We start from the raw sequence: 137,756 nt of genomic DNA, 5'->3' as shown, positions 1-137,756 counted from the left end.
GTGGAAGGGCCCTCAGTCTGAATTTTGGAAAAGCTGTCTAAGGCCCCTTCCACACAGCTCTATATCCCAGAATATCAAGGCAGAAAATCCCACAATATCTGCTTTGAACTGAGTTATCTGAGTCCACAGTGCCATATATTCCAATTCAAAGCTGATATTGTGGGATTTTCTGCCTTGAACTGGAATATATGGCAGTGTGGACTCAGATAACCCAGTTCAAAGCAAATATTGTGGTATTTTCTGCCTTGATATTCTGGGATATATGACTGTATGGAAGGGCCCTAAGTTGTTGAAACTTTTTGCCAAAATGAATTCAGCACCTTGGATAATCTGAACTAATATCCAAAGTGAATTCTCCACTGCACTGACATAGAATCTGACACTGCAAAATGAGAGGTATTTGTATACAAAATATAGTTTCAGTCCTCACATGCATCACTCATGTTGGCTTTGCAGTTCTGTTTGGGACCACACCAGAATAGAAGTACCTGAAATGTCTTTCCAAGCTGAGTTTGCTTTCTTCTCCCCCAAGCAATTAGGGTATTGATTTCATGACTGATGTACTGGCCTTAGATGGGCCCATCTGCTACTTGCCAGATGTCAGCCCCTTGCTTAACTGTTGACACAAAGATGCAAGATAGTGGCAATGACCACGTACAACAAAACTGAAAAGGGGAGGATATTGCAAATTATTAAAACAGTTACCCAAAGAAGGCTCATTATGAGGAGGATGAGAAAATGTCAGCCGGAATATGTAAACTTAATCATTGTCTTAATCATGATCATCGCTACATTATCCAGTATAGTTTCCTGAATCAATGATGTCCCAAAATTCCAGTCATTAATGCCAGGTACACTGTTTTTTTATCTCTTTCAATCTTTGAAGTGGTACAATAGCCATAAATAAGAATTCCAATATTTAGGATGTTGTTAATCCAACTTATAACAATGTGAATCCTGAACAGGATACTAGCCATTATCTTCAACTTGAGTGATGATTGTCATCGTCATCATCATCATCATCATCATCATCATCAGTTATGATGACTGCCAACGTCTTAAATCAAGAAATGGTTTTCTAAGATCTACAGAGATACTCGCAGGAACACCTCAGCAAGTGAGAGTCCAAAAGTGGCAGGCTAAAGCCATTTAATATTTAATGTTTATTTTACTTAAGCGACATTTGTCTTGACTGTTCTAATGTAGCACAAATCCTATGTAAAATCATACTACGTATTTTTGACATTAATATTGAAATCTGAAATATATACAGAAAGTCTTGATGAAGTGGCTGATACCAAATGAGAGACACCTCCCTGGGCACACAGAAGACTGGGCAGCTTGGAAGGTGCTGAACAGATTGCACTCTGGTACCTCGAGATGCAGAGCCAAACTTAAGAAATGGGGCCACAAAGTGGAGTCCATGATATACGAGTGTGGGAAAAGCAAACAACAGACCACCTATTACAATGCAGTTTGAGCCCTGCCACATGCACAATGGAGGACTTTCTTATAGCAACACTAGAGGCACTCCAAGTGGCCAGCTTCTGGTTACAACTAACCTGGTTCGCTTCTGATACGATAAATAAAAATCATCAGTGACTCAAGATTGTAGCTGCAATGTCGTAGCTATGCATTTACTGTGGATCTAACTCCTGGCTTTTAGGGTGGGCTTCATGTTCCTCTGTGGCAATGGCAATAGTGCCACAATCCCAAATGAAAATATGGAGTCCTTGCAATAACTTAAGTCTGCTGCTGCTGCTGTTGTTGTTTTGTGCCTTCAAGTCACTTCTGACTTAGGGTGACTCTATGGTGAACCTTTGGCAAGATTTGTTGAGAGTAGGTTTCCTTTTCTCATAGTCACCTAATGAATTCAAACTCTGCCCTTCAGAGTTCAAACCTATGACATTGTAACTGACTAACAGCTTTATTATTATGAGCATTGTTTCAAGGTATTTCATTTTTCCACTAAAGCAGGATGTTGCAAACTCATTTCCCAGTTAGAGTCATTGCAAAGGTCAGATCATGGATAACAAGTCTCTAAAATCTGTGCTGATCAATACCCAGTAAATGTCATATTATTCTCAGTAAGCATGTTTTCTTTTTTTCCATTTAAACCTTTGTTCTGTTAACTTTGCATTCAGTGTGAAGTTCACGCTCTTTTGCCACTGAATAAACTAGCCTGTAACCTCCCCTGATTTTGAGTCTCTAACTACTATAAGTCTTGTTAAATGAAATCCTCAAAGAAATAAAGTTTCATTGAAATGTTTATTTTTCTCCACAAACAGACAAAAGTAAAGCTATCATTTCTGTGAGCTTTATATCTGCACCTTTGAAAGGATAAAGGTTTTATCTAGCACAACGTTTCTCAACCTGGAGGTCAGGACCCCTGGGGGGATCATGAGGGGGGTGTCAGATGGGTTGCCAAAGACCAAAAGAAAACACAGTCTTTTCTGTTGGTCATGAGGGTTCTGTGTGTGAAGTTTGGCCCAATTCTATCATTGGTGGAATTCAGGACGCTATTTGATTGTAGGTGAACTATAAATCCCAGCAACTACAACTCCCAAATGTCAAGGTCTGTTTCCCCTAAACTCCACAAGTTTTCAAATTTGGCATATTGAGTATTCATGCCAAGTTTGGTCCAGATCCATCATTGTTTTGAATCCACACTGCTCTCAGGATATAGGTGAACTACAACTCCCAAACTCAAGGTCAATGTCCATCAAACCCTTCCAGTATTTTCTGTTGGTCATAGGAGTTCTGTGTGCCAAGTTTGGTTCAATTCCATCATTGGTGGAGTTCAGAATGCTCTTTGATTGTAGGTGAACTATAAATCCCAGCAACTAAAACTCCCAAATGACAAAATCAATCCCCCTCCCTACCCCACCAGTATTCAAATTTCGGCGTATCGAGTATTTGTGCCAAATTTGGTCCAGTGAATGGAAATACATCCTGCATATCAGATATTTGCATTACAATTAACAGCAGTAGCAAAATTAGTTATGAAGTTGCAACAAAAATATGGCTGGGGGTCACCACAACATGAGGAACTGTATTAAGGGGTCGTGGCATTAGGAAGGTCGAGAACCACTGATCTAGCAGGCATACAACTAGGGTTGCTAATCCTTCAGCTCTCCAGGACCCAATATCTCAGTGCCAGGGCAAAGTGGTGGGATCTGGGGTGATGCTTTCAAGAATTTTCCTTAAGCATCATCTGTAATTGCCACAAGCATATCATTCAAATAATAAGCAAGCAAACCACAATGACTAACAGATTAAACAAAGGAGGGAGAGAAGAAGATTTATGGAGAGTCTATAGCAGGCATGGGCAAATTTTGGCCCGCCAAGTGTTTTGGACTTCAACTCCCACAATTCCTAACAGTCAGTAGACTGTTAGGAATTGTGGGAGCTGTTGTCCAAAACACTTGGAGGGCCAAAATTTGCCCATGCATGGTCAATAGCAACTTCCCCAATGAAGCTTGCAGCTATGGATAGTAGCACACAGGGAGAAAAAAATCAGGACAGTTCTCTTGCTCTGAGATTCTTTGGGCCTTATCACATTTAGGTTGGGATTCATGGTAAGTCTGTGGAGTCCTAGCAAAGGGCATGGAGAACCCACCACCCCATGTCTCGCATTGTCCAACTTATGTTTGTATTTATTTATTTACCGCATTTGTACTCCACCCTTCTCAAGCCAAAGGGGATTCAGTGCGGCCTTACAACAGGTAACAATTTGATGCCATACACATCCATAAAATAAACAAATACATTAAAATCCAAGCAGTTAACATCAATTATTAAAACATCAATTAAAACCACACAATCCATATCATAATCTATAATCCATAAATTTACCACTGGTCCTTTCCCATGCAAATTTATTTATTTATTTACTTCACTTGTATACTGCTTTTCTCACCCCAGCAGTTGGGGGGTGGTGGGGGGGGGGGGGCTTAAAGCAGTTCCCAACACAATTAACGCAACATTCAATGCCTCACATACAGAAACCGAACATAACAATTATCAATTAATTGATAATTAGCATACAATTATCAATTAAATCCTAAAACATAACATCATTTAACATTAAAACTTGGAATTAAAAACATATCAATATAAACAATTAAAATCACAGAATACAACTATCCAACAGAAGCATCCCGTGTTGCCATGGTGGTGGTGTATGCCGCTTGCTCTCCCCTTTTGCCACAGAGCTGTGCTAGAAGTAGATGTATGTTGTGTAATGGGCTCTGTGGCAAAAGGTGAGAGTGAGCGGTGTATGACGGGCAAATTAGTCTGTATGATGAGGTTGTTTCTTTCATTATGTAGCTCAGAGAAGCAAGGCCAATCCTTGAAACATGGACACCTTTAAACTACACTAAAAACAAGCCAGAACTGCCCCCCGCCCCCATCCTTTTGCTTCACTTGGCCTCACAGGACTAGTTCAGAGCTTCACAATGTCTAGAACTCTAAAGCCCTTTGGAAATTCCTGCATAGCTTTCTCAAGCCACACTTCAAGTCTTAATCGGGGGGGAAAACGAAACATCAAGGGAAATGCAGGGTGACATGATGAGTTTCCATCTCCTGGGGACTTCAGTCTGCAATACAGAGTGTTTGCGTGCAGAGAGGTAGCAAGTGCATATGTGTCTGTAAAAACAAAAACAACAGTGAAGCATGTGTGATTTGCTGCAGCACAAGCGAATGTGATTCCATTAAAGGCACGAAGTAGTCTCAGGTAGCAGGTGTATGTATACCTGATGGTGAGAGTTGGTGTGAACTGCTTAAAGTTGTCTGCCTCAACTTTAAGCAGAAGTACCATGAAATGAAAGTGGGATCAAATGGCAAAGATAAAGTCCTAAATGGTTTTGGCCCAGTTTACCTGTCCAAACGTATCTCCCTCTATAAACTACCAAGGACCTTAAGATCATCCAGCGAGGCCCTGTTTTTGGTCCCGTCACCACTGTAGTCACGTTTGGTGGGGACAAGAGACTGGGCCTTCTCTGTGTTGGCCCCTCAGCTGTGGATCTCTCTCCCTTATGAGATTAGATCTGCCCCATCCCGCCTGGACTTCCGGAAGAAACTCAAATCCTGGCTGTGGGATCAAGCATTTGCAGAATAGACTGATTTACTGGTAACAATAAGGTTTTAGTGGACCACAGTGGACTGATTTGGATGATGATTTGAACTGACAAACTGTTTTAATGTATATTCATAACTGTATTGTCGAAGGCTTTCATGGATGGAATCACTAGGTTCTTGTGGGTTTTTTTTGGGCTATAGAGCCATGTTCTAGAGGCATTTCTCCTGACGTTTCGCCTGCATCTATGGCAAGCATCCTCAGAGGCTCTATAGCCCGAAAAAACCCACAAGAACCTAGTATATTCATAACTGTTTTCAATATATGCTAATTGTATTTTATGTTATATTATTATATTGTGTCGGCATTGAATAGTTGCCTGTTGGAAACCATCTTGAGTCCCTCTTTGGAGATTTAAAAGGATGGGGTATAAATGTTCTAAATAAATAAACAAATCTGTAAAAATGAGCATTTCATGGTACTTCTGCTTGAAGTTGAGGTGGACAACTTGTGGCCTATTTGAGCTGCAATTCACACCATCTCTCACCATTGACTATGCTGACTGAAAGTGATGGGAGCCGCAGTCTCAATGGAATATCTAGAACAGTGTTTCCCAACCTGTGGTCCACGGACCACCCGTGGTCCACAAGAACTAAAATATGGTCTACGGCCTCACTGTTACTACAGTGTTACAATGTGAGCGACTGGTCTCACAAAACCCTCTTATAGTGCTGAGGCTTATTAAATAATGTTTTCTGTGGGCAAGCAGATGGCAACTTCTGGATGGCATATGTTCTGTATCAGAAACTAGAGCTGATGTGGTCTACCCAATGCAATTTTATGAATCAGCACCCCAAATAAACAAATCGAATCTAAACATTAGTACCAAAAGGTTTACAAATCAAATGCTTTTTTGCCTTTTGTTGCAGACAGTGTCTGTTTTTATAGTTGTTTTCCTTCACCAACCACACCTACATCAACACTCACTCAATGGACCGAATATAAATTGTGGGCTGTGTGTTTGACCAATACCTAAAAAGAACCAGTATGAGATTATTGTGTTTGGGTTGCTGTAAGTTTTTCGGGCTGTATGACCATGTTCCAGAAGCATTTTCTCCTGACATTTCACCTGCATCTATGGCAGGCACTCCCCGGATTCGAACCGCCAACCTTTCAGTCAGCAAGTTCAGCAGCTCAGCGGTTTAACCTGCTGCACCACTTTTCACTTCCATAACACCTGAAATTCCCAGAAAGGCTTGTTTTTGCCCTATATCTCAGTTTCGACAAACACTAAAAAAACCTAGGTTGTTGTAGGTTTTTTCAGGCTATATGGTTCTAGAAGCATTCTCTCCTGACGTTTCACCTGCATCTATGGCAAGCATCCTCAGAGGTAGTGAGGTCTGTTGGAACTAGGAAAATGGGTTTATATATCTGTGGAATGACCAGGGTGGGACAAGGGACTCTTGTCTGCTGGAGCTATGTGTGAATGTTTCAACTGACCACCTTGATTAGCATTTGATGGCCTGGCAGTGCCTGGGGCAATCTTTTGTTGAGAGGTGACAACAAATCTGTCCCACCCTGGTCATTCCACAGATATATAAACCCATTTTTCTAGTTCCAACAGAATTCACTGCCTCTGAGGATGCTTGCCATAGATGCAGGCGAAATGTCAGGAGAGATTGCCTCTAGAACATGGCAATATGACTCGAAAAAACCTACAGCAACCCAGTGGTTCTGGCCATGAAAGCCTTCAACAATACTACAAACCTACTTGCTTTGAAAATAAAACCTGGAATCCAGGTGGAATGATAGTTGAAATGGGCACTAGCTTCCCTAGAATCTGCATAAAACCAACTCTCCAGGTCATATCTCAACTCTGTCTTTTAGCCCTAATGTAAGGCTTTTTCTTTAAATGATACAAACATTAGGGATGCCTCAGGGGTATATCTGGCCCACCAGTTCTCCAACACAGCTGTATACTCATGAATGTTCTACATTGGATGAAAAATATTCCATATTATGATAAATATTTATGTTTTCAGATGCTATGACCCTCTTTCGTCTTCTGAATCCCTTACCCAGCTCTTTCATCTGCTCTTGAATTACTTATGCTAAGAACAAAGATAGCCATCTTGACATCATATCTCAAGATTGACAAGGACAGACTTCTCATTCAGATTGGTTGCCTTCTGCTGCCCTAGGTCCCAAGTAGTATTAAATCAAATAGCTTAATTAACATATCATAAGAATTTCACATGAGAGAGATACTTTCCATTGATAGCATCTCTCCTGTGACCTTTGTTTGGAAAGGTAATGTACACGCTGTACTCACATAACTTCTGTGAACAATACAGGATTTGGAAACTCACTGCTGAAAATAACCACTTGAATTTTCTTGGATGTACCTGTGGGACATAAGAATGAATGTAGATATCTCAGGTTTAGTTATCTGAAGAGAAATAATTCAGAGAAGGGAAATTCTTGGGGAGAAAGGGGGCAATACCCTGATTTTCTATCTCCCCTTTTCTTCCTTTTCTTCCCCTTAAGAAAGCTCAGAGCATTCTTGAGAAACCATCTCACCCAGCATATATATATTTTAAATTATCACCATCTGGCAGACAGTACAGGGTGACAAAGGCAAGGATAAACAGACTGAAAAACAGCTTTTATCCTAGAGCTGTAACTATATTGAACTCCATGGCTTTGCATTGATGTGGCATTGGAGGCTGTGCAATGGGGTGGGAATGTGGCAGGATGGGTGTGGTAAATAACAATAAATACTTTATTTATAGACTCCCCTATCTCCCCAAGGGGACTCAGAGCGGTTTGCATACAAAAAGGCAAACATTCAATGCCATAGTACATAAATGCACAACAATCAAAACAATACAAAATATCATCAGAAAACTCATATTGACAAGAGAAAATAGACAAAAAAGAAAAGAAAAAGAAAAAGGTAAAGGTTTTCCCCTGACTTTAAGTCCAGTCGTGTCCAACTTTGGGGGTTGGTGCTCTTCTCCATTTCTAAGCCGAAGAGCTGGCGTTGTCCGTAGACACCTCCAAGGTCATGTGGCCAGCATGACTGCATGGAGCGCCGTTATCTTCCCGCCAGAGATCTACTCACATTTGCATGTTTTCGAACTGCTAGGTTGGCAGAAGCTTGGGCTGACAGCGGAAGCTCAAGCCACTCTCTGAATTCGAACCTGCGACCTTTCGATCAACAAGTTCCATATGTCAGTCGTTTAAACCCATTGTGCTACCAGGGGCTCCAAAAGAAAAATACTAATTTTTAAATAAAACATAATTACACATAAAGACACATGTGCCCCAAAAAGTTAAACGACTAAAATGCATTAAAAAGTACCTAACATATCAGAGATGATTTAAAATGTATCATAGCAGCCCATAAGATGCGAGTAAATTTGCCAGTGCTCCAGTGAGATTGGCTTAAGATATGCTAGTCCATCTCTCCACATGCTAAAGTGCCTAAGTGCATTTTCAAAAGTTTTTTTAAAGGAGAGAAGGGTGGGGGCCATTTTTATTTCTTTGGGAAGGGAGTTCCAGAGGCGGGGAGCGATCATGGAGACATTCCCCTCTCTCGTTCCCACCAATCACGCTTGAGACCGGGGTGGGACCGAGAGCTGGGCCTCCTCTGCTGACTGCAGTGCACGAGGTGGTCTATATAGGGAGATGCAATTTGACAGATAGCCTGGACCCGAACAATTTAGGACTTTATAGGTAATGACCAGCACTATGTATTTAGTCTGGAAGCAGCTGCTGCAAAATGGGAGTGGTTCTCTCCCTATATGGAACCCCAGTTAGTACCCTGACTGCTGATCGCTGAACTAGTTGAAGCTTCCAAACTATTGTCAATGGTCATCCAGGTTAGTTGGATTCTTTGCCACCTATTTAAGTCCTTTTTAGCCTCTTTCAAGGCCCTCTCATAGTTTTGTTGTTTTTCATTCGTTCAGTCATTTCTGACTCTTTGTGACCTTATGGACCAGCCCCCGCCAGAGCTCCCTGTTGGCTGTCACCATCCCCAGTTCCTTCAAGGTCAATCCAGTCACTTCAAGGATACCATCCATCCATCTTGCCCTTGGTCGGCCCCTCTTCCTTTTTCCTTCCATTTTCCCCAGCATCATTGTCTTCTCTGAGCTTTCCTTCCTTCTCATGATGTGGCCAAAGTACTTCATCTTGGCCTCTACTATTCTTCCCTCCCATGAGCAGTCGGACTTTATTTCCTGAAGTATGGACTGGTTGGATCTTCTCGCAGTCCAAGGTACTCTCAGAACTTTTCCCCAGCACCACAGTTCAAAAGCATCTATCTTCCTTCGCTCAGCCTTCCCTATGGTCCAGCTCTCACATCCGTAGGTGACTATGGGGAAGACCATTGGTTTAACTATGCAGATCTTCGTTACCAGTGTGATATCTCTACTCTTCACTATTTTATCAAGATTGGACATTGCTCTCCTCCCAACAAGTAAGCGTCTCCTAATTTCCTGGCTGCAGTATGTGTCTGCAGTAATCTTTGCACCTAGAAATACAAAGTCTGTCACGGCCTCCATGTTTTCTCCCTCTATTTTCCAGTTGCCATAATCTTGTTTTTTTTTTGTTTAGCTGCAACCCAGCTTTTGCGCTTTCTTCTTTCACTTTGATTAGAAGGCTCTCATAGTTATTCTGGTATAATTAGTTTTTATTGGTTAACCACATGCTTAAATATTTTACTTTTGACATTATCTTGCATGCTGATAATTTCTCCAATTCATCAATATGTCTTGTTGATAATTTTAAAGTTAGAAACGCAGCGCCCAAACACGAATCAAGGAACACGAAAGGCACTGCAGACTACTTCAACCAGAGAAGTCAGCCATAGCAGAGCACCTGATGAACCAGCCTGGACACAGCATATTATTTGAGAACACAGAAATGCTGGACCACACCAACAACCACCATGTCAGACTACACAGAGAAGCCATTGAAATCCACAAGCATGTGGACAATTTCAACAGAAAGGAAGAGACCATGAAAATGAACAAAATCTGGCTACCAGTATTAAAAAAAACTCTAAAATTACAACAGCAAAACAGCAGAGAGGAAACAACCAGGCACATCTTAACACCTCTCAACAAAAGTTTTTCCCAGGCCTTCAAATGCTAATGAAGGTGGTCAGTTGAAACATTCACACCTAGCTCCAGCAGAGAAGAGCTCTTTGCCCCACCCCAGCCATTCCACAGATATATAAACCCATTGTTCTAATTCCAACAGACCTCACTACCTCTGAGGATGCTTGCCATAGATGCAGGCGAAACATCAGGAGAAATGCCTCTAGAACATGGCCCTATAGCCCGAAAAAACCCACAAGAACCTAACATAGATTTCTCTTTGTTAATTCTGAATCCTGAATTGACTCCATATTTACTGATTATCTCTATTAGTGTCTGTATTCGTTGTATTGGGTCTCCTAAAATCCAAACGATATTGTCTGCATAGGCCTTGATTTTCAATTAATGTTCTTTTATAGTCACTCCTTTAATGCTTTATGATTCAACTCTTTGATTCTGTCTGTCCATTTACCATTCCACCGACCCCTTTCTGCCACTGTGTGATCTGATTCTCAGTGTTGCCCTATGCTTCTTTTAGACATAGCTTTGCTGCATTGACAATAGCTGCAAGAAGGTTTTGAAAAATAAAAAAGTCAGCCCATTTGAACTTTATGGCGACATGCCAAGCATCTTACAAAGGTCATTCTCTCGGAACAATGACAGCTTACCGGTAATGCTCTTCAACTGAGAGATGCTGCTGCAAAGCACATTGACTAAAGACTACAGGAAGGATTGTCTTCGCTTGCTGCCAATGAGATGCTGAGTTGGTAAAAATGTAATACTTGTCAAAAAAGAAAAAAAGAAAGAAAGATAAAGGAAAGATAAAAAAAAAAAAGACTAGCAGGAATCTCAGGTATTAGCTACTGGGTCTCACATTTCTGGACTCACTAGATGCCTGGCTAAAGTATGAGAAGCTTTCCTGATAGCTACAAAATAGAATCAACAGTAGGGGCCCATCCAGACAGTACCTTTAAACCAGGAGTTTCCACAGCAAACAGGAGAGTGGCAAGATTCCGTTAACAGTTACCCTGTAAACCTGGAAGCAATCACTACAAAGGGCCAAAAAGTGAGATTTCTAGGTGCGGGAATATCACAATTTTGAGCCGAATATCTGGATCTTCACATATATGTATGTCCTTGCAATCGAAAATAACGGGGTTTTTTGTCTGGGTTTGTTCCTGCGTTTTAGATGCTTGTTCCTGATTGGTCGGTTCCTAAAAAGAAGGTGATATTGAGTAGAAGGCAAAAACTTTGTTTGTGTGCCAGAAACTTCATGAAAAGTGTGGAAGGTGCATTTTCTCTAGCCAGGACAAAGTTGTGGCTCTCTAGTCAATGCTGTACATCTATTCACAAGAAGAGCAATCAGGAACAGCCATGTATAACCCAGGAATGGCACCCTGTTTTTTGATGCTACAAGTACACAATCAAATCTGTCTGGACAGATGGTCAGACAGCCAGGCTCTAAAAATAGTACATAATGACAAAATTCTGTTCCTGGCTTAAAAGTGTGTGCTCCTGTTTCATTGTGTAGTGATGACTTGGACAGAAGTAGTCCTACCCCTTAATTTTGTTTGTGTGCCAAAAACTTTATGAAACATGTTAAGGGCACACAGGGGCGGCTCAACCCATTACACAAAGTAAGCATTTGCAGTATAGTTGATTTTGCCCAGGGGCGCTCTTGAGGCACTCTTGGGGAAAAATAGATCTTGACATATGCGAGTTGTAGTTACTGGGATGTATAGTTCACCTACAATCAAAGAGCATTCTGAACTCCACCAATGATGGAATTGAACCAAATATGGCACACAGAACTCCCACAACGAACAGAAAATATATATCAGTGATTGGTTGGGGGGGGGGGGGGGGAATACTGTTTGCTTACCGTTGAAAATTACCTAGGGCCGCCTCTGGATCCACATAACCAAATATTTCAAGTTTTTTTGAAAAAACCCTGCTGGTTTCCAGCAGTAGTCCCACTGCGGCCATCTTGGGAGCCTCTACATCTCACAACAAAGCATCAAGTCTGGACAACGGAGGCAGAAATCCCGGGACCAACAGGTCTGTATATGAACCTCTCCTGAAGTTCCAGGATTTTTTGCTCCTCACTAAAACCCGTGATTTAGTGCTGTCTGGAAGTGCCCTAGGAAACTAAAAATCTGGCCTGTCCTAATGTTCTGCTGCCTGAAGGCTATCTCTTTTTCTATTGCTTTTATGTTTCCCAGCTTCCCTGACTTCCAGGGGTTACTGACTGGAGTTACGGAGTCAGATTCTATTTCAGAGTCCAAAAATCAGTGAGGTATTGTTGGATTATGTGGCATGTTCCAAGCGATGTCACTATTTTTTATTGAGCTATTGTGATCCCATCTGTGGGGATTTCAGTCAAATGTTTTGGCAGTTTGTTTGGAATTGCTCCCAGAGTAATGATCACCACTGAATTCATCATCACTGTCCTCCTCTTCCTAATTGTCCAGCAATTGCCTGCACTTTCACAACATAGGTCTGAGTTGGACTAATGGTGGGGTCCACATGCTTCTTATGTGCAATGTCAGAAGCAATATGTTTGGAAACATTCTTTTCTGCCAAAAAATGTTTTCTGGCAGGAGACACAGAGAAGAGGCAGGCCGTTTCTTTCCATAGACAGGAAAAGCTTGAGTTATTCCAGGAGATGGACTTTGGGTTAGGCAGAGGATACATATATAAGAAGATGGCAACTAATACTGATGACATCTCCCAGTCTTATAAAACTTTGTGCAGTTTTTAAACATTTGCACATGTGAGTTAGTTGTGTGTAGTCCACAGACCCTTGTTGGAATCTTCAGAGGCTCAACATATTCTCTTCCAAACATCTTAAATTCTAGACCCCAGCGCTTTAGGTATACCTTAAGAGTGTAGCTGTCCAAAAGGTAGAAGATTTTATACAAATGTTTTATACTGGACTTTCTTCAGGGCAGAAAATTTGTCTTTCTGTATCTGTTTCCCCCCCCTGTATCTTGAGAAACTGCAAGTCGCTTCTGCTGTGAGAGAATTGGCCGTCTGCAAGGATGTTGACCAAGGGACACCTGGATGTTTGATGTTTTTACCATCCTTGTGGGAAGTTTCTCTCATGTCCCCACACGGGGAGCTGGAGCTGACAGAGGGAGCTCATCCATGCTCTCCTTGGATTTGAACCTCTGACCTGTCCGTTTTCAGTCCTGCCAGCCCAAGAGTTTAATAATAATAATAATCATAATAATCATAATAATATTTATTTATTTATTTATTTATACCCTGCCACCATCTCCCCAATGGGTCTTGGGGTGGCTGACATGAGGCCAAGCCCTTCTAAAATACAATACAAAACAGAAAATGCAAAACACAAGACAAAATACATAAAAAAATCAAAATATTTATTTATTTACTTTATTTATATACCGCTTTTCTCAGCCCTCAGGCGACTCAAAGCGGTGAACAACATCAATACAAAACATCATGAGACAAGTATAGGGCAATTAAAAACAATTGTAACATAAATCATTAAACATCAGTATAACAATCATTAGCGCCTCAACAGTAAAATCAGAATCCAGTCTCATCATCCATTATTCCGTATTCCTAGGTTCAATTACACTGTTTAATCAAATGCTTGTTCGAACAGCCAGGTCTTCACTTTCCTCCGAAACGCCAGCAGGGAGTGGGCCGATCTGATATCTGCAGGCAGGGCGTTCCACAGCCGAGGGGCCACCACTGAGAAGGCCCTGTCTCTCGTCCCCGCCAAGCGCGCCTGTGATGCAGGCGGGACAGAGAGCAGGGCCTCCCCAGATGATCTTAGTGTCCTAAATAGAAATATAAATAAATTACAATAACAAAATACAATAGTAAAACAGATTCACACAATATAAAATCAAATAGGATGGGCAGGACATGATAAAATGATAAAACCCTGGTAGGAGTAAAATATGCAAAGGAGGGGGGGGGGCAAGAAAAGGAAACAGTGGGGACTGGCTTTCAGTTTAGAATGGGGGGAAAGTGCATCATAGGGAAGCATTATAGATGGGGCAACACAATTGGTGTGGATGGTCACTCTTTAAAGGCACATCGAAAAAGCCAGGTTTTCAGATTTTTCTTGGTCTACTAGGGAGGGGGCTTGCCTAATCTCGATAGGTAGTGAATTCCAAAGACGGGGAGCCACAGTGGAGAAGGCTCTCTCCCTCGTTCCCGCCAATCTGGTCTGTGACAGTGGAAAAGGTGAGAGGAGAGCCTCCCTGGAGGAACAGAGAGGTCGTGCAGGTTGGTAAACCAATGTTCCACAGGGGGTTCCTAGTCTGTATCTGTTAAGACACATGTATTTCAATATTCAGCCAGATGTGATTCAATGGTTCAGTCAAGAGTTTTTTGGCAATCTAATATTGGTTATAGCCAGAAAAAGAAAGACAAAGGTCCTGTCCGAATGTATCTCCTGTTATGAACCACCACGAAGTTTAAGATCTTCAGGAGAGGTCCTGCTCTCGATCCCACCACCGTCGCAAACACGGTTGGTGGGGATGAGAGACAGGGCCTTCTTGGCAATGGCCCCCCGTCTGTGGAACTCTCTCCCCAGGGAAATCAGGTTGGCCACCTCCCTCCTGTCCTTTAGGAGAAAATTGAAGACTTGGCTTTGGGACCAGGCGCTTGACTAAAGGATAGCGGCAATTGGAAAGAAGAATGGAATACTGCGGCTTTGATTTAATCCCCTGACTTGGATTTGGTTTTAACTGGTGTGACTAATTTATTGTTTTAATGTAATTGTTTATTATTTATATGTTGATAGCATCTTTCAGTGCTTATGTGAAGCTGCCCTGAGTCCCTTCTTTGGGGGGGGGGGAGAAGGGGGGGGTAAAAGTGTGTGAAATAAATAGTCACATCGAGCAAGTACACCCAAGGCTAGAAAATGTACAAACAATAATAACCTATTCGTCAGCAAATTGCCTTCAAAAGCCTGTCTGGGTTAGGAAGCTGTATTAAGCAAAGCAGAACAAATATTATAGGGACATCAGAATACTAAATACTGAAAATATTGATGTTATAAGTGACTATTATGAATTCTAACCTTTGCTTCCGGCATTTATTTCAAAAAGAAAAATGCAGTTCTTCCACCCTGCAGCAATAATTATATGATATGTTCTGCTGAGTTATATTCCATGCTGGTGAAATGAAAGGGGAGAGCATAACTTTTTCTGTGCCTGAAAGCATACAGTTGTGTTCACATTTAAAGTCTGCATTGACATAACCCCCACATGCACATCTCAAAGAATGCATATCCATTCCCAGACACTCCCATCATCACATGAAGGTTTTCCTTAGTACTGTAAGGAACCCAATACTAGGTTAAACCCTTGTGTTGGCAGGATTGCTGACCAATAAGTCAGCGGTCCGAATCCAGGGAGAGCAGGGTGAGCTCCCTCTGTCAGACACATGAGTTCATTCTGACAATCCCAATAGTCACCCCTGCAGAGCAGAGGCCCCAGTGGAACAATGGGTTAAGCCTTTGTGCTCGCAGGACTGCTGACCAAAAGGTCGGTGGTTTGAATCCGGGGAGTGGAGTGAGCTCCCATCTGTTAGCTCCAGCTTCTCATGCAGGGACATGAGAGAAGTCTCCCACAAGGACAGGCCTGTAGCGAGGGGGGGGGGGTTAGGGGTTCAACCTCCCCCCCAAAATGTTTCAGATTTTTTTAAAAACCTAGTTTACTCATGAATTTTAACTGGTTAACCAAATCCCCATGCTAAGTCTATGAGATGCAAAAAATTAAGAGTCTCTCCAGAACTGCAAGCACTATCTCAGGCAAATATTGACAATTGATTCACACTGTTTGGGACCCACCTACCTGCGTGACCGCATCTCTGTGTACGAACCTACACAATCTCTTCGTTCATCTGGAGAGGCCCTACTCACGATCCCACCTGCATCGCAAGTGCAATTGGCAGGGACGAGGGATAGGGCTTTCTTGGTGGTGGCCCCTCGACTCTGGAACTCTCTCCTTAAGGACATCAGGCAAGCCCCAGCCAGGATAACTGCATGCCCATCCCCCTCCAAACACCTACCCTTTTCACCTGGTCATGCCCAGCACTTTTTAATTTTAATTATTACATTTGGCCCTGCCACAGATTCTAATTGCGTCATGGTGTGTTGTTAATGTTATTGCCTTGTTTTTGAGTTATTTTGCTGTATTGTTGTTGTTGTTTTTACTGTTGTATTTGGGCTCGGCCTCTTGTAAGCCGCACCGAGTCCTCCGGGAGATGGTAGCGGGGTACAAATAAAGGATTATTATTATTATTATTATTATTATTATTATTATTGTCATTGTGGGGTGTGTGTGTTGAATGCTCTCATTAAGGAGGCCAGACTTGGTGGAGGTGGTTGACAGGGGCGGAGCTGCAGGCTATTGAAGGCTGTTCTGCCCCTGCTGTGCTCTTTGCTTCAGCGTGAGCTAGGAGGCAGGTTTTACACACACACCCCCCGTGAAATTTTCAGCCCCCCCAAAAATTTCAACCCCTCCCAAAAAATTTTTCTGGCTACAGCCCTGCACAAGGATCATAAAACATCAAAACATTTGAGTGTCCCCTGGGCAACATCCTTGCAGATGGCCAATTCTCTCACACCAGAAGCGACTTGTAGTTTCTCAAGTTGCTCCTGACATGAAAAAAAAAGTACTGTAATAGGAGACAGTACAAACACATTCTGATTCGGTCTGCTCCTGTGTTTTCCTGGACTACAACGTTTTAAAAACCTGCAAGATTCAGTTATTTGGATCACCACAAAAGTTCCATTCTATGTGCAGGCCAAAGAAACTGTGCCCTCCACATGTTTCATAAAGTACGACTTTTGATTCCTCCCGTATTGGTGATGCTCTGGTCTTATTAGTAAAGTCTTGCATCCCAACATTATCTGGTCAAACGATTTGGCTGATTTTTGTTGGCTGCAGAACATCTGCGTGCTCACCCATGCAAGCAACCACTCGAAAACCTTTTTAAAAAGTCTGTGATGACTTCTCCTTATCCCCAACAATATGGAACCAAATGTGAGGACATCAATTTCTCCCAGTCCTGCTAACATCATTTATGGAGACCTCATTGTTCCTGCGGTATCGCCACTGTACACCACCATGCTTGAACCACTACTAACACAACAGTCTCCAAGTTTCGGAATTCAACCAATTGTAGCATTCTCAGAGGCGCAGGTGTATAATAGAACACTCGCTTATTATACAGAAGTATGGAATATGGTTAAAGTTACTTATTTCTTGAGTTATGGCCACCCCATGACTTTCTAGAGTTTGCTTAGGTAAGGAATGACTCCGGCTGGTTCCACACAGGAAAGAAGTCCGTGTTGACCTGGGTTTTAAAAACCTGGGTCGGGGTGGCCTTCTGTCCCCAACCAGGCTGTAAAGCCCGCACTTTCGGTGGTGGATGTCAAGATACTCTCCCGTAACCTTCCTGTAGAACACCCAGACACGCCAACCAACTACCACAAAAACCTTTTACAAAAATAACTTACCCGGCTGCCTTTAACATGCTGCTGGAGTCCTCCTGTTGTGTAGAAATGATATGCTGGGGGGGGGGGGGGAGGAGAAATTTCCTGATTCGGTCCGAAAAACCCAAAAGGATTGTGTGGATTAGCCCTTCAGTAGTCCCTCAGTAGTCCCCACAGGGCCCTTACTGGATCAGATCCAGGTCTTTCGGGAAAACCTGGGTCTAATCCAGTACCTAAATAATTCGTGACAAAACTGGGTTTTCTTGCTTTGTCCTGAATTAATTCGGTTTTACCGGAGACATTGTTTGGATGCCTCCGGTAAAACCGCGGGAGCTCCCGTGTTACGGGCCCTATCTGGATGGGCTCTCAGATGTTGTTTTGCCAGTTCCTTCCTCTGAAATATAGCCCATAGCACCAAGTGTTTTTGGACAGTCTCCCATAACCTTATCTCTCCTGAGGAATCTATATAAGGACCAAGTAGCAACAGTAAGAACTGACCATGGAACAACAGACTGGTTCAAGATTGGAAAAGGCGTACAGCAGGGTTGTATACTCTCCTCCAACCTATTCAACTTGTATCAGAACACACCATGCAATGTGTGGGGCTTGAGGAATGCAAGGCTGGGGTGAAAATTGCTGGAAGAAACATTAACAACCTTAGATATGCAGATGATGCCACTTTGATGGCCGAAAGCGAGGAGGAGCTGAGGAGCCTTCTAATCAAGGTGAAAGAAGAAAGCGCAAAAGCTGGGTTGCAGCTAAACATAAAAAAACCAAGATTATGGCAACAAGAATGATTGACAACTGGCAAATAGAGGGAGAAAACGTGGAGCCAGTGACAGACTTTGTATTTCTAGGTGCAAAAATTACTGCAGACGCAGACTGTGGCCAGGAAATCAGGAGATGCTTACTTCTAGGAGGAGAGCAATGATGAACCTTGATAAAATAGTGAAGAGTAGAGACATCACACTGGCAACCAAGATCCGCATAGTCAAAGCAATGGTACTCCCCGTAGTAACCAATGGATGTGAGAGCTGGACCATAGGGAAGGCTGAGCGAAGGAAGATAGGTGCTTTTGAACTGTGGTGCTGGAGAAAAGTTCTGAGAGTGCCTTGGACTGCGAGAAGATCCAGCCAGTCCATAGTTCAAGAAATAAAGCCTGACTGCTCATTGGAGAGAAGAATAGTAGAGGCCAAGATGAAGTACTTTGGCCACATCATGAGAAGAAAGGAAAACTTAGAGAAGAGTATGATGCTGGGGAAAATGGAAGGAAAAAGGAAGAGGGGCCGACCAAGGGCAAGATGGATGGATGGTATCCTTGAAGTGACTGGATTGACCTTGAAGGAGCTGGGGGTGGTGACGACCAGTAGGGAGCTCTGGTGTGGACTGGTCCATGAAGTCACGAAGAATCGGGAACGACTGAACGAATGAACAACAACAACCCCATCCAAGTACTAACCAGATCACTCGGTTTATCTTCCAGGATCAGGCAGAATATGGTGCATTTAAGATGGTTAGCCCACACATTACACTTTACCTCCATCTCTCTCTCAGAAGCTCTCTCATAGAATCAAAATCAGCTCCTGTTTTCCCACCACTGTTTACTTCATGGATATCTCCTAATCTAGCATCAAGGATGTTTTTCTCTCTTGAAGCAATTCTATGGAAAAGAAAGTGGATGTTGGGCAGGGGAGCGGGGCTGGAATAGGATGGGACAGAACAAGAAGGGGAGATTTTTAAAAGATGGGAAGTTCATAGAGTTAGGGTTATAGGAGCATGGAGCAATGGGAAGGGTTGAAAAGCCACCAATTAAGATCAACTCCGAAACCTAATCTTATGATGCATTTTCTCAAAAATGAACCCATTAAATTCTATGGGAGCTTATTCCCCAGTGGACTCGTGGCATCGAACAAGGCAGTGCAAACCCAACAACATATCTCTATAGCTTTTCACATTTAACTGAACTCTGCCTTGTGACACATGAAAGGTTGACAAGTTTTATTTGGCATAAGCTTTTGAGAACTGCAGCTTAATTCATCAAATGCAAAAGGGCTGACGGCTAGGAAAGTTTATGCCAAATGAAACGTATGTGCCCCTGGCTGGGCTCCCTTGTTTGAACTCCTGGCAGTCAATGCTTGCTGAGACATGAAAGGGGGATCTTTACTTCTGTTTGTGCCTCCCACCCACCCATATCTCTTCTCTAGTTTCCCAGGGAGGGAAGGGAGATGCTTGTAATGCGCTTGAATAAATACTGCCACCCCTAACCATGTGAGTCTGAACACACCCACTTCAGTAGCACTATTGCTACCACATATATTATAAGAATAATAAATAGAAGCCCATGATTCCAGGATATCAAGACTTAGATCTTGTTATTCAGTTAGCTTGATTAATGTTCTATTCAGCCTAGGAAATGAATGTATTTATTTATTTGCAGTATTTGTATACTGCCCTTCTCAGGGCAGTTCACGGTGTTGGCAACAATTCAATTTCTAAATGTTCCAGATTTTGTTTGCGCAAGCCAATTTTGTTTTGGAAATCCATATGAAGATTTCTTCATCCCTAAGTATTTCCAGGACCTTCATAGCAGATTTCACTCTTACTTTCAGGTCTAGTATTTTCCAAGATAATATTATCCTCTACTTGGCTATATTATCGTCCTCAGATACTTCCAGACAGCACCAAATGGTGGGTTTTCTATGAGGGGCAAAAAAACCTGCTACTAGAGAGCAGGTCTGTACACAGACATGTTGGTCCCAGGATTTCTGCCTGCGATGTCCAGACTTGCTGCTTTGTTATGAGTTTTCGAAATCTGCAAAATATCCACCTTGGGATGTTCGCTGGAAATTTTGACTTAAACAAAACCCTTTAAATGCGTAGGTGCGAATATGCACATCGTTCATTCGTGTTTTGTTCCTGGGTCATACATATCTGTTTCCTCTTTGCTATTATCCTGAAAAGATGGCAAAATTTGACTAGAGGGTGAAAACTTTGTCCTGGCAAGAGAAACTTCATCCTCCATACGTTTAATGAAGTTTGTGGTACACAAACAAAGTTTGTGGAATAGGACCATTACTTTCAAAGTCAGGACTACACTATTAAACAGAAACTGACACTTTCAATCCAGGAACAGAACTTTGTTGTTATTGTGGGTTTTGCCATGTAATCAACTTTCCCTATGTTTTATGATAAAAAACAATGAGGAACAGACATGTATAACCCAGGAACACCACCCTGTTGTTCCCAGGCACAACTACACGACCATCAATAGGAGCATAGTGTCCAGATCTAGGGAAGTAATGCTACCCCTCTATTCTGCTTTGGTTAGACCACACCTGGAATATTGTGTCCAATTCTGGGCACCACAATTCAAGAGAGATATTGACAAGCTGGAATGTGTCCAGAGGAGGGCGACTAAAATGATCAAGGGTCTGGAGAACAAGCCCTATGAGGAGCGGCTTAAGGAGCTGGGCATGTTTAGCCTGAAGAAGAGAAGGCTGAGAGGAGATATGATAGCCATGTATAAATATGTGAGAGGAAGCCACAGGGAGGAGGGAGCAAGCTTGTTTTCTGCTTCCCTGGAGACTAGGACGCGGAACAATGGCTTCAAACTACAAGAAAGGAGATTCCATCTGAACATGAGGAAGAACTTCCTGACTGTGAGAGCCGTTCAGCAGTGGAACTCTCTGCCCTGGAGTGTGGTGGAGGCTCCTTCTTTGGAAGCTTTTAAACAGAGGCTGGATGACCATCTGTCAGGGGTGATTTGAATGCAATATTCCTGTTTCTTGGCAGGGGGTTGGACTGGATGGCCCATGAGGTCTCTTCCAACTCTTTGATTCTATGATTCTAATCCTGCCTGGACAGATGGCCATACAGCCTCTGAATGATTATAATAATGATGAAATTCTGTTCCTGGTTTGAAACCATTCCCGTTTAATGGTATAGAACTTACTTTGAAATAATAATAATAATAATAATAATAATAATAATAATAATAATAATTTATAACCTGCTCTCTCTCCCTGAAGGGACTCATTACTTGTTGTACTCCACAAAGTTTTTTTGTGTGTGCCACAAACTTTGATAAATGGGTGGATGGTGGTATCCCTCTTGCCACGACAAAATTTTTGTCATGAAATCAACTTTCCCCATATTTTAACAACAGAAGCAATGAGAAGCCACATGTATAACCTGAGAACAAATCAATATTAAAAAATCCTGTATTGTCTGAGTGCAGGGACATACAGAGGTTTGAAGATCCAAATCTTCTGGCCAGAACTGGGATATTCCCACATTTTTTTTATCTTGTGGTTTTTCAGCTTTCTAGTGATTCCTCCCGCATTTTCAGCTGACGTCCACTAGCCACCCTTCATTTTGAGCCAGAAGCTCCTGGGATAAAGATACTATGTGGATGAGCCCTAAGATGGCAGCCAACAGTAAACTGAATTATTGTTTCCAGGGCATAGATTAAATAGCAATCAAGTGAGTCAAAGAGGAATTACTGCACAAAAATAAAATAATTCTAATGTTTAGTTGCTAAAGCACTTGAGTAATTTGACTATAACTCCTGAGTAATAATAAAGAAGGGCCAATGGAAATGGATGAAAATTAATTAGTCACGTGAGGAAAGAGCAATTATGGCAAAATGGTTTCTTGCACAATGTTGTGGTTTTCCCATAATTGTACTGCATTTGAATTGTGATTGGAATGTCTCTATTCATTCACAGGAAAAACCCATTAATAAATCCAAGATCGCTGTTCTTCTGACACTTTTCCCTGTGCAATAATGTCCTTCCCCTGCATTTCTGCTATTGCGAAGCGAGAGAAGCCTTGTGAAAATGCCAAAATGGTGTTTCTGCAAAATCAATGGGAAAGGAAAGACAGAAAAGAAGCAAACATGGGTTGGACGTGCAGAAGACCAATTGTGGAAATTCATGCGAATGAAGTAGCTGTGTTTCACAATTGTGTTGATGAGTGAAAGTGACAGTTCCAATAATGTTATGTTCCCATTTCCTTAAACAACACAATTGCAATGAGAGAAGCTGGTGTGATAAAATTCTAGCTGTGACACATAATTAGTGTGAAAGGAAAGAGGAAGAACACAACAGAGGGGAAACTGAGGGAAAGCCAGGATATTTCAAGAAAGAGTTTGGAGGCAAACCTGTGAGAATGCAGGTAAAATACCAGAAAAAAACTGGGAACTCTTAGTACTTTGAGATATATATTTTTCTTCTAGATCGGGAATGGGAAAACTTCAGCCCTCCAGCTGTTTTGGACTTCAACTCCCACCATACCTAACAGGTAGGCTGTTAGGAATTGTGGGAGTTGAAGTCCAAAACACCTGGAGGGCTGAAGTTTTCCCATTCCTGATCTAGATGAATCCTAAATCCTTATTGACTCAAGCACATTTCACTCTTTCTCCGTTTCTCCACAATCCATTCTGAGCCGAACTGTCAAAAATTACTTAAAATGCAAACTCTTTCCCTTCATAGAATCATAGAATCATAGAATCAAAGAGTTGGAAGAGACCTCATGGGCCATCCAGTCCAACCCCATTCTGCCAAGAAGCAGGAATATTGCATTCAAATCACCCCTGACAGATGGCCATCCAGCCTCTGTTTAAAAGCTTCCAAAGAAGGAGCCTCCACCACACTCCAGGGCAGAGAGTTCCACTGCTGAACGGCTCTCACAGTCAGGAAGTTCTTCCTCATGTTCAGATGGAATCTCCTCTCTTGTAGTTTGAAGCCATTGTTTCGCGTCCTAGTCTCCAAGGAAGCAGAAAACAAGCTTGCTCCCTCCTCCCTGTGGCTTCCTCTAACATATTTATACATGGCTATCATGTCTCCTCTCAGCCTTCTCTTCTTCAGGCTAAACATGCCCAGCTCCTTAAGCCACTCCTCATAGGGCTTGTTCTCCAGACCATTTATCATTTTCACTTCACTATCTCTGACTAGCTCTTCTGTTTTACTACTGATTTTCATACATACAAACCTTTTAAAAACTAGCCTCTTGGAGGGATAGGCCTCTTAGGGCCAAAGATGGAAAGAATGTGTCAAAAATATTGAAAAAGGATGTAAACATGGAAAGACTGAGAAAGGGACCTTCTAAGTCCCATGTGGAAATGCAACACTTTAACCAGTTGCCCACCCATTATATGTTTAGATCTGAATCCTTAGGCTTGTTTTATCCCTATTTTGTTTGGCAAATCCTTTAAAGAAAGAATTCATATGGTTCATCACGTTGTCAGTCACAGGACTGTTCATTCCATACAACTACATAAAGACAGCCTTTCTTTTGTTGCCAGTCCCTTTCTTTTAATATCCACGACTTCTGTTTTGCAAAAGCTCTTATTAAAAAAAAGCTTGCCGCCGCACACGTGATCACAAAAAGCTAGGTCACATTGCCATTACAAGGAAACATCCTCCTCTCATCACTTCCCCTATTTACAACTTTTCTTTATTGGCAGTTACCAGGGCTACGTGTTGCTAGAACTGTCACTAAATACAGTCGCTTTGGTAAGATTTTAATATTCCTACACAGACTTCCTTCAATGCAGGTCCATCCAGAGTAAGCATCATCAAACTGCGGCCTGACAGTTGTTTGGTACTCCAACTCCCAGAAGTCTTAGCCAGCTTGTTCAATGGTCAGGAATTCTGGGAGTTGGAGCCTAAACAGCTGGAGGGCCACAGCTTGAGAAAGGGCCTTCTCAGTGGTGGCCCCCCACCTCTGGAATGTCCTTCCAAGGGAAATAAGACAGGCCCCATCCCTCCCCTCTTTTTGTAAGAGTTTGAAGACTTGGTGGTTTCAACAAGTCTTCGAGAGTGACCAGTGCTAAGCTCAGCCCAGACACTGTCTGGACACGACCTAGCCCCCTATATATTACTCTGGTCATTCTCCTAACAGGCCACTGGAAATAGCCCGTCCCCGCTTTTGTTGTTTACCTATTACAGTACTGTACCCAAATGCCGGTCCCATCTTATTTCAATTTGGCCCAGCCTTTTTATTTGTCCTGACCCATTCCTTTTCCATGCCCTAACAAATAGACATGAAGAGTAGTCAGGATTTCTTCCTTTAATATTGATGTGTTGTTGGGTAATTCCATGCTTATGTTGCTGTTACTGTTATTTTTTGTTCATGTTGTGACTCTGTATGTTTTGATGTTGTTGCTTGGAAACCACTCTGAGTCCCCCTGGGGAGATAGAGCGGTATATAAATAAAGTTTTATTATTTTATTATGAGGATGCTTACTCCAGAGTGTTTTGCTATTACTGCCTCCCCAAGAGTCCCATAGAAATAGTTTTCTAAGATCTACAGAGACACTCGCAGGAACACCTCAGCAAGCGAGAGTCCAAAAGTGGCAGGTTCAAACCCAGAACCTCAATCAATGGCTGATACCAAATGAGAGACTCCCCCCTGGGCACACAGAAAACTGGGTGACTTGGAAGGCAATGAACAGACTGCGCTCTGGCACCATGAGATGCAGAGCCAACCTTAAGAAATGGGGCTACAAAGTGGAATCCACAACATGCGAGTGTGGAGAAGAGCAAACTACAGACCATCTGCTGCAATGCAACCTGAGCCCTGCAATGTGCACAATGGAGGACCTTCTTATAGTAACGCCAGAGGCACTCCAAGTGTCCAGCTACTGGTCAAAGGACATTTAATCAGCTACCAAGCTTGCAAACTTTGTGTTTTGTATGTATGTATGTATCTATGTATGTCTGTTTGTTTGTTTGTTTGTTAAAAATGCAAAATGACTGTTTGGTTTGCTCCTGACACGATAAATAAATAGAGTCCCATGAGGCTGGAGTTGGAAGCCAAACAATTGGAAGGGCTCAGGAGGGAATGTCAGGGGCAGACAAACAGATGTTTTAGTCCAGGGCTTCTCAAACTACCATATCTGGACCACTGACTCTTCCCTCCACCCTGGTAAGGTGCCAGGGACTGGGACTGTATTTGCTCATTTAGTATCCTAAGATCAAATATGGGAGAAGGCTCTTGTATCTTTAATGATTATGTAAAAGAAGGAGTGTTAGCATTTGTTGGTTGTCATACAACCGGAATAAGTAACAGCTGCTGCAATTACCTCTTCCATATAACTTTTAAGCCCTTAAGCGACTTTAGTTATTTCTTTCGTAGAAACGCAGCAGAGTTTGTCAGCTAATGACTCAATGACTGGCACTCGTGGGCAAATGGTGGTTCTGGGACTTCCTGTGACCTGAACCACGTCATGTACCTCTTTTTTTGGCAAAAACAAATTACTTGTTTTGGAAATCTCTGGGAATGGCAATTCATTCTCTTTGCCAGAATGAGAGAGAAAAGTGGTGTATAAAAGAAATAATAATACAAAGAAGAAGAAGTAGAAGTAGAAGAAGAAGAGGAGGAGGAGGAAGAGGAGGAGGAGAGGAGGAGGAGAGGAGGAAGAATTGCCTGTGACATAGAACTGGTGGGATCACAAGTCTGAAAAGGTTACAGAAAATGAACACATCAAACTACTGAATTCAGACTGACAAAATTTTGGAGGACAATATTCCTGACCTCACAATTGTGCTAAAAAATAAAGTATGGATCGTTGATGTTGCAATCCCAGGTGACAGCAGGATTGAAGAGAGACAAAGGGAAAAGCTGACACAATACAAGGATTTAAAGATCAAACTGCAAAGACTCTGGCACAAGCCAGTAAAGGTGGTCTCAGTAGTGATTGGCACACTGGGTGAAGTGCCTAAAGACCTTGGCCTGCATTTAAACACAATCGGCGCTGAGATTACCATCTGCCAACTGCAAAAGGCCACCTTACAGGGATCTGCACGCATTATTTGCTAATACATCACACAGTCCTAGACACTTGGAACATGTCCGACATGTGATCCAATACAACAGCCAGCAGAGTGATCCTGTTTGCTGTGGACTCATCTTGTTGTGTTTCAAATAATAATAATAATAATAATAATAATAATAATAATAATAATAATAATAGTGTCAGTTAAATAATAATAATAATAATAATAATAATAATAATAATTGTATGGTGGTAAAAAGGTTCTGAAAAAACCCTTTTACTTAATCAAATGATTACTAAGAAGATCAAGAAAAACCCAGAAATGTGCTTTTTGGGTTTGTTTCAGGAGAGAATTGGCAAAGACAATGTAGAAATATGCCAATATAGCTATGTGGCAGCAAGAATCATTATAGTAAAATCTTGAAAGGAGGGAAAATAACTACTTACTAAGGATTGGAGAAGAAAAGTAGTGGAATATATCCAAATGGTCAAGATTTCCAGTGGCATAAGGGGAGAAAACAAAGATACATTTGCTATAAAATGGAGACTGGCCTTTGGGTATTTAAAAAAGAAGACAAAACTAGATTTTCAAATAGCTGAATGGGGTGAATTAGCATAAGGATGAGGACAGATTTTTGTTAGATACTAGTTCCATTTGGTGTGGTGTCAGAAGTCATGGTTGGTGATTCACGGGTGGGAATGGGGAGGTAGCAGGACAGGGGAAATAATAATTGTATTTTGAGTGTTGAAGATTGTATATTGTTGTTTTTCTTATATACCACAATAAAAAATATACAAAAAAAAATCAGAAAGGGACTTCAAATGTTTGCAAACAGCCATGCAGAGCCCCATTCTTTGTTCCCACCAGATGTATCAATGAGCAAGGAGGGAGAAAGGCCAGAGAACTACCAGTGGTCACGGTAGCTAGGATTGCTGGCAGTTGTATTCCAAAGTGGTAATACAGAATCATAGAATCACAGAGTCGGAAGAGACCTCGTGGACCATCCAGTCCAACCCCCCGCCAAGAAGCAGGAAATTTGCATTCAAAGCACCCCCAACAGATGGCCACCCAGCCTCTGTTTAAAGCCTCCAAAGAAGGAGCCTCCACCACATTCCAGGGCAGAGAGTTTCTTCCTAATGTTCAGGTGGAATCCCCTTTGCTGTAGTTAGAAGCCATTGTTCTGCATCCTAGTCTTCAGAGCAGCAGAAACAAACCTGTTTCCTCCTCCCTATGACTTCACCTCACAAATTTATACATGGTCATCATGTCTCCTCTCAGCCTTCTCTTCTGCAGGTTAAACATGCCCAGCTCTTTAAGCCGCTCCTCATAGGGCTTGTTCTCCAGACCCTTGATCATTTTAGTTGCCCTCTTTTGGACACATTCCAGCTTGTCAACATTTCCCTTAAATTGCGGTGTCCAGAATTGGAAACAGTTTTCCAGGTGTGGTCTGACCAATTCAGATCATTGATGGTCCTGAAAAGTGCACAAAACACACCAAGTGCTCTCTTGCACACTAGATCTCAGGCTCCAATGAGCAGAACAAGCAAAAAGTTCCCCAGATGGGAGTTGTATGGCTTTAGCCACAACACCTCTAAGTCTCTTTGCTGTCCTTTCCCCCATTTCTCATTAAAATCCTCTATGCTAACAGTGACATCTGTCCCACTTTTAAGCGGGTGAAGCAGCTGCCTCAGTTGCCCCATTTGAGTGGATTTTGAAAAAAACAGCAAAATAATTCAATATGTCCATTCAGAGCTTTCCAAACTTTGCATGTTAGTGGAACACTTTTTTAGACATACATTCTTTTGCAACACAGTTGTTCCATTTTTCTAGCAAACTAGAGGTTGAGCCAACCCCTTTGAAGGTGAGAGTTGGAAGAGAACACGTAGTCCAACCCCCTGCCATGCCGGAAAAAGACAATCAAAGCACCCCTGACAGATGGCCACCCAGTCTCTGTTCAAAAGCCTCCAAGGAAGGAGCTTCAGCAAACTCGGAGGCAGAGCTACTGAACAGCTCTTACAGTCAGGAAGTTCTTCCTGATGTTCAGGTGGAATCTCCTTTCCTGTAATTTGAACCCACTGCTTCTTTTAACAGACATATGTGTATATGTATATGTGAGAAAGGAATATATATGAGAAAGGAATAAGCTATATATATAGCTTATTCCACATAGATTAGAGGTTTCTTGCTATGTTTGCATGATACACTTACACACTGCAGCTGATATGCATATGCATATACATATGTATATGTATATATGAGAAAGGAATGTATATGAGAAAGGAATAAGCTATATATATTCCAAAAAATGACAGAATGATCTCAATTCGAGTGCAAGGAAAGCCTTTCAACATCACAGTGATCCAAATATACGCCCCAACCACAGCTGCTGAAGAAGCAGAAGTAGATCAGTTCTATGAGGATCTGCAGGGCCTACTGGATAATACACCAAAAAGAGACATTATTTTCATTACAGGAGACTGGAATGCCAAGGTGGGAAGTCAAATGACAACAGGGATCACAGGCACGCATGGTCTGGGAGAACAAAATGAAGCGGGACGCAGGCTGATAAAATTTTGCCAGGAAAACTCGCCGTGTATAACGAATACTCTCTTCCAACAACCTAAAAGACGGCTTTATACATGGACCTCACCAGATGGTCAACATCGAAATCAGATTGACTACATCCTTTGCAGCCAAAGGTGGCGGACATCCATCCAGTCGGTGAAAACAAGACCTGGGGCTGACTGTAGCTCAGATCACGAACTTCTTATTGCTCAGTTTAGAATAAAACTAAAGAGATCAGGGAAAATACACAGACCAGTTAGATATGATCTCACTAACATTCCTAGCGAATATGCAGTGGAAGTGAAGAACAGATTTGAAGGACTAGATTTAGTAAACAGAGTCCCAGAAAAAATATGGACAGAAGTCCGCGACATTGTTCAGGAGGCGGCAACAAAGTACGTCCCAAAGAAAAAGAAAACCAAGAAGGCAAAATGGTTGTCTGAGGAGACACTGGAAGTAGCCCAAGAAAGGAGGAAAGCAAAAGGAAACAGGGATAAGGGGAGATATGCCCAGTTAAATGCGCAATTCCAGAGGTTAGCCAGAAGAGATAAGGAACTATTTTTTAAATAAGCAGTGCATGGAAGTGGAAGAAGACAACAGAATAGGAAGGACAAGAGACCTCTTCCAGAAAATTAGAAACATTGGAGGTAAATTTCAGGCAAAAATTGGTATGATAAGAAACAAAGATGGCAGGGACCTAACAGAAGCTGAAGAGATCAAGAGAAGGTGGCGAGACTATACAGAAGATCTGTATAGGAAGGATAATAGTATCGAGGGTAGTTTTGACGGTGTGGTGAGTGAATTAGAACCAGACATCCTGAGGAGTGAGGTGGAATGGGCCTTAAGAAGCATTGCTAACAACAAGGCAGCAGGAGACGGTGGGATCCCAGCTGAACTGTTTAAAATCTTAAAAGATTATGCTGTCAAGGTGATGCATGCCATATGCCAGCAAATATGGAAAACACAAGAATGGCCATCAGACTGGAAAAAATCAACTTATATCCCCATACCAAAAAAGGGAAATGCGAAAGACTGCTCAAACTTCCGTACAGTGGCCCTTATTTCTCATGCCAGTAAGGTAATGCTCAAGATCCTGCAAGGAAGACTCCAGCAATACATGGAGCGAGAGTTGCCAGACGTTCAAGCTGGGTTTAGAAAAGGCAGAGGAACGAGAGACCAGATTGCCAATATCCGCTGGATAATGGAGAAAGGCAGGGAGTTTCAGAAAAACATCTATTTCTGCTTCATTGACTATTTCCTCTCTGCTGTTTTGCTGTTGTAATTTTAGAGTTTTTTAATAACCTGATGAACCAGCCTGGACACAGCATATTATTTGAGAACACAGAAATGCTGGACCACTCCAACAACCACCATGTCAGACTACACAGAGAAGCCACTGAAATCCACAAGCATGTGGACAATTTCAACAGAAAGGAGGAGACCATGAAAATGAACAAAATCTGGCTACCAGTATTAAAAACCTCTAAAATTACAACAGCAAAACAGCAGAGAGGAAACAACCAGGCACATCTTAACACCTTGTAATTTTAGAGTTTTTTAAATACTGGTAGCCAGATTTTGTTCATTTTCATGGTCTCTTCCTTTCTGTTGAAATTGTCCACATGCTTGTGGATTTCAATGGCTTCACTGTGTAGTCTGACATGGTGGCTGTTGGAGTGGTCCAGCATTTCTGTGTTCTCAAATAATATGCTGTGTCCAGGCTGATTCATCAGGTTATTAAAAAACTCTAAAATTACAACAGCAAAACAGCAGAGAGGGAACAACCAGGCACATCTTAACACCTCTCAACAGAACATTTTCCCAGGTTCAGCCAGGCCTTCAAATGCTAATGAAGGTGGTCAGCTGAAACATTCACACCTAGCTTCAGCAGAGAAGAGCTCTGTGCCCCACCCCAGTCACTCCACAGATATATAAACCCATTTTCCTATTTCCAACAGACCTCACTACCTCTGAGGATGCTTGCCATAGATGCAGGCGAAACGTCAGGAGAAATGCCTCTAGAACATGGCCCTATAGCCCGAAAAAACCTACAAGAACCTAGAAAATACTGTGTTTTCTGATGGTCTTTGGGGAGCCCTCAGGACCCCCAGGGCCTGACCCCCAGGTTGAGAAACACAGGACTGGAGGTTTCTTGCTGCTTGCAAGACACACACACTGCATCATCCCATGAGAGTTGTGGGATTTGTGGTATTGAGATGTGCCTCCCTGCATGTGTGCTGAAAGAGCTGGCCTGGCTGAATCCAGAGGAGGAAGGGGATCCCCCCCCCCCCCCGCTGCTCTGCCTCAGACCTGCAACTTTCCTTAGGTGGGCTCTTCTTAGGACTCCTAGGGCGCCTTCCTCCAGATGTGTCCGGAGTGACTCAATGGGCTTTCTTTCCCAAAGGGGTCTAAACTGGAGGGAGCAGGTCAAAGGTCTGCGGCTGCCTCCCTCTCTCTTTGGCCGCCCCTCCCGCCGGGATCTGTTTCCACTGGTCGCTCCTTCCCCACGTGGAGTGGGAGGGGGAGAGAGAGAGAGAGAGAGAGAGAGAGAGAGAGAGAGAGAGAGGGAGAGGGAGAGGGAGGCTGGAGGGAGAAGGAGAAGAAGAAGGGGGGAAAGCCAGCCCCGCGCCTCTCTGGTTTCTTCTCCCTCCCTGCCGGCTTCTGCCGCATTCGCTACTGATCGGACTTGCAGAGGAGCCGCCGCCGAGTGCCACCTCCCTAACCCCGCCATGGCCACCCCTGCCACCACCCACGACGGTAAGACACCCCCTTCTCCCCTATTGGCCCCCCACTCTTCATTCATTCCCAGGGGAAGCGGAGCCAAGGATGGAGGGAGAGAGGGCGGCGGGGTCCCGCGAGCTCATCTAGTCCAACCCACGCGAGGAGAAGCCCTAAGGCTCAGCAGGGGACTCACAAGCTTAGTGTTTGTTTGTTTATTTGTTTGTTTACGACTTTTATATGCCGCCCTTCTCACCCCGAAGGCTTACAAGGTATATATACACACAATATATTATATTATTAGCATAGTACAATATCAGTATTATATATTAAATATACAATAAAGTATAAGTATTAAGTATTAAATATACAATACATACAATATATTATATTATTAGCATAGTACAATATCAGTATTATATATTAAATATACTATAAAGTATAAGCATTAAGTATTAAATATACAATACATACAATATATTACATTATTAGCACAGTACAATATCAGTATTAAATATTAAATAAATACATACAATATATTACATTATTAGCACAGTACAATATCAGTATTATATATTAAATATACTGTAAAGTATAAGTATTAAGTATTAAATATACAATACATACAATATATTACATTATTAGCACAATACAATATCAGTATTAAATATTACTATATTGTACTATACCATTATATTATATTATTAGTAATATTACAGGTAATATAAATATATAATTATAATATCATGTTATTATTATTAGTATATATTGCATTGCATTATAATATTATAAATATTATATGTATATACAATATATTATATTACATTATATTAATATTAATAATAATACAACAGCATAGTACAATATCAGTATTATATATTAAATATACAATAAAGTATAAGTATTAAGTATTAAATATACAATACATACAATATATTACATTATTAGCACAGTACAATATCAGTATTAAATATTACTATATTGTACTATACCATTATATTATTAGTAATATTACAGGTAATATAAATATATAATTATAATATCATATTATTATTAGTATATATTGCATTACATTATAGTATTATAAATATTATATGTGTATATACAATATATTATATTACATTATATTATTATTATTAATTAATTAATTAACTTGAAGATAAATAATAAATAATAATAAACTTATTAGAATAGCACTGGAGACATGTGTTCCTCAACCTTCCTAATGCCATGAACCCCTTAATACCATTACTCATGTTGTGGTGACCCCCCCAACCATAACATTATTTTCCTTGCTACTTCTGTAATTTTGCTACTGTTATGAATCGTCATGTAAATATCTTGATATGGAGGATGTATTTTCGTTCACTGGACCAAATTTGGCACAAATATTCTCCATATGCCCGAATCTGAATACTGGTGGGATTGATTTTGTCATTTGGGAGTTGTAGTTGCTAGGATTTCTAGTTCACCTGCAATCAAAGAGCATTCTGAGTTCCACTGACGATGGAATTGGACCAAACTTGGCACACAGAACTCCCCAAGACCAACAGAAAATACTGGAAGGGTTTGGTGGGCATTGACTTTGAGTTTGGGAGCTGTAGTTCACCTACATCCAGAGAGTGCTGTAGATGCAAACAGTGATGGATCTGGACCAAACATGGCACAAATACTCCATATGTCCAAATATAAACACAGATGGAGTTTGGGGGAAATAGACCCTGACATTTGGGAGTTGTAGTTGTTGGGATTTATAGTTCATCTACAATCAAAGAGCCATACAGAAACCCTATGACCAACAGAAAATATTTTGTTTTCTGATGGTCTTTGGGGACCCTTCTGACACTCCCTCACGACCCCCCCCCCCAGGGGTCCCAACCTCTAGGTTGAGAAACGCTGATCTAAAAGGATCCCCCTTCCCACCTCCCTTGACTGCTACCTAGAAGTGTGGCAGAGTCTCCTTCTGTGGAGGTTTATCAAGAGAGACTGGGTTGCTTTCTTTCGGATGTACTATACTGTAGTTGTATCTTCCTGCCTGGCAGACTGGATATACACCTTGCAGTGAGAAGCATCTCTGCAAAGTATCTCTGAGGCCCCTTCTACACAGCTGAATAAAATCTCACATTATCTACTTTGAACTGGAATGTATGGCAGTGTGGACTCAGATAACCCAGTTCAAGTCAGATATTGTGGGTTATTCTCCCTTGATATCCTGGGTTATATGGCTGGGTGGAAAGGCCCTGGGAAGTGACCATCCCAACTCTTGTAGAAGTGAAAAAGAGAGAGTCAACCACCTTATGAAGCAGTCTTATCACATTATCTGGCAACTCTTACGCTTCAGAGGAAACGTTCCTTCCCAAAACTAATAGTTGGAAAAGAGGTCCTTTCACACTCAATGGTGGACATTCTACATTCATTGTTGGATGGCCATCTGTCAGGAGTGTTTTGACAGGGTGTTCCTATAGCGCAGGATGGGGTTAACTGGATGGCCTATGGAGTCATAGAATCATGAGACCATCCAGTCCAACTCCCTGCCAAGAAGCAGAAAAATTGCATTTAAGACACCCCCAACAGATGGCCATCCAGACTGTGTTTAAAAGCTCTAGAGAAGGGGCCTTCACCACACTCTGGGGCAGAGAGTTCCCCTGCTGAACATCTCTCACAGTTAGGAAGTTCTTTCTCATGTTCAGGTGGAATCTCCTTTCCTGTAGTTTGAAGCCATTGCTCCACATCCTAATCTCCAGGGCAGCAGAAAACAAGCTTGCTCCTTCCTCCCTATGACTTCCCCTCACATCTTGATCCATGGCCCTCATCATGTCTCCTCTCAACCTTCTCCCCTGCAGGCTAAACATATCCAGCTCTTTAAGCCCCTCCTCATAGGGCTTGTTCTCCAGACCCTTGATCCTTTTAGTCGCCCTCTTTTGGACACATTCCAGCTTGTCAACATCTCCCTTCAATTGTGGTGCACAGAATTGGACACAGTATTCCAGATGTGGTCTGACCAAGGCAGAATAGAGGGGTAGCATGGCTTCCCCAGATCTAGGCACTATACTATTGATACAGGCCAAAATCCCATTGGCTTTTTTAGCTGCTGCATCACATTGTTGGCTCATGTTTAACTCTCTCTCCATAATTTGATGATGATGCGTTTCAAAAGCAGCTGTGTCAAAGCATCTCTTTAAAAGGGGCAAAAGTGTCTCTCAGGCCCCTTCCACACTGCTCCTATATCCCAGGATCTGATTATCTGTTTATCCCAGGATATTTGGCAGTGAGGACTCATCTAATCTGGGATCAGATCCTGGGTTATAGGGCAGTGTAGATGTGGAAAAGGCCAGAGAGGTGACAATCATATTTTTAAAATCTCACTTGGAAAGAGAGTCCAATTCTCTTGATGGTCTTGACTTCTGGATGGCCATCTGTCGTGAGTGCTTTGGTAGCAGTGGGGTTGGACTGGATGGTATCTACAAGCTCAAGGGCTCTAGGAAAAGTGGCTCCTTTTAAAAGAGTCAATTCAACAGGGCAAGCTTTTTTGGCATGGGCCTGAATGCCAAGCAGCCCCCTCTCTCCTTGGGCAGCCCCCTCCCTTCTCCCATCCTGTGTATCTTTGCAGCCACGCAGCGGGTCGCCCAGCTCACTGCGGTCCTTAGCAAGCCTGAAGTCATCCTCCTCTGCGTCTGCAGCTGCTCTTTGACTGACAGGAAGGGAGAAGATGCTGCCAGAAGAGGGGTTTCGATAAAATAGGGCTCCTGGAAGGAATTTTAAGGGGTGCTGATGCCTCTTTCTGCAGGACAGGAACAGTCTGCACTGAGATAGGAACTTGTGAGCATCCCAATGGATGCCCTGCTTTCCTCCCCCCCCCCCCCCCCCCCTGGTCAAGATGCCAAGAGTTTCCACTCCTCTGCTGCAAAGCTGTGTGTGTGTGAGAGAGAAAGATGCTTACTTGGAGGAAAGCTCAGTAGATGACATAATGCCCAAGTCTTGAATGAGCTGGTATATCTTTCCCCCCATTTTGCTTTGGCAACTGATACTGTAAAGGTAGGGCAGGCTGAGAAAAAGTGAGTAGACTTAGGCTCCATCTATGCTGCCCTATACAATCCAGATTGTCTGCTTTGGTTTATATGGCAGAGTAGGCTCATATAATCAGGATTATACGGCAGTGTAGTCTGCAAAACTTTACTACAGTCCAAAGACCCAATTGCTTCTGCAGGAAAAGGTGCACAATTACAAACAGATGAATAAAACTGCAAGGGGGGATTATTTGATAATATACAATCAAGAAGAATGTTATGTAAGCTTGGTGAATTAGAATTGGAGTATTGATTCATATATATTTTAAATAATGTGGTTAATGTGGTTAAATAGTAATAGTAATAATAATAATAATAATAATAATAATAATTTTGGAGCACAATACTCCTGACCTCATGATCATGTTAAAAAACAAAGTATGGATTGTCGATGTTGCAATCCCAGGTGACAGCAAGATAGAAGAGAAACAACTGGAAAAGCTGACAAGATATGAGGATTTAAAGATTGAACTGCAAAGACTCTGGCATAAGCCAGTAAAGGTGGTCCCCGTGGTGATTGGCACACTGGCTGCAGTGCCTAAAGACCTTGGCCTGCACTTAAGCACAATCGGCGCTGACAAAATTACCATGTGACAGCTGCAGACGGCCACCTTACTGGGATCTGCATGCATTATTCACTGATACATCACACAGTCCTAGACACTTGGGAAGTGTCTGACGTGTGATCCAATACAACAGCCAGCAGAATGAACTTGTCTGTTGTGGACTCATCTTGTTGTGTTTCAAATAATAATAATAATAATAATAATAATAATTGGAGTCACAATGTTGATCAGCACACTGGGTGCAGTGCCTAAAGACCTTGGCCTGTACTTAAAAACAATTGGCGCTAACAAAATTACCATCTGTCAGCTACAAAGGCCACCCTACTCAGATCTGCACGCATTATTCACCGATACATCACAAGTGTCCTAATTGTGATCAAATACCAAAGCCAGCATAGTGGCCTTGTTTGCTGTGTACTAATCTTGTCCTGTATCTAATAATAATGATGATGATGATAATAATAACAATAATTTATTTCTAACCTGCCCTCTCTCCCTGGAGAAACACAGGGCGCTTCCAATACAAAGGCAAATCTTAGTATATTTGTAATATTCTTCTATTACAAATATAATTGTAGTAAATAATAATAAAATATAATATGATAATGGTACATAATAATAAAAGAAATAATTTTCTAAGAACCATTTGGCAATAAGAAGAAACAACCAAACAGAAACAACAAAGAAGAATCTTCAAGCAGAAAAGGAAAGAAGATAACCAACTGGAATCAAAGATACAGCATTAAAAAGACACAATTATTATGTTTAAAGGACAATACGATTCCTCTTTTATGTAGACAAAACATAGACTTTCGTTACATTTTAATAGTGTAAACAATGAATGTTAATGTAATAGAGATCAAAAACTGAATGTAATGCAATATAATTTTTTAAAAGATTCCCTACTTGTTCTTCTCACCACCCTCCTATTAAATTACTAAATTACTAACAATAGCATGAACAAATTCTACCTTCCTTCCCCCACTTTCCTACTATACACGTGAAAAAAAAAATCCTGTATTAGACTCAGGCTGAAAGTTGTATCTATTTGCAGTGCCCTTACCCTTGTTCATAGGCATCTTGTATTGCACATCTTTCTGGCTGTGTAGACCTAGCCTACATGGCAGTATAGATCTAGCCTAAGTCACTCAGTGAAGATCAGGTGGAACTTGAGCTTGGACATCCCAAGTTTGGTGGTGTCCATGTCCGAGACCCTTTGAATCAGCTCTTGGTTTCTTTCTGAACTTTCAAGGAGCTGTCAAAAGTGTAGAATGCTATGAAGTGTCAGAGAAAGGAACTGGCAAAATTGTCTTTGAGTACCCCTTGCTTACAAAGACCCTATGAAATTCATGAGGTTGCCAAAAGCCAGTGGTTCCCAACTTGTTGTCTGTAGACCACCACTTGTGATTCATGGACCACCAGTGGTCTGCGAGAACAAAAATATGGTTCACGGCCTCACCATCACTACACCGTTGCTTTGAAACCACATGGCAACCAGAGAGACTGGTCTCAGAAAACCCTTTTATAGTGGTGAGGCAATGGGGATGTCAGATGGAGAGAGGCTGACTACCCACAAAGGATCATTACTACCACATCAGCTCTAGATTATTAAATATGGTTTTTTGTGGGCAAGCACATGGCATATGTTCTGTATCAGAAACTAGAGCTGATGTGGTCCATCCCATGCAATTTTCTGGATCAGCACCCCAAATAACCAAACCGAATCTAAACTTGACCAGAAACCAATTTGTAACCCTTTTGGTATTAATGTTGGAGAGTGGCCCCTGGTCAATTCATCCCTGGTCAAAGTGGTCCCTGGTCAAAAAAAGTTGGGAACTACTGCCATAAGCCAACAGGCAACTGGAAAGCAAATAACAGATCTCCCTTTGGCCCCATCCATAATGATCATTTAATGCAGTTTGAAGTGGCAGGTAGACAACAAACTCCCATGAAAGTGTGTGAAAGAAAACCCTTAGTGCATAGGGCCTCAGATTGGTTCCAAGATTTGCCCACACAGCAACACTACTGTCTTCAAAACTGTATTAAAAGGTCAGTGTAGATGCGGCCCAAGTATCAAATAAGTTAAGGATCTTGGGTTGCTCTTTTCAACTTCAGACTAAAGTCCAGAGTAGATTCAATGACAAAGAAGCCACTGGCTGTTGCTAGTCCAGCGCTCTATTTGCACTGCAATATATTATATAGTTTGGAACTTCATTGTATGGTCAGTGTAAACCAGGCATGGACAAACTTCAGCCCCCCAAGTATTTTGACCTTCAACTTCCAGAATTCCTAACAGCCAGAATTGTGGGAGTTAAAATCCAAAACATCTGGCGGGGCAAAGTTTGCCCATGCCTGGTGTAAACTCATATAAACTGCACTATATAAGTCTACACTGACCATATAATGCAGTTTCAAACTGCATTATATGGTAGTATAGACATGGCCTCAACACTCTAATCACTATACTAATTCACATGTGTGAACATCTGTGTGCACACCGTTATCTGTTCATCAACTACTGCCTTTTCTGACCCCCAGGAGCTTTCCAGGGTAGGTTAAGTCCCGATACTTGTTACGTGTTCTTTTTAACTGGAGACACCAGTGTTTGAAACCAGAACATGTGGTCTCTCCAAATGCCCAACTTAGTTGAAGCATCTTGACAAACCATGTCTGTAGCCTACAAGTCATTTGAATTGAGACCATGGGCTCAGACACACTATGCAGTTATAGTACTATTGTTCAACCTCAACTGAGAAGGTAACATCCTGTGGAAGTCTGGGAATTGCAACCTAGGAAGAGGCTCTTGGAATTCTCAGCCAGAGAGCTTTGCTGCCTCACCAAACTGTGAACCTGAAGCCATGATTCAAAGTAACCATGGTTTGTGCCAACTATGTATGTATAACGGCTGATTGCTTATTGGGTATAGCTATTGTTCTACTTCCAAAGGCCACTTGTCTTGGAAGATGCAAATTCTGGGCCAAGAACAAAGACAATCAGCTCTGAACCCAGGGGCCCTTCCACACAGCCCTATATCCCGGAATATCAAGGCAGAAAATCCCACATTATCTGAGTGTGGACTCAGATAACCCAGTTTAAAGCAGATATCGTGAGGTTTCCTGCCTTGATAATCTGAGATATAGGGCTGTGTGGAAGGACCCCAAGTTGGCCTACTGGAAACTGAAACATAGTTTGGCATGATATATGAATGGATCTGTATCTTTAGGGTACATCTACGTTGTAGAATTAATGCAGTTTGACACCACATGGTTCAATGCTATGGAACCCTAGAACGTGTAGTTTGGAGAGAAACCAGCATTCTTTGGCAAAGAATGATAAAGACCTTGTAAAACTACAACTTCCATTATTGCACGGCATTGAGCTATGACAGTTAAAGTGGTGTCAAACTGCATTAATTCTGCAGTGCAGATGCACACATAATTGCCATCTCACTTTCCTCATTCAATTATTCATGTTATCCCAGTAATTTTGAGGTGGCATCTTGCTTTGGTGTCTTTGATGTGTATTAAAGCCTGGGTATGTGTTAGCATGTAAGTTTGAGGGAACTAAATGGAGCTTGTGTTGTCAGTGTGTGGCACAAGAATTATTTCAGGTTGTGTATATTTGATATGCCTGTGTATGCCCTACCATCTGTTATTTGTATGTATATGTGTTTGAATGACATTTTCTCCAGAATGTATGTGTTGTAATAAGTGGGTGTTTATGGAAGAATTAAATCTGAGCTCTTATCCATATGAATGTGTGTAGCAGTGATGGTGTCTGGAGTTAGAAATTGGTTTAGGAGGGGCAAATATTTCCTTGATCCTTTTCTATATGCCTTGGGGAGTTAGGATGCTACGTGTAGCAAGCAACACTATGCAGCAGAACTGAACAATTGTGTCCAGGCTGGTGCCATTTTTCTCCCTCCACCCCTTGTGTTTGCAAATATATGCTTGTGGCAAGTGGAAGTGATGTTCCATCACTTTTGTCTTCACTTTTCAGATGAAAGATGGCCATTTTAGGAGGAAGTGAGAGCAAACTAATCCAAATTGGCTATATTTTTTTGCAAAAAGTAGAATAGTTTTCAGACACTTGGAAGCATTTTGACTCAGTGCTGTCCTGGAGGGTCTTTTCAACTCATGTAAAAGTTATAAATTCAAAAAATAGGGTGGCATTTACCAATAGGGGTGGTAGAGTCCTTACATGCTTCCATATTATATTGAATGTTCTATGCCACTATGGAGCCCCTGGTGGTGCAGCAGTTTGAACTGCTGAGCTGCTGAACTTGCTGACGGGGAGGTCAGTAGTTTGAATCTGGGAAGCAGGGTGAACTCCCGTTGTTAGTCCCAGCTTCTTCTAGCCTAGCAGTTCAAAAACATCCAGATGTGAGTAGATCAATAGGTACTCCTTCGTGGGAACGTAACAGTGCTCCATGCAGTCATGCTGGCCACATGACCTTGGAGCCATCTATGGACAATGCTGGCTTTGGCTTAGAAATGGAGATGAGCATCACCTCCAGAGTTGGACATAACTAGACTTATTTATTTACTTTATTTGTATACCGCTGTTCTCAGCCCTTAGGCGACTCACAGCGGTTAACAACAAGAACAGCAAAAATTCAATGCTACCATCACACAGTATAAAAAACAGTTAAACATCATAACATATTATAGAAAGGTATACAATTAACAACAATATACAATTAACACTTATAGCCATTCACTAGCATCTCATCACTAAAAACATGATCTAGATCCGTCATCCATTGTTCCATTCCTATGTTCATTACATTCATTGCACTGACTATTCAAATGCCTGCTCAAACAACCAGATTTTCACTTCTTGCGGAATACCATTAATGATGGAGCTAGTCTAATGTCTGTGGGAAGGGCGTTCCACAGCCGCGGGGCCACCACCGAGAAGGCCCTATCTCTTGTCCCCACCAGCCGTGCCTGTGAGGCAGGCGGGATCGAGAGCAGGGCCTCCCCGGAAGATCTCAAAGTCCTAGTGGGTTCATAGGCAGAGATGCGGTCAGATAGGTAGCTTGGGCCGGAACCATTTAGGGCTTTAAAGGCCAATGCCAGCACTTTGAATTGAGCCTGGTAGCAAATTGGTAGCCAGTGGAGTTGGCACAGCAGGGGGGTTGTATGCTCCCTGCGCTCCGCTCCTGTTAGAATCATGGCTGCCGAGCGTTGGACTAGTTGAAGCTTCCGAGCCGTCTTCAAAGGCAACTCCATGTAGAGAGCGTTGCAGTAGTCTAAATGGGATGTAACCAGAGCGTGGACTACCGTGGCCAAGTCAGACTTGCCAAGGTACGGGCGCAGCTGGCGCACAAGTTTTAGCTCTGCAAATGCTCCCCTGGTCACCGCCGAAACCTGGGGTTCCAGGCTCAGCGATGAGTCCAGGATCACACCCAAGCTGCGACTTAAAGTCAAGGGGAAACCTTTACCTTTACTATGCCACTATGCTATACTCTATGTTGTGGCAAATATTTGTTAGAGAAAAAGCACTGTGCACGGATAGAAAATATTCCCATATGGCTTTTCCACATGATCAGAATCTAATTAGGTTTCCTTGATTTTGGGCAGCACAACTCATATTATGAGTGGTGGTTAGTTGTTTTGGTGAGAAATGTAATATGAGGTCAGTAAAACTAGGTAATTACTGGAAAAAGGCTCCTGACATTTGTCAACACTTGCAATGCTGGTGAGAGTTTATGGAATCCAGCAACTTAGCATCCAGCAAACTACATATTCAGCACTCCTAGCTTTACAACATCTACAAATTCCACTCCTCAGTTCTCTCGCTTTAAGATCACAGCTCTTCAAATAGCCTTCTAAGGGAGGGGAGTAGGTTCCCTCTATCACTATCACTGTAATTGGTTAAGCAAACGAACCCAGAGGGTGCTCACCAATGCTTCCTCTTCATCCTGGAAAGTAGTGATGAGTGGAGTGCGGCAGGGTTCGGTCCTGGGCCCGGTTCTGTTCGATATCTTTATTAATGACTTAATAAAGTTCATCAAGTTTGCAGATGACACCAAATTGGGAGGGAAAACTAGTACTCCAGAAGACAGGACCCGAATTCAAAACGGTCTTCACAGATTAGAATGATGAATTGCCAAAACTAACAAAATAAAGTTCAACAGAGACAAATGCAAGATACTCCACTTAGCAGAAAAAAATGAAATGCAAAACTACACAATGGGGGACACCTGGCTCGATAGCAGTACATGTGAAAAAGATCATGGACAAGAAGTTAAACATGAGCCAACAATGTCATAAAGGTTAGGTAAAGGTTTTCCCCTGACATGAAGTCCAGTTGTGTCCGACTCTGGGGTGTGGTGCTCATCTCCATTTCTAAACCAAAGAGCCGGCATTGTCCATAGACACCTCCAAGGTCATGTGGCCAGAATGACTGCATGGAGTGCCGTCACCTTCCCGCCGAAGCGGTAGTTATTGATCTACTCACATTTGCGTGTTTTCGAACTGCTAAGTTGGCAAAAGCTGGGGCTGACAGCGGAAGCTCATGCTGCTCCCTGGATTCGAACCTGCGACCTTTTGGTCCACAAGCTCAGCAGCTCAGCGCTTTAACCCACTGTGCAACCGGGGGCTCCTCAACAATGTCATGTGGCACCTAAAAAAGCCAATGGGGTTTTGGCCTGCATAAATAGGAGTTCAGTGTCTAGATCCAGTGTAGTCATGCTACCTCTCTATTCTAGCTTGGTCAGACCACACCTGGAATCACACTGTGTACAATTGTGGGTACCACAATTGAAGAGAGATGTTGACAAGCTGGAATATGTCCAGAGGAGGGTGACTAAAATGCTCAAGGGTCTGGAGAACAAGCCCTATGAGGAGTGGCTTAAAGATCTGGGCATATTTAGCCTGAGGAAGAGAAGGCTGAGGGGAGACATGATGATGACCATGTATAAATATGTGTGAGGGCAAGTCATAGGGAGGAGGGAATAGGCTTGTTTTCCGCTGCCCTGGAGACTAGGACGTGGAACAATGGCTTCAAACTACAGGAAAGCAGGTTCCACCTGAACATTAGGAAGAACTTCCTAAGTGTGAGAGCTCTTCAGCAGTGGAACTCTCTGCCCCGGAGTTTGGTGGAGGCTCCTTCTTTGGAGGCTTTTAAACAGAGGCTGGATGGCCATCTGTCGGGGGTGCTTTGAATGCGATTTTCCCGCTTCTTTGCAGGGGGTTGGACTGGATGGTCCACAACAACAACAACACTTTATTTATATTCCACCCTTCTCACCCCTTAGGGGACTCAGGGCAGATCACAGTACATATACCCGGCAAACATTAAATGCCGCTTTGTATAGACAATACACAGACAGAGAGAACAGAAGGAGGTGGTTTGTTTCAGTTGTTTTTGGTGCCACGGAAGGTTGGGCTCAAGTCCAGGGGGTGTTGTTGCTCTATGATGAAGAGCTCCTTCCTTTTGATTGCCTAGCATTTTCTGATCTTCGTTCTTTATGGCATCGTAAAACACCTCCCCCCGCCCACTTTTAGCAGTACCCAATTTCTCTAATCACAGCTAAAGCTGTTTTTGAATTGCTTAGGTAAACAATAAGCTAGGCTGACAGTTGGCAGCTCACGCCAACTCAGGGCTTCAAACTTGCAACCATTTGGTTGATAGATCTTATAATTGCTGATGATTTACCAGCTATGCTAAACCTCTGGCCCAAGGTCTCTTCCAACTCTATGATTTGTGTGTGTGTGTTTTATATTCATGCAAGTTCCTTTTTTGCTATTGATTAATGCAACCCTTTTCCTGTTCACAAATCAAATACTGTTCCCAGAATTATATGTAATCATCTACACAGTGAAACCACTTTTTTCAATATCAGTTTGAAACTACATTAAATGGTCAGTGTAGATGGGGCCAAACACTTCAGCAGGGCATTTATATGAAAACAATTGAGATGTGTTTTGCATTTAGACTGTGAAAATGTCTGGCAAGAGTCTTGGCAGCCAGAGTTGAAGAAATGTGGGCCTTCCAAGTGCGTGGGATTACAGCGTCTACCTTCCTTTGTAATTGGTGATGCTGCCTGTGGCTTACTGGAATTAACATCCAAAACATCTATAGGGCTCAAAGATCCCCACTCTAGTTGTAAACTTCCCTCACACAATTACCAAGTACCTGCTGTTTCATCAATGGCACACTCATCAAGGTGTGTAGGCACAATTTGATTTGTGAAGTGTGTGGGAAGATGCAAAGAGGCAAACTTACGCACATCAAAAAATGTGTTTGCCTGTGTGTTGCCTGTACAAGTGCTGTATGAATGGCATGTGACCGTCTTTCCCTATAGAATGGGCATCTGGTTCTAGGATACGCTGATGAATTAACTGTGCTCACAGGGGACTTTATGAACAGCTGGTGGCTTATATCCATACTACGCAAAGTGTGCATCTGTGCAATTGCGAAGGTGTAGTGTCGGCTCTTGGGTGCACGTGCAAGCATGCATGCGGTCTTTTGTCTGTAGCCCTCCCCTTCCTCCGCATGCTCACATAGCCCTATGCCCAGGCCAAGGTAATGTGCTTCCTTGCACGCAGGCTGGGGAAGAGGGAGTCATGCAAGGTTATTGCTAGCTACATGCACTGATTTCAGCTACACAGTTATGCAGCCTCTAACTTTTCATATTATGCAGTGACAAATCACAGTGTTTGGACTCTGTAGCAAGGGATGGGCCACTAATGGACACTTCTTTCATGCAGATGTTTATTCCATGCATCCTTCTTTTATGGACACATAAAATTGTAACAAATGAATTAGTCCCCAGAAAAGGACTGGGCTGTGGGGCAGCTAGTTAGTAGCCAGCTGCATTAAATCACTACTGACCAAGAGGTCATGAGTTCAAAGCCAGCTTGGGTCGAAATAAGCTCCCAACCATTAATAGTCTAGCTTGCTGTTGACCTATGCAGCCCAAAGGACAGTTTATTAATTATTTATTTAGTTACGGTATTTATATTCCGTCCTTCTCACCCCACAGAGGACTCAGGGCAGATTACAATGTACATATACATGGCAAACATTCAATGCCATAAATACACAACAAATATAGACAGACACACAGAGGCTATTTAACATTCCAGCTTTTCGTGAGGGTATTCTAGCCACCAGGGGAGCTGTCTCTTCACCGTCCATTTGTGATGCTGATGAAGTACTTCCTCATTCTTTGCATGCTTGCTGGAGATTTTTAATGGTGTCGTAAATTAGCCTCCCCACATAAATAGTACCTAAATTTCCTACTTGAGAGATTCAACTGTCTTTCAGGCTGCAAAGGTTGACAGCAAGCTACACAAATTGGTCAGAAGCTCCCTCCAATCCGGGCTGGTTTCAAACTCATGACTTTTCAGTCAGTATTGAACTTAATGTAGCTGACTCCCAGCCAGTTGCGTCACAGTAGTACATTTATGTAACCGCTTTATGTGGGGAGGCTAATTTAACTAATTTATGACCCATAAAACCTTCCAGCAGCATGCATAAGAATGAGGAAGTAGTCCATCAAGGACTCAGTGTCACAAGTGGATGGTGAAGCGGCAGTAACCCCTGTGGCTGGAATCGAGCATACCCTCATGAAGCTGGAAAGCTGGAATGTTAAATTGCCTCTGTGTCTGTCTATATATGTTGTATGTCTAATGGCATTGAATGTTTGCCATGTATATGTGCATTGTAATTCGCCCTCAGTTCCCTGCGGGATGAGAAGGGCAGAATATAAATACTGTAAATAATAAATAAACAAAGAACCTGGGACCAACACACCACAGCCTTCACTATAAGTATAGAAGAACTGTCTTTCTCCATTTGTGTCCCCCCCCCCCCCCCGCCTATTCTTCATGCACACCTAACTAGGTGAAGGTTGCTGTTTTTTCCATTTTGAGTGGCACTATCGCACCCTGATAAGGACAAGATGTTTAAATACCATGGTTTGGTACCTTTCCACTCTGGGGCTACCTAGAATTTTTGAAGGGCTTGTACAAAGATGGCCTCTTTGAGTCTCCTTCATTAAGAGAAAAATGGGATACAAATCAACATAATAAATACAACAACAACAACAACATAACAAAATGGTACAGATTGGTAAATTTTAAACAGGGTGGGGGAACTTTTGGTTCTGCAGATGTGGTTTGGACAACGACTCCCATAATCCCTTATCATTGCTCCTGCTAGCTGCAGCTACTGAAAGGTGAAGTCCAAAACATCTATTTTGGACCGCAGCCAGGAGTAGTTGTTATACTGTGACACACACTTTTTCTTATCTTCCCTGTAACCACTTCCCTTGCTTTACAATGGGTTCAAATTGCAGGTAAGATGACATGTTGGAGACAGGGATTTCAACCCCTGATTGAACATATGCAATTTTGCATTTTAAACTCTATTTATACAATAAAGTCTCACTTATCCAACATAAACAAGTCAGCAGAACATTGGATAAGTGAAAATGTTGGATAATAAGGAGGGATCAAGGAAAAGTCTATTAAACATCAAATTACATAATGATTTTACAAATTAAACACCAAAACATCATATTTTACAACAAATCAACAGAAAAAGCAGTTAAATACACAGTAATGTGGATCCAGGTTGAAGGCAGACTGCGCTGGATAATATAGAACGTTGGATGAGCGAAGGTTGGATAAGCGAGACTCTACTGTAGCTTGGTCATGACCATGGGAATGAAGTTTGCATTTGTGGTTATTTTATGGTGGGGTGCAGCATGAATTTTGGGGCCCCTTGTGGCACAGTGGGTTAAAACACTGCACTGCTGAACTTGCTGACCAAAAGGTCGGCAGTTCAAATCCGGGGAGTGGGGTGAGCACACACTGTTAGCCCCAGCTCCTGCTAACCTAGTAGTTCGAAAACATATTCATGTGAGTAGATCAATAGGTACTGCTTCAGCAGGAAGGTAACTGTGCTACATGCAGTCATGCTGGCCACATGACCTTGGAGGTGTCTATGGGCAATGCCGGTTCTTCGGCCTAGAAATTGAGATGAGCACCACCCCCCAGAATCGGACATGACTAGAGTTAATGTCAGGGGAAACCATTACCTTTACTTTATTACAGCATGAATTTATTTTTTAAGAGGACAAATATATTTTTGTAGTGAAAATTAAAATGAATGTGTTGTAAACATGCCAATCTCTAACCACTTGCCCCTTGCATTGTAAATATGCCAGTCCTTAACCACTTGCCTCTCCAAAATAAGGAGGAGGAGAGGATGATATGGGGAGTAGCAGCAGCCCAGGGGCTAACTCCATTCCATCTGTAGCTGTTTGGGAGGCCATTTCTCCCTGTCTGCTCTGAGGCCAAGGTTTTTAGCCCTAAGATTCAGATTTTGATGCCCAACTGCTGCCCACAAACCCTCTAAGGTTGGGTAGTCTGCCGAGCTATGAAAGCATACATTTGCCCTTGTGCATTTGCAATAGTAAATTGATAGAAAATTAATCTTGTGCGAATGTAAACATGAACACTAATCTCAAAGGAAAATTCTCTTGTGGGTTGTTCAGAACATGAAACATTTGGTTTAGGATTCAAGTTAAATTAATGTAGACACATTACTGTTCTTAAGTTGCAGCACAGTGTGTGCTATTCATACACCTTCAAGATGCCCATTGTCTTATGGTGACCTCATACATTTCATAGGATTTTCTAGACAAAGAGTACTAAGAGGTGGTTCTTGTTAGTTTCTTCCTCTGAAATATAGCCTGCACTACTTGGAATTCATTGATGGCATCCTACTCAAGAGCCATAACCATAGTTGACACTGTTTAACTGCCCCGGTAGTGCAGCGGGTTAATTAAAGGGCTGAGCTGCTCAACTTGCTGACTGAAAGGTTGGCGGTTCAAACCTGGGGAGCGCGGTGAGCTCCTGCTGTTAGCCCCAGCTTCTGATAATTTAGCAGTTCGTAAACATGCAAAGGTGAGTAGATCAATAGGTGCCGCTTTGGTGGGAAGATAACGATGCTCCATGCAGTCATGCCGGCCACATGACCTTGGAGGTGTCTATGGACAACGCCTGCTCTTCGGCCTAGAAATGGAGATGAACACCACCCCCTCTAGAGTTGGACACAACTAGACTTAGTATTCAGGGGAAACCTTTACTTTCAACTTCCAAGACCAGACAGGATCTGATGCTCTTGGAATATTTTGGCCAATTGCAACTCTGAGCTCAATGACACTTCTCCGTAGGCATATATTAGCTCAAGGGGCTTTGCTTTTGCAACTCCCATAGAAGTATATTGATACTGCTATGAAAGATGTTAATTGGAATGAGATTTTTTAAAATTATAATGTCCTTCCCCCCCCCCCCCTTTTGTGGTTGAAGGAGATTATAGGTCAGCTTTCCCCAGCCTATTGTCATTTAGATGTTTCTTGGTGACATGTTTCCTCAATGGTTGCCCAATCTGGTTGAGGCTGATGGAAACATCGAGAAAGCACCATCTCAGAGTGGGATAGTTTAAGCATTTGTGCCAAGACTTAGCAGCCAAGTGAACATTATGACTGTCCTTGTGACACTAACAAGGCCACCACTGACATTTCTGTTGTTGTTTTTTACAGACAGCGAAGGGTAGTGGGCTGCTGCAAGTCTACATATTCGTGAGAGTTATCTGCTCTTTGTGTTCAGTGTGGAATAATGTATAAGCCTCAGTGAGTTTCTGAAATTATTTTGACAAACAGAGGTGTCCACTAGACCAAGCAGATAAGCTGTTGTATAATGGTAATCATCCTGAATAGCTGAATGGTTCTATGTAAACAAAAAGCCTGTGTCATCATAAGCCAAGTGTAGAGAATGTGTGGCATTCCCCTGTTGTTGGACTGCAAATCCCCAAAAAATTGCCAATGGCTGTATCGGTGTTAGGAGTCCAACACTTTTAAAAGTTACCCATCAACAGAGAGCTGCTGAACTTGCTAACTGGAAGGTTGCAGGTTCGAATCCGGGGAGCGGCGTGAACTCCCACTGTTAGCCCCAGCTTTTGCCAACCTAGCAGTTCGAAAACATGTGAATGTGAGTAGATCAAAAGCTACCTCTCCAGTGAGAAGGTAACAACACTCCAGGAAGTCATGCTGGCCACATGACCTTGGAGGTGTCTAAGGACAACGTTGGCTCTTTGGTTTAGAAATGGAGATGAGCACCAACCCCCAGAGTTGAACACAACTGGACTTAATGTCAGGGAAAAACCTTTACCTTTACCTCACTGGAAGGGATAATTCATTAGTTTCATAGCTGATTTCTGGAACCAGTCAGTGATAACCATCTATTATGTGTCTATGCCATGTTCCTCTACTTGAACTTTTTCCTATTTGCTCACAAGTTTAAAGCGATGTGCAGATTAATAATGAAGGGATGAATGTTTGTTCTATTGAAATATTTATATCCCACATTTTACCTCTGGGAAACTTACAATAAAATTTCTTTAAAAAATGGAAATTAAGAGTCTTCAAAAACATTAAAATAAACTAAGCTTTGAGCCCCTGCTGGCACAATGAGTCAAACCCTTGTGCCAGCAGGACTGCTGACTGACAGGTCAGCGGTTCAAATCTGGGGAGAGCGGGTTGAGCTCCCTCTGTCAGCTCCAGCTCCCTATCTGGGGACACCAGGGAAGCCTCCCACAAGGATGGTAAAACATCAAACATCCGGGAGTCCCTGGGCAACATCTTTGCAGACAGCCAAATCTCTCACACCAGAAGCAACTTGCAGTTTCTCAAGTCGCTCCTAACATAAAAGAAAACCCAAGCTTTTGATACTCTTGTCAAACCAGTATCTGGACCAGTCAGACCTCCAAGGGGAAGACATTCAGCAATCACAGAGTAATATTACTATTTTGAAGTTTAAACTATTTGCTTTTTGAAACCATTTATATAATTAATGTTTAAAGACAGGCCAGATTTAAATATGGATTACAAAACTAAGCCAGTTTCAATATGACTTAAGTGTCATCGCTACCAACGGCGTGAGCTACCACTGTCAGTCCCAGCTTCTGCCAACTAGCAGTTCAAAAACATGCAAATGTGAGTAGATCAATAGGTACCATTCTGGTGGGAAGGTAACGGTGCTCCATGCAGTCATGCTGGCCACATGACCTTGGAGGTGTCTATGGACAACGCCGGCTCTTCGTCTTAGAAATGGAGATGAGCACCACACCCCAGAGTCGGACATGACTGGACTTAATGTCAGGGGAAAACCTTTACCTTAACCTTTACAACCAGATAATTCTGGAAACTAATTCTTTTTGAAGGGATAGCAAGCTATTGTGAACATCCTCAGAAAGCTTTAGCACCCCAGAACTCTAGAGAAACCATTTGTTGTACAGTGGTAGTTGTAGAGCAGCCAGTATTGGACCCTCTGACCTGGAAAACACAGACCTTTTTTTGAGTTGGACTTCAACTTCCACCATACCCAATGAGGGATTATGGTAGGTGCTGTCTAATCAATTTGGCAACAAAATCCTAACTTAGATGTACATCAAGGGTTGTTTACTGTGATTAATCCCAGATGTGAAGAAGACGTTCTCTTCATACTTAGGACTTCATCAGACAATCTTCAAGTTTCGGAAACGGATACCCACAGGAGTTTTGCAGAAGCCATCACATGACATAACGGCACTTCTGGTGGAATTCTGTGGTGCTGTTTCCTAAGTGCATAGAAACAGAGCCCAAAGACAATCTAGAGGAAACAGGAGAAGATGGGGGAAGGCACAGAAAGGATGTAGGATGGCTGGCCATCTCAGAAGATGGGGAAAGATGCTTACCCTTGCTGTCTCTCTACTTGCCTGACTTCCTTAAATTCTTTGTTCTAGTAAAGGGCTGGGGATCCTTTAAAGTTACTTGTCCAAATGTATCTCCCTCTATGTTCAGCCTCGTACTTTAAGATCCACTGGGGAGGCCCTGCTCTTGGTCCCATCGGCCTTGCAAACGCATCTGGTGGGGACGAGGGCAGGACCTTCTCGGTGGTGACTCCCCGCCTGTGGAATTTGCTCCCCAGTGAGATTAGATCAGCATCCTCCCTCCTTTTCTTTAGGAAAAAACTAAAATTGTGGTTTTGGAACCAGGCTTTTGGCTAGCAGGCACAACGGCACTTTGGACATTGAACTGGACCACATGATTGTTATGATAATGGAAACGGCTATATGACTGTATAAGTAATGTTATTGTTTTTAATCTTCTGTGTATTTATGGTTTTTATCTTTTTATACTGTGATATTGCGGCATCAAATAGCTGCCATTGTTAGCTGCTCTGAGTCCCCCCTCGGGGGTTGAGAAGGGTGGGGTAGAAATGTTGTAAGTAAATAAACAAATAAATAAATAAATAAAGTTTCATTATGTTGTTAGGCTCATGCCATTTGTGAAGAATGCTGAGAATTGCAGTCTGGTAACATCTGGAGGTCAGCATGCTTCTCACCTAGGACCAGATTTTGGCATTCTGAAAATGGTTTTGTGGCAAAACACTGCTGGCTAACTCAGAATAAATCCCTCCTCAAGGCCAATGCACCAGGGAAACCTGATGTACGTATCTACAGGGGAGGCTCAACCCATTATGCAAAGTAAGCATTTGCAGTATAGTTGATTTTGCCCAGGGGCGCTCTTGAGGCGCTCTTGGGGGAAAATAGACCTTGACATATGCGAGTTGTAGTTCCTGGGATGTATAGTTCACCTAAAATCAAAGAGCATTCTGAACTCCACCAATGATGGAATTGAACCAAATATGGCACACAAAACTGCCACGATGAACAGAAAATATATATCAGTGATTGGTTGTGGGGGGGGGGGGGGGCAAAATACTGTTTGCTTACCGTTGAAAATTACCTAGGGCTGCCTCTGCGTATCTAGGCCACTTTCTCTGAAGCGTTACTGCCTTAAATCTTTTTACAGATTCAAGAGGTGCATTCGTACGTGCACGCAACCATTAACCACTACCCTGCATCGACCTGGGCGTCTGCCCAGTCAGTGTGTCTCAGCCACAGAAATGCTTCAAGGACTTCTCAGGGACTGGCCTGAAGCCCATCCTCACTGCCGTGGCTCCCCAGCCGATACCCACACCCCATATTCAAAATAGGGTCAGTTCTTGAACTGGAGTTGGAAGCCCATACATCACTGCAGAGAGTCAGCTTTTTTTCGGAGACGCTGAGCATACTGAGAGACTGTGGCAATGTAATACAGCCTTGTGTTTATGGAGGCAGGAGGGGGAAGAGGAGTAGCATTGGGCTTCTGTGGCCAGCTTCGTGGGAAGCGGGGAAGATAATATTTCTCGGTTTAATGCGCAGCTCTGGGAAACGACACTCCTTTTTTATCATTCTCTCAATCTCTGCGGCTGTCCCGGTCTCCGGCACTTGCTATCCGTCTGCAGGGTGTTTCCCTGGCTCACTTCCAAATATTTCCGGGAAACCTACAGATTCAGTGATGGGAGACCTTGGTCCATACCGGTCCACCTCACCAAGCTCCACACCCGCTATGCTGATTCCTAGAGAGGCCACTACTCAGATAATAAAGAAAATGAAACGGAAAGAATAGTAGAGGGGCATTTGAGGGCACAGAGTGGATTTGAGGATACGCATGCGGCGTGTGTGTGTGTGTACTGTTGTTCAGTATGACAAGGGAAGTTGTTGGTGTGAAATGGAGGGAAATTTACAGCAGTGGGTACCCAAAGGAGCCTGCACCCAAGGTTCGGAAACGTTCCTTTTGGATGGTTGGCTCGGAGCCAGCATTGTGCGTCCCTGAGCATCCTGTCTCCTCAACTGCCTTTTCTGAGCCCTGGCAGCAGATTAAAACACTGCTGCGCTTTCCACAATGCAGTGTCCTGTCTCCATGGCAACCCCACCATCTCCTGCATTGGAGTTTGCATTATTCCTCCGCAGTCCCTGCGCCGCCGCAGCTACCGCCCTCAATCTTGCATCAGGCACTTGGGAGGCCTCTCCCTACTTAGATGCTGCAGATAGATGTGTTGCGGAAGGAAGGAAGGATTCACCGTTTGGTGGGTGGGGGCAGCTCATAATGTATTCCGACAAAGCAGAAATAGAATTGAGATATGGGTCCCAAATACTAGAACTAGCTGAGGTCTTAGTAGGAGGATGGCCAATTCATTAGACGAACCAGAGAGGGAAGCAGAAACAGAAAGAAAGTCAAGCAGGCTGTAGCTTATGCATAAGTGCAAACTTCAGGTGCAGTGGGTTTTTTAAACTCCCTCTTTTGCCCAAATAATATTCCAAAGAGAAGCAGCACTTTACATACACTCTGGAAATTGCAGCTACAACTATTCTTCCTTTTGTATTGTTATTGAAGAACTTTCAAGGGGAAATATGGAGGCCTCCCATTTTGTTCCAATGGGAGGGGGTTGGACACGATGGCCCACGAGGTCTCTTTCAATTCTATGATTCTATGAAAGGATGGGGAAACTTGGATGGGATGGAAACCAAGAGGGCACTGTTTCTAGAGCAGTGGTTTCCAAACTGTTTTTGACTAGAGCCCACTTGACCAAGGCCCACTTGACCAGGGCTCAATTTGACAAGGGCCCACTTTGACCAGGGCTCACTTTGACCAGGGCCCACTTTGACCAGTGCCCACTTTGACCAGGGCCCACTTTGGCCAGGGCTCACTTTGACCAGGGCCCACTTTGACCAGGGCCCACTTTGACCAGGGCTCACTTTGACCAGGGACCACTTTGACCAGGGCTCACTTTGACCAGGGCTCACTTTGACCAGGGACCACTTTGACCAGGGACCACTTTGACCAGGGACCACTTTGACCAGGGACCACTATGACCAGGGCTCACTTTGACAAGGGCCCACTTTAACCAGGGCTCACTTTGACAAGGGCCCACTTTGACCAGGGCCCACTTTGACCAGGGCCCACTTTGACCAGGGCCCACTTTGACCAGGGACCACTTTGACCAGGGACCACTATGACAAGGGCACACTTTGACCAGGGCCCACTTTGACCAGGGCTCACTTTGACCAGGGCCCACTTTGACCAGGGCCCACTTTGACCAGGGCTCACTTTGACCAGGGACCACTTTGACCAGGGCTCACTTTGACCAAGGCTCACTTTGACCAGGGCCCACTTTGACAAGGGCCCACTTTAACCAGGGCTCACTTTGACAAGGGCCCACTTTGACCAGTGCCCACTTTGACCAGGGCCCACTTTGACCAGGGCTCACTTTGACCAGGGCCCACTTTGACCAGGGCCCACTTTGACCAGGGCTCACTTTGACCAGGGACAACTTTGACCAGGGCTCACTTTGACCAGGGCTCACTTTGACCAGGGCCCACTTTGACCAGGGACCACTTTGACCAGGGACCACTTTGACCAGGGACCACTTTGACCAGGGCCCACTTTGACCAGGGCCCACTTTGACCAGGGCTCACTTTGACCAGGGCCCACTTTGACCAGGGCCCACTTTGACCAGGGCCCACTTTGACCAGGGGCCACTTTGACCAGGGACCACTTTGACCAGGGACCACTTTGACTAGGGCTCACTTTGACCAGGGCCCACTTTGACCAGAGCCCACTTTGACCAGGGCTGACCAGGGGCCACTTTGACCAGGGGCCACTTTGACCAGGGACCACTTTGACCAGGGCTCACTTTGACCAGGGCTCACTTGACCGGGGACCACTTTGATCACGGACAACTCTCCAATGTTAGTACCAAAAGGGACAGAGCTGTTTATCTCTGCAGAAAGGAGCAGAAATAAAATAAAATAAAATAAATAAGAGCAAAGAGGTTTGCAGACCCAATTTTCTTCCTTGTGGCCCACTGCTGGGCTGTAGCCCACAGGTTGAGAACCACTGTTCTAAAAATGTGGATAATCCTATGTGAATAGTCTGCAGGCAAGTTGTGGCATACATTGGGCTTTACGAAATGGGGACAAGAATGCAAACAGAAAAAGGAAGTTCCGTAGTAAAACTCATTTACATTGGCAGATAAAGGTGTCAAAATGAAGGATGTTGTGTATAATAGTTGTAGTTTCTGATTATAGATATGGAGTGAAACAGAATCTCCTCATGTACAGGGCAGATGGTGGAGCTGACCCTATAGTCTTTTACAACACGCCTGCACTTTATTGCTTTAGTAATTTGATAGCACTTTAACTAACAACATGGTTCCATACAGAATTCTGGGTTTGTATTTTGGTGAGATGCTTAGAATTCACTATTAGAGAGTTCTAGTGTTGTAGTTCTGAGAAACAGATAGAAGTGTTCTTGCAGAAAATTCAAAGTATTTCACCAAATAACACCTCTAAGGAACCATTTCAGTTTGGGTTTTTTTTTTGTTTGTTTTTTTTGTCGTGTCAGGAGCGACTTGAGAAACTGCAAGTCACTTCTGGTGTGAGAGAATAGGCCGTCTGCAAGGACGTTGCCCAGGGGACGCCCGGATGTTTTGATGTTTTGTCATCCTTGTGGGAAGCTTCTCTCATGTCCCTGCATGAGGAGCTGGAGCTGATAGAGGGAGCTCATCCACACTCTCCCTAGATTCGAACCTGTGACTTGTCAACCATTTCAGTTAAAGTGCTATCAAAGTGTTATGGCTGTGTACTGCAAATTGGGTTTAGGCATAGTGCGATGTAAGCACCCGGGGGGGGGGGGGGAGGATAAGAGAGCTATACCCAGCTATAGCACTTACACATACAACTGGTGCAATAATATTAAAACTTCATTTATAACCTGCCCTCTCACCCCCAGGGACTCAGGGTGGTTTACAGAAATAAACAGAAATGACAAACGTTCAATGTCAATAAACAAATAAGTAACAATCAAAGCAAAACATGAAATCCCATAACTCAATATAACTTCTCAACAAACTGAAGTCAAGGATTAGACTAAACAGGGAATCAAACCAATTAAAACATTATACATTAAAAGCACAATATAATATATTGGACCAGCAGGCTAAGGATCAGGTGGGAATATGTATGAATGATGCTAATCTTCCTCCTCTCCATAGGCTAAGTTACACAGATGGGTCTTTAAAAGCTTTTTAAAGGAGAGGAGACGGGGCAATTTTTAGTTCTTTAGAGAGGAAGTTCCAGAGGTGGGGAGCGGCCATGGAAAAGGCCCCTTCTCTTGTTCCCACCAGCCGTGCTTGAGATGAAGGTGGGACTGAGGTGGGGGGGGGGGGGGGAGGGCTCCTCCGCGGATTGCAGTGCTCATACTGGTTTGTACGCAGAGATGCGGTTTTTCAAATATTTGTGGCCTAATAGTCTATCAGTGTAGTAAATATAAATTTGCAACCCGAAAGACAGTTGCATCTGTCAAGTAGGAAAATTAGGTACCACCTTAAAGTGTGGGGAGGCTAAATTAACTGATTTATGAGGCCATGAAGAAGACTCCAGCAAAGCATTCCAGAGGGGAAGCATGTGGGGAATGCGGAAGTGCTTCATCAGCATGGCAGATGGACGATGAAAGCGACAGCTCCCCTGGCGGCCAAAAAAGTTAAATAGCCTCTGTGTATGTCTGTATATGTTTGTATGTCAAAAATTGGCATTGAATGTTTGCCATATATGTGTACACTGTAATCCACCCTGTGTCTCCTGCGGGGTGAGAAGGGTGGAATATAAAAGCTGTAAATAAATAAATAAATAAATAAACAAACAAACAAACAATCAAACAAATCAAATGGAGGATGAAAAACATGCTTATAATAGCCATGGTCTTAACCAGAAACATCACAGATGCCACATAGGACTTCATCCCATTAGCAGAGGGGATCATCTTACCCTGTTGCCTCCAATATTTTCCTGTCTTCTGGAAGGATCAGCCATCCCATGTCCTTTCTGTCCTCCCATTCAGAAGATGGTTGCACTCATCTTTCCCACATTTTCTGCCACTTTCTCCCAGCTTTAGGGCTCTGTTTCCATGCACTTCAGAAATGGGGTCACATGGAGTTTCACCAGAAGTGCTTTTGCGTCATGTGATGGGCTCCCATGGAGCTCCATTTTCAAAGTACATGGAAATAGAGTACTAGTAATTTGCTTTGTATATAATTCTACTTGCTTACTGTATTGTATATGTATGTTTTGGCATGCACCTTTCCCTTTACTCTATGTTGCTTGAGGTTGTGGGAGGGGCTGCAGACTACATGATCAGACTCCATTTTAGACAGAGATGCTAGATATAGGAAATAGGTTGTGATAAATATCCCTAGGCATGACTTGCGATTTAGCTTCATTTTTCTCTCCCCATGATAATATGATTGCTGAAAGAGACAGGCCCCACTGGACCTCCAACCTTTGGTGAAGTGTACCTTATCTCTTCACACATAGACTCTCATGATATATTCACACTGTTGTGAGACATTTGATGTACACCTTTAGAAATATGGGTGTTTTCTTGTAATATTGATTTCTCTCTACTTGTTGGTGACATTTTTTCAGGAGATATACAAGACTACGATCAAATTCTTGAAATTCCTCAGTTGTCATAGATATATGAGTGAAAGATATGGTGTAGTGTTGTTCAAGTCCAGTATTTAAAGCAATTTTCACTTCCCTGTTTTCGCACAATGAAGGAGTTGACTCAAATCACAAACAATGAACCATGTCCACATGCCAGTTATTTCAAATTATACAGAGGAAAAACCATTAATTATCTAGTTTCATTTCTATCCTGGATTGCCATTAAAAGGTGACAGATGTGGCTCTCAACATAATTAACAACAAATTAAACAATAAATCACTAAAACCATCACAGGAAATCTGTTATCAATAAACAAAATACAACTTTGAAGTACAAAATCATCTCATGATCAGAAATGAGACCTTTGGCACACACCTCCTTATTCATATATAAGTTGTGCCACTTACCTTCTCATTCATATATGTATGTATGTATGTATGTATATTCATAGTTGTAGTGCTGAGAAATAAATCTGGTATAGTATAGGGGACATGGCAGCCTTGCCACATGTCAGGGGTGAAGAGTCCACAAATTGATACTTACCCAGCAGGGGAGACACCATGATCACGAAGGTGGTTTTCCCAGGGTGAGGCTCATGCATTGCACTCCGGGTGTGCTGATCCCTACAATTTCCCTAAATGCGGGAAACTCGACTGCATAATTTCTGGTAGTAGGCAGTTCACCATAGAATTTCCACACCTATCCATCTCCTGCACTTTAACACGGTCCCTTTCTAGCACTTCTAACACTTTAATAGCCTAAGGACATTTGCCTTCTAGCCCAGCCCTCTGATTGTCGCACTTCCCCTGACACTTCTTAGGATTAATTGCACTTCGTAATTATGAACTGAACCCAGCACTTTATTTGCTCAGCCATGATAGCTTTCAATTGTTGTTATAATGTTGTTTGATTTTATGTTTATTGATGTTTGATATTGCTTGTTTTTTGATGCTTATTTTAACCTATTTTGTTGGGCATGTCCCTTTGTAAGCCGCCCTGGGCTCGTTCGGGGAGATGGAGGCGGGGTATAAAATAATAATAATAATAATAATAATAATAATAATAATAATAATCAATGTATGTACCCAAACATGCCCATCTGTTGCAGTTCCGCATCACCATGTCCACACATAAAGGTACCTCTGTCCAGAGTTTACATTCAGTTCAAATGGTACGGTAATAGTTATCACAATTCTCTGAGTACCAGTTCTTATGGAGCCAAAACAACACCATTTATATATCAGCAGGCATGAAGGAATCCCATGGTTTGTATAATATATTTGGGAATAAAATCAACACTGTGATTCAACTTAAACTACCCTGGCTGCATCCTATGAATTCCTGGGATTTGCAATTGCAATTCTCAGTCAGAGAGCAATATTTCCTTGCAAACTACAAGACCCAGGATTTCAAAAAAATGTAATATTGACAGTTAACTAATGCCTCAATTGTCTAGTCTGGATAGGCCTTTGGAGAGGGAAAGCTATACAATGGCTGGAATGTTGAACAGCAGAACCCCACATGGCGACATTTTGTTGCAGCCGCTGCTTGTATATTATATGATCAACCTGGCAAACTGTTACTACGGGATTCACTAAAACATGCCAATCTCTTTACTATGGCAGCACTCGCATCTTGATTTGAAAACATTGCCAGATTAACATTAACAGGATTGCGCTTTCTGGTTGACTGAGGATTATCCTGGAGGTTTTAGAGCGCATAAGATTTTTTTATTGTCTCTCTTAGGCACAATAAATGTAGGATCTCCCAACTCCCATGAAGTGTAACTAAGTCTCACCTGCAAGCGTGAGAAGAGCAGGATGGAAATAGAATAAAGAAGTCTAGTCAGCTGGTGATTAAACAATGCAATGACACCATAGCAGTGCTATAGAATTTTGATTCAGTTTTATTGTAAATTCTGTTGGTAGAGCCCTTAAATAACACAAAACTCAACCAGCCAACATAATACTTGGTTGCTCATTATCCTCCAACTCTGTTTTCTCCTCAGATACCAACAGTCATATGGACCCCTTCACCTATGGTGAGTGATATTACAGGAATATATTACTATTGAGAGTCTTTTGTTCCACATTAGAGAGAGGGTCTTTCTAGCCACACCAGGATAAGATATTGGGCAACAGGGCTGGAAACAGAGATGTCAGCGGTTTAGCAACACTAGAGGGAACTAAGACATATGGCATTGCTTATATGTGCCATCCAAAGTACCTTAGCTTGGGTGCTGGCTATCCTGGTCATGGAGACTTGGCGCCTATAAAGGAAGAAGTATGCAATGTCTGACAGATCCACTTGAAGTAAATCAGGTTAGGTCAACTAGATCAGTTCCATCACATTCAGGTCATAGAAAGTCAGGCTCAGTCAAGTATATCAGATTAGCACCAGTCTAGTCACAGTTAGTGACCTGGTCAAGATACTGCAGAGCGTACAGAGTGGGAAGAATTAACTCACAGATGGCTTATTCTTGACCCAACAGGACCAGGGATAGCTCCCAGCCAAGCTGGAAAAAATATGAAGCTTCAGCAAAGTCAACTGAAGTCTCTCAGAGGCTGGTGGAACTTGACATCTCCTGGACATTGACTATGATTCTGAAAAAGTCCACAACTGTTTCTAAATTCCATGACCATAGATAGATGGGGGAAAAGTCATCCTAGGAGAAGAGGGTGCCCATATCCAAAACAGGACTATTTATGAGCTTTCTGAATTGGACCTCCTCACTGGATTGAGGCTGATCGAGGGTCCTGATAGGCAAGAGTGTGAAATGTAAACATCATATTTTGACCTGCATTTTCCTTTTAGACTATGACACATTGCGCACAGTGGGGATGGTCCTGGCCATCATCATGTTTGTGCTGGGAATCTTGATAGCACTGAGTGAGTTCCTTTTTCTTCATGCTTGTTCTTTTAATGCCTTTGCTACCAGCATTTAAATCCCATTGCTGCTGCTTCCTTGGATCCAGGGAATGAGTGTTTCTAGCCTTTAATACTGCTCAGTAGAAAATGTACAGGTGACATTTTGAAAAATTCCAGAAGCCAGGATAGTTGCCAATGAAGTATTTCCAAAGGTCAAAATCTAGGAACTCTCTGTAGTTGTTGCAATCCCAATGTTTGATACAAACTGTATACCTGAGATGTTTTGGTCAGAATTCAAATCCACATTTATCTACACTGCTTGACTAGTCCAGTAGAATCATAGAATCTTAGAGTTGGAAGAGATCTCATGGGCCATCCAGACCAATGGATAACAAAAGTTGCAATTAACACAAAAGAGATTTGTGTTAATTGCAACTTTTGTTTCCCATCCAGTCCAACCCCCTACCAAGAAGCAGGAAAATTGCATTCAAAGCACCCTCGACAGTTGGCCATCCAGCCTCTGTTTAAAAGCCTCCAAAGAAGGAGCCTCCACCACACTCCGGGGCAGAGAGTTCCACTGCTGAACAGCTCTCACAGTCAGAAAGTTCTTCCTAATATTCAGATGGAATCTCCTTTCTTGCAGTTTGAAACCATTGTTCCACGCCCTAGTCTCCAGGGCAGCAGAGTAGTGTCTACTTTGACTGACAACAGCTCTCATTCCCTATAATATGATTCCTTTAACTTGAGGTACCAGGGAACAAATCTTGATTTAGTGACAAGTACAGCAAAGACCCCGCCTCTGGCCAATTTTCTTGTCACTATTTTCTCTTGCTTAACTTGCCTCAGAGTGTTATGTCTGGATACAATGAAATTGAGGAAGAGAATAATATGCACACCACCACAGTTTCTTTAGAGAAAGGGCAACATTTATATCTAGTGGATAAATACAAAAAGATTCATTTGGTTGCTAAGCCAAACTAGAATGTTATAAATACATTGTAAAAAGCTTTGAAAAAGGTCTTTTATTTCGTTCTCAGTGAGGCAGAATATACCACAGAGCAATACAAAGAAAGAAAGTAAACACACAGACTCTAGCTACATAGAGTACACAAACTGTTAAGGGATTCTCCCAAAATAGCAGAGCATCCAAAAACACAAACAGGATACTTAACTGAGCAATCAGTTCACAGGAAGCAGAAGGTGAGGTGTTTTAACTGCAAAAGAATTATTGAGCTTAGGAGGCAAAGATGCAGAGTTCATTCTTTAAAGTTTCAAAAATATTTATTTTAATATATATATAAGAACTACATTTCTTGATAGAAAAGAATTGGGTCTAAGCTTCTCTCTAACTCCTTTGCTTGTAAGGTTCAAAGGAAAAATGTCCAACTAGTACATTTTATATGATATTTTTATTCAAAATAATTGAGTTATTTACAGTATAGTAAAAATAGTTAGTGAGAAACGGAGGGAGGGAAGGAAGTGCTATATAAATTGCACTAACAAAAAATACAATATCACCAAAAAAAACCCCACTACATTTCTTCAGACACACTGGGTAGAGCAGTGGTACCCAACCTGTGGTCCGTGGACCACCAGTGGTCCACAAGAACAAAAATATGGTCCACGGCTTCACCACTCCTACACTGTTGCCTTGAAACCAAGAGTGACTGGTCTTGTGAAACCCTCTTATACTTCTGAGTCAATGGGAATGTCAAGAGAGGAAAGGCTGACTACCCACAAAAGGTTACTACTACCACATCGGCTCTAGATTATTAACTATGGTTTTCTGTAATTTGTAACTCTTATTGTACTAATGTGAAGAGTAGTCCCTGATCAAAGTGGTCCCTGGTCAAAAAAAGGTTGGGAACAACTGGAGTAGAGTTGAGAGAAGACTGCATGCAAAGATGGAAAAAGCAGAAAAAGAACATAAGATTTCAGTTAGAAAATGGAAGGAGTAAGATAGATAGAGACAGGAGCCGGAGGGGAGGGGGGATTCCTTCAACCTAGCCTAAAACTAACTAATTGCTCCTTATTGAGGACTGCAGACTTGAGCAGTGTGACATTGACTTCCAACACAAACAAGGGGAATTACATTTTACTCAGCATTCACACATATATACACATTCATTCATCATAATGTATACATTACCGTCTCCTCTTCCTTCTCCTGGAAAAGAGACCCAAAGTAGGCCAGATTGCATTCCAGGAAATCTGCCATTCTGCAAATACACCATCACTCTCTGTCCCTCAGAGAACAGTGGTTGGTGGGAGTCTTCCTGTCTGCCACAATTTTGGAATAGTAAAGTGTCTCTTTTGTAGCGTATTTCTTGCTGACATTGTTCCAAATTGTTGTAAACGAATGACAGGTGTTTTCCCCAACTAAAACATTCTGATTCCATCAGTTCCTGGACAGGTATTGGCTTTTCTTCCTTAAGTGATAATTAGTTTTCCTTCTTAACGTAAGGAACTTCTATGTTGACTGGACTTAGCTTAAAAGAGTCATTGTCTCTGGTAATGTAAATATGTTGTTTTCCACCAAGAGTTAATCGCTTGTCTTTGGTCATCAATGCTAGCAGTTCTGCAGTTTTTAATTCCAGTTCATAAATTATCCTTTTGTAGTTTTTAGGCTTCAATCTTAGGATGGCATCTCCAGGCCTCAACCATAGACCTTTCATACCATTTCATTCAAACCACATATCATATATTCATCACAAGAATAGGACTATACAATCAATAGGATTTATATTGATATTGACGGTATAGTTCTTGATTCAGTTTAGGACTAGCAACTGGATTTAGTTTTTTTATTTAAAAATAGATTATATAACAAAAATGTGCCACATAGAAAAATTCAGTCCTTTGGCGCAGTCTGTTTATTATGTGGTTTTAGCTTCCTTGTATACTCCCTAGTACATCAAAGGATGCATATTTGCAAATCTGATAGAGTGTATGGAATTTTCAATATATGTAGAATTAGCAGCTGAGGATGTATAGAATTAATGAAGCAACTCCCATTGATCCCCATGGATCTCTCTTTTGAGCTGGGTTGCACTGCAAGGATCGTTTACATAGTGTATGCAGAGGAGCATATGTTCACAGAACCATTCTCTCTCAATAACCCTCTTCGGTCTGATCCCTACAGAAATGCATACATACACACAGAGATTGTAGATTTTGCACATCAAACGTATCCCTGTGTCTTTTCTTCCACTGATATTTGCTTCCTTTATTTCTTTATGCAGGTAAAAAATTCAAGTGCAAAAAATCTGACCCCAGGTAGGTGGTCCACTCTCATGCATCCCTTCTGCCTTCCTTTCTCACCTGAACTCTTATCTGCCCCTCCCCACTCTGAGATGTGGTACCTTTCCCTCTCTATTCACTTGCACCCTTTATGTGTCTTCCCCTCTGCAGCCTGTCGGATCCCAGGGCAGCAGGCAAGACTTCCAGTAAGTGATGCGGCATTGGAAGGGCAAGTAGTACCTTATTGCCATGTGCTAGATAGAGTTACACTCCCTCTGAAGACGCAGGTTCACAGCTTGGGTGTGATCCTGGATTCATCGGAGAGCCTGGAACCCCAGGTCTTGGCGATGACCAGGGGAGCATTTGCACAGTTAAAACTCATGCACCAGCTGAGCCCATACCTTGGGAAGTCTGACTTGGCCATGGTAGTCTACGCTCTGGTTACAACCCGTATAGATTACTGCAATGCGTTCTACGTGGGGTTGCCTTTGAAGACTGTTCGGAAGCTTCAAATAGTCCAGGTTGCTAACAGGAGCAGTGCTCAGGGAGCACACAACTTCTCTGTTGCACCAGCTCCACTAGCCGCCGGTTTGCTTCCGGGCACAAATCAAAGTGCTGGCTTTAGCCTATAAAGCCCTAAATGGTTTGGGCCCAGCTTACCTATCCGAACGTATTTCTCCTTATGAACCATCTAGGATGTTAAGATCTTCTGGGGAGGCCCTGCTCTCAGTCCCGCCTTCCTCACAGATGCGTTTGGCGGGGGATGAGAGACAGTGCCTTCTCAGTGGTGGCCCTTCAACTGTGGAGCACCCTGCCTAGGGATATAAGATCGCCCCCCTCCCTTCTGACTTTTTGAAGAAAGGTTAAAACCTGGCTTTTTGAGCAGGCCTTTGCTGATCCAGCATAATTATACGAAATCATGGAACAACCTGGCCATGCAATTGAATAATGATTTTGACAAGGAGACGCTAACAACATTTTTATGGCTTTGCACGGTTCTTTATATTTTATATTCTATGCTAAATGTTTTAATAGTATTTTATTATTGTTTGACTTATTTATAATTGTTGAGTCATCAAATTTTTGCCAACTGTGAACTGCCCTGAGTTGCCTTCAGGCCGAGAAGGGTGGTATACAAATATGGTAAATAAACAAACAAATAAATAAATTCATGGATTTTTGCCCTGTGTAATCCTATCTGGGAGCTCAGTGAAGAACTCCTGTTTCATCCTGTTTTAGTGTCAGAGCCAGTCCTACCATTAGGCCAATACCAACCAACTCATGGCCCTCCAAATGCTGCTGGACCATATCATCCCTAGCTGGGAGAGCTAATATTTGAGGACTGGTGGGAATGAGTGAATGAAACTTTATTTATAGCCTACCCTATCTCCCCAAAGTGACTCAGGGTGGCTTGCAACAAAATACACAGTGGCAAACATTAAATGCCAATAATAATACGGTATATAAACAAATAAAAAACAACTCAAATTATAAAACAACTTAAGTAAACCAGATGTAACACAATACACATAATTATAAACATATCAAATCCTTAAAATCTCATTAAAATATTTAAAATTAGGCTAAAATTGTTGGAGGGGGAATGGTAAACAGCAGATTAACAGGGCGGATATTGGCATCTAGGCAAGAGTGCATATAGATGTACTTATTCCTCCTCCTCTCCATAAGCTATATTGCATATAGGTGTTTTAAATAGCTTTTTAAAAGAGAGGAGGAAGGAGGCCATTTTTAATTCTTGAGGGAGAGAGTTCCAGAGGTGAGGAGCTGTCACAGAGAAGGCCCTTTCTCTCATTTCCCTAGCCTCACTTGAGACAGGGGTGGGACCAAGATTAGGGCTTCCTCAGCCGACTATAGAGTTTATGTTGGTTTGTATATGGCAGTGGCTCTCAACCTGTGGGTCCCCAGGTGTTTTGGCCTACAACTCCCAAAAATCCGTCAGTTTACCAGCTGTTAGGATTTCTGGGAGTTGAAGGCCAAAACATCTGGGGACCCACAGGTTGAGAACCATTGGTATACGGAGATGTGGTCTTTCAAAAAGCCTGGGTCCAAAGTGTTTAGGGCTTTATAGGTAATGACCAGCACTTTGTATTTAGCCTGGAAGCAAATCAGCAGCCTGCAGAGCTGCCATAACATAGGAGTTGTCTGCTGCCTGTATGGTGGTACTCCAGTTAGTAATCTGTCCGCCAATCTCTGTCTTCAAAGGCAGTGCAGAATGGGCCGCCCATTGTCATATTATTGAAATACCAGATGTGGGTGGGGGATATCAGCAGCCTTTCGGCTTTTCCTTCTGAAAATCCTGGCTGTTCCCCTCTATGTGAGGACAGAAGTGACACATAACTTATTCTGGACCACCATAAACTAGCCTTCTGCTTAGGTGCAGTGAAGAATGCTATTTGACAATTTGACAAACTACACTATTTGACAAACCGCATCTCCCTCTACAGACCAACTCGGACACTGCAGTCATTGGAGGAGGTCGTCTTTTCAGTTCCATCCCCGTCCCAAGCACGGCTGGTGGGAATGAGAGAAAGGGCCTTCTCCGTGGCTGCCCCCCACCTCTGGAACTCCCTTCTTAAGGAGTTAAAGATGGCCCCTTCCTTCCTTGCTTTCAATAAACAGCTGAAGATGTACCTTTGCTCACTGCCTTATGAGGAGGAGCAGTAGTTGGTAGTACTACTATTATACCTCTGATTAATAATTGCCATCCGTATCCGTAGGAGCCCCAGGTGGCGCATTGGGCTAAACCCCTGTGCCGACAAGTCACAGGTTCGAATCCGGGGAGAGGCGGATGAGCTCCCTCTATCAGCTCCAGCTCCTCATGCGGGGACATGAGGAAGCCTCCCACAAGGATGATAGAAACATCAAATCATCCAGGCATCCCCTGGGCAACGTCCTTGCAGACAGCCAATTCTCTCACACCAGAAGCGACTTGAAGCTTTCTCAAGTTGCTCCTGACACACACACAATCCGTATCCGTGCCCTGCTCACCCCACCAGCTCAATAGATCTCTTGAGCAATGATTTGCCCCAAAGAAATGGGAAATTATTGTTTCCATTTGATGTTTGATGTTTTGTCTTATGTCTGTTGGGTTGTATAAATTGGGTTAGTATAACCCAATTTATGTTGGGTTGTATAAATTATGTTAGTATGGATATATTGTTGTATTCGGAGATTGAATGTTTGCCTTTTATGTTTGGAATCTGCCCTGAGTCCCTTTGGGGATATAGAGTAGAATAGAAATAATGTTGTTGTTGTTGTTGTTGTTGTTATTATTATTGTTATTATTATTATTATTATTATTATTATTATTATTATTATTATTATTATTATTAGAAACACCACAAGATGAGTCCACAGCAGACACTCTGCTGGCTGTTGTATATATTTCATCTCCAATGTTGAGTAAGATACAACTACAGCCTAATAGTTTTTGCCCGTGAATTGGGTGGAGGGGGGAATACTGTCTCTTCTTTTTGTCAGAGGCAATCTTGGGTTGGCCCTGTTGACTTTCTGACCAAAAAGTGTCCTAAAGATTCATTTTAACCATTGCATTTCATCCCATAGCCCAGGAAAGACTTCAGTTCTTTCTGTTGGGCAGGGCTTGTGTCCCGCACGTGTGTATGTTCATATCTGTCTGTCTGTCCTACACCATCTCATTGCGAGGAAATGTATGAGTGGGTGGCTGAAGTTCCCACACCTGAGGTACATTCCCACCCACCTTGTGTTACCATGGCACTTGCTGACGTTGCAAGAGATTCTGAGGACTCTATGGTGGTGCCATGGCAACTGAGAACACTTTTCCTGTATCAGCTAGGAAGCCCGCAGGGAGATGTTGTTTGCCAGGGCTCCTAGATATTGGGAACCATCTCTCTCCGTCTTAATCACTATGGCATTCTTTCTGTTTCTCACATTGTTCACTGCTTTCTTTCTCTTCACTGTTCTCTTCCAGCTCCAGCTGGCAGCGCATAGACGCCGTCTCCAAGATGTGCTACTCCCGACTGGCTGGGGGATGAACTGCGCCCAGGAACATTTGTCCTGAGACCTTGGCACCTTGGCACTGACAGCCCGGGAGGGGGAGGGGGCTCTCCGTTCTATCCTCAACAAGGGAGGGGCAATTTTTTAACCAGTTAGCTCTTGCGCTTCCATTGCATGATGGGAGCAAGCACCTGGGCAGGGCTGGGGCGCTGCTCTGGTGATCTAGTAGCGTGGCGGTCTTTTCTGCCAGTCAGTTTCCCAGCTGGCTCCCACTCTGCTGGGGGGCTGGTTCCTATGACCCACCTCCCGCAAAGGCCCCTACGATTGCAATAATGCTGCCTGCTGCTGCCGTCGCTACCCTCTCTAGAGAACATCCACAGGAAAAGAAAACGCCCCTTGCTGTAGGGCGCAATAGCCTTCCATTGCGCTTGCTGCTTTGCTTTCTCTGCCTCATGCTTTGCTGCAAAGTCCAATGACCATCACAATCACAAGGAGAAAGAGCTCCATTGGCCCTTGGCTTTTAAAAACCAGAAATACCAATGATATACAGGGTGGATGAGCAAGGGGTTCAGCCATCCCCGGATCCAAGACTAGGGCTGGCCTGGGAATGAGAATTAACAGGGGTGGGGTTACTTCTGTGGCATACTTTCTGCTTCCCTGTGGAGGGCAGGGGGGCTCTCCACAGCTTCTTCTCGCTTGTACCATTCACTTCTCTGTGTCTCATAAACGCATGGAGCCAAATTTGATCAATCAATAAATATGGGTTTTTTTCTAACTGATCTCTCTTGTGTTGGTTATTTTTCTTTCTTTCTACTTCATTGCACTAGAGAACGAATCCACTTTCAATCTGATTTCTGCCTCTTGCAGAATTCTGGGATTTGTAGTTTAGTGTAAGTCATCTTGTTATGGTCTTACACAGTTCCATCTTATCTCCTGCATATGCCATCAGTTGTGGACACCTCCCCCCAGCACCAACCACCGCTCTGGGCCAAAGTGAAGAGAGAGGGGGTCAGGGGATAGTTCCATCTTGTCTCCTGCAAATGTCATCAGTTGGGAACCCCTCCCCCAGCACCAACTGCTGTTCTGGGCCAGAGTGAAGAGAGAGGGGGCCAGGGGACAGTTCCATCTTGTCTCCTGCATATGTCATCAGTTGGGGACCCCTCCCCACAGCACCAACTGCCGTTCTGGGCCAGAGTGAAGAGAGAGGGAGCCAGAGGACAGTTCCATCTTGTCTCCTGCATATGTCATCAGTTGGGGACCCCTCCCCCCAGCACCAACCACCGCTCTGGGCCAGAGTAAAGAGAGAGGGGGCCAGGGGACAGTTCCATCTTGTCTCCTGCATATGTCATCAGTTGGGGACCCCTCCCCCCAGCACCAACCACCGCTCTGGGCCAGAGTAAAGAGAGAGGGGGCCAGGGGACAGTTCCATCTTGTCTCCTGCATATGTCATCAGTTGGGGACCCCTCCCCCCAGCACCAACCACCGCTCTGGGCCAGAGTAAAGAGAGAGGGGGCCAGGGGACAGTTCCATCTTGTCTCCTGCATATGTTATTAGTTGGGAACCCCTCCCCCCAGCACCAACCGCTGCTCTGGGCCAGAGTGAAGAGAGAGGGGGCCAGGGGATAGTTCCATCTTGTCTCCTGCATATGTCATCAGTTGGGGACCCCTCCCCACAGCACCAACTGCCACTCTGGGCCAGAGTGAAGAGAGAGGGGGGCAGGGGACAGTTCCATCTTGTCTCCTGCATATGTCATCAGTTGGGGACCCCTCCCCACAGCACCAACTGCCACTCTGGGCCAGAGTGAAGAGAGAGGGGGGCAGGGGACAGTTCCATCTTGTCTCCTGCATATGTTATCAGTTGGGAACCCCTCCCCACAGCACTAACCGCCGCTTTGGGCCAGAGTGAAGAGAGAGGGGGGCAGGGGACAGTTCCATCTTGTCTCCTGCATATGTCATCAGTTGGGGACCCCTCCCCCCAGCACCAACCACCACTCTGGGCTAGAGTGAAGAGAGGAGGGCCAGGGGACAGTTCCATCTTGTCTTCTGCATATGTCATCAGTTGGGGACCCCTCCCCCCCAGCACTAATTGTTGCTCTGGGCCAGAGTGAAGAGGGGGGGCAGGGGGCAGTTCCATCTTGTCTCCTGTGGTATTCTAATAATATAACATAATGGAATATAATATAATATATTGTATATACATATAATATTTATAATATTATAATGTAATGCAATATAATACTAATAATAATATGATATAATGATATATTTATATTACATGTAATATTACTAATAATACTACAATATAATGGTATAGTACAATATAGTAATATTTAATACTGATGTTGTACTATGCTAATAATATAATATATTGTATGTATATATACCTTGTAAGCTGCTCTGAGTCCCCTTTGGGGTGAGAAGGGCAGCATAGAAATGCTGTAAATAAATAAATAAATAAAATAGTGAGGCTGTTAAAGGCAGAACCTGGATTTAAAGTGGACTCATTCTCTAGTGTGGTGAGGCCCTTTATCTGTTACTACGGGTTCCACTCCAAGGCTTCGGACACATTTGCAGTGGTCAGGGGGTAGATTAGAAAACTAAAATAAATAAATAAATAAATATACCAGCAGTCCAAAACCTCTCTTCATACTCTTCCACATATTTTCCCTCTCGCTCCAGAATTAGAGGCCGTGGTTCTCAACCTGTGTGTCCCCAGGTATTTTGGCCTACAACTCCCAGAAATCCCGGCCAGGTTATCAGCTGTTAGGATTTCTGGGAGATGAAGGCCAAAACATCTGAGAACCCACAGATTGAGAACCACTGGTCTAAGAAGTCCTTATCATGTAGATCTTGGCAGGGGAGATCCTATGACATTTGGTGAGGAATCCGGATCATAACAACATGACTTACACTGAATCCAAATGTTGCTTCATCTCAATATTGTCTCCACTGACTGGCCTTACTTAGAAAACCAGGGATTGAACCTGTGACCTTTCAAATGTGCATAATAGGCTCTGTCCGCATCACACCTACTTGCACTTGAGGGTCCGTTTTGTGGTATTCAGCTGACAGAAAAGGCTGGAATCGTCCCGTGGAATCTTTCAAGCTTAAGGTTTCTTCATTGAGCAAAGATGGGCAATATCATAAACAAGTGGATTGAAAAGATGCAGCAGAATGACAGGTGGATGATGTCATGACCAAGTGTCAACTTTGCTTAAAAATGGGTTAGTCTTTGGACGAAATATTGGTGAAAACCATGGATAAAGAAAGCTTTGCCCTCTTTACAACAACAAAAGACTAAACTGTAGTCCACACTCTGGTTACATCCCGTATAGACTACTGCAACATGCTCTACGTGGGGCTGCCTTTGAATTCTGTTCAGAAGCTCCAAATGGTTCAATGGGGGGTAGCCAGGTTACTAACAGGAGCGGCACTCAGGGAGCACAGAACTCCTCTGTTGTGCGAACTCCACTGGCTGCCAGTTTGCAACTGGGCACAATTCAAAGTGCTGGCTTTAGCCTTTAAAGCCCTAAATGGTTCTGGCCCAGCTTACCTGTCCGAATATATCTTTCCCTATGAACCAGCGAGGAACTTAAGATCATCTGGGGAGGCCCTGCTCTCGGTCCCACCTCCTTCGCAGATGAGATTGGCGGGAACGAGAGACAGGGGCTTTCAGCGGTGGCCCCTCGGCTATGGAACGCCCTGCCTAGAGATGTCAGATCGGCACCCTCCCTCCTAACATATCAAGGGACAGGGCCTTCTTGGTGGTGGCCCCTCTACTCTGGAACTCTCTCCCACAGGAGATCAGAACCGCCCCTTCTATCCTGAAATTCAGGAAGCAGGTGAAGACGTGGCTATGGAGACAGGCATTCGATGAGTGAGCCAACACCCGGAGATTGGATGGAGGATGATGAACATTAAATTTAGTGGGACGACTGACCATTGTATTTATTGAATGTAATTGCTGTTTTAATGTTTTTAATGTTTTATTGCAATAGGAAGTAGGATGTTTACTGATTGTATGTATTTTACGGTTGGAAACCGGTCTGAGTCCCTCAAGAGAGGTGAGAAGGTCGGTATATAAAACTTTTAAATAAATAAATAAATAAAGTTAAAACCTGGCTTTTTGAGCATGCATTTGCAAATGCAGTGTAACAGACTAATTTAGATCTACGGAACAATTGGATGATGTGACGGAAAAATGATTTTAGTAATGAGACACCGAAGACTTGTGTTTTATGGTTTTTGTTTCCTTCTACTGCTTTTAGATAGTCTATATTATATGTTAATGTTTTAAATTATATTTTATGAGTTGGTGACATTGATTGCCAATTGTAAACTGCCTCAAGTCACCTTTGGGCTGAGAGAGGCGGTATATAAATATGGTAAATAAATGAATAGATAAATAAATACATAAAAAGAAGTCATTTCAACCTGGAGGCCAGTCCTTTTGTCCCTACTGATCTCCAGTCTGGCAGAGTTCAGAAGTTTGAGGTCAAACTGGAACTCTGTTAAGACACAGCCTAAGCCACAGTAGTTTATAGAATCATAGAATCAAAGAGTTGGAAGAGACCTCATGGGCCATCCAGTCCAACCCCCTGCCAAGAAGCAGGAATATTGCATTCAAATCACCTGTGACAGATGGCCATCCAGCCGCTGTTTAAAAGCTTCCAAAGAAGGAGCCTCCACCACACTCCACGGCAGAGAGTTCCACTGCTGAACGGCTCTCACAGTCAGGAAGTTCTTCCTCATGTTCAGATGGAATCTCCTCTCTTGTAGTTTGAAGCCATTGTTCCGTGTCCTAGTCTCCAAGGAAGCAGAAAACAAGCTTGCTCCCTCCTCCCTGTGGCTTCCTCTCACATATTTATACATGGCTATCATATCTCCTCTCAGCCTTCTCTTCTTCAGGCTAAACATGCCCAGCTCCTTAAGCCGCTCCTCATAGGGCTTGTTCTCCTGACCCTTGATCATTTTAGTCGCCCTCCTCTGGACGCATTCCAGCTTTCCAATAAGCAAGTTAGAAGATCCAGGGGCTGCACTAGATGAAAGGCTGGCAAACTTTCAAATTATGTTTATTATTGGCTACTTGGGGATATTAATGAAGATATTACTGTGATATAGACTTTGGAATTTCAAGGTGGCCAGTCCTCTGTTATTTTGTATGGTATGAATTCCCCCCAAACTACAAAATCACATTATTCTTCTCCTTGGTGACTATTTCATTCTTAATGTTCTGGCAAAGGATCTGCAGCAAGGACATCAGGACAAAGCTATAGGACACTGAGCATATCTGCATTGCATCAGTAGTTCAGGATAGCTTTGGCATGGGTTTCTAAACTCCCAGTACCTTAATTAATAGTAGTGGAAATACTGAACATATTGTGTAGGAAGAGAATGGAACTGAAAAACTTGAGAAACTTGAGAAAACAAATAGAATTACAACAGCAAAACAACAGAGAGTAAAGAATCAGGCACATCAAATCACATCTCAACAAAAGATTCCCCCCAGGCACTTCCAAGCCATTTAATGCTAATCAAAGTGGTCAGTTGAAACATTCATACCTAGCTCCAGCAGACAAAAGTCCTTTGTCCCACCCTGGTCATTCCATATATAAACCCATTTTCCTAGTTCCAACAGACCTCACTACCTCTGAGGATGCTTGCCATAGATGCAGGCAAAACGTCAGGAGAAAATGCCTCTAGACCATGGCCATATAGCCCGAAAAAACCTACAACAACCTAGTGATTCCGGCCATGAAAGCCTTCGACAATATACAAATAGAATTATCAAATTTCTAAACTTTTACGACTCAGGAGCAGTACAGAAACAGGAACCACACACTGGAAAGGCCACCGTACATAAATTGTGTGCATTCTCCCTTTTAACCACCGGAGGGCAAACAAATACAATTGGTAAAAGAACAATTTTCAACACACAAACTGAAACATTTTAACATATGCATTAACCACCAGTGTTTTCTTCATATGATCAATAGGGTTGTGCAGGGTTTCTCAAAACGGGCTCTGGCTGTTTCGGCTGTTCCAGTCCTTTTAAAGCCATAACAACTAGGCATGGCTAGGTATTGTCGGAATACTCGTAATTTGGAATAAAGTCAGAAAAGTTACCTTTTTGAATCAATTTTGAAATTATTTTAAAAACAGGAAGTCCCTTTGCCTTTTCGCAGCTTCCCTCACCATTTTTGATCCAACTCAGGAAGTGAGTCGGAAGTGAGTCAGCATTTGGAAGCAAGCAGCCTCCCAGCATTCAAGCTGCTTGCCTCCCAGCCAATGAGGGGAGAAGTTTTGGGGAGGGGAGGGGTTTCGGCACGGCAGCCATTGCGCTATATAAAGGGCAGCACACTGCTCAGAGGCTCATTGTGAGCCTGGGAAGGGAACGGGAAAGAGAAAGGGAAGCTCGGAAGCTCCAACTAGTCCAACGCTCGGCAGCCATGATTTTAACAGGAGCGGAGCGCAGGGAGCATACAACCCCCCTGTTGCGCCAACTCCACTGGCTACCGATCTGCTACTGGGCTGAATTCAAAGTGCTGGCATTGGCCTTTAAAGCCCTAAACGGTTCCGGCCCAACCTACCTATCCGACCACATCTCTGCCTATGAACCCACCAGGACTTTGAGATCTTCCGGGGAGGCCCTGCTCTCGATCCTGCCTGCTTCTCAAGCACGGCTGGCGGGGACGAGAGATAGGGCCTTCTCGGTGGTGGCTCCTCGGCTGTGGAACGCCCTTCCTACGGACATTAGACTAGCACCATCTCTAATGGTATTCTGCACAAAAGTGAAGACCTGGCTGTTTGAGCAGGCGTTCGAATAATTAGTGCAATGATTGGTTAATGAACACTGGAATGGAACAATGTATGACAAATCTGGAACATGTTTTTGATGACGAGATGACAGTGAATGGGTATTGTAGTAACTTTATTAATTGTGTAATGTGTTAGGTTGTTAACTGTTTTTATACTGTAGCACTGAATTTTTGCTGTTCGTATTTGTTGTGAACCGCTGTGAGTCGCCTTCGGGCTGAGAACAGCGGTATATAAGTAAGGTAAATAAATAAATAAATAAATAAATAAATAAATAATAAGGGAGGTTGTGAAGGGAGGTAGGAAGAAGAGCGGTTGGAAGAGCAGGGCAAGCGGAGAAGGGCAGTTGCCTGGCTGGGCTGCCTGTCTTGCCACTTGTGTGTTGTTGCTTTTGGGGTTTGGGATGGATGGGCGACACGTGGGTGGGTAATATTGGGGTGTGAGGGTGTGTGGTATGGCGTGGGTGGAAGGAAGGAACAGCACGGAGGAAACAAAGCACTCCAACATTTGAAAAAGCCCCAGCATTGTAGCAGGTCTTTCTGGCCTGGCCTCTGTGTTGTACATTACCTTAATAGAACTAGATCTCCCATCAATTCAAGCTACCCTTTGAACACAAACTATCCTTTCTAAAGGTGTGAAATAAACTTCCAAAACCACAAAGGTCTCTGCTGTTTTTTTTCCCTTTGTTTGACTTGCGTTGCAAGAAAAGACACTACAAATCCCATAGTCAAAATCTCCTTCCTAAAGGTGTGATAAAAAGGTAAAGGTTTTCCCCTGACATTAAGTCCAGTCATGTCCGACTCTGGGGTGTAGTGCTCATCTCATTTTGGGATTTTCCCAGTAAACAGAATGGTAGTGGTGGTGAAAGAGTTGTGAAAAATGGGACCGAAAACTGCACTTTTTTGCCAAGTTGCACATCCCTATTCCTTACCACAGTGCATGCTAATTGTTGGATGGCCAGCAGAGGGCGGAAAGCCAAAAGTAAAAAGTGCAGTAATTGAAGGAGTCCAGTGGAGCTACTTTCAAAAGTTAGAAAGGAGGTGGTCCTGAAAATCAGAATAAAATTCAAATTAAAAAATAAAATAAAAATCAATATAGGTATAGTCTATTAAAGTATATATACATATGTTTTCATGTTCTGTATCAATAGTGATTTTATTTTATTTTTTGCTTTTGCTTTTGGGTTTTTTTCCTTATATGCATGAATGAGCACAAAGAAAAAATTGCAAAAGCAGGTTTACCGTTGAAGATGCAAAACAAAGAAGTAGACTGGGATCATTAGATGTTAAACTATATTTTTCTGCTTGTTCATTCGTTTGGTTGAAAAAACAGATTACGCCGAGTAATAAGAAACAATGGTCTAATAATGATTGAAATTTGCTTTTTAAAGGATATATTTTTAAAAGATGTATCAATTGGCTAGAATGAATAAAATGCATGTTTCAAATGAATGCTGGAGGTGTGGTCAACATGTTGAAACACTTTATCATAGGTGAAAAGTTATTTAACAGATAGACACAGGTGTTTTTTTAAAAACAGCAAAAAATTAAATAAGGCCCCCTCTACACTGCCATATAATCCAGATTATCAAAGCAGATAACCCATATTACCTGCTTTGAATTGGATTATATCAGTCAACACTGCCATATAATCCAGTTCAAAGCAGATAAACTGGATTTTATATGGTAGTGTAGTAAGTGCCTAACATAATTGTGGATAGAAACAGAGTAAATAAATAAATAAATAGTTATCATTATTAGGTTTGAATCAGAAGACGTCAATGAATTAATTCTTTTTCTAGCAAGAAAAGTAAGATCTTATCCATTTAAACCTGTAACTGCTGTAAAGAAAATGGGAAGTCATCTTAATTTTTCTATTGTCTCTGACTGTGCTTTCTTTCTTCTTTTCTCTGTATACCAGTGTTTCTCAACCTGGGGGTCAGGACCCCTGTGGGGCGTTGCGAGGGGTGTCAGAGGGGTCGCCAAAGGCCATCAGAAAACATAGTATTTTCTGTTGGTCATGGGGGTTCTGTGTGGGAAGTTTGGCCCAATTCTATCATTGGCAGGGTTCACAATCCTCTTTGATTGTAGGTGAACTATAAATCCCATCAACTACCACTCCCATATGTCAATGTCTATTTTCCCCAAACTTTTTCAGTGTTCACATTTGGGCATATTGAGTATTTATATCCAAAACTCAAGGCCAATGCCCACCAAACCCTTCCAGTATTTTCTGTTGGTCATGAGAGTTCTGTGTACCAAGTTTGGTTCAATTTCATCGCTGGTGGAGTTGAGAATGCTCTTTGAACTATAAATCCCAGCAACTACCACTCCCAAATGACAAAATCATCCCCCCCCCCCCCCCAACTCCACCAGTATTCAAATTTGAACATATCGGGTATTTGTGCCAAATTTGGTCCAGTGAATGAAAATACATCCTGCATATCAGATATTTACATGACGATTCATAACAGTAGCAAAATTACAGTTATGAAGTAGCAAGGAAAATAACGTTATGGTTGGGGGTCACCACAACATGAGGACCTGTACTAAGGGGTTGTGGCATTAGGAAGGTTGAGAACCAGTGCTGTATACCAATATATCTTTCAAGGTATTTGGAAATTCTTAATAAAAACATTTTAAAAATAAGAAAAATACCTTTTTTCGTGTCAGGAGCGACTTGAGAAACTGCAAGTCACTTCTGGTGTGAGAGAATTGATCAAAAATAATGACCAGAAATGATTTACTCTCGATTTAAAAATAGATATGAAAGCATTGAAATGGTTCAAGAGTTTCCATAGCCCATATAAAAAGCAATCGCCTAACATAAAATCATTATTTTGCAAATGAACAGTACATTTCCAATATATTTCAAGTTCTTTCATGACAATTCTAGGATATACAGTGGGGCCTTGGTATCCACTGGGGTATGGTTCCAGGATCTCCACAGATCCCAAAGTCCATGGATGCTCCCATTAGATACAATGACATAATTAGTTATATGAAATGGCAAAATCAACGTTTGCTTTTGGATCTATCTAGTGCAAAAGCCGGGTTGCAGCTAAACGTCAAAAAAACCAAGATTATGGCAACAAGAATGATTGACAACTGGAAAATAGAGGGAGAAACCGTGGAGGCCGTGACAGACTTTGTATTTCTAGGTGCAAAGATTACTGCAGATGCAGACTGTAGCCAGGAAATCAGAAGACGCTTACTTCTTGGGAGGAGAGCAATGTCCAGTCTCGATAAAATAATAAAGAGTAGAGACATCAGACTGGCAACAAAGATCCGCCTAGTCAAAGCCATGATATTCCCTGTAGTAACCTACAGATGTGAGAGCTGGACCTTAGGGAAGGCTGAGCGAAGGAAGATAGATGCTTTTGAGCTGTGGTGTTGGAGGAAAGTGCTGAGAGTGCCTTGGACTGCGAGAAGATCCAACCAGTCCATCCTCCAGGAAATAAAGCCTGACTGCTCACTGGAGGGAAAGATACTAGAGACAAAGTTGAAGTACTTTGGCCACATCATGAGGAGACAGGAAAGCCTAGAGAAGACAATTATGCTGGGGAAAGTGGAAGGCAAAAGGAAGAGGGGCCGACCAAGGGCAAGATGGATGGATGGCGTCCTTGAAGTGACTGGACTGACCTTGAGGGAGCTGGGGGTGGTAACGGCCGACAGGGAGCTCTGGCGTGGGCTGGTCCATGAGGTCACGAAGAGTCGGAGACGACTGAACGAATGAACAACATCTATCTATCTATCTATCTATCTATCTATCTATCATCTATCTATCTTTTCAAGTCATGGATGGTTGAAGCCATAGATACAGAATCCATGGAGGAAGAGGGCCAACTGTAAAGTTACTTTCATGTTTCTTAACAAAGCAAGATTTGACAAAATACACAGCAGCTAAATATATAATTTAGTAGCAAAAGTGCAGGTTAGTTGCTCTTATGACAGTAAGTCATAACAGGATCAAGTATGTGTGTGTTAAAGAAAATTATTATGTGCAGCTGCTAATGTAGGTCAGCTAGTAAGTTTGGACCACACCTGGTGGGATATAACTGTCTGGTTTTTAGAATACAGTTCAGCTTTTGCTCTGAGGAGCATTTGCTCAGGCATTTTGCTCAACCATTTCTACTGCTCTCTCATTTGGATGAAGATGAAGAAGCCTTATTCTGTATTGCTTACAAAGACTATGTAAGTTTGTTGCACTGTTTGTAACATTGCAAGTTTATGTTTTAATAAGAGTAAAGTTTTTCTGTTTTTTCCCCTCTTGCCTGGGTGCAACATTATTGTGTCTTCTGCATCGGACTTGACTGAAATATACTTAGCGTGACAGGATAGACCACATCAGCTCTAGTTTCTTTGATATGGTCATCATAGTTTTTTATGGGCAAGCAGTTGGCAACTGGTAGATACCATCTGTTCTCAAAAACTAAATCCATGAAACTGAGGATTGTGACCCAGAGTTTAGAGGCTACTTTGGTTAAGAACTGGGATAATGGCTCAGGTAGGACTATGTATCCCAGGAGGCGTTGCCAGTGAACTGAAAAGGTAGTGGGGTGAATCCGTCACTCTGTGTACGGCTACCTCGCACCACTGCTTCCCCATCACACAGGGGAAATGTAGCCAAAGCTACGCAGATCTTTGAAACCAACACAGCACAAGCAAGCTCCCGCATTTTGAGGGGAGCTTCTGATGACAATTATTTGTGTATTTAAAACATTTATATTTGGCCCTTCGCACCCCACAGGGGACTCAGGGCGGAGCACAACATATATACGGCAAACATTCAATATATATACAAACATTAAAATCGCTTATATCGACTTTAAACTCAGTTCCACTCTGGTTGTGGGTGGGGTCTCTGCTGGAAGTCCAGAGATGTAGTGATGAGCTGCATGCCTATCAATCTGTGGACTGGTGGGGAAGCATCCTAGGATGTGATGAAGTCATAATTTCCCGGTTTTACAGGAGGGAACAAATGCTTCAACATAGGAAAAGGACTGGTTGAACTCAGTTTAGGAGCTGAGTCTTCTGTTTCTGAATACTAGAGCTGGGAAGGAGGGTTCATTTTTCTAAGTGGGAGAAAAGTTATCCACCAGTTTCTTTGAAGTAGTACTCAATACTAGTGGTTGTAGTCCAGTGTTTCTCAACTTTCCTAATGTCGCGACCCCTTAATACAATTCCTCATGTTGCGGTGACCCCCAACCATAATGTTATTTTCCTTGCTACTTCATAACTGTAATTTTGCTACTGTTATGAATTGTCATGTAAATATCTGATATGCAGGATATATTTTCATTCACTGGACCAAATTTGGCACAAATACCCGAAATGTTCAAATTTGAATACTGGTGGAGTTGGAGGGGGGGGGGGGCGGCAGGGGCGGATGATTTTGTCATTTGGGAGTGGTAGTTGCTGGGATTTATAGTTCAAAGAGCATTCTCAATTCCACCAGCAATGGAATTGAACCAAACTTGGTACACAAAATTCTCATGACCAACAGAAAATACTGGAAGGGTTTGGTGGGCATTGGCCTTGAGTTTTGGAATTGTAGTTTACCTACATCCAGGGAGCACTGTAGACTCAAACGATGGATCTGGACCAAACTTGACACAAATACTCAATATGCCCAAATGTGAACACTGACAAAGTTTGGGGAAAATAGACATTGACATATGGGAGTAGTAGTTGATGGGATTTATAGTTCACCCACAATCAAAGAGGATTCTGAACCCTGCCAATGATAGAATTGGGCCAAACTTCCCACACAGAACCCCCATGACCAACAGAAAATACTGTGTTTTCTGATGGTCTTTGGTGACCCCTCTGACACCCCCTCATAACCCCCTAGGGGTCTTGACCCCCAGATTGAGAAACACTGTTGTAGTCAAAGGCCTTCTTTCTTTTCTTGGTTCTATTGCAAGCAGTTAGTAGAAAAACTTGAAAATGTCACCTTTTTTGGACTGCAACTCCCCAAATTTGCTACCAGCTTTCAATGGTGGCAGTTTACAGTCTGACCATCATTTTGCACCTTCTCCCCAACATAGTCACACAGGTACTTACCTTATAAGTTAAAACAGAAGAGTCCGTTTTTTGTACCATTTCCACCTGGCTGGCTTTGCACCACCATTTCCAGACCCCCAATTTTTGTTCTTTACTGTCTTCTAGGCAATTCCAGCTGTTTGTATATTGGTTCTAGCTAATGGCTCTGGACGATCCACGTGGCCTTTGCTGCTCATCCAAGCGTACAAAGGAGAAGGTTGTTTTTGTTCTTCTAAATGGCTCTAGATTTGGTTACAGCCTGCCGTCATGTACAAAGAGATCTGGTACTTCTGCTTAATGCTCCCCTGAAGCACACACACACACCACTGGCCGGACTTTATATATACCCACACACTTGGAAATGTACGAACACGTGCCTTGTGACTCACACCCACTCCATAAGTGCCAGGAAGTGGCAAGAAGAGGAAATGACTGGTGGGGCCTTTCGTTCCCTTACAGATGCCCGGCATGCCGCACGCCTGGTGTTGTGAAGCATCCGCCATGAAGGTGAGTGACCCTCGGTCTCTTTAGCGTAGACTAGACCACCCAGGTCTCCCTTCTAATAATAACTTACATCCCTCCTCCCATTTATTTCCTGTCTCTGGAACAACTTACCAGCCAGAAGAAACGTTTCTGCTGGGAATGAACCCTTTGGGCTGGAATTGTCGGTACAAAAACGAGGCCTTCGGAAATGAAAGCCACATGTCCCCAATTAGGATGGGAGGGAGCCTAAAATAAGGGGAAAGAGTGTAAGATAGGTAGGTAAACTATATGGTAAATGCCGCATTATGTTTGTTGGCACCTTGGTCTCTCTCTTTCAAAGACACTCTGCCATGGAGAGAAACGAAAGACATAGTGTTATACATTTTGGGCAGGGACATAGGGCACACATTGCCAAATACATCTTCTCTCAAAGACTCCCTCTGCTCCCAACTATGGAGAGAAACTAAAGACATACTGTTACAAATCGTGGAGAGGGATATAGGGCACACACAGCCATATACAGCTCCTCAAACCCTACTGCTGGCCTCATCGGTTGGGATATTCTAATAGTTACCATCTCGAAACTTAACTTTTCCATGCTTTGCACAAAGTTTTGATTCTAAAAGTAGAAGCCTCAGACCAGTTGGAAAGTTATAAAGTGTTGGTATGAGCCTGTGGGATTGTTAAGTGTGGGAGAGAGGAGAACAAGGGATTCAGCTTTTGTTCCAAAGCCAAGAAGGAGGGGGTGGCTGGTTAATTTCAGCTATGTTGGGACTACAGCAGACTGGATCCAATCCAGTAGGAGAGGCTTAACAGTCGAAAACACCAATTTCTTTTCACGATGCAGTCAGAATGAGCTCTAAGGGACTGCTTTCTAAGAGAAGAATGGCTGGATAGCTCAGCACTACCTGCTCAGATATCTGCATCACGATTCTCACATTCTTTGAAGTTTTCTTCCATTGTAAGCAACCATGTCACCAGTTCTCAGAGTCAAAGAAGGAGATCTTTTGTTGAGAGGAAGTGTCAGTATTTTTCCATCTCTGGAGACTGGATCGAGAGCTTGAGACCTCAGCTGAGCAGAAATGCCCATCAGGCTGATGATATGGTCATCTAGAACAGCAGAGGGCAACTTGTAGGGTAGGGTTCTGGCAGGTATGTTTGTGTGGTTGTTATTCCTTGTGGCTGTTGCATCAATTTATTGTCAAAGGCTTTCATGGCCAGAATTACTGGGTTGTTGTAAGTTTTTCGGGCTGTATGGCCATCTTCCAGAAGCATTATCTCCTGACGTTTCAACTGTATCAATTGTTTTTACCATTTTGTCTAGGTATGGCAGTGGTTCTCAACCTTCCTAATACTGTGACCCCTTAACACAGTTATTCATGTTGTGGTGACCCCCAACCATAAAATTATTTTTGTTGCTACTTCATAACTGTAATTTTGCTACTGTTATGAATCATAATGTAAATATCTCATAATTTTGGCACCTGAATTTGAATACTGGTGGCGTTGGTGGGGGGATTGATTTTGTCATTGGAAAGTGCTAGTTGCTGGGATTTATAGTTCACCTACAATCAAAGAGCATTCTGAACTCCACCAACAATGGAATTGAACCAATTCTGGAACACAGAACTTCCATGACCAACAGAAAATACTGGAATGGTTTGGTGGGCATTGACCTTGAGTTTTGGAGTTGTAGTTCACATACATCCAGAGAGCACTGTAGACTCACGCAATGATGGATCTGGACCAAACTTGGCACGAATGCTCAATATGTCCAAATGTGAACACTGGTGGACTTTGGGGACTTGACATTTGGGAGTTGTAGTTGCTGGGGTTTATAGTTCACCTACAATTACAGAGCATTCTGAACCTCACCAATGATAGAATTGGGCCAAACTTCCCACACAGAACCCCCATGACCATCAGAAAATGTGTTTTCTGATGGTCTTTGGAGACCCCTCTGACATCCCTCATGACCCCCCCCCCCCCCCACAGGGGTCCCGACACCCAGGTTGGGAAATACTGATGTATGGTAACATTTCATTTGTATTTGGTAGTGGTAGAATATTGAACAAGGAGACTCATGTGGCACAGTTGTAGAAGTTTGATACTGCTTTAACTGCCATGATTCCAAAAGTACACAATCCTTGACGTTGTAGTTTGGTCAGGAGAGACTCCAAATTCTCTAATTTAATCCCCTGACCAGTAGCACTAGAGAAGCTCTCTGTCTGAGAATTCTGAGTATACAATGAAATCAAAAATCTCAGAATTCCATGAGATGCGGCTAAGAAAGTTAAAGTGGGTTCAGAGTGGTTTAAGTGTGCAGTGAAGATGTTTATTATTACAGGCAAACAAACTTCTGTTAAAGGCTATGGGTGTTCAGTAATAAGATCTAAAGAGGCAGATGGTATCATACAATGTAGAAATTAGCACTGATTAGCCCTATTAGGCCTGGTGGTGCAGCGGGTTAAACTGCTGGCCAAAACTTGCTAATGGAAAGGTTGGCGGTTTGAATCCGGGGAGTTGGGTGAGCTCCCACCGTTAGCTCCAGCTTCCCACTATTAGCCCCAGCTTCTGCCAACCTAGCAGTTCGAAAACATGAAAATGTGAGTAGATCAATAGGTGGGACAGTAACGGCGCTCCATGCAGTCATGCTGGCCACATGACCTTGGAGGCGTCTACTGACAACGCCGGCTCTTCGGCTTAGAAATGGAGATGAGCACCATTGCACAGAGTTGGGCACAACCAGACTTAATGTCAAGGGGAAATCTTTACCTTTTAGTCCTATTAGCTCACTGTAAAATTTGGATTCTCTAACTAGAAACTACTTGAAGGTTGCAACAGTTGGTGTCCATATTGCTCAGTGTATTTCTCTGATGTACAAGGACCGACATGGGACCAATCAATGCAAAATGCTATTGTATGTTTACAACAAGAAGAGTGTTCACTCAGATTTCAAAATAGGTTACTGGGCTTGTTGTATGCAGCGTTGGGATGGTTCTGTGGCTTTAAAAAATGAATGTAAACAATGCAAACGTGACTGACCAAGAAATAGTTTCTTGTTAAATAGACTTATTAAGAATTAGATTCTATTTGCACACTTTATATTATTGTCTTCATTACAGTCAATTTTCCTTTATATGGAAAAATATGTCGTATGTGACTGTTACATACAGATTTTCATTTTAAAAATAACTGACCTAATCTATGTCAGAGATAAGCAACTATAGGTGTTGTGAGACTGACAACCTCATTATTACTTACTACTAAGAATGACTGATAGGAGTCACAGTCCAACACATTTGGAGGGCCACTGTTGCCCTCCCCATCATAGATCATGAACTTGTCAGGAAAATTAAAATGCTGTCCTGGCAATCAAGAACAGGCTATAAATAAGCCTTTATGTTTGCTCTGTCCTAAAATAATCTTCTTCATCCAGGAAACAGACATCCTGCAACAGGACAATTTAAAAGTCTGGGACCAGCATTCATTGTGCAAAATGGATAAATATGTATATGTCTTTCATTGTTGTGCAAAAATGTGTTCTGATACGTTCATAAATTTGCACACCTTACGTTGGTTTACTTTTCATAAGAGTAGCTGTAATTCCTTACCAGTTTACTGAGCTCTAAGGATTTATCTACACTGTAGAATTGATGCAGTTTGACACCACTTTAACTGCCAAGGCCTAAGGCTATGGAATCATGAGAGTTATAGTTTTACAAGGTTGTTAGCCTTCTCTGACAAAGAAGGCTGGTGTCTCACCAAACTACAACTCCCACATTTCTGTCAAATTGAGCCATGGCAGCAGAGGCGGCCCTAGGTATTTTTCAATGGTAAGCAAACAGTATTTTGGTGCCCCCCCCCCCCTCCCCAACCAATCACTTATTTATTTTATATTTATTTATCGTGTCAGGGGCAATCAGACCATTCACTGATATATATTTTCTGTTCGTCGTGGGAGTTCTGTGTGCCATATTTGGTTCAATTCCATCATTGGTGGAGTTCAGAATGCTCTTTGATTGTAGGTAACTACAACTCGCATATGTCAAGGTCTATTTTCCCCCAAGAGTACCTCAAGAGTGCCCCTGGGCAAAATCCACTATACTCCAAATGCTTATTTTGCATAATGGGTTGAGCTGCTGCTGCATGGCAGTTAAAGTGGAGTCAAATTGAATTAATTCTACAGTATGGCTGTACTCCATGTTAGTATAAGTAAAGGTAAATATTTCCCCTTGACATTAAGTCTAGCTGAGTACAACTATGGGTGGTGGTGCTCATCTCTATTTCTAAGTCGAAGAGTCGGCATTGTCCATAGACACCTCCAAGGTCACGTGGCCAGCATAACTGCATGGAGTGCTGTTACCTTCCCGCCAAAGCGGTACCTATTGATCTACCAACATTTGCATTTTTTCGAACTGCTAGGTTGGTAGAAGTTGGGGCTAGCAACCGGACCTCATACCGTCCTGCGGATTCGAACTGCCAACCTTCTGGTCAGCAAGTTCTGCAGCTTAGCAGTTTAACCCTCTGTACCACTGCAGCCCCTATTAGTATAAGATTGTACTGGAGATTCCATCTGAACATTAGGAAGAACTTCCTGACTGTGCTCTGAGCCGTTCAGTAGTGGAACTCTCTGCCCCGGAGTGTGGTGGAGGCTCCTTCTTTGGAAGCTTTTAAGCAGAGGCTGGATGGCCATTTGTCAGGGGTGATTTGAATGCAATATTCCTGCTTCTTGGCAGGGGGTTGGACTGGATGGCCCATTCCAACTCTCTTCCAACTCTTTAATTCTATGATTCTATGTTTCTATGAAATCTCTCTAATAAGATGAAAAACTAACAGCCAGTTCTTGGACTGGTGTGGTTTTTACAAGCATACATACCATTGACTACTTTAGGATGAGAAACTTGGATTTCTATGTAGAAAAGATAAATGTTCTTTGGAAGCTGAATGTGCATCTGCACAGTCATACTGAAGAAAGGAGAAATTCAATTAAGGCAGCATCAGACATCTGTTTGAGCAAAACTGTCTGGTTTTCTAACAGAAGGTCAATTAAATGCTAACAACCCTGGGGAATGGAATACCAGAATATAGTTCCTGCTCTAGCAGAGTTTGGAAAGAGCAGTTCAGAATAATTTGCTAGTTCAAATTTGCTGAAATACAAACAAACAAGGGGAAGCAATTCCGCAGTTTTGTTTTCTAACTTAATTAGGATTTTTAAAAAATTCTGTTATTCTTCTACTTGTATCTCTGATCCGAGATTGGAGGTAAAAACTCATTTAAGGGCTGGGACGGTTTATTATGAAACAGGTTCTGGTTTGCTATCCTGAAAGGTTTTGCATGAAAAGAACTTCTCTAGGCTAAAAGGTACCGCTCCGGCGGGAAGGTAACGGTGCTCCATGCAGTCATGCCAGCCACATGACCTTGGAGGTGTCTACGGACAACGCTGGCTCTTCGGCTTAGAAATGGAGATGAGCACCACACCCCAGAGTCAGACATGACTGGACTTAATGTCAGGGGACTACCTTTACCTTTACCTTAGGCTAAAAGGCAAGCTTTTGCATCGCAGAGAAAAAAAATAATGATTAATGCAATGATCAACATAATGAATAATCAACATAATGAACTTTAACAACAGCAAATTAGTTATTAGGTGCATGCCGATAATTATCAAAAACCAATTAATATTTAAAGCTAATATCCTGATTGTTATTGTTTTATTTAATACTAGCTGTACCCACCACATGTTGTTGTAGCCAACTTACCCTCCCTCTTTCTTTCCTCCTTTTTTTCCTTCCTTCCTCCCCTTTTATTTCCTTTCTCTTTCTCCCTTCTTCCTTCTCTACCCATTATTGGACTGCAACTCCCAGCAGTCCCTCCTGATCAATCTATCTACCTATCTATCTCTACTCTATCTATCTTATCTATCTGGAGGATTGCTGGGAGTTGCAATCCAGGAATAGGAAATTGGAAATATGTAAGGATTGGGATGCCTTCAAAGAAATCCAAGAAGAAAGCTTGCAGCTTGGAAACAGTGCATTTGGATCATCCTCCTTTCCTAAAGGGCCTGGTCTAGGGGATGTTGGGAGCTGTAGTGCAGAAGAGAGTGTGGATATGCTATTGTGTTTTGTTTGCCGGGCGGCGGGGGGGGGGGGGGGGGGGGGGGAGTCATTTCTGCACATACGCTGTAGCGTCATTTTGCTTTTTTGGCTTTTTTTGGCTCCTGATGTGTTTTCCCATGTTTTTATGAGTGATGGTCACTCGTTGGCCTGATAGGTGTCTTGTGTCCAAATTTCGTGTCAATTCGTCCAGTGGTTTTTGAGTTATGTTAATCCCACAAATGAACTTTACATTTTTATTTATATAGATGTATGTGGTTCTTGATGTGTATTTTTATGATGCTGTGAGCTACTTTGTGGACTTTTTTTTTATTTGTCGTGTCAGATCAACCAGTCAATTATATTACATTTCTAACAGAACAAAGCAAACAAACAGATAAAATACAGCATTTGTGAGTTTGGTAGTTGCTTAAATGTCCTTTGACCAGTATCTGGCCACTTGGAGTGCTTCTGGTGTTGCTGCAAGAAGGTCCTCCATTGTGCATGTGGCAGGGCTCAGGTTGCATTGCAGCAGGTGGTCAGTGGTTTGCTCTTCTCCACACTCGCATATCGAGGATTCCACTTGGTAGCCCCATTTATGAAGGTTGGCTCTGCATCTTGTGGTGCCAGAGCACAGTCTGTTCAGTGCCTTCCAAGTCGCCCAGTCCTCTGTGTGCCCAGGGGAGAGTCTCTCATTTGGTATCAGCTATTGGTTGAGGTTCTGGGTTTGAGCCTGCCACTTTTGGACTCTTGATTGCTGAGTTGTTCCAGCGAGTGTCTCTGTAGATCTTAGAAAACTATTTCTAGGTTTAAGTCGTTGACGTGCTGGCTGATACCCAAACAGAGGATGAGCTGGAGATGTCTCTGCCTTGGTCCTTTCACTATTGGCTGCTACTTCCCGGCGGATGTCAGGTCGTGCAATACTGGCTAAGCAGTGTAATTTCTCCAGTGGTGTAGGGCGCAGACACCCCGTGATAATGCGGCATGTCTCATTAAGAGCCACATCCACTGTTTTAGTGTGGTGAGATGTGTTCCACACTGGGCATGCATACTCAGCAGCAGAGTAGCACAGGGCAAGGGCGGATGTCTTCACTGTATCTGGTTGTGATCCCCAGGTTGTGCCAGTCAGCTTTCGTATGATATTGTTTCTAGCACCCACTTTTTGCTTGATGTTCAGGCAGTGCTTCTTGTAGGTAAGAGCACGATCCAGAGTGATTCCCAGGTATTTGGGTGCGCTGCAATGCTCCAGTGGGATTCCTTCCGAGGTGATCTTCAGAGCTCGGGATGCTTCTCTGTTCTTGAGATGAAAGGCACACGTCTGTGTTTTAGATGGGTTGGGGATCAGCTGGTTTTCCCTGTAATAGGCAGTAAGAGCACCTAGAGCTTTGGAAAGCTTCTGTTCTACCATCTCAAAGCTCCCTGCTTGAGCGGTAATGGCACGATCATCAGCATAGATGAAACTCTCTGTCCCTTCTGGCAGTGGCTGGTCATTTGTGTAGATGTTGAACATGGATGGAGCAAACATCCATCCATGTTCTGGACTGTAATCATTGCATAATCTCAGTGTAAATACATAGAAAGGAAATCTACAGCACCTTTGACAGTAAACTGAATAAAACATATTTCTAGCATAAGCTTTGGTGGACTCCAAAGCTTCATCCAACACAGTCTCAAAGCTGCGACATTCCTTCATATCTTTCCGTACTGTAATAGACAGCAATGCCTTGAATTATGTCAATGTAATAAAATAAACAAGTAACAAAACAGGCAAATTAACAATTTCCCAGTCAAAGAAATATGATATTATATTATCTAAGTCATATCTTTGTTTATACTATAGATGTTTATTTGAAGTTAGGCACTGAAAACTTTGGGCTATGTTGCCTTTAAGGGTGGAACATTTGGAATATTGTTTCCAATTCTGGGCACCACATTTAAAGAGAGATATTGACAAGCTGGAATGTGTCCAGAGGAGGGCAACTAAAATGATCAAGAGTCTGGAGAACAAGCCCTATGAGGAGCGGCTTAAAGAGCTGGGCATGTTTAGCCTGAAGAAGAGAAGGCTGAGAGGGGATATGATAGCCATGTATAAATATGTGAGAGGAAGCCACAGGGAGGAGGGAGCAAGCTTGTTTTCTGCTTCCCTGGAGACTAGGACATGGAACAATGGCTTCAAACTACAAGAAAGGAGATTCCATCTGAACATGAGAAAGAACTTATTTACTGTGAGAGCCGTTCAGCAGTGGAACTCTCTGCCCCGGAGTGTGGTGGAGACTCCTTCTTCGGAAGCTTTTAAACAGAGGCTGGATGGCCATCTGTCAGGGGTGCTTTGAATGCAATATTCCTGCTTTTTGGCAGGGGGTTGGACTGGATGGCCCACGAGGTCTCTTCCAACTCTATGATACTATGATGGCTTTTTGATCCCTTATTTCCCAAGAAGAGGATAAATAGCCACCCCTGGAAATCACCAAGAGCAGTTTTCCTTTTAAATAGAGGGCAGCTCCCCACCCACTACATTCCTTAATATCACATAATACCAATTTTTCAAAAATAAAATGGAACTTATAGCAACTTCCCAATTTTTAGGCAATCTAAGTGACTCTTATATTGCCAGCAGTCCCATTTTGAGTTCTGCCTTCCCATCACACTCACACACACACGTGTGAGTGTGATGTGGAGCTGGCAATAGATTCATCTTACATTCATCACAAGGTCAGTATTACTTTTTTGTTATTAAATAGTTGTTAGTAACTGTTACTGTTGCTATACCTCTGATCAATATCTGTCATCTGTATCAAGGCCCTGTTTACCTTGCTAGCCCAATTAACACCTTCAGTAATAATCAATTTATATACCCTAAAGAAGTCGGTTGGCTCTGGCAAATTGATGCTTCTGTTTGATGCTTTGTTCTATGTTGATATAATTTATATTGTCGAAGGCCTTCATGGCTGGAATCACTGGGTTGTTGTGAGTTTTCTGGGCTGTATGCAGGGGCGGCTCAACCCATTACGCAAAGTAAGCATTTGCAGTATAGTTCATTTTGGCCAGGGGCGCTCTTGAGGCGCTCTTGGGGGGAAATAGACCTTGACATATGCGAGTTGTAGTTACTGGGATGTATAGTTCACCTACAATCAAAGAGCATTCTGAACTCCACCAATGATGGAATTGAACCAAATATGGCACACAGAACTCCCACGACAAAAAGAAAAAATATATATCAGTGATTGGTTGGGGCGGGGGGGGGGCGTGCCAAAATACTGTTTGCTTACCATTTAAAATTACCTAGGGCCGCCTCTGGCTGTATGGCCATGTTGCAGAAGCATTCTCTCATGACATTTCGCCTACATCTACGGCAGGCCTCCTCAGAGGTTGTGAGGTCTGTTGGAAACTGATATAATTTATATAATGTACTTGACAGATTATGTTTTATATTAATTTTTAAATGTTGTTATATTTTGCTTTATATGTTGGTTTATTATTTTTGCTATTGTGTATGTATTGGTTGTTGTATTCAGGCATTGTGACTGGAATCCTCCATGAGATCCTTTGGGGAGATAGGGCAGAATAAAGATTATTATTATTATTATTATTATTATTATTATTATTATTTATTACTATTTATTTATATTTATTATTACTATTACTATTAATCAGGAGAAACAACATTATCTGAAAACCAAGAGATCCCTTGCCCTACCCAGCTCACCTTACATTAAAGGAGACTGACACCACTTTAAAACCACTTCTTTCCATGGGATTCTATGGTTCTGCATTAAAGCCCATAGGTTACAAGAGACAGCGATCCAGGTTAAAACCATTGCTTTTCATGGGATCCCATTGTTCTGCATCAAACCCCATAGGATACAAGAGACTGCTGATGGTTGGGCAATGAAACAGGATGGGAAACTTTGATGATTCCCATCCAAGCTGTTTTTCAGTTGTAAAGATGTGAGTAAAGTGTGATAAGAGGTAGGAGCTCTAAGCATGATTGCTGACCCATGTTCAGAGTTCCCTCCTTCCAGAATATTTCTGCCTCTTTTAATCTTGGAACATGTGATGAGCTCCGTGCCTCTCCATGTTTGAAAAGCAGACAGACTACTAACTGATGCAGCACTCAGGGAGCACACAACTCCTCTGTTACGCCAGCTCCACTGGCTGCCAGTCTGCTATCGGGCAAAATTCAAAGTGCTGGCTTTAACCTATAAAGCCCTAAATGGTTCTGGCCCAACTTACCTGTTTGAACGCATCTCCCCTTATGAACCTGCTAAGACTTTAAGATCGTCCGGGGAGGCCCTGCTCTCGTTCCCACCTGTGTCACAAATAAGTTTGGCAGCAACGAGGGACAGGGCCTTCTTAGTGGTGGCCCCTCGGCTATGGAACGCCCTTCCTAGAGACATTAGATCAGTCCCCTCCCCCTTAACATCCCAGAAAAGAGTCAAGACGTGGCTGTGTGAGCAAGCGTTTGAAAATGCAATGTAAAAGACATAGGAATATGGAACGACTGGACGATAAGATTGGACAATGTTTTTAATTAGAAGATGCAATTGATTTAAGTTTTTACTGTTCTTGTTATGCTTTTTATATTATGTATTAATGTTTTTAAATGTTTTATGGTGTTGTTGGGCATTGAATTGTTGCCTCTGTAAACCACCCTGAGTCGCCTGAGGGCTGAGAAGGGTGGTATACAAATTTAGTAAATAAATAAAGAGGTAAAGTCCAGTCTGTCTGACTCTGGGGTGTGGTGCTCATCTCCATTTCTAAGCCAAAGAGCCAGCGTTGTCCATAGACACCTCCAAGGTCATGTGGCTGGCTTGACTGTATGGAGCGCCGTTACCTTCCCACCGGAGTGGTACCTATTGATCTACTCACATTTGCATGTTTTTGAACTGCTAGGTTGGCAAAAGCTGGGGCTGACAGCAGAAGCTCACGCTGCTCCCCGGAATCGAACCTGCGACCTTTCGGTCAACAAGCTCAGCAGTAAAAAAATAATAACAAATAAATAAATATATTGGGCTAGTTTGCTTTTTGCCTCAAGCAGCAAAATATTTTGGTCCCCTCTTTCTTACAAGTTATGGTGTTATCCCCTTTGGCCCACACATTGGAGGTATTTTGGAGATTCACAGTTGGGACTATGGGATAACAAATTGCATAATACAAATAATATCTCTGTGCTTATTTCACAGGTTTTTCTTCTGCTTGGTTTTATGAGCCTTACAACTTCTTTGGATGCAGAAGGTGAGATGTTGTCTCTTCATTACATTTTCCAGGTGTTTCCAACTATTATGTCTACAGCAATAGACAACAATGAAGTCGCACATCCATGTTCTCCACGAGTTACCATTTTTCACCTGAGCTGACTTGCATGAGTCATCCTAGCATTAGGGATATCCTTCTCGTAGCTGGATGAGTCAGAGCTGCTTTATAGAGTAGTCACTTAGAAACTAGGTTCTTGTGGGTTTTTTCGGGCTATAGGGCCATGTTCTAGAGGCATTTCTCCTTAGAGAAATGCCTCTAGAACATGGTCCTATAGCCTGAAAAAACCCACAAGAACCTAGTGATTCTAGCCATGAAAGCCTTCGACAATACACCTAGAAACTGGTCATTCATCTACACCAGTGGTTCTCAACCTGTGGGTCCCCAGTGTTTTGGCCCACAACTCCCAGAAATCCCAGCCAGTTTGCCAGCTGTTAGGATTTCTGGGAATTGAAGGCCAAAACATCTGGGGACCTACAGGTTGAAAACCACTGATCTACACCGTTGAACGCCAGCTTGTAGATTTCACTTCTGTAGCCAAAATAACACTACTAGCGTGCAAGAGGAAGCTATCCAAAAGCTTGACGGAATCCTAAAGATACTTAAAATTAAAAAGGGGGAGATGGGAAAAACATTGGTCTACAGAGCTTTAGATCATTAATGTCTGAAGATGTTCATGGTCATGGTATGCTGACTGACCTCATGCTTGCTTTGATTTTATAGCAAGCCCAGCTTCAGTTATTGAACAGAAGGAGGATGCTGCAGGTGAATCCACAATGGAACCCCAGTTGTTTTCAACACGTGAGTTTTATGGCTTGGTAAATAATCTCTGGTCAATATGGCTAAGGCCCTAAAGCAGATATTGTGGGATTTTCTGCCTTGATATTCTGGGATATAGGGCTGTGTGGAACGGCCCTGGGTTATACGGTTGTGTGAAAGGGCCCTGAGGATATTTGGCCCTCTGCAGAAAGGCTGTATCTACATGGCAGCCCAAAGATAGTTGTTTTGTAGTGCAGCTAGCATCTGCATGCTCCTTCCTTGAAGGTATTTGCTTCCCTTACCATCTTTCCCTACCACATGCTCAGCTGTTTAATGAAAGGAGCAACATAACTGAATATGTGTATGATTTTAAGTGAAGAGGAAAGGGTCAAGTATTTTCTCCTTGTGCTGTATTTCCACTCTAAAGTCATCCCTCTTAAAGCTGCTTTTCATTTTAAAACAAGCCTCTGCTTCAAGCGTTTGTGAGACAACTTCTTAGCAATGTGTGATGCTGTTTCCTTCTTGTGGTATCAGGGTTTTAATGTCCATTAGCTGGGATGGAGAAATAAGATCCTTTTACAGAGATGTGGAAAGGGCACATTTCCTGCGCTATGCCCATATATTTCTTCGTTACCACACCATTGCTGGTTACATTAGTTTGGTAGGTTTCTGAAACTGTACAGAAGCCTTAAGAACCTGTTTGATGAGAGACAGACATGGGAAGTGTCCTCACCACCAGCGGCAATCCTTTTTTTCAAACAAATGTCACAAAAACAGGAGGGCCCTATCTTTCTTCTGATAGTCCTACTGTGGATAGAATTGGTACATCATTTGGCTGATGAAACAGGCTTCTAAACTTAATTTCTTCTGATATTTGCATATCACCTGTTATCCCATGATGACTTCCAGGCAGAGGCGGCTCAACCATTACGCAAAGTAAGCCTTTGCAGTATAGTTGATTTTGCCCAGGGGCGCTCTTGAGGCGCTCTTGGGGGAAAATAGACCTTGACATATGCGAGTTGTAGTTACTGGGATGTATAGTTCACCTAAAATCAAAGCGCATTCTGAACTCCACCAATGATGGAATTGAACCAAATATGGCACACAGAACTTCCATGATGAACAGTATTGATTGGTTGGAGGGGGGGGGGGCAAAATACGGTTTCCTTACCATTGAAAATTACCTAGGGCCGCCTCTGCTTCCAGGTAATTGTTGTAGATCGGCCACCAGAGGCTGATGGTTTAACTGATGATTTAGACAGGATTGTGAGCTTTCCTGTGGCACAATAATGGGTTCTCAAGTCTGGAAAATTCATGTCTGGGAAATGATTGTTCTCTCTGAGAAAAATAGCTTGGAAAGTGCAGGGCCTAAAGGGCATTCAGGGGAGTCAGAAGAAGCAACAGCAGATAAGGAATCGAGTGAAGAGCTAAGGAGGATTCCCATGGGAACCCATTTGTAGCTACAGAGATCAACAAAGGTCTTCATTTACAAATTGGAGCTGAAAATAGATTGCATCGTTCAGAGAGATTACGTGGGAAAACTGTGAAGGAAATTCATGGGAAATGGAATAATTTCATGGGTGTCTAAAACAACAAGTCATTTACTTTAAGGTCAGTTCAGGCAAAGCTGCATTAGAGTGAGAAGCTAAGCTTGAGTTCTCTTGTTCCTGGTTCAAGTCAAGCTTTGATTTTAGATTTTATATATATCCTGAAGTATTCTATGTTTCTGTTCATGTACTCCTTTGTTATACCTTCTTGATTGTGGACTTATGCTGTATTATTATTATTATTATTATTATTATTATTATTATTATTATTATTATTATTTCGGTTGCTTCTACCCTGCCCTTCTCACCCCGAAGGGGACTCAGGGCGGCTTACAAAAGCAAGGCACAATTTGATGCCCGCGTCACATAACAACAAAAAGACAAAATAACATCAATTAACAGAAAACAGCAATTCTAGCAATAACATCAATTAACAGAAACAACAATTCTTGCAAGGCGAAAACAACCATAAAACCAGTAAAAGCAATAAAACTAATACAAACCATTTCTCCTCATTGATGGTCAGCGTTTCGCAATCTCATAGTTCAAATTCCAATTCCACAATTGTCAGTCCTGTCAGTCCTATCCATCTGGTTGTCCATATCTAGTTGTCAGATTGCCCGAAGGCCTGGTCCCACAACCTTGTCTTTACCTTCCTCCTGAAGGAGAGGAGGGATGTTGATGCCCTAATTTCCCCTGGGAGTGAGTTCCACAGGTGAGGGGCCACCACTGAGAAGACCCTGCTCCTCATCCCCACCAACCTCACTTGTGTATCTGTGATTTCTACCTGTTCCCGGACTTTGTCACCTCTGGAACTTTATGAGACCTTTGGATTATTGTTTAGTCATTACCTGTTGCTAAATCTTTTTGGATTATATAGCTTCCTTTCTTATTCCTGAATATTTATATGATGTTTATATGTTTTTACAATAAACTGTTTCTTTATATTCCTGGACTCTTGTGTGGTGTGGTGGTCATAGGTATTTCTGGGCCTGGAGCACAACAGTAACAGACAGAACTAAAAACTAGGTTCTTGTGGGTTTTTTCGGGCTATAGAGCCATGTTCTAGAGGCATTTCTCCTGACGTTACGCCTGCATCTATGGCACGCTTCCTCAGAGGTTGTGAGGAACCTCTGAGGAAGCGTGCCATAGATGCAGGCGAAACGTCAGGAGAAATGCCTCTAGAACATGGCTCTATAGCCCGAAAAAACCCACAAGAACCTAGTGATTCCAGCCATGAAAGCCTTCGACAATACATAGAACTAAAAACATTTATTTAAAGCAAATTAAAATTTAAAAAACAGGTTAAAACACACAATAGGCAATTAAAACCAAGAGCTACCCTGGTTTTCTGGTTGAAGTTATTCTAAGGCAGTTTTTCTCTTCCATAGCCTCATCTTATATGGCAGAGGGATTGGCAGATGCAAGTACTGAGCTGAACTTCCTGCAAGAACTTGAGACAACAAATGGTATGTGGCAGAGAACATATCTGGGCTGGAATCCTTTAATAATATTGATCTCAGTTCTCTATGGAACTTGGAAGGGTTATTGCTTTGGAGGCCACCCCCCTTCCATACCACAAGAAAGAAACAGCATCACAAGAAAGAAACAGCATCACACATTGCCAAGAACAAGTACTTCCTAGCCAGCATAGAGGTATCTCCCAATCGTAAGTGCTTTTGTAGTCTGAAGGCACCATCAAGGTAAAAGTGGGAGGCAAAAGCAAGAACTCTCAAGATGCCAGAAGACCAAAAATATTTATAGGGCAAAAGTTTTCAGGAGGATGGAAATACCCCTTAAAATAGACCACTGAAGACTGATGTTCAGTGTTCATAAGGAATTATTCTTGGGATGGAGAATAAAATGGAGTATCTTGGCAGAAGGCATGGCTGGCTGGTTGTAACTGTACTCTACATGACATTATTAGCCTGACTACAGTCTTTCCCTGAGCAGCTGAACTTGCTGACTGAAAGGTCCACAGTTCGAATCCAGGGAGTGGGGTGAGCTTCCACTGTTAGCTCCAGCTTCTGCCAACCTAGCAGTTCGAAAACATGCAAATGTGAGTAGATCAAGAGGTACCACTTCGTCATGGAGACCACATGACTTTGGAGGTGTCTATGGACAATGCTGGCTTTTCAGCTTAGAAATGGAGATGAGCACCCCCTTCCCTCGCCCCAGAGTCAGAAACAATTAGACTTAAAATCAAGGGGAAACCTTTACCTTTACAGTCTTTACAGATTTATTATCAGGATCTTTTTCAAATTTGGCTAATATGGCAATTGTAGTCATACCTGGATGGAGGCAGCCTGACCACCAAACTTGTATCATAGAATGGCAGAGTTGGAAGAAACCTCATGGGCCATCCAGGTCAACCCCCTGCCAAGAAACAGGAAAATCACATTTATAGTTAAAGGGTTGGTTTAAAAGCAAGTCTATATTATTTGGCCCCAAAGCTCAGAATATTTTTTCTTCTTAAGGAATTCTGGCTCACCTCTACGTTTTTTCATATTCTTTCCTTGGCTTATAATCGAAATCACAAAAGCAAATGAAGCGATAACTACAGCTGCAACTGAAACATCAACAATGGCCATTGTCATCACCAACAATATGAAGACCCCAAGGTTTGCAGGTAAGCACTAGAAACCAGCCATGAGATTGGGGAATCTCTGTGAGAAAGACTGGGAAAGAGAACTGACCAAACAACCTTGGTATTCCAAACTTAACCGAATGGCTTCTCTGTATTGTCTTTTTCAGGAGTAACTCCAGCTGAAGTGCCACCTGATGACCAGAAGATGAAAACAGGTATATTCAAAAGAAAGAGGGAAAACTTGGCTGCTTTGGGGTTGCTTTTCCTTCAGAAACAGTGGTTGTGCCTGTTTGTATCTTTAGAACGGTGTTCCTCAACCTGAGAGTCGGGACTCCTGGGAGGTCGCAAGGGAGTGTTAGAGGGGTCACCAAAGACCATCAGAAAACACAGTATTTTCTGTTAGTTATGAGGGTTCTGTGTGAGAAGTTTGGCCCAACTCTATCATTGGTGGAGTTCAGAATGCTCTTTGATTGTAGGTGAACTATAAATCCCAGCATCTACAACTCAAGGTCTATTTTCCCCAAATTCCCCCAGTGTTCACATTTGGGCATATTGAGTATTTGTGCCAAGTTTGGTCCAGATCCATCATTGTCTGAGTCCATAGTGCTCTCTGGATGTAGGTGAACTACAACTCCCAGACTCAAGGTCAATGCCCACCAGACCCTTCCAGTATTTTCTCTTGGTCATGGGAGTTCTGTGTGCCAAGTTTGGTTCAATTCCATAATTGGTGGAGTTCAGAATGCTCTTTGATTGTAGGTGAAATATAAATCCCATCACGTACAACTCTCAAATAACAAAATCAATCCCCCCCCCCCCACCCCACCAATATTCAAATTTGGGTGTATCAGGTATTTGTGCCAAATTTGGTCCAGTGAATGAAAATACATCCTGCATAGCAGCTAATTACATTATGATTCATAACAGTAGCAAAATTACTCTTATGAAGTAGTAACGAAAATAATGTTATGGTTGGGGGTCACCACAACATGAGGAACTGTATTAAGTGGTCACGGCATTAGGAAAGTTGAGAAACACTGATCTAGAACAAAGATGAGGATTTTGGACTGTGACTGCCAAAATCCCATAACCATGACTTTGGGATTACAGAAACACTGGAAAGAGCCTCATCCCCTCAATACATATTCAATTTCTTTGTAATTAAGTAATTATTTATTGACATTGAGAATCAGGATGATATTGAACTAAGGGTAATTGGGGAAAATTGGAGACTGCTCTTGAGATTCTCTGAACTTTGGGAGCTGGTCCCGCTGTTTACAGATCCACAGTGCACGTACCCCCCCCCCCCCCCCCCCCATGGGATTGTCCTGTGTAGATGTGCCCAAAGACTCCAAGAGACAGATTTTCAATCCCTGCTCAGGTATGGAAATCCATGGTATGACCTTGGGCAAGTCTCTCAGCCCTGGAGGAAGACTTACATTACTTAGGCGATCCCTCGTAGCCCAAGGATGACCAAGTCCAGTTTCTTGGCGGTGGGTTCTTAGGTGGTTGTGGAGCCCTATTCTTGATCCACATGTTCTCATGCAATGAGGACATTGGTTTCCAGGTGGAAAGCAGTCCCAGTCAGGGTTAGCTTGATGCGCCTTCCTCTTGGTATGTTTCTCCCTTTCGCCCTCCATTCGTCCCTCTTCAAATTCTGCAGCACTGCTGGTCACAGCTGACCTCCAGTTAGAGCATTTAAGGGCCAGGGCTTCCCAGTTCTCGGTGTCTATGTCACAGTTTTAAAGGTTGACTTTAAGCCCATCTTTAAATCTCTTTTCCTGTCCACCAATGTTATGTTTCCCTTTCTTCAGTTGGGAGTATAGTAACTGCTTTGGGAGATTGTGATAGTGTATTTGGACGATGTGGCTGGTCCAGCAGAGTTGATGGTGTAGGAGCATCGCTTCAATGCCGGTGGTCTTTGCTTCTTCCAGCATGCTGATATTTGTCCACCTGTCTTCCCAAGAGATTTGCAGGATTTTTCAGAAGGCAATGGCCAATTAACCCAAATACATCTTGCCTAGAAAAGCCCATAATAGAGTTGTTGTAAGTTGTAGCTGGCTTGAAATCGTGTAGCAAAAAAACAAAAAACAAAAAACACTCCCCCAAACTCCCCAAAACCTGTTATTCATTACAAAGCAGAAGCAGTTCCATGCAGAAATCCATGTCTGTTGGGATGGACAGGAATCAATGGTTGCCAATTGGATATAAATCCACCACCCCTTTCCATTGAAAATAATAGGATTTGCTATTACAGTCTGAAGTATCACATATCTGTGCTGGACGGTGTTGCACTCCCCCTGAAGTCACAGGTTTGCAGTTTGGGTGTCCTCCTGGACTCATCATTTACGCTTGAAGCTCAGGCGTCGACGGTGGCCAGGAGGGCCTTCACACAATTAAGACTAGTGTGCCAGCTGCGACCGTACCTTGTGAAGCCAGATCTGGCCAGGGTGGTCCATGCCTTAATCACCTCCAGATTGGATTACTGTAATGCACTCTACGTGGGGCTGCCCTTGAAAACGGCCCAGAAATTTCAATTGGTACAACGTCCGGCAGCCAGGTTACTAACTGGTGCAACTTACAGGGAGTGGTCAACCCTCCTGTTTAAAGAGCTCCATTGGCTGCCATTCATTTTCTGGTCCCAATTCAAGATGCAGGTTCTTACCTACAAAGCCCTGAATGGTTTGGGATCCGCCTACCTGCGTGACCGCATTTCTGTCTACAAACCTGCACGATCTCTTCAATTATCTGGTGAGGCCCTGCTCATGCTCCCACCTCCTTTGCAGGCGCGATTGGTGGGGACGAGGGAGAGGGCCTTCTCGGTGGTGGCCCCCTGACTCTGGCACTCACTTCCCAAGGATATCAGACATGCTCCAACTCTGGCAGTCTTTGGGAGGAGCCTGAAAACGTGGTTGTTCCAGTGTGCCTTCCCAGAATAAGGAAAGCTCTCAGCAATATGCCCTCAAAAATGCACTTTACCACTGATTTAGGACTGACAGTGTTCCCTCATTTCTCTTTGAAAATCCTATCCCAGTTATATTCTACCTTGTTCATGTCCAGTATTATTTTTTAAATTTTAATCTATTACATTTGGCCCAGCCATTGGTTTTTTAAATGCTCGTGCGTCACTGTTGAATGCTTATTGTTTATTTTGTGTTTATGTGATTAATTGTATTGTATTGATTGTTTTTGTTATTGCCTTTGTTTATTGTTGTATTGTGGGCTTGGCCTCATGTAAGCCGCACCGAATCCCTTGGGGAGATGGTAGCGGGGTATAAATAAAATTATTATTATTATTATTATTATTATTATTATTATTATTATATCTACATGAAGTCTGGAAGTATATTTCCTTCAGATATTGGGATTGTACTGTATATATGTTTCACTGTGTCTAGATATTAATAAATGCCCACATATAGGAAATTATATACGAGGCACTGGGAACTGGTACCGTCATTTATATGAGGAGGATTGAACTTTTAATGTCTCAAAGTTCTTATGGTAGCAAAACTGCATTTTTTTCCATCTAACATTCTTTTTTTTATTTTTGCAGACTTTGAAAAGATCGATTACAATCATGATTTTTTCCATTATGGTAAGTCTCAAGATAAAGAAAGTGATGTTTCCTATTGAGTCCCCAAAGGTTTTTGAATAAGCGATGCCTATGCCTGGTACTTTTCATCCTTGCTGGCTTTGTTTTTGGGAAATAGATTTTGCAGGCTTTGGGATGTCTAAAAGGGCTGCACAATTTGTTTGATTAGAGACAATCAACTGTGCTCTCTGCTTCCTTGCTGTGATCTCTAGTGTTCCTGGAAACAGCTAAACGGTCTGCTTGTGGCTGAGAAGCCGGGCAGTGTGCCTGCACAGCAATTTGTCATGAGCAGGCTTGCACCTAACAAAGTGGTGATATTTGTGAAGATGAGCTGTCCTTAATGTCTCAAAGTTTTTAGACCTTCTAGAATCACTTCACCTGAACCCTGGGCATTTGGAATACATTGATCTCACAAGCCGAAGTGATACGCCTGACATTCAGTCCTATCTCTTGCGAGTTACAGACGCTAGAACAATACCTGGTATCTTTATTGGAGATACCTGTATTGATGGTTTTACAGACCTAGATGCTCTGAATAAATCTGGAGAACTTGAGTCCCTGTTAAAGAAAATTGGAGCCTTGTGAAGAGCAGAGATGCCTGTAGCCTGGGACTATCTCATGCCACAACACAAGACTTTGGAAACAGACCTGCAATTGCCTTCCTCCTGTTTTCCTCATTGACTGTGTTGTTTAATGCAAGTTTCAAAGCAGAACTAGTGGTGGTGGGTGCTAAAATAGGATTATAAAACTTTTATACATGTCAGTTAAACCACTGAGCTACTGAACTTGCTGATCGAAAGGTTGCAGGTTCAAATCCGGGGAGCAGAATGAGCTCCCGCTGTTAGCTTCAGCTCCTACCAACATAGCAGTTCGAAAACATGCAAATGTGAGTGGATCAATAGGTACCGCTCCAGCGGGAAGGTAATGGCACTTCATGAAGTCATGCCGGCAACATGACCTTGGAGGTGTCTATGGACAATGCTGGCTCTTCGGCTTAGAAATGGAGATGAGCAGCACGCCCCAGAGTCATACAGGACTGGACTTAATGTCAGGGCACAACCTTTACTTTTACCTATCATTTCTCCTCTCAGTCTTCTCTTCTGCAGACTAAACATGCCCAGCTCTTTATACCGCTCCTCATAGGGCTTGTTCTCCAGAGCCTTAATCATTTTAGTCGGCCTTCTCTGGACACATTCCAGCTTGTCTACATCTCCCTTCAATTCCGGTGCCCAGAAATGGAGATGAGCACCACCACCCAGGTTAAGACACAACTGGACTTAATGTCAGGGGAAAACCTTCACCTTTACTTATTCCTGCTAGTAAGCAGAATGATCAGACCTGACCTTAATAAAATCATAGTGCAAAAATACAGTTGAACTGTGAGAAAAACTGGCTGTCAGGATCATATGCTTATGCTGTAGTGTACTATGGTATCCATGTGCAGGTTATATTTGTTAGTATTTTGCATTCTATATTTCATTTGTTCACTTGTATGTAATGGGAATTAAGAGTACATGAGAAAAATGCTTCTTGGAAACTAATTTCCTAGCAGATGTTAGTAACATTTATTTATTTAGTTTCCCCTGGCACTACGTAGGAATCACTGCACTTAGCAATATGAGCCAAACCCAGCAATTTGTTGTACAGCCATGATATTGTTTTTAATTTTTTTCAATGTTTGTTTTTTGTTTTGATATTTGATAGTGACTGTTTTTCAGTGCTTGTTTTAACCTGTATTTGTTGGGCATAACCCTTTGTAAGCCACCCTGACTGCCTTCAGGGGAAGATGGAGGCAGGGTATAAAAATAAAGTTGTTGTTGTTGTTGTTGTTGTTAGTAGTAGTAGTAGTAGTAATATTAGTATTATTTGAAACACAACAAGATGAGTCTACAGCAGACAAGTTCACTCTGCTGGCTGTTGTATTGGATCACACGTCAGACACTTCCCAAGTGTCTAGGACTGTGTGATGTATCGGCGAATAATGCATGCAGATCCCAGTAAGGTGGCCATTTGCAGTGGGCAGATGGTAATTTTGTCAGTGCCGATTGTGTTTAAGTGCAGGCCAAGGTCTTTAGGCACTGCACCCAGTGTGCCAATCACCACTGGGACAACCTTGACTGACTTGTGCCAGAGTCTTTGCAGTTCTATCTTTAAATCCTCATATCGTGTCAGCTTTTCCAGTTGTTTCTCTTCAATCCTGCTGTCATCTGGGATTGCAACATCGAAAATCCATACTTTGTATTATTATTATTATTATTATTATTATTATTATTATTATTTTGTAGAGATGCAATATTTAGACTGACTGGTAGTTTTCTGGTGGTAAAAATGACCCAAGGTCTTTCTCTTATGAAAGATGGAGAACTGGGAATGAGATCATGTTTAAATTATTTGACCAGTGGACGAAAAGACAACAAACTGTATAACATATATAACACATGACAAGTGGGAAAATAGCATGCAAAGTATTTGAAATGTTTAGTTTTTCAAACTTTGACAGTTGCGACAACTGAGGTATAGTAGCTTTTTCCTACTTTTTAAAGTAAAGTAAAGCTTTTCTACCTCAAAGTGAGCTTATTGTGAGACAGATGGGACCTGCATCTGACACTGGGCATCTCCTCTTACAAACCAGCCCAAGCATTGCGGTCATTGAAGGAGGCTCTGCTCTCGATCCCACCCCCATCCCAAGCACGGCTGGTGGGAACGAGAGGGAGGGCCTTTTCTGTGGTCAGACCCCACCTCGGGAACTTCCTCCCTAAAGAAATAAAGCTGGTCCCCTCCCTCCTCTACTGTAAAAAACTACTGAAGACCTACTTTTGCACATTAACATATGGAGAGGAGGAGGATTAGATGGTTGAGAGATCATTGCCGGGCCTCTGGTTGAGAATTATTTTTATTTAGGTTTCCCTGGTCCAACATCAGCCCAATGACCACAAAACCAACCCGCACTGTAATTTGAACCCTTGCTGGCTGTTGTACACCAGTGTGGATGTTTTGTTTAGATTTATGTTATTATAGAATTTTGCTTGACTATGTGTAGTTTGGAGCCCCCGGTGGCGCAGTGGGTTAAAGCACTGAGCTGCTGAGCTTGTTGATTGAAAGGTCGCAGGTTCAATTCCGGGGAGTGGCGTGAGCTTCCGCTGTCAGCCCTAGCTTCTGCCAACCTAGCAGTTCGAAAACATGCAAATGTGAGTAGATCCGGCGGGAAGGTAACGGCGCTCCATGCAGTCATGCCAGCCACCTGACCTTGGAGGTGTCTACGGACAACGCTGGCTCTTCGGCTTAGAAATGGAGATGAGCACCACACCCCAGAGTCAGACATGACTGGACTTAATGTCAGGGGACTACCTTTACCTTTACCTTATGTGTAGTTTAATTTACTAGGCCAGAGCGAAGAGAGAGGAGCCAGAAAGGCCGTTCCACCTTGTCTCCTGTGCTATATTAATAATATAATATAATATAATATAATGTATATGCATATAATATTTATAATATTATAATGTAATACAATATAATACTACTAATAATAATACATTATTATAATTATATATTTTACATTACATGTAATATTACTAATAATATTGCAATATAATGGTATAGTACAATATAGTAATATACAGTATAATACTGATATTGTGCTATGCTAATAATGTAATATATTGTATGTATGTATATCTTGAAAGATCCACATAGTTAAAGCAATAGTATTCCCCATAGTCACCTACGGACGTGAGAGCTGGACCATAGGGAAGGCTGAGCGAAGGAGGATAGATGCTTTTGAACTGTGGTGTTGGAGGAAAGTTCCGAGAGTGCCTTGGACTGCGAGAAGATCCAACCAGTCCGTACTCCAGGAAATAAAGTCCAACTGCTCATTGGAGGGAAAGATATTAGAGGCAAAGTTGAAGCACTTTGGCCACATCATGAGAAGAAAGGAAAGCTTAGAGAAGACAATGATGCTGGGGAAAATGGAAGGAAAAAGGAAGAGGGGCCGACCAAGGGCAAGATGGATGGATGGCATCCTTGAAGTGACTGGATTGACTTTGAAGGAGCTGGGGGTGGTGACGGCTGACAGGGAGCTCTGGCATGGGCTGGTTAATGAGGTCATGAAGAGTCGGAAACAACAGAAGGAATGAACAACAATACAACAACAAGCCACTCTGAGTCCCCTTCGGGGTGAGAAGGGTGGCCTATAAATGTCCTAAATAATAAATAAATAAATAAATAAATAAATAAATAACTGATATCAGGTTTAATTTACTGATGCTAGGTTTTTAATTTGATGTTAGGTTTTAATATTATTTTTATATGTGGGGTTTTTCTGGGATATTATGTTAGTATCATGAATGTTTGTCATTGTTATGTTGAAATCTACCCTGAGGGAGATAGGGCGGAATACAAAAATTATTATTATTATTATTATTATTATTATTATTTTATTTCAAATGTCTTTAAGTAATATTAAGAATTGGTTCTTGCTCCAGATATTGTTTATCCACCAGCGTTAATGCATTTCAGCATGCTATTTGATGTTCATATTAAAGGCTCTGTTTTTGTTTTGTTTTTTTCTATTGCAGATTACCACTTCCTGCGCAAATGGGGTTTAGTAGCCGCTGCCATCTTGTTCATCCTTGGCATTCTCATTCTCACCTGTAAGAATGGATGACTGGCATGAATGCATCTGAAATCATCTAACATGAATGCATAAGAAATTTCAGTTTTGTTGTTATGAGGGTGGGAACAGTGTAACAAGCTTATTTTATTCATTCATTCATTCATTCAGTATTGCCACAGGACCAAGGGCAACTTACTTGGCTAAAACAAGGCTGAAAACCTGATGGAAAAAAAGGTTACAACACAATGAAAGAGGCCATGATTAGATTTAAAGTGATTAAGTTTGACATGATCTTACCAAAGTGTGAAATAATTTCAAACATGTCATTAAAGATAATATTAGAATACATTACACATGCACATCATTAAAAAAACCCTCCCTGCAACCACATAAGGATCAAGAACTTTTGGTTGCTGATAAAAGAATAGAAAGGAGGCTAACCTGTGTATTTCAGGATTTTGAAGCACATATGAACACAATTTGGTATGTTGGGATTGGATCCTTCATAAAGAGAGAAAGGTACTTCATGGAATGTACAAATATAGGCAATACATGATTATTTATTTGTTTATCATATCAGGAGCAAACCAAACAGTTGTATTGTATTTAAAAACAAAAAAAACCCCACAAAGTTTACAAACTTGGCATTCTATTAAATGTCCTTGAACCAGTAGCTGGCCACTTGGAGTGCCTCTGGTGTTGCTATAAGAAGGTCCTCTATTGTGCATATGGAAGGGCTCAGACTGCATTGTAGTAGGTGGTCTGTTGTTTGCTCTTCTCCGCATTTGCATGTCGTGGACTCCACTTTGTAGCCCCATTTCTTAAGGTTGGCTCTGCATCTCGTGGTGCCAGAGCGCAGTCTGTTCAGCGCCTTCCAAGTTGCCCAGTTTTCTGGGTGCCCAGGAGGGAGTCTCTCATTTGGTATCAGCTATTGATTGAGGTTCTGGATTTTAGCTTGCCACTTTTGGACTCTCGCTTGCTGAGGTGTTCCAGTAAGTGTCTCTGTTTCTTGATTTAAGTCGTTGGCATGTTGGCTGATATTTGAACAGGAGATGTCACTGCCTTGGTCCTTTCACTGTTGTTGTTGTTCATTCGTTCAGTCGTCTCCGACTCTTCGTGACCTCATAGACCAGCCCACGCCAGAGCTCCCTGTCGGCTGTCACCACCCCCAGCTCCTTCAAGGTCCTTTCACTACTGGTTGCTATTTCCTGGCAGATGTCAGGTGATGCAATACTGGCTAAACAGTGTAATTTCTCCAGTGGTATAGACACCCTGTGATAATGCGGCATGTCTCATTAAGAGCCACATCCACTGTTTTAGCATTGTGAGATGTGTTCCACACTGGGCACATGACTGTATTTGCTATTTAAGTAGAAAATAAATTAGTCAGTGGCTTATTCCTGATGGCATCATTTTCAACTGTCCCTAATTGATATTTTGAAAATCTGGCAGTATCACTTTCACAACATTATTTCCTATCTCTGAGACGTCAGGGTTGTGGTTGCTTAGACATCACTGGCTGTCCATTTCATTCCCTTCAGTTCTTGACATATGAATTATAACTCTTTGTTCTCTCTCCATTTCCAGGTGGTAAACACGGGAAATTCCCAAGATGCCGTGGAAAGAAACGGGCAAGGTAGGATGCCATCCACCCTGGCCCCCTTTCCCCTTTCCTAATCCATTATTATAAGGAGCTCTTGGTGGTGCAATGAGTTAAACCCTTGTGCCAGCAAGACAAATCCGGGGAGAGTAAGTTGAGCTCCCTCTGTCAGCTCCAGTTTCCCATGCAGGGGCATGAGAGAAGTCTCCCATTCGGGTGTCCCCTGGGCAACATCCTTGTAGATGACCAATTCTCTCACACTAGAAGCGACATGCAGTTTCACACACACAAACACACACAATCCATTATTTCTTGAATGAAGCTGAATGGCAACATATAAATAGAAGCTAAGGAACTCCTTTCACACAAATCCCATATTCAATTTCAGAAAGATTCCTGGAGGCTGCATTCCACTGATGGGCAGGGTAAATGAGCAGAACAAAAAATACCAGTATATATCTGCACAATTCTCTTTGTGCCACAACTACGCACTGGGCAAGAAATGTCAGCTTCTTCAAACCAGGATACTGCAAACCAAAAGCTGAGAAACCATCAACAATGAAGCCATGGGGAAATGTCCACGGCCATTCAGAAAAGCCCAAAGAAGTTGATTTGATCCCAGCATGTGAAGTTCAACACTCCCAAGATAAATGGACCACATCAATACTTCCAAGAAGCAGAATGTAACAGTTGCTTCACTTAGCAAAGTCCAAAGTGAAGCAGGAGCAGACCCCTGGTTTTTCCTCATGGACCCTCTGGCCATCCCCCTGCCTTCTCCATCTAAACTAGTTTGCTGCTGTCAGATGTATTGGAGGATGCAATTCTGTTGTCAATCGTCATACTCATGGGTGATCACTCATAATCAAGTACGATTGTCTTCTCGGGATGGTCATGGTGGTGGATCCATAAATGACTGTGAAGACCTATTCTGGATTTTATTTATTATTTATTTATTTAAAACATTTATATTCCACCCTTCTCACCCCGAAGGGGACTCAGAGTGGAATACAGCATATATACGGCAAACATTCAATGCCGGGACACAAATTCATATACACATACATAAACATTAAAAACATTTATCTCAATATTAAAATACACCATTTAAAACCATTGTAGACATCAGCATCAAATCTAATTGGCCTGTGTACAGTTATGAACACAACGATGGACAGGGTATAGGGATTTTATCTTTGAAGATCCCACCGCTGCTACCAATTGTACAGGTGTGGATGATTATGGAGGGAATTAATCTCAGGCCTCAATTGTGTATAAGAATATATTATAGAGGAGGCCAATTATTACTTGTAAATTAAGGTAACTGCCACCAACGTGAGGTATTTGAGGTACCACCGATGAGATCTGGCTTTACAGACGCAGATTAATTGAGATGAGACGGTCTTCAACAAAAGATAACAAGTTTATTGTGTACAAAGCGTATGGTTGCAGGCTGTTAAATAACTTATAGAACTTCGAATATCACTTGGTTTGTAATACAGTCCACCCTTCCAAATAACACAGCTCGTGGCTAACTTTTACTGAGGTGAAGCTCTTTAGTGAACAATGTTTCCTACTATGAATAGCCTTCCAATTTGATCTTTCCTTGATCAAATCTCTGATCTCTAGTCTTTCCTTGACTAGGGATCTTAACAAGCTTCCTTTAGTCTTCCTTGACTAAAGAAACTGACCAGGTTTTTGTCTTCAGCCCTTCTAAACTGAAAATCCTCCAGCTGCTCACACACACCTCTCTCCCAGGCTTTTCAAGCCTCCACACTCCTTCACACACTCACACACTCCCACTCTCTGCCCCTTTTCCAAAGACGCACATAACTTTTCCTGCTTGGCTCCGCCCACTTCTCACTCTCCTGAGCTAGCCTGCCTGGTCTCCTTGGCAACGCTCACTGTGGATTCGAACCAGATAACTCTAGTTTTAGCTACTGTTACAAACACAAATATATACTCTAACAGTTAAACACATACATAGTATCAATGACTTCTGCACAGCCTGGTAATTAGAACACAGAAATGCTGGACCACTCTCACAACCACCATGTCAGACTACACAGAGAAGCCATTGAAATCCACAAGCATGTGAACAATTTCAACAGAAAGGAAGAAACCATGAAAATGAACAAAATCTGGCTACCAGTATTAAAAAACTCTAAAATTGCAACAGCACAACAACAGAGAGGAAACAAACAAGGACATCTAATCACCTCTCAACAAAAGTTTGCTCCAGGCACTACCAGGCCATTATATGCTAATCAAGGTGGTCAGTTGAAACATTCACACCTAGCTCCCGCAGACAAGAGTCCTTTGTCATTCCATAGATATATAAACCCTTTCCCCTAGCTCCAACAGCCCTCACTACCTCTGAGGGTGCTTGCCATAGATGCAGGTGAAACGTCAGGAGAGAATGCCTCTAGACCATGGCCATATAGCCCGAAAAACCCTACAACAACCCAACCATCTGATACATTTCCTGTCTGAACTCTGTCCCCTTCCTTTTACAGGACCTATGATGTGGCCCAGGCCTGAAGCCACTTCATATCCTGAGGAGCATTTGCACTGACACAAGCGCACCAATCAGCGTCACCCTGGATGTATCATATGGAAGCCTTTCCTATTCTTCTCCATGGAAAAAAATAGCTGCTTAGCTTCTCTCAACGCAGTCCCCAACATCCTATCTATCTGACCTCCCAATATATATATTTCCCCGCTTTTCCTACAACACCAATTCTTTTTGGCTCTACACCTAAGATATATTTTCATTAAACTAATTTCCCTGTGGAACCAGAAAGATTGAAAGAATCGTGGACTGAACTTTCATTTCTTTGTGCGGCCTCAGGTTGAGAGAGACTTGAGTTGCCAAGAGAAACCTCATTGTGCCAATTCTGTTCCAAGAAGTCTCATGTTCTGTACTCACAATAATACTTTTGGGCGTGTTTTTTTTCCTCCTATGTTTTCTGGCTTCGTTTCTTTGTTCTTTTGTTACCCTTTGCATACGAGGCCATGATAATATGAAAGGCCTGAATTGTGACATAAATACACGCTACCAGATGAAGGTACGACTGCCTTCATTTGTACCTGAGGACTCCAATTCTTGATTTAATGAAGACAAATGTGGGATTAGTGCTGGTATTTAAACAACTTGAAATATGAGCTCTTTATACCGGGTATCTTATATTATTCTTTGGAATAACAAAGATTCAGTGCCATTACTTCACCATCACCTCTTTGGTGCAACATTTTCAACCCTAAGGACAGCAGATCTCATCTGATCTTGGAAACAAAGAAAGGGGCCCTCTAGTGGCGCAACGGGTTAAACTGCTGAGCTGCTGAACTTGCTGATCAAAAGCTTAGTGGTTTGAATCCGGGGAGCAGAGTGAGCTCCTGCTGTTAGCCCCAGCTTCTGCCAACCTAGCAGTTTAAAAACATGCAAATGTCAGTAAATTAATAGGCACCGCCTCTGCGGGAATGTAATGGTACTCCATGCCTCCATGCAGGCCACATGACCTTGGAGGGGTCTAGAAAAAACACCGGCTCTTCGGCTTAGAAATGGAGATGAACACCACACCCCAGAGTTGGACATGACTAGACTTAATGCCAGGGGAAACCTTTACTTTTAAATACCCCAAGGACAGAGATCTCATCTGATCTTGGAAACAAAGCAATATAAGCCATTATTAGTATTTGGATGGGAAACCACCAATGAAAACCAGATGTTATAGGCTATATGTCAGAGGAAGGAACTGCTCCAAGTATTCCTTGCTAAAGAAAACCCAATGAAATTTGTGAGATTGGAATAAGTCAAGAGGTGGAGTTCTGAATCCTCTTTGGTTGTAGGTGAACTATAAATCCCAGCAACTACAAATAACACCAGTGTTCACATTTGGGCTTATTGAGTATTTGTGCCAAGTTCGGTCCGGATCCATCATTGTTTGAGTCCACAGTTCTCTTTGGATGTAGGTGAACTACAACTTCCAAACTCAAGGCCGATGACCCCAAACCCTTCTAGTGTTTTCTGTTGGTCATTAGTTCTGTGTGTCAAGTTTGGTTCAATTCCATCGTTGGTGGAGTTCAGAAGGCTCTTTGATTGTAGGTGAACAATAAATCCAAGCAACTACAACTCCTAAATGTTAGGTCTATTTTCCCCAAACTTCACCAGTCTTCCCATTTGGGCATATTGAGTATCCGTGCCAAGTTTGGTCCAGATCCATCATTGTTTGAGTCCACAGTGCTCTCTGGATGTAGGTGAACTACAACTCCAAAACTCAAGGTCAATGCCCACTAAATCCTTTCAGTATATTCTTTTGGTCACGGGGGTTCAGTGTGGGAAGTTTGGCCCCAATTCTATCATTGGTGGAATTCAGAATCCTCTTTGATTGTAGGTGAACTATAAGTCCCAGCAACTACAACTCCCAATTCCAAAGTATATTTTCCCCAAACTCCACCAGTGTTCACATTTTGGCAAGTTGAGTGTTCGTGCCAAGTTTGGTCCAGATCCATCATTGTTTGAGTCCACAGTGCTCTCTGGATGTAGGTGAACTACAACTCCAAAAGTTCAAGGTCATTGCCCATTAAACCCTTCCAATATTTTTTGTTGGTCATGGGAGTCCTGTGTGCCAAATTTGGTTCAATTTCATTGTTGGTGGAGTTCAGAATGCTCTTTGATTGTAGGTGAACTATAAATCTCAGCAACTACAACTCCCAAATGTCAAGGTCTATTTTCTCCAAACTCCATTTGTGTTCATATTTGGGCATAAGGAATATTCGTGCCAAGTTTGGTCCAGATCCATCATTGTTTGAGTCCACAGTGCTCTGTGGATGTAGGTGAAGTACAACTCCCAAACTCAAGGTCGATGCCCCCGAACCCTTCTAGTGTTTTCTGTTGGTCATGGGAGTCCTGTGTGCCACGTTTGGTTCAATTCCATCATTGGTGGAGTTCAGAATGCTCTTTGATTGTAGGTGAAGTATAAATCCTAGCAACTGCAACTTCCAAATGTCAAGGTCTATTTTCCCCAAACTCCACCAGTGTTCCCATTTGGGCATATTGAGTATTCGTGCCAAGTTTGGTCCAGATCCATCATTGTTTTGAGTCCACAGTGCTCTCTGGATGTAGGTGAACTACAACTCCAAAAGTTCAAGGTCAACACCCACCAAACCCTTCCAGTATTTTTTGTTGGTCATGGTAGTCCTGTGTGCCAAGTTTGGGTTAATTCCATTGTTGGTGGATGTCAGAATCAAGGCCGTAGCCAGAAATCTTTTTTTGAAGAGGTTGAAATTTTTTGGGGGGGGGGGGGAGGGGTTGAAAATTTCACCGGGGGGGGGGGTGGGGTGGGGTTGAAACCTGCCTCCTAGCTCACGCTGAAGCAAAGAGCACAGCAGGGGGCAGAGCAGCCTTCAATAGCCTGCAGCTCCGCCCCTGTCAACCACCTCCACCAAGTCTGGCCTCCTTAATGAGACCATTCAACACACACACCCCACAATGACAGTAATAATAATAATAATAATAATAATAATAATCCTTTATTTGTACCCCACTACCATCTCCCGGAGGACTCGGTGCGGCTTACAAGAGGCTGAGCCCAAATACACAACAGTAAAAACAACAATACAGCAAAATAACTCAAAAACAAGGCAATAACATTAACAACACACCATGACGTAATTAAAATCTGTGGCAGGGCCAAATGTAATAATTAAAATTAAAAAGTGCTGGGCATGACCAGGTGAAAAGGGTAGGTGTTTGGAGGGGGATGGGCATGCAGTTATCCTGGCCTGGATGACATCAGTCCCCCCAAAAAGCCTGATGTCCTTAGGGAGAGAGTTCCAGAGTTGAGGGGCCACCACCAAGAAAGCCCTATCCCTTGTCCCCACCAATTGCACTTGCGATGCAGGTGGGATCGTGAGTGGGGCCTCTCCAGATGAATGAAGAGATCGTGTGGGTTCGTACACAGAGATGCGGTCAAGCAGGTAGGTGGGTCCCAAACAGTGTGAATAAATTGTCAATATTTGCCTGAGATAGTGCTTGCAGTTCTGGAGGGACTCTTAATTTTTTGCATCTCATAGACTTAGCAGGGGGATTGGGTTAACCAGTTAAAATTCATGAGTAAACCAGGTTTTTTAAAAAATCTGAAACATTTGGGGGGGGGGGGGTTGAACCCCTAAAACCACCCCCCCTCACTACAGGCCTGGTCAGAATGTTATTTGATTGGAGGTGAAATATAAATCCCAGCAACTACAACTCCCAAATGATGACATCAGTCCCCCCAAAAACCCACCAGTGTTCAAATTTGGGCCTATTTGTGCCCAATTTGGTCCAGTGAATGAAAAGACATCCTGCAGATCAGATATTTACATGCCGATTCATAACAGGAGCACAACTACAGTTATGAAGTAGCAAGGAAAATAACATTATGGTTGAGGGTCAACACAACATGAGGAACTCTATTAAGGGGTCGCGGCATTAGGAAAGTTGAGAAACACTCGTTGAGGCAGCCATTCAGAGCTTTCCCCTCCGAGTTCGTGGGCAGAAGGACAAGAGAGGCGGTGCCTGGCTGTTGTGCTCGTCTCCTTCGCCCTGCAGCCTCCAGCCCGGGGCCCTTTGAGCGGGAAGGGCTTCTTCGGAGCGTCGGGAGGTGAGTCTTGGCTGGGCCCCCCTTTTCCCTTCGTAAAGGTCGCTTTCCCCTTGGGCAGCCCCTTCTCCTTCCTGGCTGAGCCTCTCGCCGGGCTTCCTGGCAGAGTTTCTGCCTTTCCAGCCATTTCAATCGCCCTGGCTGCCTTTGCCTGGAATACTGACTCAATGCAATCCTCGAGGCAACCAATCTCGATTCAGGAACGGGACGATATGGAAGTAGACGCGACACTGTTGGCATTTGCAAGACACTGTTTCAACTAACGCTAAAGTTGCAACAGCGTTGGCAACTCCCAGGACCCTATTGGATGGAATCTTGACAATCAGATTCCACTCTTGCCCCCGTTTGACAGAAGGAGGGACCAATCACAGGAGAGGGAGGGCACAAAGCGGAGGCCTGATTGGCTCTAGGAGACCCCTCCAATAAAAGGCCTTGCTCTCAGGAGAAAAACAAGCAAAGCCCGCCCAACAGATGCACCAAGCACTAATGACCTTTTGGGTATTGTCGAAGGCTTTCATGGCTGGAATCACTAGGTTCTTGTGGGTTTTTTCGGGCTATAGGGCCATGTTCTAGAGGCATTTCTCCTGACGTTTCGCCTGCATCTATGGCAAGCATCCTCAGAGGTAGTGAGGTCTGTTGGAATTAGGACAAGGGGTTTATATATCTGTGGAATGGCTGGGGTGGGGCAAAGAGCTCTTCCCTGCTGCAGTTAGGTGTGAATGTTTCAGCTGATCACCTTCATTAGCATTTGAAGGCCTGCCTGAGCCTGGGAAAATCTCTTGCTGGGAGGTGTTAATCTGTGCCTGGTTGTTTCCTCTTTTTGGTTGTTGTTGTTGCCAAACAACAGAGAGGAAACAATCAGGCACAGATTAACACCTCCCAGCAAGAGATTTTCCCAGGCTCAGCCCTAGACCCTGAATAACTGGGATAGAAATCTATATAAATAAAAATGCAATGTTCATTTGTGGGATTAACATAACTCAAAAACCACTGGATGAATTGATACCAAATTTGGACACAATACATCTAACAACCCAATGAGTGATTATCACTCAAAAATTGATTTTGTCATTTGGGAGTTGTAGTTCCTGGGAGTTATAGTTAACTTACAATCAAAGAGCATTCTGAACTCCACCAATGAGGGAATTGATCCAAATGTGGCTCACAGGACTCCCATGACCAACAGAAAACACTTGAAGGGTTTGGTGGGCATTGACTTTCAGTTTGGGAGTTGTAGTTCACCTACCTCTAGAGAGCACTGTGGACTCAAACGATGGATCCAGACCAAACTTTTCAAATATTCCATATGCTCAAATATGAACACAGATGGAGTTTGGGGGAAATAAACCTTAAAATTTGGGAGTAGCAGTTACTGGGATTTATAGTTCACCTACAATCAAAGAGCATTCTGAACCCAACCAACGACAACATTGGGCCAAACTTCCCACACAGAACCCCCACAACCAACGGAAAATACTTAAGGCCATCCAGTCCAATTCCCTTTACCAGGGCAAGAAAATGTAATCAAAGCCCTCCTGACAAAGAGCCATCCAGCCATAGATATAGATAAATATATATGATTCACAAACAGAGAGATATGGTATCATAGATTTGAAAGGGACCTCTAAAGAAGGACAATTATATCCTGCTTGTTCCAGAGTAGGCAAACCAGACAATCTCCACATCAACACTGACAAAGAAACAGCAAGAAATACTGTTTGTTCACAAGCATAAAGAAATAACATATATTAGAAACCAACACTTTCTCATTACTTTATGTTTCATATTACTAGAATGGGCCACAGCAACGTGTGGCAGGGGACGGCTAGTCTATATAAATAAACATGAAATGTTCGTTTGTGGGATTAACATAACTCAAAAACGACTGGATGAATTGACACCAAATTGGGACACAATAACACCTAACAGCCCAATGAGTGATCATCACTTTAAAAAAAATTGATTTTGTCATTTGGGAGTTGTGGTTACTGGGAGTTATAGTTTACCTACAATCAAAGAGCATTCTGAATTCCACCAATGATGGAATTGAACCAACTTGGCACACAGAACTCACATGACCAACAGAAAATACTGGAAGGGTTTGATGGGCAGTGTCCTTTGGTTTTAGAGTTGCAGTTCACCTACATCCAGAGAGCACTGTGGACTCAAACAATGATGGATCTGGACCAAACTCTACACATATACTCAGTATGCCCAAATGTGAACACAGGTGGAGTTTGGGGAAAATAGAATCTTGACACTTCGGAGTTGTAATTGCTGGGATTTATAGTTCACCTACAATCACAGAGCATTCTGAACCCCACCAACGATGCATTTGTCCCTGTTGAACTTCATTTTGTTCATTTTGACCCATCTCTCTAATCTGTCAACGTCGTTTTGAGTTCTGCTCTTGTCTTCTGGGGTATTAGCTATCCCTCTCAATTTGGTGTCATCTGCAAACTTGATGATCATGACTTATAACCCTTCGTCTAAGGCAGCAGTTCCCAACCTTCCTAATGCCGTGACCCCTTAATACAGTTCCTCATGTTGTGGTGACCCCCAACCATAAAATTATTTTCGTAGCTACTTCATAACTGTAATTTTACTAGTGTTGTGAATCGTAATGTAAATATCTGATATGGAAGATGTATTTTCATTCATGGAACCAAATTTGGCACAAATACTCGATATGCCCAAATTTGATTACTGGTGAGTTTGTTGGGAGGATTGATTTTGTCATTTGGGATTTGTAATTGCTGGGATTTATAGTTCACCTACAATCACAGAGCATTCTGAACCCCACCAACGATAGAATTGGGCCAAACCTCCTACAGAGAACCCCCATGTGGGCCACAGCAACACGTGGCAGGGGACGGCTAGTCTATATAAATAAAAATGTAATGTCACACCTAGCCCAACTGACAAAAGTCCTTTGTCTCACCCTGGTCATTCTACAGATATATAAACCCTTTTTCCCAGTTCCAACAGACCTCACCTCTGAGGATGCTTGCCATAGATGCAGGTGAAACGTCAGGAGAAATGCCTCTAGAACATGGCCATATAGCCCGAAAAAACCCACAAGAACTTAATGTAATGTTCGTTTGTGGAATTAATAGAACTCAAAAACCACTCGACGAATTGACACCAAATTTGGACACAATACACCTATCAGGCCAACGAATGTCCATCACTCATAAAAACATTGAAAAACACAGCAAAAGAGACTTAAAACCCAAAAAACAAAAAAAAAACATTATAACACATGCGCAAAACCACATATATACACAAACATACATACACAAATACACACACACACATATGCATATATACACACACAAAACACATATACACAGAAAGGGGGAAGGAAGGAAGAAAGGAAGGAGAGAAGGAGGGATAGAAAGAGGAAAGGAAAGGAGAGAAGGAACGAGGTAGTGAAGGAAGGATGGATAGAAGGAAATAAAAAGTGAAAGAAGGAAGGAAAGAGAGGGAAGGAGAGAAGGAACAAAAGAGAGAAATGGAGGGAGAGAAGGAAGGAAGGAAGGAAGGAGAAGGAAGGATGGAACCAAAGAGCAAAGAAAGGGAGGAAAGAAACAGGTAGAGAAGGAAGGAAGAAAAATGGAAAGAAGAAGGAAAAGAAAAAGAGGGAAGGAAGGAAAGAGGGAGGGAAGGAAGGAGAGAAAGAAAGAGGGAGGGAAGGTTTTGCCATAATCACTCATAAAAACACTGAAAAACACAGCGGAAGAGACTTAAAAAGCCAAAAAAACAAAACAAACCCCCCCCCCCCCAAACCCCAAACATTACAATGCATGTGCATAACCACATTAATACACATATACAAAAATACTCGTGGCAGTGGACGGTTAGTCTATATAAATAAAAATGTAATGTTCGTTTGTGGGATTAACATAACTTGAAAACCATTGGATGAATTGACACCAAATTTGGACACAATACACCTAACAACCCAATGAGTGATCATCACTCAATTTTTTTTTGATTTTGTCATTTGGGAGTTGTAGTTGCTGGGAGTTATAGCTAACCTACCTTCAAAGAGCATTCTGAACTCCACCAAAGATGGAATTGATCCAAACTTGGCACACAGAATTCCCATGACCAACAGAAAATACTGGAAGGGTTTGGTGAGCGTGGACCTTGAGTTTTGGAGTTGCAGTTTACCTACATCTAAAGAGCACTGAGGACTCTAGCAATGATAGATCAGGACCAAACTTCGCACGGATACTCAATATGTCCAAATATGAACACTGGTGGAGCTTGGGGAAAACAGACCTTGATATTTGGAAGTTGTAATTGCTGGGATTTATAGTTCACCTACAGACAAAGAGCATTCCAAACCCTACCAAGAATAGAATTGGGCTAATCTTCCCACACAGAACCCCCATGACAGAAAATACTGGGTTTTCTGATGGTCTTTGGCGACCCCTCAGACACCTCCTTGCGACCCCCCCCCCCAAGAGTCCCGATCCCCAGGTTCAGAAACACTGGTCTAGATCCAGGGGAGTCATGCTACCCCTTTATTCTGCCTTGGTTAGATCACACCTGGAATATTGTGTCCAATTCTGGGCAGCACAATTGAAGAAAGAGATTGACAAGCTGGAATGTTTCCAGAGGAGGGCAACTAAAATGATCAAGGGTCTAGAGAACAAGCCCTATGAGGAGCAGCTTAAAGAACTGGGCATGTTTAGCCTGAAAAAGAGAAGCTGAGAGGAGACATGATAGCCATGTATAAATATGTGAAAGGAAGTCGTAGGGAGGAGGGAGCAAGCTTGCTTTCTGTTTCCTTGGAGACTAGGACGCGAAACAATGGCTTCAAACTACAAGAAAGGAGATTCCATCTGAACATGAGGAAGAACTTCCTGACTGTGAGAGCTGTTCAGCAGTGGAACTCTCTACCCCAAAGGCTCCTTTGGAGGCTTCCAAATGGAGGTTGGATGGCCATCTGTCGGGGGTGCTTTGAATGCAGTTTTTCTGCTTCTTGGCAGGGGGTTGGACTGGATGGCCCATGAGGTCTCTTCCAACTCTATAATTCTATGATTCTATCCAAGATTGGTGTACTGACGGTGGGTCTGTAGGTGTCTGTTAAGCCCTATTCTTGACCTGCGTCTTCTCCCACAGTGAGGGCAATGGTTTCCAGGTGGAAGGCAGTCCCGGTCCGGCTTGGCTTGATGTGCCTACCTCTTGGCACATTTCTCTCTTTCGTCCTCCATTCGTGCCTCTTCAAATTCTACAGCACTGCTGGTCACAGTTAACCTCCAGCTGGAGCGGTCAAGGGCCAGGGCTTCCCAGTTCTCAGTGTCTATGCCAGAGTTTTGAAGGTTGGCTTTGAGCCTATCTTTAAATCTCTTTTCCTGTCCACCAACATTCTGTTGGAGTAGAGCAACTGCTTTGGGAGACGGTGGTCATCGGGCATCTGGACATCATGGCAAGTCCAGCGGAGTTGATGGCGGAGGACCGTCACTTCAATGCTCATGGTCTTTGCTTCTTCCAGCACTCTGACATTTGTCCACCTGACTTCCCAATAGCTTTATAAAAAAGCACCTTGGTATCCCTACAGATGTCCCGGTCCTCAAACACTTTTTGCTTCATTTGGAAAAAAAACTGCACTCGCAGAGCTCAGGAGGTGCTGTATTTCAGTGTCAATGTGACTTTTGTGGAGAGGTGGCTGCCAAGGTACACCATTAAGCTGCATTTCTGGAAAAGCACTTTGGTTTTCTCGATGGTCAGTGAGAGGCAGAGCTTCTTGTATGCTTCTGCAAAGGTGTTTAGAGTGGTTTGTACGTTTATTTTTTTATTTAAATTATTTTATTTAGAGCCTTTTTCTTGCCCAAGTCCATAAATTGTGGTTTAATTAGGGACTGATACTGCTTCCACTGAGAGGCTAGAAAGGATTTTTTTTTTAATGTGGAGCTTGACACATTTCGCATGAATTGGGTGTGGAGTGAGTGCCAGGAAGTTGTGCAATATAAGCCACATGTCTTGTTCCGTTATGGACTGCTGTATATGAAGCTGGGGGACTAACTGGGGTGGCACTTTCCAGAAAATAAGAGGTGAGTGTTGGTTTCCCCCAGGATCATGCACTGTGATTTTAGCAATTTCCACACAAAGTTCAAATGAGGCTAACAATGAATGCCTTTTTCTTCTTTAATCTGTTTTAATCTGTTTTGTGTAGTGATTCTCTGCCTGAATGCCTTAAAGGCATCAGATCCTGAACGATCTTGGAAGCAAAGCAGTGTTTTGGATGAGGAAACACCAACAACAGAAGAAAACCCTATAACATTTGTGGGGTCATAAATTCACAGGTAACTAGAATGCAGATACACGCAAGCTTGTTTTGAGTAATATGCATTATATTTTGATTGTATTTATTTTCAGTCTTGCGTACAGACAATCCCAGAGTTACAAAGATCTGACTTGCAAACAACTCATAGTTAAGAATGGGGATGAGACTTTTTTTTATTACAACTGTTTCCTTTTTTTATTATTGTTGTTTACTTTACAAAATGCAGAGGTACAGGAATAATATTAAATATTTATACCTCGGTATGATCAAGCATGTAATCATTTCCCCCTGGTTTCTCCAGCTATTCTATAGTATAAACACAATACAAATAGATTGACTGTAGCTCAGAGTCTTGTTGATCTTATACATAGCCGTCTGTCTAAAATTCTCAAAAGTACTCATTTTGTTTTCTTCGTCATCCTGTATCTGCTGAACTGATTCCCTGTTTTGTGGCTGTTTGTTTATTTCATATCAAAGGTATTGCATAAATAAGTATAAAACTGATAAAAATAAAATGAGCACAAGTGGCTAAATATTTTTTTGACCAAGAATGGACAACGGTGACCACATTGTCTGTAGCTTTAAATAGTTGTACATGAGGCAGAACATTGTGGACAAGCATAGAGATGTGGAGTTGTCTGTTCTGCTCCACAGTCGCACAAGCTGGAGGATTCCTCTAGGTAGTGCCATTGTGCCAGGTTGTCTTTTGATCTGCCCACTCCACTTCTGAGCCTGTTCAGGGTCTTCCAAATTGATCATTCTTGGTTTTCCCCTGGAGGCAGACCCTCATGTGTATGTGTGTGTGTGTGTGTGTGTGGGTGGGGGGATCCAATTGGGATTTCCTGGTTTAGTTGCTCAGAGGGATGCTCTTGCTGTCGCTGGGGGAACATTAAGAGGAGTGGTGGTTCTCATGAAGCTTTTTCTTGATTTGAGTCTAATGGAAGGGGGCTGGTAGTGGATGGTTTTCACAGTGTTCAACCTTACATCTCTTATAGTTATGGGGGCAATGTCAGATAGCTTGTAGTGTTTACCAACAGGTGTAGGTTTAAGACATCCTGTGATTATTCTGCATGTTTCATTTAATGCTTTGTCCACTTGCTTCCCGTGGGTAGACTTGTGCCAAACAGGGCAGGTATATTCAGAAGTTGAGTATGTCAAGGCCAGGACTGATGTTCTTATTAATTTTGGGTCTGCACCCCATGCACTGCCAGCAAGTTTCCACAGGATGTTATTGCGTGCGGCTACTTTGTGCTTCGTTTTAGAATAATAGAATCATAGAGTTGGAAGAGACCTCATGGGCCATCCAGTCCAACCCCCCTCCAAGAAGCAGGAAAATTGCATTCAAAGCACCCCCAACAGATAGCCATCCAGCCTCTGTTTAAAAGCTTCCAAAGAAGGAGCCTCCACCACACTCCAGGGCAGAGAGTTCCACCGCTGAATGACTCTCATGGTCAGGAAGTTCTTCTTAATGTTCAGATGGAATCTTCTTTCCTGTAGTTTGAAGCCATTGTTTTGCATCCTAGTCTCCAGGGCAGCAGAAAACAAGCTTGCTCCCTCCTCCCTATGACTTCCTCTCATGTATTTATACATAGCTATCATGTCTCCTCTCAGCCTTCTCTTCTTCAGGCTAAACATGCCCAGCTCTTTAAACCGCTCCTCATAGGGCTTGTTCTCCAGATCCTTGATCATTTTAGTCACCCTCCTCCGGACACATTCCAGCTTGTCAATATTTTTCTTCAATTTTGGTGCCCAGAATTGGACACAATATTCCAGGTGTGGTCTAACCAAGGCAGAATAGAGGGGAAGCCTGACTTCCCTGGATCTAGACACTAGACTCCTATTGATGCAGGCCACTTTTCATACAGTGTGTGTGAAAAGAATAGCATGTCATTCAGGAGAAGGATAGAGTGAGGACACTCCACATTTCTTAATTCAGAAGGCGCCTTGAGGACTTTGGAAGGTGTTCCTTCAAAAGATGACAGTGATATCCCCCCCCCCCCCACTCCGCCTGTAAAGTGGACATTTTTCTGTTTTGCAAGACAAAAGAAGCCTGCTTCCAAACACAACCATGGATACAATGCCAGTCTTGCCCCAGCTGTCCAATCCTTCCTCAAGCCATGAGACAAAATCTTCCTTGCCGCGACCATTGAAGAAGTTCTATTTGGGAGAACCACTTGTCCTAGGGGTAAGTACCCGTATAAGAAACATTATGTGTGAATTATTCTGTGAGCACTATGCACGTCTTTCAAGACAAGAAATGTTTTCAGGGTTCTTTTTAGGCAGCTGAGTGGTTTTGTAATAGAAGAATGAATAACAACAGATTTATTTATTTATTTATTTACAACATTTATATGCCGCCCTTCTCACCCCGAAGGAGACTCAGAGCGGCTTACAAGATATACATACATGCAACATTATTAGCATAGCACCATATCAGTATTATATATTACTATAAGATATAATTATAATATAATATTATTATTATTATTATTATTATTGGCATTATATTGTATTACATTATAATATTATAAATATTATATTTATATACAATATATTATAATGGTATATATTATATTATATTATATTATATTATATTATATTATATTATATTATATTATTAGCATAGCACAGGAGACAATTTGGAACTATATTCCTGGCCCCCCTCTCTTCCTTCTGATTCCAGAGCAGCAGTTGGTGCGGGGGGAGGAGCTCATGTATGTATGTATGTATGTATATGTATGTATGGCTGGAGTTACACTTAAAAATGCACCTGTTCCAACTTACATACAAATTCAACTTAAGAACAACCGTACAGAACCTAGTCTCAACACTAGGTACAAAGGTGACCTATAATAATATAAGGAATAAGCAAGTTTCCTATCTTGAACAGAATTTAAGACCATTTGGAGACCACGGCTAAAAATGTTTCAGAATCAATAACATGATTTGCAGTTGCCAAGACTACCCATGTATAAGTGTGCATGCATATGATAGATATAAGGGAGTTTTGAGTGTGACTTCAGAGCTATACTGTTACATTGTTTACCTTTCATTGAAGTTATGACAGTGGACGAAATCCTTCCATTTGTCAAAATCCCCCAGACTATGCATTCCACCACAACCATGGCTGTTGGCCTAAGGAAGAAATTGCACTTTAGAGTCAGTAGTGCATTTCAAGTCTTGGTGCAATGGGTTAAACTGTTGTGCCGGCAGGACTGCTGACCAGTAGGTCAGCGGTTTGGATCCAGGGAGAACAGATCAAACTCCCATCTGTCAGCTCCAGCTTCTCATGCAGGGACATGAGAGAAGCCTCCCACAGGATGGCAAAACATCCGGGCATCCCTTGGGCAACGTCCTTGCAGACGGCCAATTCTCTCACACCAGAAGCGACTTGCAGTTTCTCAAGTCACTCCTGACACGAGAAAAAAAACATTCAAGTCTTGTTTAGTTTGGTCTTCTCTATCTATTTATCACAAACAACGGAAGAGGACAATATTGTGGAGCAGTGTTGAGGCTGAAACTTGGAAGGTGTGGGTGCATGGAACCATAAACACATTGAGTGACTTTGGGATTACACTGCCTGTCTAATCTGCTTTGTAATGTTGTGAGAATAATGTGGAAGAGCCATATATGCCACCTTGGGTTTGGTGGACAAATAGACTAGAAGTTAAGCGAAACAAAATCATCATCTCCGCAATAACAAACTCTATGTATTCAGTCTTTTTAATGGGTTGCTGTGAGTTTTTCAGGCTGTACGGCCATATTCCATACTACTGAAACATTGCCATGCAGCCCGAAAAACGCACAGCAACCCAGTGATTCCAGCCATGAAAGCCTTCGACAATTCAATCTTTTTTAATATTAATCTGACATTTATATTATTGATGATCTGTGCCCTGCCACACGTTACTGTGGCCCAGTCTGTGTATATGTATTTTGTGTGTGCATATATTTGTGTATATGTGTATATTTGTGGTTTTGCACATGCGTTGTAATGTATTTTTTGTTTTTTGGCTTCTTAAGTCTCTTCTGCTGTGTTTTACAGTGTTTTTATGAGTGATGGTCACTTGTTGGCCTGATAGGTGTATTGTGTCCAAATTTGGTGTCATTTCGCCCAGTGGTTTTTGAGTTATGTTAATCCCACAAACGAACATTACATTTTTATTTATATAGATGCTCTTAATTCATTGGTGTTTATCCTTCACATACCATGTTGTTTAACCTAAACCAACTTGTTCAATTCTCTCCTTTCAGATTACCCAGATACTCACAGGAATTATTGGGATAGTTTTTGCAATTGTGATGGATGCCACTGATACAGACTATGAGATTTACGTTATTCTTAAGGCATCGTACTGGACGGGAATATTGGTAATTCTACTTGACAGCATGTCCAAATTATATTTTCACAGAATTTGTTTTAGAATTTGGTTTGTTAAACTTGCGCCACCCACTGATCATGTCCTCGAGAGCTTGTGTCTTAATCGCTATTTCCAGTGTGCATGTGGCTTTCTGTGAATGAGGAAAATGGTGGGACCAATAGCACAGTGGTCCAGATTCTCGGCCGATTGTTATGAAGCTTCTCCATAGATAAATCTCATGATTAGTAGGGATCAGTCCTCAATACCATGCCTTAAGAAGTGCTGGCAGAGGCCCTTTCCACGCAGTTGAATAAAATTCCACATTATCTGCTTTGAACTGGAATATATGGCAGTGTGAACTCAGATAACCCAGTTTAAAGCAGATATTGTGGGATTTTCTGCCTGGATATTCTGGGTTACTGTATATACTTGGGTATAAACTGACCCGAATATAAGCCGAGGCACCTAATTTTACCACAAAAAAACCTGAGAAAATGTATTGACTTGAGTATAAGCCAAGGGTGGAAAATGCAGCAGCTACTGGTAAGCTTCAAAATAAAAATAGATACCAATTAAATTACATCAATTGAGGCATCAGTAGGTTAAATGTTTTTGAATATTTACATAAAACTGTAATTTAAGATAAGACTGTCCAACTCTGATTAAGCCATTATTCTAACCTTCTTCAATGTAAATGTGCTTATGTCTTTTTCCAATAATAATAGAGTAAAATAATAAATGTAATAAAAAATAATAATAGAGTAAAATAATGGAAATGTAGTAATAACAGTAATAAATAGAGTAAAATAATAAAAATAATAAAAATAATAATAGAGTAAAATAATAAATGTAATAAAAATAATAATAGAGTAAAATAATGGAAATGTAGTAATAACAGTAATAGAGTAAAATAATAAATATAATAAAAATAATAGAGTAAAATAATGGAAATATAATAATAACAGTAATAATAAAGTCAAATAATAATTGTAGCGATAATAGAGTAAAATTATGTAAATGTAATAATGATCAGTGCCCCCTGGTGGTGTAGCAGGTTAAACCGCTGAGCTAAAATTGCTGCCCGAAAGGTTGGCAGTTTGCATCTGCGGAGTGGGGTGCGCTCCTGCTGTTAGACCCAGTTTCTGCCAACCTAGCAGTTCGAAAAAATGGAGTACCATTGCATTCCTCAGGCAGGAATGCAATGGTACTACATGCAGTCATGCTGGCTACATGACCTTGGAGTTGTCTACGGACAATACCAGCTCTTCGGCTTAGAAATGGAGATGAGCAGCATCCCCCAGAGTTGGGCACAGCTAGACTTAATGTCAAGGGGAAACCTTTACCTTCACTTTTAATAATAATAATAATAATAATAATAATAATAACAAATGAAATAATACTAATAATAACTGAGTCAAATAATAAATTATTTTGACTCGAGTATAAGCCGAGGGAGGGGGGTGTTCAGCCTAAAAAAGGGCTGAAAAGCCCATCTTATACTTGAGTATACACAGTATATGGCTGTGTGGAAGGGCCCTGAGATCCAAGTTGATGATTTTCTGATGAAGATCTAAGAAAGAATGGGAGGAATGCAAGACAGTCACTTGAATCTTGTTTGTTGCCACTTCTGACATTTTTATCTCTCCTAGTACATCATTTCAGGATCTCTGTCTGTGGCAGCTGCCAGGAATCCAAAGATGTCACTGGTAAGTGACCTATTTGGAGAATGAGTGATATGATTGAGAGGATGGGCCTCATGGGCGAGCAGTGGCTCACAGATGCTTTGGGCTCAAGCCAGCATTGCTCATGGAGAAGGATTCTGGGAGATGAATTATAGAAGAATAGAGTTGGAAGAGACCACATGGGCCACCCAGTCCAACCCCTTGCCATGCAGGAAAAGCACATTCCCCAAAAGTGGGTGTCATGCATCTAATGTAGTGATTTATTCCTGTATTCCTGTATTCAGCAGTGCCGAGAGTACAGAGAAGTCCAGAAATGGTAAGAAAGATGTATACTGAAGGGGCAACCATAATCAATTTGGGAGTAGTTTGTGTAGCTACTAGGCTTGGTTGATCCAGAAAAAAAAAATGGTTCAATTTGGTGATTCAATTCTAAAGTCACTTCTGGATTTTTTTTAAAAAAACGAAACTTTCCGAAACTTCTGAAACTTCCAAATCAATTCGTTAATGCAGATGCGCATGCGCAGTAGGGAATAACAGCAGACACTGTGGAAATTACATGGGATTTTTCCTCCCTCATTTTTAGACCAATTCTGATGAAAGTTGCTACAGTGGTAGAACACATTAACTGCTGTTAGGTCACCAAATTTCATAAACTTTGACTTATCCATGGATTTTTGGCAAATTTTCAAAGTTATTATAAAAAACATTTTTAATAAAGAAAATCTGTTCCTCATTTGAAAGTGTTATTTCCTGTTTCATTTAATGGTTTTTACTTTGAAAGTAGTTGTTCTACTCCAGAAACTTTTGTTTGTTTTTATGGCACAAACTGTGTTAACTTGGTGGAGAACAGAAATCATAGTACAGACCCCATCAAGGGACATCTAGACTGACCCCCTTCTTCTGGGCAGAAAGTCACCATTCAAACTCTCCTGACATCCATTTGCTTCCTCTACTGAGTTGGAAGGGACCCTCAAGACACATCCATCCATTTATCCTTATTTGCAGATGCAATCATCATTTTATTTTGTCATTACTTACTGACTGTAAAGGGCTGACTGGCTTTCCCAGTGCCTTTTTCATGGCAATGTGGCCAAAGTAAAAAGGATTGGTTTTTAAAGCAGTTTATGTTCTCTTGACTTTGCAAAAGTTGCTTATTGCTTTGCTGCCTTCTTTAGACTCCTTTGTAGATTCAATCAGTTTATTTTATATTTAGACGAAGACTGCTACAGACAGCTATTTTTAGGTCCTTCAGACATTTCGGTTAATGAGCAGGTGTGCATTGTGGGAAATGTAGTTTAATAGCAGGGCCTTTTGCAATCTCTACCATTGGGGGCCTGGCCTTCCCAAACTACAGTTGCGATGGCTGTAATTAGCCACGCCCACCGCTTCTCTTCTTGCAGTGCTGACAGAAAGAATGAGATTTTTTATAATTCTCTTGCCTTCACCAAATGTGCTCTACGTGAGGCTGCCTTTGAAGACAGCTCGGAAACTTCAGCTAGTTCAATGGGCGGCAGCCAGATTACTAACTGGGGTGGCATACAGGGAGCATACCACCCTCCTGCTGTGCCAGCTCCACTGGCTGCCGGTCCATCTCCGAGCCCAATTCAAAGTGCTGGTCTTGACCTATAAAGCTCTATATGATTCTGGCCCAGCTTACTTGTCCGAACACATCCGCCCCTACGTCCCACCTCATAATCTAAGATCATCTAGGGAGGCCCTGCTCTCGCTCCCGTCAAGAGCACAGATGCGCCTGGCGGGGATGAGAGACAGGGCCTTCTCGGCTGTGGCCCCCCGCCTGTGTAACACACTCCCAAATGAGGTAAGATCCACTCCCTCCCTCCTGGCTTTTAGAAAAAATATCATGGCTTTCAGACCAGACCTTCGGGCAGTAGAAGTAAATGTATGCAGTATTTCAGGAAGACAATGACTGCAACGGCAATTTGACAAACGAGACTGTTTTATTGTTTTAATGATTGTTTTACTGCTTATGGATGTATGGTTTTAATTTGATTTATGTTTAATTGTAGTGTATAATTATAATTGTTTGTACTGGCATTGAATTTTGCCATTACTTATGTGTAAACTGCTTTGAGTCCCCCTCAGGGTGAGAAAAGCGGTATAGAAATACTGTAAATAAATAAAATAAATAAAAATAAACATTCTGCCTTGGTTAGACTGCATCTGGAATACTGTGTCCAATTCTGAGCACCAAAATTGAAGGGAGATGTTGACAGGCTGGAATGTGTCCAAAAGAGGGTGACTAAAATGATCAAGAGTCTGGAGAACAAACCCTATGAGGAGCGGCTTAAAGAGCTGGTCATGTTTAGCCTGAAGTGGAGAAGGCTGAGAGGAGACATGATAACCATGTATCAATATGTGAGGGGAAGTCATAGGGAGGAGGGAGCAAGCTTGTTTCCTGCTGCCCTGGACACCAGGAAGTGGAACAATGGCTTCAAACTACAAGAAAGGAGATTCCACGTAAACATGAGGAAGAACTTCCTGACTGTGAGAGCCGTTCAACAATGGAACTCTGTGCCTTGGAGTGTGTTGGAGGCTTTTAAACAGAGGCTGGATGGCCATCTGTCGGGGGTGCTTTGAATGCGATTTTTCTGCTTTTTAGCAGGGGGTTGGACTGAATGGCCAACAATGATTCTATGATTCTATACCTGTACTAAACTTAATGAAATAATATTGTATTGTTTCTCATTATTAGGTGAAAGGCATGCTGGGAATGAATGTTGTGGGTGCCGTCACAGCTGGCGTTGGGATCATATTGCTTTGCATTTCATTAATATTTGACCGAAGGTATTACTATTATGGATGTGACTTCTCCGAATCGGAAGCAGATATAAAAGAGTGTGCTAATAAAATGATTTATCATGTAAGTAAATATCTCATTAGGAGTAGACCATGTTGCGTATCCAAAGGGACATTTGGAATTAGTCCCGTCCCCGTCCCCCCACTGCTCTTAAAAGAGTACAACATTCTTGGAGTCTTCCAAGTTATAATCATGTTTGACTGTTCTTTTTAGTCTTGAAATTCACTCTAATGCATATGTGTTGGTTGGGCTATCTGCTTCCTTGCCTGGGAATAGTGTTTGAAACCCTGACTTTTCTCCAGCTGTTTGCCATCCTAGTACGAGGGTTGAATGAAAAGTAATGCCTCCACCTTCGTTACTTGTATTTGGATGGGAATATTTTAATAAATCAAACACAGAAATAATCCTTAGAATGTGTTCTTTAACTATCACTATTCACTTTTCCACATAATCATTAGGCAATTGGATACATTTCTGCCAATGATGAACAAGTTTTCTGAAGCCGCAACCAGCATCTCACAGTTCTCTCAACGTCTTCATCAGAAGCATAATGATGTCCCTGCAAATCTTCTTTCGTTATCGGGAACAAATTGAAGTCAGAAGGTGCTAAATCTGGACTGTATGGAGGATGCCGTACGGGAGTGAGATCCAGTCTCTGAAATTCTGCTGTGTACCCATAGTGCACAGATCTTCCAAAAGCCAAGTAAAGCAATAATGTGCCCCACACGTTCTTGTGAAATGCAGATTATGCTTGAAATTTCTCTCTGAGTGAGACGATGATCGTCCTGAATCAATCTATCAACCCTTTGCTTGTGAAACTCAGTGGTTACTGTCACAGGACGTCCAACTCTTTGTTTGTCATGCAAGTCAGATGTTCCCACCTCAACATCTTTAAACTTACTTGCCCATCGACTCACAGTATTCACATCAACACAATCACCATAAATAGATTGCATTCTCTGATGAATCTCCTTTGGGGTGATGCCTTCTGCTGTCAGGAATTCAATGACTGCACATTGCTTAAGTCGCATTGACCAACCATCTGCGCAAGGTTTCATACTTCACACTTTAACAACACAACCATTCAATGCTAAGGCTTCCCGCCAAAATGAAACTGTAGAGGAGAGTCTACTGAACAAGCTAGTACCTGCCGCATACCAGTACTCCCATCTGTTGAGGAGTTGCGAAGGTGGAGGCATTACTTTTCATTCAACCCTCATATGAGTGCCTTCCAGTTTAGCTTAGTTTGTGTTTCTTTCTTTGTTATTAAATAATGTTTGGTTGCATGAAACTTGGATCAGAATCTGGTTATATGTTCAGCCCTGAAGAATGAATCCTTTTCCTGTATGTTTTATTGGCAGAATACCAGATATGGGATTCTTGCAGTTTTACTGGTTTTCGCCATCCTCGAGTGCTGCATTGCCATTTCTACTGCTGCCTTTGGATGCAAGACTGTGTGCCGAGATGCCTATACTGAAACGGTAATATTCAGTCTGGGGGCGCATCATCACGGCAGCATTAATGCAACACCACTTTAACTATCATGGGTTATTACTCTGGAATGATAGTTTTATAAGGTCTTAAGCCTTCTCTTAGGCCTTCTCAGGCCCCCTGATGAAACAACTAAGTCGCTGAACTTGCTGACTGAGAGGTTGGTGGTTCGATTCTGGGGAGCGGGGTGAGCTCCCACGGTTAGCCCCAGCTTCTGCCAGCCTAGCAGTTCAAAAACATGCAAAAATGAGTAGATCAATAGGTACCGCCTTGGCGGGAAGGTAACGGTGCTCCATGCAGTCTTGCTGGCCACATGACCTTGGAGGTGTCTACAGACAAGGCCAGCTCTTTGGCTTAGAAATGAAGTTAAGCACCACCCCCCAGAGTTGGACATGACTGGACTTAATGTCAGGGGAAACCTTTACCTTTACTAATATATAGAAATAATAAACATTGTAATAGTGCTGCTATATTGTATGTAGTATTTGTGTGTGTGTGTGTGTGTGTGTGTCAGGAGCGACTTGAGAAACTGCCAGTCGCTTGTGGTGTGAGAGAATTGGCCATCTGCAAGGACATTGCCCGGGGAAGCCCGGATGTTTTGATTTTTACCATCTTTGTGGGAGGCTTCTCTCATGTCCCCGCATGGGGAGCTGGAGCTGACAGAGGGAGCTCATCCGTGCTCTCCCCGGATTCAAACCTATGATCTGTTGGTCTTCAGTCCTCCCGGCAGAAGGGTTTAGCCCACTGCACCACTGAGGGCTCATTTATTTAATATTAATAACGGTCTATTATAATATATTGTATATTGTATATACTACAACTTATGATATGGTACAATATATATATTACCATGTAAGCAGCCATTTGTCCCTTTGGAATAATAATAATAACAATAATAATAATAATAATAATAATAATAATAATAATATATAATAGTAATAGTGTATGATAGTGTAATATACTGATAGTGTATTATATATATTGTGGTATAATAATAAAGTATAATATGATAATATATAATAATATGATAATTGTACATTATATATTACATATAATATTACTAGTAATATTGCAGTATGGTGTATTATTATTATTATTATTGATGTAGATGTGAATTTGTTTTTGGAAATTGGGGGTTGGTTATTTTTGTCTTTGTTCAACTTCTCATGGCATTGAATGTGTGCCAATATCTGTTGTAAACCTCCCTAAGTCCCTTGGGGAGATAGGGCAGAATATAACTAAATTGTTGTTGTTGTTGTTAAGAGTGCTGTGGGCAGAAGCAAGCAGCTGTTTAGCTATTGAAGAGCAGAATAAGTGGCTAAGGAGATGATTTTGTCCATGGCCTTTTTCATTCTTCAGGTTGTGGTGGTTTATCAGAACATGGCCCCCAGCAGCGCTGATACCCAGACAGCTGTGTCCAAGGATCCCAAGACTTTCTGAACTCTTGTTTCTTCAACTCTGCTTTTCTGAACTTCCGTCTCATACTTCAGCTCCCAGGGGAAGAAGATGAAATGTGTATCTATGAACTAAAGAGCTTTCTTAACTAATCCTTATCTTCTCAATCATTCAAATACAGTGGATATCATGAACAATGTGGAGAGATGTTGATAATGTAGACAGCTTTTAATATTTCAGCCAAAATTTAAATAGAGCAGAAACATGGAAGCTCTAAAACGGGGCACTGGAATAAATGGGATTATTTTAAAATTACCTCTATAGCAGCGTTTCTCAACCTGGGGGTCTGGACCCCTTGGGGGGGGGGGTCGCAAGGGGGTCGCCAAACACCATCGAAAACACAGTATTTTCTGTTGGTTATGGGGGTTCTGTGTGGGAAGTTTGGCCCAATTCTGTCATTGGTGAGGTACAGAATGCTCTTTGATTGCAGGAGAATTATAAATACCAGCAACTACCACTCCCAAATGTCAAGGTCTATTTTCCCCAAACTCCATGAGTGTTCACAGTTGGACATATTGAGTATTCGTGCCAAGTTTGATCCAGATCCATCATTGTTTGAGTCCACAGTGTTCTCTAGATATAGATGAATTACAACTTCAAAACTCAAGGCCAATGCCCACCAAAGGCCTCCAGTATTTTCTGCTCGTGATGGGAGTTCTGTGTTCCAAATTTGGTTCAAATTTGGTTCAATTTGGTTGGTGGAGTGCCGAAGGCTCTTTGATTGTAGATGAACTGTAAATCCCAGCAACTACAACTCCCAAATGACAAAATCAGTCCCCTCCCCCCACCCCAACACCACCAGTGTTCCAATTTGAGCATATCAGGTATTTGTGCCAAACATGGTCCAATGAATGAAAATACACCCTGCATATTGGATATTTACATTACGATTCATAACAGTAGCAAAATTACAGTTATGAAGTAGCAATGAAAATAATGTTATGGTTGGAGGCCACCACAACATGAGGGGTCGCAGCATTAGGAAGGCTGAAAACCACTGTTCTATAGGGAGACAGTGAACCACGGACCTCCCATATGTTTTGCATTACGCATAATGTAATCTCTTCCATGGTCTGGGAGTTGGAGTTCCAGTAAATGTATATAAGTTTAGTTAAGGGTTAAGGGTCTATCCTTTTTCTATAGGATTGGGAAGCTGGAGGCAAGAGATGGGGAGCTGCTACAGCTTCTGATCTTCCTTTGGGAGCAAACACAGTCATGATGAGGAGAAAGAGAAGGCGGTGCATTTTGAGTTGTTGAATCTGTATCCACACTTCTATTATTATAGAGCAGCTCCTTAATCATTCAGCCACGTCGTAATTGGGCACACTACGTAGTATGTGTCCACCAACAATTCACCACCAACGCCCAAGCTATAGGTTTTAAATCATTTTTTTAATCCTAGTCACTATTTACATCTTTCTGTATCCATTTATATTCTACTCTACCCCCTACAACTATATAAAGTGCTTTTGAACCTTTGGCTTTAATGCCACTTCATCAGTGCATCTAAAAATTGCATTAATATCCACAAAAACATGTACTAAAATATATATTTTTAAATTGTATTGACTTGTTTTGTAAGTTGTTTTGAGTCTCATTTGAAGAGAGAAAAACAGGTTATAAATAAACATAATGCTAAAATTATTGTTAAGGTGTTCCTGGATTTCTTTCCCATTTTTATTCGTTTTGTGCTACAACAGACTGTTTCTTTGAACACAATATCTTCTTCATCTCTGTGGACACTGAGTCATATCGAGAGCTATATGGGATGGATATAGTTAATGTAATCACACTGTGTCCATATTAAAGACTTGTTCCTCTCTCCGTGAACGAGCAGGGAAGACCCAAGGTGTATCCACATTGCATAATTATAGTGCTTTGACACCACTTACCGGTCATGTCTTTGTCTCATAGAGTTCTGGAATTTGCAGGTTGTCAGGGGCACTTGGAATTCAGAAAGTGAGCTCTAATGATCTAAATTCCAATTGAGATCTCTAGCAAGGAATTAAAACTATCTCTTTTACCCAACTGCAAGTCCCATTATTACATTATTACCTTTTTATTAATGACTTAGATCAGTGTTTCTCAACCTGGGGGCTGGGATCCCTGGGGGTGGGGGGGGGGGGGGGCGTCAGAGGGGTTGCAAAAGACTATCGGAAAACACAATATTTTCTCTTAGTCATGAGGGTTCTGTGTGGGAAATCTGGCCCAATTCTATCGTTGGTAGGGTTCAGATGCTCTTTGATTGTAGGTTAACTATAAATTCCAGCAACTACAACTCCCAAATGTCAAGATCTATTTCCCCCAAACTTCACCAGTGTTCACATTTGGGCATATTGTGTATCCATGCCAAGTTTGGTATAGCTCTATAATTGATTGAGTCCACAGGGCTCTGGATGTATGAACTATAACTCCAGAACTCAAGGTCAATGCCCACCAAACCCTGCCAGTATTTTCTGTTGGTCATGGGAGTTCTGTGTGCCAAGTTTGGTTCAATTCCATCTTTGGTGGAGTTCAGATCGCAGGTTAACTATAAATCCCAGCAACTACAAATCCCAAATGACAAAATCAATCCTCCCAAAAAACCCACCAGTAATCAAATTTGGGCATATCGGGTATTTGTGCCAAATTTGGTTCCATGAATGAAAATACATCTTCCATATCAGATATTTACTTTACGATTCACAACACTAGTAAAATTACATTTATGAAGTAGCTACAAAAATAATTTTATGGTTGGGGGTCACCACAACATGAGGAACTGTATTAAGGGGTCACAGAATTAGGAATGTTGAGAACTACTGCCTTAGATGAAGGGTTATAAGTCATGATCATCAAGTTTGCAGATGATATCAAATTGGGAGGGATAGCTAATACCCCAGAAGACAGGGACAGAACCAAAACAATATTGACAGATTAGAGAGATGGGTCAAAACTAACAAACCGAAGTTCAGTGGGGACAAATGCAAGACACTCCACTTAGGCAAAAAAAAAAAAATGAAATGCAAAGATACAGAATGGGGACATCTGGCTCAACTGTATGTGTGAAAAAGGTCTTGGAGTGCTTGTAGACAGCAAGTTAAACATGAGGTAACAATGTCATGTGGCAGCTAAAAAAGCCAATGGGATTTTGGCCTCCATAAATAAGAGTATAGTGTCTAGAATCGGGGAAGTCAGGCTACCCCTCTATTCTGCCTTGGTCAGACCACACCTGGAATCACACTTAGTCCAATTCTGGGCACCGCAGTTTAAAGATGTTGACAAGCTAGAATGTGTCCAGAGGAAGGTGACTAAAATGATCAAGGGTCTGGAGAACACGCCCTATGAGGAGCAGCTTAAAGAGTCAGACATGTTTAGCCTGCAGAAGAGAAGGCTGAGAGGAGACATGATGAGGGCCATTTATAAATATGTGAGGGGAAGTCATAGGGAGGAGAGAGCAAGCTTGTTTTCTGTTGCCCTGGAGACTAGGACATGGAATAATGGCTTCAAACTACAGGAAAGGAGATTCCACCTGAACATTAGGAAAAACTTCCCAACAGTGAGAGCTGTTCAGCAGTGGAACTATCTGCTTCGGAGTGTGGTGGAGGCTCCTTCTTTGGAGACTTTTAAACAGAGGTTGGATGGCCATCTGTTGGGGTGCTTTGAATGCAATTTTCCTTCTTCTTGACAGTGGGGTTGGACTAGATGGCCCACGAGGTTTCTTCCAACTCTATGTTGTAGCCATGACAGTTAAAGTGGTAACAAGGGCTGTGTAATGTAGTAGATCTTCAGAGATAGGATTTCTAGGTGAATGATGTACTCTTTTTTTGCAATGTGTGAAATTTCCCGAAAGGACAGCTCTCCTGATTCGTGCAAATATTTGTACAATACACACTGAGCAGAAAAGTCGTATTTATTTTGTAAACTAGCTTGACCTTATCTTTCTCTAGCTTAAGCTGCCTATCTGAAAGCAGTCCAGAAATCTGAAACATCCCAAATATATTTTTGAAAATTATAATTGAAACTAAACTAAAAAAAGAGAAAAACTGTAAAGAAATCGAAAGAAAGAAAAAGGTAATGCAGAACAATAACAGCAAACCAGATGCCATGCATCAAAGCCAAAAACAGGACCGAGCAGATGTTTCAAGTTATAGACCTTAACAAAATTAATTCAATGTCATTATAAAACTCTTAATATTTTGAGAGAAGCAGTAGGATGTGGCTATGTTAACAAGATCCTATCTTAGAATCATAGAATCACTAGCTGTGCCCTGCCACGCGTTGCTGTGGCCTATAGTAAAACTTATCAAAGTTGAGGTAGATATCTGGACTATTATGAAAGACTATTCCCCCTTTTCCTCCCCCTTTCTCTCCTTTCTTCCTTCTCTACCTCTTTCTTTCTTTCCTTCTTTCACTACTTGGTTTCATCCTTCTCTCTTTCCTTCATTCCCTCCCCCTTTCTTCCTTTGCCTTTCTTCCCTCCCTGTTTGCTTCCTTCTTTCACTTTTTATTTCCTTTTATTTCACCACCATCATAACAATAACAATAATGCAATGCATTGCCTCCGGGACCTGACACCTCTCCCATTCCCTCTAAAAGGGTCTCAGAGGAACAATAGCATAATAATAATAATAATAGAAATAACAACCTTTACCCGCCACGTGTTGCTGTGGCCAATCTTCCCTCTTTCTCTCCTTCTTTTCCTCCCTCCCTCCCTCCCTCCCTCCCTCCCTCCTTCCTTCCTTCCTTCCTTCCTTCCTTCCTTCCTTCCTTCCTTCCTTCCCATCTTTCCTTCTCCTCTTCTTTCTCTATCTCTTTCCTTCCTTCCCCCTTTTTCTTTCTCTTCTGCTGTCTCTCTTTTCTTTCCTTCCATCTTTCCTTTTCTTTCCTTTTCTTCTTCCTCTAACTTTCCTTCCTTCCCCCTTTTTCTTTACCTCCCTTCCTCTTTCTTCCTTCTTTCCTTCCTTCCTGTCTTTCCTAGATTTTGACATGGCGGTAAGGGGCGGGGTGGGGTTTGGAGGTGGCGTGAAGTAAAAGGAGGTAAGATTGGGGCAGGGGAGTGATGGAGCGTGGGGTTGCGTGTGTGTGTGCGGCAGCGGGGGGAGTGATGGAGCGTGGGGTTGCGTGTGTGTGTGCGGCGGCGGGGGGAGTGGGGTTGCGTGTGTGTGCGGCGGTGGGGGGAGTGATGGAGCGTGGGGTTGCGTGTGCGTGTGTGGTGGCGGGGGGAGTGGGGTTGCGTGTGTGTATGCGGTGGCGGGGGGAGTGATGGAGCGTGGGGTTGCGTGTGTGTGTGCGGCAGGGGGTGTGTGTGTGCGGGAAGCGGCGCGGCGGGGCTTGGAGTGGGCATGGTTTCCGCAGAGGGAACGTTGGCCGGAAGGCCATGTGCGCGCGCCAGGGAACTTGTGGCTGGGCGCCAATGCGCATGGTCAGTTGTTTTGCCGTTTTGTGAGTGTGTTGTTGTGTTGTTTTTCATTTTGAATAGATATGTTTGTACCTTGTGGGTTGTGTTATGGGCATGGGAATTTTGGTTAAGTTTCGTTGGGGTTTTTTTGAGTTTTGTTCTTTTGCCGTTTTGTGAGTGTGTTGCTGTGTTGTTTTTCATTTTGAGTAGATATGTTTGTACCTTGTGGGTTGTGTTATGGGCACGGGGATTTTGGTTAAGTTTCGTTGGGGGATTTTTGAGTTTTGTTGTTTTGCCGTTTTGTGAGTGTGTTGTTGTGTTGTTTTTCATTTTGAGTAGATATGTTTGTACCTTGTGGTTTGTGTTATGGGCACGGGGATTTTAGTT

The 137,756-nt window shown here is 42.5% G+C and overlaps 3 protein-coding genes and 1 non-coding gene across 7 annotated transcripts; all 4 read left to right on the top strand.

Moving 5' to 3' along the window:
- Positions 1-31,566: 31,566 nt before the first annotated feature.
- Positions 31,567-68,638, top strand: LOC137094817 (FXYD domain-containing ion transport regulator 7-like). Its single transcript, XM_067460679.1, has 6 exons — positions 31,567-31,767; positions 59,764-59,796; positions 60,570-60,644; positions 63,866-63,899; positions 64,035-64,069; positions 67,834-68,638. The coding sequence occupies exons 1-6, from the start codon at positions 31,740-31,742 to the stop codon at positions 67,851-67,853; spliced, it is 225 nt and encodes a 74-aa protein (XP_067316780.1). The 5' UTR covers positions 31,567-31,739; the 3' UTR covers positions 67,854-68,638.
- On the top strand, positions 58,291-58,452 carry LOC132782188 (U1 spliceosomal RNA). The gene has a single exon (XR_009632034.2). It is a non-coding gene; the product is annotated as a U1 spliceosomal RNA (small nuclear RNA).
- A 12,473-nt stretch (positions 68,639-81,111) lies between the features above and the next one.
- LOC137094816 (FXYD domain-containing ion transport regulator 5-like) lies at positions 81,112-110,310 on the top strand. 3 transcript variants are annotated; one of them, XM_067460676.1, is made up of 10 exons: positions 81,114-81,225; positions 92,480-92,531; positions 93,273-93,350; positions 96,247-96,324; positions 97,398-97,484; positions 97,610-97,657; positions 100,996-101,037; positions 105,609-105,683; positions 107,234-107,282; positions 109,760-110,310. In XM_067460676.1, the coding sequence occupies exons 1-10, from the start codon at positions 81,178-81,180 to the stop codon at positions 109,782-109,784; spliced, it is 582 nt and encodes a 193-aa protein (XP_067316777.1). In that variant the 5' UTR covers positions 81,114-81,177; the 3' UTR covers positions 109,785-110,310. The 3 variants fall into 3 exon arrangements, with proteins under 3 accessions (XP_067316779.1, XP_067316777.1, XP_067316778.1); XM_067460677.1 differs by lacking the exon at positions 81,114-81,225 and adding an exon at positions 82,053-82,353; XM_067460678.1 differs by lacking the exon at positions 96,247-96,324 and having other exon boundaries at positions 81,112-81,225.
- A 3,454-nt stretch (positions 110,311-113,764) lies between these two features.
- On the top strand, positions 113,765-133,633 carry LOC137094815 (membrane-spanning 4-domains subfamily A member 4A-like). 2 transcript variants are annotated; one of them, XM_067460675.1, is made up of 8 exons: positions 113,765-113,887; positions 120,072-120,201; positions 122,222-122,367; positions 124,437-124,553; positions 126,193-126,249; positions 128,939-129,106; positions 130,405-130,524; positions 131,894-133,633. In XM_067460675.1, the coding sequence occupies exons 3-8, from the start codon at positions 122,251-122,253 to the stop codon at positions 131,972-131,974; spliced, it is 660 nt and encodes a 219-aa protein (XP_067316776.1). In that variant the 5' UTR covers positions 113,765-113,887; positions 120,072-120,201; positions 122,222-122,250; the 3' UTR covers positions 131,975-133,633. The 2 variants fall into 2 exon arrangements, with proteins under 2 accessions (XP_067316776.1, XP_067316775.1); XM_067460674.1 differs by lacking the exon at positions 113,765-113,887 and adding an exon at positions 119,852-119,949.
- Positions 133,634-137,756: the final 4,123 nt, after the last annotated feature.

The sequence above is a fragment of the Anolis sagrei genome, chromosome X (genome assembly GCF_037176765.1).
Source record: "Anolis sagrei isolate rAnoSag1 chromosome X, rAnoSag1.mat, whole genome shotgun sequence".
Taxonomy (NCBI): Eukaryota; Metazoa; Chordata; class Lepidosauria; order Squamata; family Dactyloidae; genus Anolis; species Anolis sagrei.
This window is presented reverse-complemented; position numbering and strand designations above follow the sequence as displayed.

Excerpts from the sequence above, each read along its gene's own strand:
- LOC137094815 (XM_067460675.1), top strand. The coding sequence starts at position 122,251 with ATGGATACAATGCCAGTCTTGCCCCAGCTGTCCAATCCTTCCTCAAGC. Across the intron at positions 126,250-128,938 it reads GGAATCCAAAGATGTCACTG|GTGAAAGGCATGCTGGGAAT; the intron begins GTAAGTGACCTA and ends TCTCATTATTAG. Across the intron at positions 129,107-130,404 it reads CTAATAAAATGATTTATCAT|AATACCAGATATGGGATTCT; the intron begins GTAAGTAAATAT and ends TTTTATTGGCAG.
- LOC137094816 (XM_067460676.1), top strand. The coding sequence starts at position 81,178 with ATGCCCGGCATGCCGCACGCCTGGTGTTGTGAAGCATCCGCCATGAAG. Across the intron at positions 97,658-100,995 it reads TGACCAGAAGATGAAAACAG|ACTTTGAAAAGATCGATTAC; the intron begins GTATATTCAAAA and ends TTATTTTTGCAG. Across the intron at positions 101,038-105,608 it reads TCATGATTTTTTCCATTATG|ATTACCACTTCCTGCGCAAA; the intron begins GTAAGTCTCAAG and ends TTTCTATTGCAG.
- LOC137094817 (XM_067460679.1), top strand. The coding sequence starts at position 31,740 with ATGGCCACCCCTGCCACCACCCACGACG. Across the intron at positions 59,797-60,569 it reads TATGGACCCCTTCACCTATG|ACTATGACACATTGCGCACA; the intron begins GTGAGTGATATT and ends TTTTCCTTTTAG. Across the intron at positions 63,900-64,034 it reads TGCAAAAAATCTGACCCCAG|CCTGTCGGATCCCAGGGCAG; the intron begins GTAGGTGGTCCA and ends TCCCCTCTGCAG.